This window comes from Nipponia nippon, unplaced genomic scaffold (assembly GCF_047370975.1).
Source record: "Nipponia nippon isolate SJK-2023a ecotype South Korea unplaced genomic scaffold, ASM4737097v1 scaffold_6, whole genome shotgun sequence".
Taxonomy (NCBI): Eukaryota; Metazoa; Chordata; class Aves; order Pelecaniformes; family Threskiornithidae; genus Nipponia; species Nipponia nippon.
Genome location: NW_028262380.1, coordinates 65017069 through 65156623, shown reverse-complemented (window position 1 = coordinate 65156623; position 139555 = coordinate 65017069). Strand labels below are relative to the sequence as shown.

The 139555-nt window shown below is 46.9% G+C and overlaps 7 protein-coding genes and 2 long non-coding RNA genes across 21 annotated transcripts; 5 read left to right on the top strand and 4 right to left on the bottom strand.

Moving 5' to 3' along the window:
• The first annotated feature begins 211 nt into the window (after positions 1-211).
• On the top strand, positions 212-15121 carry HPSE (heparanase). 2 transcript variants are annotated; one of them, XM_087737566.1, is made up of 12 exons: positions 212-439; positions 2249-2394; positions 3776-3901; positions 4291-4464; positions 4927-5098; positions 5727-5774; positions 7814-7907; positions 8534-8640; positions 9592-9706; positions 11417-11535; positions 11690-11836; positions 14697-15121. In XM_087737566.1, the coding sequence occupies exons 1-12, from the start codon at positions 249-251 to the stop codon at positions 14704-14706; spliced, it is 1449 nt and encodes a 482-aa protein (XP_087593692.1). In that variant the 5' UTR covers positions 212-248; the 3' UTR covers positions 14707-15121. The 2 variants fall into 2 exon arrangements, with proteins under 2 accessions (XP_087593692.1, XP_087593693.1); XM_087737567.1 differs by lacking the exon at positions 14697-15121 and adding an exon at positions 12551-14546 and having other exon boundaries at positions 231-439.
• A 1890-nt stretch (positions 15122-17011) lies between these two features.
• COQ2 (coenzyme Q2, polyprenyltransferase) lies at positions 17012-25612 on the top strand. Its single transcript, XM_087736598.1, has 7 exons — positions 17012-17238; positions 17560-17726; positions 20259-20380; positions 20614-20699; positions 21600-21733; positions 22180-22368; positions 25084-25612. The coding sequence occupies exons 1-7, from the start codon at positions 17028-17030 to the stop codon at positions 25237-25239; spliced, it is 1065 nt and encodes a 354-aa protein (XP_087592724.1). The 5' UTR covers positions 17012-17027; the 3' UTR covers positions 25240-25612.
• Positions 25613-37844: 12232 nt separating this feature from the next.
• On the top strand, positions 37845-41323 carry LOC104014926 (placenta-specific gene 8 protein). Of its 2 annotated transcripts, XM_087736797.1 has the most exons (5): positions 37845-37971; positions 39562-39690; positions 39913-40037; positions 40811-40914; positions 41188-41323. In XM_087736797.1, coding segments are annotated over exons 2-5 (345 nt in total). In that variant the 5' UTR covers positions 37845-37971; positions 39562-39575; the 3' UTR covers positions 41189-41323. The 2 variants fall into 2 exon arrangements, with proteins under 2 accessions (XP_087592923.1, XP_087592922.1); XM_087736796.1 differs by lacking the exon at positions 41188-41323 and having other exon boundaries at positions 40811-40918.
• A 705-nt stretch (positions 41324-42028) lies between these two features.
• Positions 42029-46873, top strand: LOC104014937 (placenta-specific gene 8 protein). 6 transcript variants are annotated; one of them, XM_087737065.1, is made up of 5 exons: positions 44692-44823; positions 45441-45585; positions 45817-45941; positions 46291-46394; positions 46718-46873. In XM_087737065.1, coding segments are annotated over exons 1-5 (396 nt in total). In that variant the 5' UTR covers positions 44692-44802; the 3' UTR covers positions 46719-46873. The 6 variants fall into 6 exon arrangements, with proteins under 6 accessions (XP_009465898.2, XP_087593193.1, XP_087593194.1 ...); XM_009467623.2 differs by lacking the exons at positions 44692-44823; positions 46718-46873 and adding an exon at positions 42029-42203 and having other exon boundaries at positions 46291-46398; XM_087737067.1 differs by lacking the exons at positions 44692-44823; positions 46718-46873 and adding an exon at positions 42229-42310 and having other exon boundaries at positions 46291-46398.
• Positions 46874-51479: 4606 nt separating this feature from the next.
• On the bottom strand, positions 51480-63686 carry LOC148051529 (uncharacterized). Its single transcript, XR_015700092.1, has 3 exons — positions 63551-63686; positions 62205-62290; positions 51480-54360 (listed from the first exon to the last, which is right to left on the bottom strand). It is a non-coding gene; the product is annotated as an uncharacterized LOC148051529 (long non-coding RNA).
• A 112-nt stretch (positions 63687-63798) lies between these two features.
• ABCG2 (ATP binding cassette subfamily G member 2 (JR blood group)) lies at positions 63799-95248 on the top strand. Of its 6 annotated transcripts, XM_087738087.1 has the most exons (18): positions 63803-65434; positions 65536-65772; positions 66508-67547; positions 73336-73548; positions 75455-75514; positions 75996-76110; positions 76588-76740; positions 77156-77313; positions 78077-78228; positions 78694-78798; positions 80308-80558; positions 83494-83576; positions 84716-84805; positions 85413-85537; positions 86675-86829; positions 87736-87825; positions 88505-88602; positions 89088-89832. In XM_087738087.1, the coding sequence occupies exons 4-18, from the start codon at positions 73343-73345 to the stop codon at positions 89236-89238; spliced, it is 1992 nt and encodes a 663-aa protein (XP_087594213.1). In that variant the 5' UTR covers positions 63803-65434; positions 65536-65772; positions 66508-67547; positions 73336-73342; the 3' UTR covers positions 89239-89832. The 6 variants fall into 6 exon arrangements, 5 of the variants coding, with proteins under 5 accessions (XP_087594215.1, XP_087594214.1, XP_087594213.1 ...); XM_087738089.1 differs by lacking the exon at positions 89088-89832 and adding an exon at positions 95110-95248 and having other exon boundaries at positions 63799-65772; XM_087738088.1 differs by having other exon boundaries at positions 63802-65772; positions 80311-80558.
• LOC148051528 (uncharacterized) lies at positions 89972-97759 on the bottom strand. Its single transcript, XR_015700186.1, has 3 exons — positions 97656-97759; positions 95076-95244; positions 89972-94669 (listed from the first exon to the last, which is right to left on the bottom strand). It is a non-coding gene; the product is annotated as an uncharacterized LOC148051528 (long non-coding RNA).
• Positions 97760-98805: 1046 nt separating this feature from the next.
• PKD2 (polycystin 2, transient receptor potential cation channel) lies at positions 98806-127206 on the bottom strand. The gene is made up of 15 exons (XM_087738084.1): positions 126804-127206; positions 120034-120147; positions 116970-117103; positions 116364-116614; positions 115411-115635; positions 114614-114842; positions 112578-112748; positions 111212-111393; positions 110015-110135; positions 107473-107571; positions 106341-106462; positions 104955-105072; positions 104537-104700; positions 103599-103746; positions 98806-102566 (listed from the first exon to the last, which is right to left on the bottom strand). The coding sequence occupies exons 1-15, from the start codon at positions 127204-127206 to the stop codon at positions 102333-102335; spliced, it is 2715 nt and encodes a 904-aa protein (XP_087594210.1). The 3' UTR covers positions 98806-102332.
• Positions 127207-127652: 446 nt separating this feature from the next.
• Positions 127653-132248, bottom strand: SPP1 (secreted phosphoprotein 1). The gene is made up of 7 exons (XM_009467655.2): positions 132102-132248; positions 130769-130835; positions 130614-130664; positions 129608-129712; positions 129411-129455; positions 128893-129144; positions 127653-128409 (listed from the first exon to the last, which is right to left on the bottom strand). The coding sequence occupies exons 2-7, from the start codon at positions 130820-130822 to the stop codon at positions 128002-128004; spliced, it is 915 nt and encodes a 304-aa protein (XP_009465930.1). The 5' UTR covers positions 130823-130835; positions 132102-132248; the 3' UTR covers positions 127653-128001.
• Positions 132249-139555: the final 7307 nt, after the last annotated feature.

Here is a 139555-nt window from a genome sequence, read left to right as displayed (position 1 = left end):
GCTTCAGGTGCCTTAGCGTTGATTTGAGGCACCGGAGAGGGGCGAGGCTGGCAGAGCACAGGGGTGCACTTCGAGGATGCTGTTGCAGCCCCAAGCCCCTTTCAGAGGGTAAGGAGGGTCTCGGCGCTGGCTGCTCACGACACCCCCGTCCTTCCCGGCGGGGAGCGGAGGGCTGCGCCCCCGGGCCGGGCCGGGCCCGCCCTCCGCCGGGGTGGAGCCGCCGCCGGCGCCGCGGGCCGGGAGCGGGGATGCTGCTGCTGCCGCCGCTGCTGCTGCTGCCGCTGCTGCTGCTGCTGCCGCTGCCGGCGGCGGGGCGGCCGGCGGCGGTGCTGCGGCTGGAGCTGCGGGGCAGCCCCCGCGGGGAGGTGAGCCCCGCTTTCCTCTCCCTCACCCTGGACGCCAGCCTGGCCCGGGACCCGCGCTATGTCGCCTTGCTCAGGTGAGTCCCCTGCCTCCCGCTTTGGGCAAAGGAATGAAGGGGAGGGAGGGGGTCCCCGGCAGGCAGAGAGAGGTCGGCAGCCGCGGGGAGGGGAGCCGGCACAGGCGCTGCTGCCCGGGGTGCCCCGGAGGGCAGGGCAGGGGAGCGAGCTGGGGGGGAGGCGGGGAACCCCTCCCTGGAGGCTGCTGCATCCCCGCTGCTCCGGGATTCGCCACTTTCATCCTCCCGGGGAAGCACGGCGGCACCTGCCCTGGGGCGAGCCGCGCCGTTCCGCTTGCGCCCGGGGAGCGAGCGGCGGGGCCGGGGCCGGGGCCGGGGCCGGAGCTGGGGCCGGGGCCGGAGCTGGGGCCGGGGCCGGAGCTGGGGCCGGGGCCGGGGCTGGAGCCGGGGCCGGGGCTGGAGCCGGGGCCGGGGCTGGAGCCGGGGCCGGGGCTGGAGCTGGGGCTGGGGCGGCGCGGGTGGTGCTCGCTGGGAGCAGCGCGGGGGCGAACGCGGGAGGGGAGCTGCTTTGCGAGCAGAAAAAAAAGGAGAAGGAAACTGCGGAGCAGAGGGGCTGCGTGTGGCGGGGCTGGGGGCTGCTGCCCTGCCGCTCCGCGAGGTCAAAGCCATCCGAGTCCTCGGGCAGCTCTGCAGAAGTTTGCCCGGGCACTGTCAACATAAAGTCAAATAAATGCTGAGGAAGGTCTGTCACTGTCAAAGCTGAAACGAGAGATCCTAGAAATGAAGCCTTTCTTCCCCCTTGGGTAACACTGAACAACTCTGGACTGCTGAGTGATGGTGTTCCCTGCCTCTTCTTTTGGCTCTGACCTCTCTCTTGCCTTTTCTTCCCTGCTTTTGCTCTATTGTTTTGTACTTTATTCCTTTTGATTCTACCTTTTTTGGAAACTCTCTTACTTCTGATCCTATTTTTCAGCCCCACGGTATTTCTCCAGTCCTGATTTCCCTCCTTCCCACCACTTTCATCTTTTCCTCCTCACCAGGGTGGGGAGAAAGGTGACACCAGCTTTATTGGAAAGCGCTGAGGTCTCCAACCTCCCACCCCAACTGCACACCTTGGGGTTCAGGCCGGGGCCGGCCCCGCTGCCAGGAGGAGCGGGAAGTACTTGGTGGCCTCTAATCTGCTTGTGTGTCACCACCGAGCAGATAGTGCTTGCGCACCCGGCGTCCCCCAATGCCTCGCGGTTTCCCCCGGCGAAGGCCGGCTGTCGGTGCTGCACATCCTGTGCGGGGTGTACGTAAGTTGTGGAGGCAGAGCTTACGTTATTTTATAAACCTGCTTCATCAAAGCTAACGCTTGTCCCAGCGTGGACTCTTAATCTCTTTTGGACACAGAAGCGATTGCTTTGGCTGTCGTTGATGGAAATTGGGACTGATGGTGTAAAGTCAGTTTTAGTTCCGCCTTCTCATGGGACTTGTATGTTAGTTTTGTATAAACAAAGCCAAAAAATCTAGGGGAGAAGGATGCTTAGGACAAAAAAAATACCTGTTTTGAAGTATTGCCTTACTTTGCCTCCAGGATTTGACTCCCTGTCCATGAGCATGTTCCCTGGGGAGGGAGCATGTTCTCCCCCTCGCTGCCCCGCCGATGCTCTCCCAGCCCACTCGGCCAGCAGCGTCTCTGTTGCAGAGCGCAGAGGGCTGGGGCGCAGGCCCAGAGAAGGGTCAGGATTGCCCTGAGGCTACTGGGTAGCTGCAGGTCACCTCCTGCAGAGCATCCCTCTGAGCACGTGCCATGGTCTGCCTCTACGCAGAAGCCATAGTCTGCATGAATACAGTGTTTCTTCTGTTTCTCGATGCCTCTTCCTTCAGCAATCCCAAACTGCGTGCCCTGGCCACGGCCCTGTCCCCAGGCTTCCTGCGGTTCGGCGGCACTGAGACAGATTTTCTCATCTTTGATCCCAACAAGGATTCAACTTCAGAAGAAAAAATCCTCTGGGAACTTCAGGCCCACCAAGGTAAAACGGGCATCAATGTGGTAGACTTGAAACCAACCTGGGTTTGGGGAGTGGCTTTGATGCAGGCTGGGGATGCCACAAGGGCATGGAGGCAGCACTGGGGGTCCTCCACAGGGTCAGCATTGCTCTCCTCCATGGAGAGGAGATCCGTGGACCTTCAGCACGGTCTGTGGGAGGAGCTGTGCCAGCCGTGGGAGAGAGCGAGGAAGAGCGCAGGGGACCTCATGTGCACCCCAGCGTCTGCTAGGACTCTCCCTTTGCCACCCCGGGCTCCCCGCAGCAGCCTTGGGAGCCCCCCCGCCCCCGGGAGGCAGTCAAGGTCAGCTCAAAAGTTGTGGTTTCATTATGAAAATTAAGTAACAGATGGAAGAAATAACCTGATGAGAACAGAGCGTCCGTCTTCTCTATCTTGGCCAAAGCCAGAGCTTTGGGGGCGCAGCCTTGCCCTCCTGTCAGTTTGATAGGGCAAGTGCAAACCCCCTGGACCACTGCCAGCTGCTTGAGCCTGGTCCTGGTGCGCGAGGTTTCCCACTGCATTAAAGTCCATTTCCTCTTTAAACTTAGCAAAAGCACATAAACCCTTCTAGAGGTGTTTCAGATGAAAACATTCCTGCCTGTTCCTGTGGTAGATAGCACAACAGCGCAATCGTACGTCACTGTACAACAAGTGATGCTCGGTTTTGAAGTCCAGTGGCACTTTTACCCCTGTACCGCTTTGCGGCCGCCTCCTCTCTGGGTAAATGTGACTCCGGCTCGTGCCATCCTCTCTGGTTATGGCTTGTTCCTGGTTTGCATGCCAAGAAAGAACACGAGCTTGGAAGAAAAAGCGTCTTATGACTCCTGCCAGCGTTGCCGTTGGAGCCGCGCAGGGCAGTCGGCGCTTCCCCCTCCACAAGACGGGCAGCGCAGGAAGCGTTGCCCTGTATCTGCCCACAGCAAGGCCAGCCGTGCACCCCGCCACACCGCTGCACGCTGGGGTGGCTTATCTGCTCTCCGGGCACCGCAGCCCACGCTTTGTCAGCTTGCTGGAATGAGGGTTTCCGGATGGTGCGCCAGCTAAAATAGTTTATTGGGGGGTGACTGCCATGATACCAGCCTCCAGAAGCACAGCTCAGTCTTCCCCCACTCCCCCATCTCCATCACCTTAAACTGGGAAATGTACATTGTATATATAATACGTATTTATGCATCAAGCCAGCCCTCTTTTTACTATGTGGTTAACGTTGTGAAAGTAGGGGTGCATTTCGTAGAGGTGCACAACTGGCTCTCAGCCTAGCACCAAGCAGTCGTGCTTCCTCCTGGGGGACACAGCCCTTTGCGTACTGGACCCTGGCCGTGAGGATGAGGACTTAATTGCTACCATCCTTCTTCTGCCCTACAGAGGCTTGTGGCTCAAGGCCTGCGTTTGCTGCTGTTGAGAACCTACTGCTGGCCCAGTGGCCCAGTCAGGAGAAGCTGATTCTTGCAGAGCATAACTGGAAAAAGCACAAAAACACCACCATTACAAGTAAGACTTCAATGGATTTTTCTGCTAGGGTTTATAACCAGGGGCCTGCAAATCTCTGCCCTGTGGTAAAAGGCTCGTAGGCTGTTAGGAGCTGAAACCACTGAAAAGGAATATTTTTCTAAGTGGGTGAAATGGTTCTAAGAAATCTTTTTCTACTGTCTGCCACCTCGTATTTAATAATATTCAGTTGCTGCAGGGGTGGGGAGGATCTCGGCGCCTTGCAGGATGGTGTGTAGTAAGGTCTGGGCTCTTTTGTCCGTCTGGGAGAGCTTGGCACATCTGCAGCACCAGGCTAAATAAATACGGGCAGTAAAGATTGTTGCTTGGCTGGAGCTCAACTAGCACGCTGTAACCTTGAGATAAACATCCCCCCTTTCTCCACCGTGCAGGAAATACGCTGGATATTCTCTACAGCTTTGCAAACTGCTCAGGGTTTCACCTGATCTTTGGGCTCAACGCCTTGCTGCGGAAAGATGGCTTGCAGTGGGACAGCTCGAACGCCCGGGCGCTGCTGGACTACTGCGCCTCGCAGAGGTACAACATCTCCTGGGAGCTCGGGAATGGTAAGTGCAAAGCCTGCTTGTGAACCAGGCCAGCGGTCACCTGGAAAGGTACCACCACAGGGTATGGGCTGGTAATTTTGGATGGTTTGGATGACGGCCCATAAAGGCAAGGTGATGTTTTCTTGGGAAACATTAAGGTCTTAATTTGCAAGGAGGGATTTCACAGAAGGCCCAACGAATGAGCAAATTGAGATGATTTTGCTGCTCCTGCCAAGGCTCTGAGATGAGGTAAGCGATGCCCCGTGAGGTGCAGGGTGTCGCCTATGGCGACTGGCTGGGACAGAGTGCTGGAGAGCGTCACCCGGGCTTTCGGCTTCATGCTCATCGCCTTCAAATACCTCAGCCATGCCGTGCCAGATCACGAGAAGCCATAGGGGACTGGAACTCCCCACATGGAAAGAGCTGCCCTATTTTGTGCCCCGAAACTAGAGCGGGATGCTGATGTGCACATGTCTTCCCCAGAGCCCAATAGCTTCAGGAAGAAATCTGGCATCTACATCGACGGCTTCCAGCTGGGGCAAGATTTTATTCGCTTACGCCAACTTCTGAGTGACTATACCCTCTACCGGCACGCGATGCTCTGTGGTCCTGATGTCGGGCAGCCCCGAAAGCACACACAGAGACTGCTGAGGAGGTAAGGGGGGGGCGGTGGGGCCCTGGCAGCACCCCGGGGTGGGCAGGTGTGGACAGCAGTGGCTCGTCTGCACCCAGATGCTGGGGGCATGAGGAGGCATCTGGGCAGGGTTTTAAGGATTTTCTGCTCCAAATCAATAGTAAGGATGTGCAAATGGATACATCCAGTCTATTTGAGAATAAATTTCCTGCATTTTTCCTTAAATTAGAAACATGGAATTTTTTTTTCCTTGACTGGGGATGACTGAAATCTTACCTGCATGCATGAGCTCAAGGCTTAAATACTCAGCCAGCTGAAACTAAGACGCTAGCAGTACTTCAGCGATCTGCACATCTTTCAATTGAGCGCTGGCTCTAGTGCTGCGTCAACAAGGGCTTTTCACCCTAGAAATCTCCGTGTGTTACACAAGCATTAATTCATCCTCCCAGCAACCTGCTGAGGCAGCCGGGCTGCCCAAAGCCTGTTTAAAAGCCATTGCAAGTGTGGCCCCAAAGCAGTTCACCATCACTACCAGCAGCTGGGGGGGGAGAAGGGAGGGCTGTGCGTGGCAGCACGCTCGTGGGGGGCCGCGACCCATCACCGTTACCCGCTAACCCCCCGCTCTCCCCTGCGTCCCCTCTGGTTGCAGCTTCCTGAAATCGGGAGGGAAGGTGATCGACTCTGTCACGTGGCACCAGTAAGTACCGCTCGGATACCGTCATTCCTCTGCTTATCACCTGTTTTCTTTATAAAATGGCAATTTGAACATCTCAGCAGGAAGGAGGGGGTGAAATAGCCCTTTCAGCCGCTCCTTGGGTGCCTCTCTGCAAGCTCCCTTGCTCAGAATAAGAGATGAATTGAGGGAGCGCTTTACAGAAATGCAGGAGGTCTCCAAAGAGGCTACTTGGTGCAGAGACCCAAAAGCAGTAGAGGGGGTTTGTAACGTAGCACAGGAGCAGGGAATGCAATGTGTGCAAGACGGTCATTTTTCTTGCTAAATATGTGCACTGAGAAAAACAGAAGTGGGACGTGGAGAAAAAGATGGCACAGCAGCTTTATTTCTTAGAACAGCGTGAGGGGGTAAGTCACGGCTCTCCCCCACACGAGGAACGTTTCTGCAGCAGCTGAGCCTTTTTGCACATGCCGTGTTTCAACATGTACCAAAAGCTGGTGAGATCTGAGCAGCTGTCGCAGTTGTCTCGAAGCTCCAACTTGCCAGCCCTTGCAAATAAAATGCACTTTCCCATGGGAAGAAGGGGGTGTCGTATGAAAGGAAAAGAAGGTAGCTCAGACTTACGCGTCAGAGATGCCTCTGCTGAACTTCTGCAAGAGCAGAAGGTTTTTAACATAAGGTTTTAAACAACCCGTGGGTGGCTGGGCTTTGAAACGGAGTCAGTACCCCTGACATCGGTGCTCTCCTTGGAATTAGAAAGGCTGAATCTGCTTGAGTGAATGCTTTGTTCCCTAAAAGCAAATTCATGGAGTCACTGATGACCCTGCTGGCAAATACACCCAACTCCTAAAAAATGCAGCAGAAGCCTTGTTAGCTGGTGCATTACATGCTGCCTTTTTAATCTGCTTATGTGTCTGATATAAACGAAAAGCCCTGCAGGTCTGGCTGGCCCTTAACCCGTAGCAAAGTGCTAGCAGCTTCTTCTGCTCCCTTAAGTTTGCTCTCCAAGTCAGTGTGGGCTGTGTGTGGGTGACGCCTTCGGCTCCCACCCGCAGTGCAAACAGCACCAGCACAGTCCCAGCCCTTTGCTCTTGTGCCATGGCTTAGAGATGCAGTTTTGAAGTGCTCAGGCAGGCAGTGGTGTAAGCTGGCCCCAGGGCACCTGCCATGAACTCCACATGTTTGAAAGCAATTTCCATGTGAAGGTGGTTTTCTTTCGAGAGTCGGACACAGCACGGTGACACGCAGCAGTCAGGTAACAGTAGGGAAAGATGCACATGCTTATATTATATATAAGTATACATATATGACTTATCTATGTATTTTGAGCTGCTAGCAAGGCATAAACGTGTCCTCTCCCCTTCCTGGGCTGGTCTTGCTCTGTGGCTGCCTTTGCTTTAAATGGGCATGCATTATTTTCTTTACTAATTTAGGATTATTGGGTTTTAGCTTCCTCTTGTGGCTGGAAGACTTCAGCTACTTCTGGTAGGACTGAGTGATAGCGTGATGAAATGCAAAAACCACAGGGATCCTAATTTCCCGTTCTTTATTCAGACAAACCAGATGTAAAAGCTCCTCTGCTCATGGTGGAGGGCAGCCTTCATCCCGTAGGGATCCTGTTGCCCTCCAGATGGCCAAAATACTTCAACAGAGGGACAGAAGCTGGGATCTGATATTTTTAATATATAACTTGATACAGTAAAGCAAGTAATCACATAGGAGTGTCAGACTCCTCAGCAAGAGATTTACAGAAGCTGGCTCTTACTCAGTGATGTTTTCCTTGTTCTAAATGAGTAGATGCAAAAAAACCCTACTGCTTCTGTGGCTCAAAATTTCTGTGATATCCTGCCTCCATTGGGGTAATTATACCTGATAGTCCCTTAAATGCAAACAACATACCTATGTATTTGGAAAACAAAACAAAAAAAAGAACCAGATGGAAAAATAGTCCTGTTGATAAATGTATCGAGTAACTGAGTACTTCTGGTGGTGGTTTGTACCAGTGGTGGTATTTTTCCTTAATTTTGGCTATGTTTTGTTTTGGTTTTTTTTCCCATTTCCAGTTACTACGTGAACGGACGTAGTGCAACGAGGGAGGATTTCTTGAGCCCTGAAGTGCTGGATAGCTTTGCCACAGCTGTACACGAAGTCCTGGAGGTGCTTTGTCCTGTTCAGTCATTCCCATGTTCAATTTCCAGAGGATTAGCAGAAAATCCAGAATAAAGTACAATTCGTCACGAGCGATAAACAGGGATCCTCAAAGCTTGGGTGCTGCTGTCATCATAAATTTAAAAAAAAAAAAATTAACAATACAAATAATAAATGAGCTCCAATAGTTTGCCACGCAGCAAGCATAGCGCCAGATACATCACAAACCTACAACGTTCTCATTTGTCAACGTAGTCATTATTCAGGGATGTAATTTATGGACATACCCCCCTGCCCTGGCCCCGATTTCTTTGTATTTTGAGATCCTGAGAACAATATAACTTAGAATATACCACTACTCAGCATGAGAAGTCTTACAGGACCTGGCTTTTAGTGATGTTTGCCTCATTCTACATGCGTAGATGTGAATTTTTGGAGAGGGGGAAAGTAAATCTGCTCTCGTCCTTTTGATCAAAATTTCTGTGACATCCTGCCTCAACTGGCGTTATCCCTTAAATGCAAACGTTGTACGTAGGCGTTTGGCTAAAGCACAAAATTTTGATTGCCCGTTATTTCAGTAGCCAAAAAACTTAACCGTTGTCTCTTTCTCTTCTTCCCTATGCCACACCGGCCAGATTGTTGGTGGGACTGTGCCCAACAAGAAGGTCTGGCTAGGAGAGACGAGCTCTGCTTACGGAGGGGGAGCTCCCAGGCTGTCCAACACTTATGTTGCTGGCTTTATGTGAGTACCATGTCACGGGTGTGGGGAAATTACACATTTTACCACCTGAAGGGGGTTGCGTACATGCCCTGCGGGAGGAAGCCCCCCTTGGGCTTCCTGGGGGGCACAGGCAATGGGGGGCGTTGAGGATCGTAACCCTCCCACCGCTCCCTGTGTGCTTCCCCCGTGCCTGAAGTTCAGTGTAGCCCCAGGTAATAGCAGATTCCTATGGGAAATGGAGGATGAAAAGTCTGAGAAAGTTGTATTTCTGCTCTCGAACCTGCAATGCTAACTCTGTCCTTTTATGAGGACAGAGAGTCATTCACAAGATGGGTATCCTTTTCTGATGTCATCCTTCAACCCCTGTGAAATAACTAACCAAAGGGAAATTCAGTCATGAAAATAATTTTCTCCAAGGACTTCAGTTGTAGCATTTTGTTCAAATAAAAGAATTCAGACTTTTCTTAGCACTTTGATCAGTTTGTAGATTCAGGGAGATAAAATTGCATGGGAATGTGCAGTTCACACTTTTAAAATTAACCAAAACCATGGTTGCAATGTATTTTTTTCCCTCCTATAAGGCATGATAATCTTTTCATCAGGGCCTGGTGGGTCAGCAAGTGAAAGCCTGGTAATGGCAGGCAACCTTGTCGTTGGTGTGATGATTTCTCTCAGCCTTCAGGCCCTTGGCCGGTTCAGGAGCATCCGCTGCCACTCCTAGTTTCCACCACCTGCAAACAGGGGAGTGGAGCAACTGTACCCACCAACTTGGACCTCCAGAGGTGGTCTGAAATTATTTTTTAAGGTAATCAATGCAAGACTTGAATTGAAATTAGTTGTGTGATTCTAAGGAAGTCAGCATCATGCCCTAATTTTTGCTTTCCTACTTCCCAAGCTGGTTGGAGAGGGGCAACGGTGTACAGTTGAGGTCAGCAATCTCATCTGCATGTTTTTTGCCTAATTTTTTGGCAGGTGGTTGGACAAACTCGGGCTTTCAGCCAGGCAGGGCATTGATGTGGTGATGAGACAGGTTTTCTTCGGGGCAGGGACCTATCACTTGGTGGATGCCAACTTTGAGCCTTTGCCGGTATGTATGCGACCCTGCTAACGCCATCTGAATGCTGCATGTATTTCCTCACAGGCAACACTGGATGGGGAGATAAAAGTCAGCTATTTTAACAACGCAAGATAGCAACAGATTTTGTAGGATAGCCGCAGTTATCCTTGCACCTAAAGTTAGCTTGTGTTTCATTATGGGTTGATGCGTTATATAGAGAGATACAAGATATTTACTGCAACTGCAGGGACGGAGCTAGTCTTCAGCGCAGCAGAGACTGATTTCTGGGACATGATGCTCTGATTTGGATGCAGACACTTCTGGAGTTCACAAGGCTTTCCTGGATGGACTGTTTTGGTTTGAGTACTTCTCAGCTGAGTGATGAGTAGCTTTTAAACAGAAGTGATACCAGGTATTATAATAAACTCTATCCCAAGTGAAAACCAAACCAACATGAAGTCAAGACTCAAGCGTTTATTAGGTCATGAGCATATTTAGCCTTCAGTAGTGGCTGAAGGATAATTAAATGAAAACGTGCATTTAGTATCATTGGATTTATGAGGAAACAACATCCTGCTGTGATGAAACATCACTATTTGAGCTATACGTTGTTCTTGCATGTACAGCATGTTTCTTTGTGCTAGTAGCACTTACCTCAGGGTGAGAGGATAACGTCTTTCTTTTTAGCTTTCCTCTCATTTTTCTGCTTCCAAGTTGTGATTTTCACAGGCTCATAGAGACCATCTGAGAGGAAACCCAGCATACGGGGTTTTTCTGTCTTGCCTGTTCAGCTGGTCCCTATGCCAAGGACTGCGTTGTCAGGCTTGTTGCTTTGGGCTTTTTATTCCCTTGTTGAAAATAGATTTAATTTGGCCCGAAAGGATATGATTGTTCCTCACCTACAGGCAGTACAGATGCTAATCAAGCAAATAATGCTTTAGAGCCAGGGAAATCCAAACCCAAGTCCATCAGTTTTAGTTAGCACGGAAATGAAGAAGCACAGCAGTGTCAGAAGGCTGCACCTCCTTGCAGAGGGGCTGAGCGTGCAGGCCAGTAGGAAAAGTCACTTCCCCAGGCTCGAGGTGAGTCAGGAGAGAAACACAACAGTTTTCTTTCTAGGAAAACCTCAAAGACAGACAGACTGACAGATGAGCTCTTTGAAACCTGCCAGCTGGAGTACATCCTCCCTGGGGCTGCGCTTAAAGAAGCGATGCTGCAAAATGCAGCCTGCCTGTGGCCTCCTAGTCCCAAAACGTATCTGCGCAGACCCTGAGATTAATCCTGAGACCTGTTCAAAAGCACGATGTTAGTGAAAGGCATCAAAGTTGTTGGGGGTCTTCTTCCCCAGCGTTGGGCCTGTGGATTGGGCACGGGCTCTCCTGCAGGAAGGGCAGCTCAATCCCAGAGGGTTCAGTCCTGAGGTGCTCTGTACCCTGCAGAAGGGTGTCTCCAAAATGCAAAGTCTCTCCCCCACAGAAATAGCTCCGAGATTTGCATATGAAGGGGAAAATGACTCTAAGATACCTTGTAAACACAGCTGCTCTGCAGCTTGAAGGCAGGGTTTTCTCTTTAGCTATGCTGTTTGGGGGAATTTAAACAAATATGGTGAAAAACTTGGTAAAGCAAAAAGTTATGGAGGAAAAAACCCTGAAATTACCAGCAAAATGAATGTTACGTTAAGCACCGTGTGGAGTTCCTGGCATGTACACAAGTGCTCACGTGTGTTTTTGTGCCTCCCAGGACTACTGGCTCTCGCTGCTCTACAAGAAGCTGGTGGGTACCAAGGTGCTGCAGGTCGGCCTGGTGGGAGCCGACAAGAGGAAGCTCCGCGTCTACCTCCACTGCACGAACGCCCTCCAGTAAGCTTCCAGAAAGGGCAAAATATCCCAGAAACTGAGCCCACAGCCACCCCCAGGCCCACAAAACCAATTTGGGACAGCGCAAGGATGCGCATTATTTCTGTGAAATCTCTTTCTCTCCTGATCCCCACCATCATCTTCTCTTGCCTTGCAGCCCAAAGTACAGAGAAGGGGATGTGACGCTGTTTGCCTTAAACCTCTACAACGTTACCCAACATTTGCAGCTACCGAGTTACTTATCGAGCAAGCACGTGGATCAGTACCTCTTACTGCCGCATGGCAAAGAGAATATACTTTCCAGGTAAGCGTGCAATTCCTCCTGTCTCTGTAGAAAGGATTGTGAGCAGAGTTAGATGGCCTCTAGAACCTCACCTTGTTCAATTTGCAAGGGGGGCAGGGGAAGAGGTTACCATTCAGTCATCTGGGGTTTTTTCAGTAAGGTCTGACTTCTGTTAAATCAGGTCTCCTAAAATCAGGCTGCTGAAAGCTTGCTAAGGTACGAGGACACTTGTTTGACGTTAATCGGGAAGCTTTTTCCTAGCAGGCTTCAGGGCTCTGGACCAGCTGCTAAAGCCCTTTTTCTTTTGCACAAGCACAGGTATATCGCTTTCCCAAGTGCTGGCTCCTGTTTTACAGCAACATGTTTAGGCTTTGTATGGTTTGTTTTGTTGTTGCTGCTAATGCACTGGCACAGGAGGGATCCGCTCTGCGGGCATAGAAGATAGCTTAATATTTGCAGGAGAGAAACGAATTAAAGTTTGCACTTTTCAAAGCCTACCCTGCTGTTAACCTCACTAGAAGCGTAAGAAACGTAGTTGTCAGCTTGTTTGTGCTATGACTCTAAAGGAGTCCTTACAGACGGAGTGCAGCAGATGCTCTGTGTGCGTGCACACATAAACCCTCTAGTTTAGTTCGGCTTTGGGCTGAGTTTATGTTTACACTCAGGTCCAGAGCTGTTTGTGCTTGATGGCAAACAGAGCACAGCTGCCCCAGCAGTCTCTCTGTCCCTCTCCAGGTCTATTGAGCTGAATGGCCGTGTGCTACGGATGGTGGATGACAAAACGCTGCCAGAGCTTATCGAAAAACCCCTTGGTCCCGGCAGCGTACTCGGCCTTCCAGCCTTCTCTTATGGCTTTTATGTTATCAAAAATGCCAAAGCTATTGCTTGCATTTAAATGGTTAATACATGCGTGCAGGATAAATGTAAGGCACTTGGCTAGTAGGGAAGTTTAATCCTAGAAATTCACGTTTCTACCATGAGATTTAATTCTGGCAAGGGATGCAAATTTGGTGGCACCGGTACGATCTGTGGGCTGGGGAAGGCATCAGGTCCCGACGGGTAATTTGTACGTGAAAGATGCTCGTTAAGCCCCTGGGAGAATTATCCAGGTAGAGCAAGCCGAGGCAGGGGCTGGTTTTGCTCTCAGTCCAGCCTGGGTTGCACGGGGCCCTTCTCCACGCCACGCACGGAGCTGCATCAGCTTCTCACGCTGCGGCTGGGGCTCTGTCAGCTGGGACCTGCAACCTCCCCTCTCTTTTCTGCAAGCACAGCTCTTAAAGCAGTTCCTTCAAAAGCTTGCAGTTCCTTCAAAAGCTTGCCTTCAGAAAGGATGAGCAGGGTTTTTATTTTAGCTGTACAGCTGTGATTTTGCCTGCATCATGTGGGGAAGCCTGAGGAGGGGTTGTGGTTGCTGTGGGCGTCTTGGGGTGGAAAGCACGGACGCACGAAGCAAACCGAGGTGGGGGTGCCTGCAGGGGAAAATGCCTTGCGGAGAAACGAGGTCCTTCATGGGATTTGGGGCAGCACCGCAGATTTTTCCCAAGCTAGGAGAGTTCAGTCACAAGATGGAGCTGTGGCCACGTGCTTTCCAAGGGCGAGTTATTTCTGCAGGGTGGTCTGCCTCTGCCCTCGCACACTTGGTCCCCAGGAGGAGAGGAGAGGAGCCCACCAGCGCGCCGGCAAACCCTCCGTGATCAGGGGGCTGCACGGCGAGGGCTCACGACTCCTCAGCCTTCACCACCCCGCAGGCGGTTTAGCTGGAAAGGATTTCCCTGAGCCTATCTGCAGGGGAAGCTCTGCTTTACGCTCCCTAACTCGCTCAGGTCTCTTCTGTTCTCGAGGAAACAGGAGAGTAAAGAGACTGAGCAAACCACCCACCCCTCGACCATCAGAGGGGCTTCAGTGGCCTTAGAGCACCCTGGGGACAAACCCGCCCGGCCAGGCTGACATCCCTCCCGCTGGGGAAACAGCCATTTTGGCCAGAAATCTGTGTCGGCGGTGGCTTTTCTCCCCCGCTGTGCCTCCCGACGCGCACCCTGCTGCCGTTCGGTGTGCCTCGGGCAGGCCGGCCGCAAAATGCCTCTGAGAATACCTGTGATCTCCCACACAGGTTTATTTGCATCTGCTTTTTTTGAAGATATATAACCCATGCCACTGTCAACGCCTTACGATATTATGAGCACAGCAGAGGAGAACACCACCACACCACTGTATTTCCCTTTTTAAGCTTTAAAAGGACGCTACCAGCTACATGGGGTTTCACCACAGGGCGGGGGGGAGGGGAAAATTTTTAACAAGAAGACTTTGAAAACAGATGTACTTTTGAAGCTGTGATGAAGAATTGCACAATAAAAAGGTTATATTGAAGTTCAGTCTGTCAAAGGAGCATTTGCACCCACAGCGCAGATGCATTCTGTGAGGGGTTATGCATCGGGGGGTAACATAGATCAGAAATGAGAATAAGGAAGGCTGTTTGTTTATATTGTCCAAGTTCAATACAAGAAGTAAAGAGCATAAAATGGAGTGGAAAGTCTTATATACAGTCAGCATCATGTTAATATATTATTATAATAATAATAATGTAAGTTATAACTAAGATATCAAAGTTATCCTTTGCCTGGTAGCTTCTTTTTAGAACTTTTCTAACAGTTTTGTTTATTCCAAAGCTTGTGACTTTTATACTTGAAGATTTTAATTAAAATGATTTATACCAGATTTTGGCAATCTTCCTGTTTTTTAAGACTCCTTTTTGGCATACTGATACTGCAAAACTCCCTATATTACTTTTGGTCATACATCATCGGCGCTTTGTATGATTCCCAACGAGAGCACCCAAGTAAATAAAAATGAAAGAAATCATATCCAGGTTGGTGTGTTTCAGCTGTAGTTGATGACCGGTTCAGAAGCCCTCCACCCCCCCATCTGACTCGGACACAATACACGGGCTGATGATCGACACGCAGGAACTACTAGGCCGGGTGTCCAATGTGCAAGTGACAGCTGTTGCTCTGGCTTCGCCTCCCAGCCACGGCTCCGTCTCCGAGCACACGGCCTGGTTCTTCACATGGCGGGGCGGCGAGAGATTTTTCAGCTCACGTAACCGCTTTCAACTTAAAAAGCTCTACACGCACCCAGGTGACTTCTCTTTACAAAGTGAGAGCTACCGTTAGCTTTGTACAAACAGGGCAGGAGGGAAAAGGAGCGTAGGAAACGAGATGCTGGATCCCAGCGCACCGAGAGAGGTACGGTCAGAACCAGAGGCGAACATCGCCCTCGCAGGACGCGTCTGCAGCAGCAGCGCCTGCCCCACGGGCACCTTATCGCAAGGCTTTTTTCCTTTGTGAACGTTGTAAACCTCGGGGTCTCGACCTTGAATGTTTCTCTCTCTTCCCCTCTCTGTACACGCGCTTATCTGAGACCAGGAACAATGGTTCTCTCTCACATGCGTTCCAATTTACTTTTACATTTTTGACTCTGGAGCTTGGATTACTCACCTTGGATTTACTGTAAATCAGTTTCTGGAAGGTGGAGTAAGTTGCATCATGAGACCTTTGTACAGGAGATCACTTAATGTATGTGAAAATAAGGAAACTGATAATCTTCTTAGAATCAGGGGCAATTTGACTGTCAACTCAGATTTGAGTCAAACGAGACAGTGGAGCCTTAATAGCTTTTGGTGATTTTTCAAAGTGTGAAATGTGTCATTCCCTAGATTTTTTTTTCAGTGAGGGGCCAGGCCACCTTAACAATGAATATAAATCTAGTGACGACAAGTTTGCTTTTCTGCTTTACTTTCATGAGCTCCTTAAAAATTGTCTGCGGACGGTCCAGGGTTCGCTCACCACATCACAGATAAAAAAAAAAATGCCCACAGTGCCTGCGCGGGAGCAGCCACCTGGTGAAAACTGGAGTACTGGAGTTTCTACGGACTCGGCTGCGGGCAGGCGTTGCCGAGACTCGCTCGCTGCCCTCCCAGGGTGCACTGTTCACACCTCGGGCACTGGTCGGTACCCGAATAAAGCCCACGATAACTGACCCTGTCACCGTGAGACAGAGCCAAGGTCACAAAGAAAAAATATTAGTTACGCTTCATTAGAGCTGAGCAACTGTTTCTTTCACGGTCCTCTGCAAATAGTTTTACTGCTGTGCAGTACTGCTCATTACAAAAGCGAATGGAAAAATGTGAAAGTCACTTCTCCATCACTCTGGTTTTTTACTTCCAAAAAGTTGTCAACGTTTTGGGAAATTGAAGTTCAAAATGGTTTCCCTTGGTTTTTGTCAGTGTGTCAGCCGTTCAGGCTGAAGGAAGTGCGGAGTGAGACAAAGTTACACGCTACAGGGACACCGAGTTCTCCAAGGAATCTTTCAGCAGCAACTCTGTGGACATTTTACCACCGACACGATGCCACGCAAGGCTACGTTTTTACGGCTCTGTCCAAAGCTCCCCCCTCTCCCCGGTTTGTGCAATAACTCACATAAGATAGTGGGAGAACTGAGTGAACGAGGGCAGAGATCCAAAGGCCACCCATGAAATCAGAAATGTTTATTAATTATAGTCTGGAAGGGTTTGGGAGATGAGCCATATGCTGACGCGTGAACACGCATGCCTTGATGACATGTTTGATGATATACAGGCACCTACGGGATTTCGACAAACAGCACGGAAGGCTTTGAAGAAATTTAGCAGTAAAAGCAGCACCCGTGCTTTTAGTGAGGAGCTGAGGCACGGCAAGCAGGACCGCAGCAGTTACCAGATCCGCGCCTCCCGCCGTTTTGCCGCCCGTCCCCTCGGCTGCTGTCAGCCTTCGCTGCTCGAAGCCGGCGGCGGGCCGAGCTCCGGCCTCCCTCACCTCCCCCGCCAGGAGACGTGGCTGCCCTCCCCCTGCCCCTGCCCCTGCCCCTGCCCCTGCCTGCGCCAGGACCAGGGCAGCCCGATTCCTGCCGACACCTGCCGGGCCCCGCCGCCTGCGGGGAAACGGCTGCGCCAGCGCCGCCGCAGTTTCGATTCCCGGGACTGAGGCAGCAAACGGCGGACGGCAGCCGGGCGAGGAGGGGCGACGGCCTCCCCGGGCACGCGGAGGCGGGGACGCCCGGGCCCGGCCCCGCCTCGGCCCCGGCCCCGCCCCCTCGGACGGAGCCCGGGGGGGGGGACGTGGGCGCTGCGCATGCGCAGCGCCGCGTGCCACCGCTCCGCCGGAAGCGCGGCGGCAAGATGGCGGCCCTCCTGGCGCGGCTCTGTCGGGGGGCCCCCGGCCTCCGCGCCGCCCGCCTGCCCCTCGCCGCCGCCGTCCCGCCGCTGCGCCGCCCCTCCGCGCCGCCGGCGCCCCCGCGGCCGCTCAGCTTTTCGGCGGCCGAGCTGGTGCGCGCCGCGCCGGGCCCGCTGCGGCCCTACCTGCGCCTCATGCGGCTGCACCAGCCCGCCGGTGAGCGGGGCGGGGCGGGGCGGGGCGGGGGCGGCGCCGGCGCCGTAGCCATGGCGACGCGGCGGCCGTCGTGACGCGGTAACCATGGCGACGCGTGGGCTGCGGCGGCCGCTGCGGGCCGGGGCCGCAGCCGGTGCCGGCCCCGGGGAGGGCGGGGGCCCTGTGCCGGTGGCCGTAGCGCACCCACCACCCCCCCCCGCCCGGGCAGAGTTTTGGCAAAACACCGCGTGTCTGCCCGGCAACGCCGCCCCTCGGCAGCCCCGCCGCCCCCCGCTCCTCGTTACCCCCCTCACCCCAGCCGCGGATTTTGTCTCCCCTCAGGGACGTGGCTGCTGTACCTGCCGTGCACCTGGAGCATCGGCTTGGCGGCCGAGCCGGGCTGCCTGCCCGACTGGCACACGCTGTCCCTCTTCGGCGTCGGAGCGGTGCTCATGCGGGGAGCCGGCTGCACCATCAATGACATGTGGGATCGCGACTATGACAAAAAGGTGGAGAAACCCCCGTGGGCTTGCAAAGACCTAGGGAAGTGAATTGCTGGTTAATGAACCGAGTACACTCATCACCAGTGATTCCTTGCTGAGTGCAGGCACAGGGCTCCAGGTGCAGAAATTCCTCCGCGTTTCTGCCTGAGATGCATGCAGTTAATTTGTCTGCGTTTCCTCCTAGAATAGTAGAAATCATTTTATTTTGTAAAACACTTTCTGTGGAGGACTGTAATAAGTCTTCTAGAACACTTACCTTTGTGTAAGATAAAATACATGTACCTGAACAAGTTTATTTTTCAACTTTGTTTTGCATGACAGAACAAAATAAATAACACTTTTTTGTTACACTTGCCGGTTACGATTGTCCTGGTTTCGGCTGGGACAGAGTTAATTTTCTTCCTAGTAGCTGGTATGGTGCTGTGTTTTGGATTTAGGATGAGAATAATGTTGATAACACACTGACGTTTTGGTTGTTGCTGAATAGTGCTTACACTGGTCAAGGACTTTTCAGCTTCCCCTGCTCTGCCAGCAAGAAGCTGGGAGGGGGCACAGCCAGGACAGCTGACCCAGACTGGCCCAAGGGCTGTTCCGTACCATATGACGTCATGCCCAGTATATAAACTGGGGGGAGTTGGCCCTGAGGGGGGACCACTGCTCGGGGATGGGATGGGCATCAGTCAGTGGGTGGTGAGCAGTTGCATCCCTTGTTTTTCCTGGGCTTTGTTCCTCCCTCTCTCTCTCATTGTTTTCCTTTTTTTATTTCAATTATTAAACTGTTTTTATCTCAACTCATGAGTTTTCTCACTTTTGCTCTTCAGATTCTCTCTGCCATCCCACCGGGGGCAGGGAGGGTGAGTGAGCGGCAGGGCTGTGTGGTGCTTGGTTGCCAACTGGAGTTAAACCACAACAACAATCTACCCAAGAACCACTTCTTTTTTTTTTTTTTTTTTTTTTCTAGTTTTCAGGAGCAGAGTTTCCTTGAGTGTTGTTAATTTCTTCCTAACATAATAACATAAGAATGGCTGTTAAGAGTATCATGCCCAAACCTGAGCTAATCCTCTTCTCTTATGTTGTACTTTTCATCTCCCTTTTGTTCAGAAGAGGGAAATAAGCAAAAGGCAGTGCCCAGGGTCAGATGTTGCAATGTGCACAGGTGCAGGCTTGGAGGGGAGTATCCTGGTGATGCGTCACTGTTTGCTTGTCCTGTTTTATGTTCCTATAGTGTTCCTCTGGTTTTAGGTTTCAGCGTCGGCAAGAGACCGGATAATGAGCCAGTCTGATGTGTGAAGTTCTTTGTATAGCGCTGTTGTGTTTGTGCTGTTGGGAAGGCAATGAATCAGTACGAGTTTTGTGGCAGCTTTGGAGGGTTTAGGGTTCAGAGGTTATTCACAACTACATAGGCTAAAAATATTTGACAAGGTTGGGTGTGTGATTAGTAAGGTGGAATTTTCAATATAATTCATTCGTTTATGCATTAATGGGATGCGGTTAGATGTAAAGTTTTGAAAATTCCCATTTCAGCTCTTTCTTAAATATCTTAAAAGGATAGCTTCAAAACAAGTGCGACAGAGGCCAGGTCAAGAGCAGGATATTGACTTGTGTTGGTGATGGTTGTCTGGGGTTTTAGATTTTATGTTACTGATTATTTGGGACATGTTTTCTTTTCTTTAAATGAAAGACCCCATGTTTGGTTACGACGTGCAGTGGAATTGGTCACAAAGATGTTAAGTGCATGTTTAAATTGCAAAAGCAGTATTTAACATTTAACATAACCTGATTGGGGGGGAGAACAAACTAAAAGTTTATTTAAATTCACATTATTAAAGCATATGCAGAACACTTTATACATACATAGTATTCTGTAAAAAGTTGGCTTTTGAATGTCTTTGAATAGACTTTATACCGTTTTCATCAACAACTTTTGTCTTTTTTTTTTTTTTTGGCAATGGTCGCCTTTGGCAAGTAACTCACCATACATTTCAGTTTAATTTTTTTCTGATATTTGTTTCTTCCTTCAGTTTGCCTTGTATGATTTCTTGTTCCAGACAGAGTTTCTAAACTCCATTGTATCCCGATGAGGGTTAAATTACTTGTCCTTTCACTATTGCCCTGCATCTTTACGATATTTTACATGGTAATCACTTCAAAGCGTTTCAGCACAGAAGTGCTGCTCGAAATTGTGATAGTTAGCTCACAACTTTTTAAGTCTGATTTTTTTTTTCCCCTAAGGTAATAAAGCTCATATACAAGATGTCTCCAGTGTTTCTCATCAGCCTCATTGCACACAAGTGGCGCTTTATTTCTGCTCTAGTTTTTAAAGCCTGCATGCTTCTATTACAAGCGCTTCTGCTTAGAAATACAGCTCACGTCTGTGATGATATGCTAGGTTTGTATTGTTGAAGGAACCCTGTCTGATACATTCTGTGAGCTGTTTCTGTTTTCCGCTTATATGTCAATGGTGTGACTTTTAGTTTTAAGATACATTGGAATGTGTTATGTTGGATTTGGTATTAACATTATTCTTTCCATTTTTAGGTTGCGAGGACAGCAAGTAGGCCCCTGGCAGCTGGAGATATCTCCACTTTTCAGTCCTTCATTTTTCTTGGGGGACAGCTTAGCTTGGCACTTTGTGTGCTTTTGTGTCTGAATTACTATAGGTGACGTATAAATTTATCTTTTGGTTTTTTTAAATTTGATTCCAGGTCCAGAGTTAAGCACAGAGATTTTCAGCAGAAAAGGTGTTGGGGGCAGAGGGAGGAGGTTATTACTCATGAAATTGTATTTGAAAGTAAAAGAATTAGTTCAGTACTATGTACAGCTCATGTAATGCTGCACTATATCTTGTGATCTTTAGACTGGCAAACAATAAACCTCTTGCTACTTTTTACAGTATCATTCTGGGAGCGGCCTCTTTGTCTCTTGTGATCACCTACCCTCTGATGAAGAGAATAACGTATTGGCCACAGTTAGTTTTGGGTGAGCTGGAAATATTTTTACTATTTTTTTCTATAGATGTAGTTTTTGGGGTGTTTTACAAATTAGTAATTGAACCTCAGCAATCTGATTTTTTTATAACTTTATATTAAAATAAGAATACCTTATAGACAAAGTTCTGTTGTGCCAGAAGGTTCCTAAACAATTTATACCACATATAAGAGCTGATGTTTGGGTTTGTTGGGGTTTTTTTTGTTAAAAATCAGTTCCTTATTTTGACAGAGTGAGGGGAGGGAGAAAATAAATATTTGTCATTTGAGAATCAGCTTTAGTTTCAGGGTTATCTCGAAACTTTTCTTAAGCGTCCATTTGTCCTGCATTTCAGTCTTCAGCCTCTAAAATAACTCCTGTGCAGAAACTGATGGTGCTTGTATTTCAGGTTGAGGTACTAAAGCATATCTTTGTATCTTGGCCTTCACATTCCAGCTGCCTTCAGCTTTTCCAACCAAAATTGACATTTTCAGCTTTGAAGTACCATGGTTGGCTGCTCTGCACTCTTTTGCAGTCAGTTATACTGGCGTCTTTTGTTATACTGACATCTGACTTTTTTACTTAAGACTTTACGTTTTAACTTTAGATCCCTTGTTTGAGTACAATGGAATAATACTGTGCAAATGTTTCCCTGTGCTAATTAAGTCAAATTTAATGTGGGGAAAAACGCGTGCCTATACATATTTCTCCTTGTACGCCCAGAGTATTTAATGTCAAATTACTTGTATTTATTACCTGACTGAAAATAAGTGGTAATAGAGATGCCAGTATTGTACAAAAAGCTGCTGATATGATATACACTCGAACAAGTAATATTTAATTCTATACATGTAATTGAGATTGCTCCTGCCAATCTTGTAACTTTTTTTTTAACTCTCTTTATGTTTTTAGGACTTACATTTAATTGGGGAGCCCTTCTTGGCTGGTCTGCCGTCAGAGGGTCGTGTGAGTGGTCTGTGTGTTTGCCCTTGTACTTAGCTGGAGTAATGTGGACGCTGGTATATGATACCATTTACGCACATCAGGTAGAGTAACAGTGGGAAATTTTAGATATCTGTGTATGTTTGCGTATTTAACTTACAACTTTGTTGTCAAACAGCAGTACTAACCTGTTGCAGTTCTTTACCCTCAGCTGAGCTAAAACAGCACCAAAGACACCCCAGCCCTTGGACCTTTTATTGCTCTTTGCAAATGTTTTACATATCAGGTAGAAAGCTGGAAGTATAATGCACTTTGTGTGCTTACGCATTTGCATTGTGTAAATAACTGTGACGTTGGTATTAGCTCTTGGCTGCTAAAGCAGCTCTAAGGACCAAGCTAATTTAAATTTTAATGTAGGGACCTACAAACGCACTTAAATTGGGTTCTTAATAAGCAGTGTTGGAAACTTAAGCAAGGCCCCCCTTTTTATTTTTCTTATGAAGCGGCAGTTGGATTGTGGATGTTTTGCTAATTCACCCTTTCTTTCTAGGATAAGAGGGACGACATCATTATCGGTGTGAAGTCAACAGCATTACAGTTCAAGGAGGATACGAAGCAGTGGCTCAGTGGCTTCAGCCTTGCAATGCTCCTGAGTTTGTGCGTGGCCGGAATGAATTGTAACCAGACGTTCCCGTATTACTCAGCTGTGGCTGCCATAGGGGCTCACCTAGCGCACCAGGTTTGATGGATTTATTTATACTTTTTCCATGTGGAAATTCTTGATAAGAAATCAGAGTGCTTTTCAACCCCCATCAATTCGCCAACTACCTAAAAAAAAACAATTCCTGTAAAGGGAACTGAAGTCTTCTGACAATAAGCTTGCTTCTCTTAAGTACCATTTGCAGACCTTTTGTTTGAAGAGACCTCCAGTGGTCCACAGACTGTAGAGCACTGGTTTGCAATCTGTTCCTAACCAAAAGAACTGCCTCGGGTTAAGCTGTGATCTCAAGGGAACGGTTTTCTTCTTGCTTCCAGTAGCGGCTGCAGCTAGATCCACCTCAATGTCCTGCAAGATGGTGCAGTTTTTACTGTTCTGATAGAGCTCTTGCTATGTCTGGTGCATATGATCTGAGACTGCAATTGATGTATATTGTGATCACTCACTTTAAAATATTATATGGTGTATAGTATCAAGGACACATGCAGGCTTTTTTTAATAACATGCTGTACAGTAGCTATATGAAAATGAATGTTGCATGTTCTGTCTCTCGGAGATGTTAATTTTACATCTAAATAATTATTCTGTACTGTGGTCTGGAGCTTCAGTCCGGGATCTGACAGTATAACAAATTTTTCTGTGGCTTGTTCACCTGTAGCAGATATTATAATTTTATAGTAATTGATAGTTCTAATTCACAGTTCTTTTTATAGCAGAGAACAATCCAGTTCGGTCTTGTAGTTGTATTAGTTTATAAATTTTAATGAATAACAGAAATAAATTAGCTTTGTCAGTAAATGAAGCAGATAGGATCTTGTTACCCTGTACTTTCTGAATCCGAGCAACTGTGTTGCCCAGTCTTGTAGTGACAGGTCAGTCTGTATGAAAATTAATTGCTGGTCTTGATAGGTGAGTGATAGCAAAGTGGTTTGCAAGTAGTAAAACCATCAGCGGTCTGAGAAGTTAAGTCTGTGGTTAACATGAAACTTTATAAAGCACATTAGACTTACGTTACACTTTAATGGGGGGAGCTCACGCAGGTGATGGATGTGGAACATACCTCTGAGTAAGAAAATTCTTGTGATGATGTAGTCTGGTACTTGTCAGCCACTGCTTTTCGTAGCAATTGTGCTTGGAAATCTGTGAGGGAAAGAATACTACGTTCCGCTGCATAATCATTTACAGTTTGTATTGTCAGAGGCCTTACATTGTAGTTTTGGCGCAAATGGAAATTACTTTCCTGCAGGGAAGGTTTTGATAAGTGAGAATGCAGACCTATTGAATGCGAGTGGTGAAGAGCACACAACATTTGTGTAGAGTGCCAAAGTCACAAGAGCAGCATTGTTCTGCGTACCACAGAGTAGCTTCTCTTTGAGTGATGACTTTTAGTTCTGCCTAAACATTCTCATGCTTATCTTCTTGTGCAAGATTTCTGAACTTAACTGAGTTTAGAAAGCTGAGTAAGCTGCATGAGGGGTAGGTTTTCCTTAATTCATTAAATTTGTGCCTGAGACACAGGAATTTGGGTCATGGAGATGTCAAATTTCTATCCCACGCGAGAAGTTCACTGACAGAAAAAGAACATCTTTTATTTGCTTTGCATTTCTGAAGGTCTGTCTTGTGAGTTAGCCGCTGTTGGGTTTTATTTGTCAGTTCAGTGTTTTCAGTTCCCTGTGCTTGAAGGGCTGACAGGTTTTCAAGGGCGTGGGTAACATCATGTCTTAGAAGCTTGTGGACAATGTTTCAGATTATTTGATCAGAACCCAGCCCTGTAGCCTCTCTACAACTGTAGATGGCAGAGGATCAGGTTTCCCAGGGAAGGTTTCCCTTCTTTTAGTAGGATACGTTTGGTTTTGACTTCTTCAGAGGCTGAATTGCAAGGTTTGAGGTTTTGGGGGGCACTTTTCTATTAATCCTTTCACTTGTTTTGCTTAACATTTCCTCTTGTCATCCTTCTTAAGACTTTTGCACCAAGTTTTGTTTCCAGAAATATTTTTCAGTAACTTTGCTTTTGCTGCGCTGTGTGGTTTTTCTCACCTTGAGTTGTGACTCACAGCAGACAGCTGCCAAGCTGGGCAAGCCTTGCTTCTAGCTGTTGTTGCAGGTGTCCCGGTTCTTTCTTGCAAGAGAGTTGAACGGACACGGCTAAGAGCGACTGGACTAAACCAGCCCTGTGTGACTAGGCAGGGCTGGGCACCGTCCTGTGCGTTCCAGTTAGCCTGATTCACTGCTGGCTCTCCAGTGCTTTGTCTCTACTGAAACACAGAGCAACACCTTGCAGCAGAGATTTAAAGGTGCAGGAAGGTTTTGGGGGGGGTATTTTTATTTAAAGTTCCCATTGAAGAATCAGGTGGCCACCTACGGAGGAAAATCTCAAAAAGACTTATTTACATGCCCAGATATTTTTACATTTTTAAATATCAAACCAGACACACCAATATCCAGGCTGTTTATACAGTCCTTCATCGAGAGGGTCCGGGAATCATGTTCACATGTGATCCTCGACTTCTCTGCTGTATGTTGAATAAATCTGTCAAGTCAAACATAGATGCCAGTTATGCAAAAAATTCTTTGTAAGCCCAGAGTATTCCTGTTTCTTGTGGAGGTAAGGGTGGACTTCAGAATTTGACATTCAGTTTTTGAAGTTACAGATCTTTTTGTGTCTCTTTGTGATGTGTCAAATATTTATGAGTCTGTAGAATAATAATGCTAGAATGTTATATTGTGCTTTTGCAGATTTACACTTTGGACATAGACAAACCTGAAGACTGTTGGAAGAAATTTGCTTCGAATCGTACTGTAGGAGTTCTGCTCTTCATAGGGATTGTGCTTGGAAATCTGTGGAAACGAAAAGACTCAAAAAATGTAGAAGAGCCTTTAGAAAACAGGTAGTTGAAATTACTATAAATACTGATATTTTAGTCCAGCTAAAATGTAAGTACTGTAAGAAGGAAAACACTTCTAACATAACTATAGCTGCTTTATACTGTTTGTTTATAAAAGCTGGTGAAAACATTCTGGTTTCTAAAAACATGCAAATGAGATTATCCTACAATGTCAGTTTTGACTACCCTTAAATGACTTCAACCTTCATAGAAGCTTCGACAAGTGAAGCTGCTCTGCTTGTCCTGTGTAGTAGAAGCAAACTTCTGTCAAGCTCTCAAGACTGTGAGCCCAGGATTTCATACGAAACATGTCTCTGAGTGACAGCACGTGGCAAATTGCAAAGTGATTTCAGGATGTAAATAAAATCTGGCTGTACGTGTTTGGTGTTCTGATTTATTACATGAATAATTTTCAATTTGAGTGAGCACTTGTTGCGTGAAAGAATTGCAATAACAATTTTTATCCTGAGATGTCTAGAAGCAGTCAGGACTCTCTGAGTGTGTGAGGTCCAGAATAAGACGCCAACAGAGAAGTATTTAAAATTACCTTTTGCTCTTGCTGTGATTGCTGGCACTGGTTCCTTTACATATGAAAAGAACAGGCTTTTGTAAAGTTGCCTGCACAGAGTGAGCTGAGCTCATTTATCAAGAATGATTTGAACACAGACTACTGACTTAAAACAAAAACAGAGCAGCCCAGAGCTATTGCAAAGTGTGCGTGACTGGTGGTTGACACTGAGCTACAAATTCATCATGCAAAGTGTTCCTCATTTTTTATTTTTTAATTCTATTCATTTTGACCTATGCCTACTGGTTTTATTCGTAGTTTTACAGGAAGAACTTGTTTATAGGAGGATGCCTATAAACAATAAAAATAGCAACTACAGGCTAACGATTACATTTTCAACTGGTTTAAGCTCTCTCAGTTACATGATTTGCATGGTAGTTAAACCTTTCTTTAACTCATGGTGTTAAAGAGCTTGTATGGCGCGTTCTGGAATTAATTTCTGTGGAAGGAGCAACAGACATGCCTGTTCTAGGAAAACAATACAGTGGAGTTTACCTCAGTTTACATACTGGTAGGCAACGCAGGGGCGCTTTTCTCCACAGGTGGCTTTGCGTATGCCTGCATGTGGGACTGTGGTTTGGTGATGCAAAGCATTTGGTTGCCAAACTCATTATGGTATTCCAACAACCTTCTCTGCTGTCTGCTCTGCTCCTTGAGCGGTGGGGCACAACTGTGCGTGCAGTCGCACCAAAAATAAGGCTGCGTACTGCTCTAGCTCTTGTCCTGGTTTCAGCGGGGATAAAGTTAATTTTCTTCCTAGGAGCTGGTATAGTGCTGTGTTTTGGATTTAGGATGAGAATGGTTTTGGTTGTTGCTGAGTAGTGCTTACACCGGTCAAGGACTTTTCAGCTTCCCGTGCTCTGCCCGGTGCACAAGAAGCTGGGAGGGGGCACAGCCAGGAGAGCTGACCCAGACTGGCCCAAGGGCTATTCCGTACCGTATGCCGTCATGCTCAAAACTTTGGGGAGCTGCCCAGGAAGGGGGACTGCTGCTTGGGGACAGGCTGGGCATGCATCACTTGCTTTGTATATTATTATTACTACTACTACTACTATTTTACTTGATTTTATCTCAATTATTAAACTGTTCTTATCTCAACCCATGAGTTTTCTCACTTTTCCTCTTCTGATTCTCTCTCCCATCCCTCCAGGGAGGTGGGAGTGAGCGAGCAGCTGTGTGGTGCTTGCTTGCTGGCTGCGGTTAAACCACGACAGCTCTGAAGACGGGTGTCATATTTTAAGGGTATTTAAACCGATATGTCTGAGAGACATTGCAGTCCAGAGCCATGTGTTCAGGGTTTCCTAACTGTAGTTTTGCATTACCCATGATGGTGAAGAGGCAAAGACGTTCCTGTTGCAGGGAAATGAGAAAGCATATAGTGAATCAATGGCTTTGGTCACAGAAGATCCTTTTTGGGGCTGGAACTGCTTCTTTTTAATGTACACCTTGTAAAGTTGTTTTTTCTTTTACTACTTAAACCAGCGGTGTCAAATATATTTTGAGCAAATTAGAAAGAGTAGATTTTTCAGCCTGGCTCCATGTAAGATAGAAATATGTGAAAATGTTAGGAAGCATAACTGCTTTTAGGGCCTCCTTGGTCCTTACACAGAAATGGTTATTAAATAGGGTTTCTAATTTTGGGGTGGAGGAAGTGTTATGTTGAAGAAAAGCAGTTTAAAAATGAAGAATAGTAAGTTTCTGAACAATTATGTGACAAAGCTGCATTTTGTAGAGGGACAATTGGATGCATCCAACTTTGTGTTGAACTTTGGTTGTAAGGCATTTACTAGTAATATAAAAGTCTTGTGATGTAGTTAGTATGGAGCGGTTTCTTAATACTTGTAGTATTACCTTAGAGAGGTTGTGGCAAGTTATTCATCCATTTTTAACATATTAAAGTGTCTTTAAGTAGCTTAGATTTGGGTAGAGCTCACATTTTGTAGTGCCTTTGAACCTGCTGGTGTCCTTTGTCTGATGACAACTTGTCACAAGCGTTCGTCTTGTAATGAGAGGAAGAAGAAGGTGTAGCCAAATAGAGTAAAAATTCAAGTTTCAAAGCAGTCCTCATGGCCTAAACTTGAAAACCATTGCATGTTTTTTGGGGGGGATGTCCAAATTAATCTCAAAATGCATTTTACAAAGATAAGCCATAGCTGTATTTTAGGTTCATTGCCTGAAAAATGAAGAAAGGTTTAGGTTCTAGGCTATAATACTGAGAGTGTTATTTGCATGAGCATTTTATGATTAATACACAGAAATAAGAAATCACTTTTCAAGTGCAAAAGAGACAAAGGCTGAACTACGTCTGGCTAAACCCCTGCTTGTATCTGCTGGCAGATATACGTACGTATCTTCTCCTTCCATTCCCAAGCTATTCTATTCCAAATCTTCACGAAGACACTCTGCTGTGTTTAGATACAGTCTGTTGTTAAACTCTCAAATACACCTAGCAGCAGCTTCATCATTAGCTAGTGTGCTTTTGCACAAATAAACAGTGTCCTCGGGAAGTTTCTCCTCCAGTGTCAAATGTTGCATTTTTCCTCCCCTTCCTTTTCCAAATGTTCCTCCACAGGACGTTGAGATAGCGAATGCTTTCGGAGGCAGCAGGAAGGTCAAATGTGCCTTGCAAAGGCCAACGTGAAACGCTGGGAGTTGCTCGGCGAAACAGAAAACTCTGTAACCAACGCGAACGCTCGCCTTTGTGTGCTCCCATTGGGCTTTGTAGAAAGGTGTATCAAAGCAACACCAGCTCGTTGTCCAGGAGCAGCCGTACATAGGTAGGGTGCTAGTTCCTGCGGTGATACGGGGAGGGGTTGCCAAGGCATCGGCAGCCCTTCGTGGTGGGGCTGGGTCTTTGACTCAGACGCCCGCTTGGGACAGTGGCAGGCGGGAGCTTTTCACCTTTGCCAGGAGGAGGGACTCGCCATAGGGTCATCCCAGGAAAGCTGTGCCTGGATTTTGCTATTCATGTATTTCTTGGTAAATACGGTATCGTTAATGCAAGGGGGCCCTCTAATTTCAGAAAAGTATGCACTGCAGGCACCTAGCTCAGGAACTGTGGTGTGCGAAGAGCGTGGGCCAGAGGACATGGGACGGCCAGCGTGGCCGGATGGCAGTCTGGCCACAGGGGCTTACCAGTTCAGTAGGTCAAGCACAGCGCCAGCCACTCGTAGCAGGACATGGGAACTAAAAGGAGGCTCAACTCAAAGTCAGAAAGGTGTGTCAGTGTGTGGAAAGATCAGAGCACCCTGTGGGCTGAAGTCACTAAAAAGCTGGCTGAAAATTAAGGTAACCCATCACCTGTACCAGCACAGCATTGTGGATAGCCAGTATTCAAGGAAGACGCTGCAAGCACAACCCTTGTGATGAAAGACTGGTGTGGTAAACAGAAGTGGGAGATGTATTTTGTGGGCGCTTCTTTGTTTTTTCCTTTTGGCAAAAGCAGGGAAAGGCCATTAATTTGTTTCTAAACACATCACAGTGCAAATACCAGGAGAGAGGATCCATTTAAGCTTCAAAACAAAGCTGATGAGAAAAAAATGTGGATGTTAACCGGCCATGGATAATGTGAAGTTTCAGTACTAGCTGAAGGCTCCTGGCATACTGGAGAGGTGAGTTCCCTGCAGTGCCTCCCTGTAGTTTGTGATGGAGGCAAAAGGCCAGAGCAAATTTTAACGCGGTGTGTGCTAGGTACAGTGCCAGAATGACAAAGGAAATTGAAAAAAAACTCGTTGGTTTTACAGCACTTTTCTTTTCACCACACCCCTACCCCCAGCCAGGCAGCTGTGCACATGTGGTTTTGTCTGAGCTGAGCAGGAGGAGGTCCAATACAGTTAAAAAACTAGAACAAAACCAACAACAAAAAACAGCGTTCAAATGCGAAGTTCAAAACTTTTGATACAGCTTTGATTTCTGGAAGACTGAGCGGAAATCCCTGCCCTAATGAAAACAAAACAAAAACCAAACCAAACCAAACCCACCCCTGAATGTTTACACCAGGAGAACACAATTGCTGTGAGGGCTGGGGGGAAGAAAGCAACTGCATGCCCGTTCCACAGTACCTTGTTTTTTTTCCTGGACTGGCATCGAAGTATTGTTCGGCTCTAAATGAAAAGCATATTGAAGGGAAATAATTTTATCTCCAAGTTAACCCTTCAGGCAATAGCACATGCATAGCACAAGGGGACTGTTTTGAGGAGAAACTTCAGCAGTGTGAAGTGGCTGCTTAACAGAAAGACCTGTGTGCATTTTGTGTTGGCTGTCATGCTGTAGCATGGCCAAATATTTGTCAAACAGATTTTCCAGCTTCATCAGAGCTTATTTTCCCCCAAATGCTGTCATGCTCTTAAACACTTTTTCAGGAAATATAGAAATGGAAATAGAAGTATTTGAGAGAAAAATGAAGGAAAGCACAGACTTTATGTGCACCATAATGTGTTTTTTGGCAATACCTGCATTACTGTTGTACTTTATTTCAGCATTGGTTGGAAGAGACCTTGAATTTATTTGCTTAGTGTTGGCTTAATGCTTTCCCCCCCCAACACACTTCCACATGCATGACACCACACAGCGGATGCAGTAACGCAACAAATGAAACATGCGACAGGTCACTGGAAAAGGTGTCGCGCTGACCGTATCTGTCAGACGGAGGAGCTGCGAGGTCTCCTGTCTCGTTCCTGCTTGGGGGGAAGACCCAGGGCAGAAAGCCAAGGTTGTCTGTGAAGCTGATGGGGCTGAGGTTGCTCCTGGTGGGGTAAAGGACAGGCTGAAGGTCTGGTGTTGCAGTGCACACCTCCTCTCCCAGGTGACAGGTGATAAAGACCCAGTTGCTCAACCCCAAGCAGGGCTCTGGCCACCGCAGGTTCATCCCTTATTGGATCTTTATCTGGCGAGGGTGCTCTCCACAGCTGGCCCGCTGCCAGCGCAACCCGGGGACCAGTCGCCTGGTTGTTTTTGTACGCTGGCTAGGATGGAGAGTGTCCTCGCACTCCTTCCTATGTCTCTCAGCCCAGTCGTGAGCTGCTGTGCTGTCGGGTCCTCTGAGATCTTGGGATATCCGTACAAGGAAACCATCCGCTATGGAATGGGTGAAAAGGCGGCGACTGTTGTGTCCGGTGTCTTCAGGCCTTGCTCAAAAAATCAGTGGCAATGCAGGGGGGGACCAAAAAGTTGCCTTCAAGAGTTTGAGCTGCTCAGTGCTAATTGATTTACGCCAAGGTAAGTCAGAAGGTGCTTCAGAAAACTGGAGGTTAAACACATAGGGAGCTACCATGAGAGCTCTCCTCTGAAGAGGACTTGTGCTCACACGCATGCCGCAGGTGCGGAGCCACACAACTTCCCGCTCTTGCACATCATTTCTCCCAGTCCAACTCTCTCTCAGATTGCCTTCTCCCATCTGTCTTAAAAAGCATCTTTGTTATTAAGTAGGTGTGCTGTTTTTAGCTGGGATAGAGTTAATTTTCATCATAGAAGCTAGTATAGGGCTATGTTTTGGATTTGTGCTGAAAACAGTGTTGATGATTGATAATTCAGGGGTGTTTTCGTTACTGCTGAGCAGTGCTTACACAGTCAAGGCCTTTTCTGCTTCTCACACCGCCCTGCTAGCGAGCAGGCTGGGGGTGCACAAGAAGTTGGGAGGGGACACGGCTGGGACAGCTGACCCCAACTGACCAAAGGGCTATTCCATACCATATGACGTCATGCTCAGCATAGAAAGCTGGGGGAAGGAGAAGGCAGGGGAGGACATTTGGAGTGATGGGGTTTGTCTTCCCAAGTAACTGTTACGCGTGAGGGAGCCCTGCTTTCCTGGGGATGGCTGAACACCTGCCTGCCCATGGGAAGCAGCGAATGAATTCCTCGTTTTGCTTTGCTTGCGCGTGCGGCTTTTGCTTTACCTATTAAACTGTCTTTATCTCAACCCACGAGTTTTCTCGCTGTTACTCTTCTGATTCTCTCCCCCATCCCACCAGGGGGGAGTGAGGTGCTTGGTTGCCAGCTGAGGTTAAATCACGACAGTAGTCAAGGCCCTTTTTAATCAACAGTATGACTTATTCTACTAAGTAACATCAATACCCTTAAAAAGTACTTGTTGTATGTCAAATTCTGTTGCAAAGTGTGTTTGATGTCATTCTGCCAATATGTTGGTTAATGTTGGATTAACTTCGTGATGCATCACGCGTGGCTGTTCACTCAGCTCCTGCTCAGGTGTCAGGCTAACGCGCCGCACCTCCTGTATACTGGGAGCAGCACCGTCAGGTTAAAGCAAGGGCATCATGTATGCCAGACACAAGGGACAGGAGAAGGTAAGGTCTATGGTCCCCTGCAGCGTGGTGGCAGCAGCTGGCAGTTTGGGATAAAATGGGAGGCCGTAGAAATGGCACAGAGCACACGTCCAAGCTGGAAGGTGGACACAGGTCAGCTTACCCAAAAAAGCCTCCGGAGCTGGCCCAAGAGCAGCTGGACTGCTGCGGTTCTCCTGCTTCCCACCACCACGTGGGAACGGGGATGGGGACAGGAGGACCCCCACTCACACCCTCTGGTAGCTCTTCTGCTTGTGCGCAGGTGTGAGTCGGTGAATTTGTGAGTTAAGGAATTAATGAAATAGCAGATTACAAAATTAATGAGTTGGACTAGTCTGTTACAAGAGGGTTGATTTAATTGTTGATTTTTACCTTAGTTGTTTTTTACCTCGTGAGCTCCTGAGATGAAGTTTGATTCCCAGAGGGCGTTGTCCTGTAAATCCGAGTGACCCGGAGGAAGAGTGGCACTGCTGAAACGATGGTGAGAAAGATCAGACGACGAGTGCACGAAGCAGAAGCTCAGCCAGGCTTTGTGAAGTGTCTTGTAACAAACCTTTGCCCAAGCCAGCAGGCGACCGCAGATGGATGTGAAACCACTTCTACTACTACTTTCCTTTGGGTCCGATGTGCTGTGGCTGCGAGCTGCTGCAAAGCAGGGGATGCCCTTGGTCCCAGCCGTGAGCCCCCCGCTGTGCGCTGGACGTCGTGTTTGGGTGTCTGCGGCACAAGGGGTTCGGGCAGCTTGCCCCGGTGGTAATGCACCCCCCCAGCCATAACCCCAGCGCCGTTTTCTGTCTGATCAGCCAGCCGAGCAGACCCACTCCACCGTCTGCGGTGTCCCTGGCGTGGCAGGGACGAGGGATGTGCAGACGTGGGCAGGGAACAACTCTCTCCTTGTACCAACTGCAGTCGCTTTGGTTTTGGTGAGATGTGAACCTGACCCTTAGCTGTATTTCTAAGGGCTGTGAAAATTTCCCCTAGCACTTGCTCAGCTCCTTTCTCCTCCAGCTTTTATAGTTGCAGGGATTTTCCTTTCGCCTGAGTCATTCCGAGTTGTGGGAAGGAGGCAAGGTTGGGGGAGAGGTGCTCTTCCATTGAACCAGCTGAGACATCGGGGAAAAAACAAAGTTTCAGACACAGAAGTCCTTCTCCATGTCTGAAACAAAACCCTGTTGAAACCCTGGGGTTATTACTCTGCCTCTTGAAAGGGCTGGTGAGACCAGAGCTTTGGAGAGAGGCCCCCAGGCACCTTCCTCTGCCAGGCAGCCCCCCCCGACCTGCACACCAGTGGGCTTACAGCGGACCCTCTGTAAACGAACCCAGTTCTCGCCACTTGAGATGCCAGGGTTTGTGTAACTAGAAGCACGAGGCAGCATGCTGGGGAAGGTGGCTTTGCTCATTTGTGGTAGTGTTTTAAATTGCATGATGGAGTTGTTTCAAATGGTACAGAGAACAGGTGGGAACGTTCGCATTTGTCTACGTGGACTTTAGTAAAGCCTTTGACACCGTTTCCCACAGCATTCTGCTGGAGAAGCTGGCTGCTCATGGCTTGGATGGGCATACTCTTTGCTGGGTAAAAAACTGGCTGGATGGCCGGGCCCAAAGAGTTGTGGTGAATGGAGTCAAATCCAGTTGGCGGCCGGTCACAAGTGGTGTTCCCCAGGACTCACTACTGGGGCCAGTTCTGTGTAATATCTTTATCAAGGATCAGGATGAGGGGATCGAGTGCACCCTCAGTAAGTTTGCAGATGACACCAAGTTGGGTGGCAGTGTTGATCTGCTGGAGGGTAGGAAGGCTCTACAGAGGGATCTGGACAGGCTGGATCAATGGGCCGAGGCCAACTGCATGAGGTTCAACAAGGCTGAGTGCCGGGTCCTGCACTTGGGTCACAACAACCCCATGCAACGCTACAGGCTTGGGGAGGAGTGGCTGGAGAGCTGCCTGGTGGAAAAGGACCTGGGGGTGTTGGTTGAAAGCCGGCTGAACATGAGCCAGCAGTGTGCCCAGGTGACCAAGAGGGCCAATGGCATCCTGGCCTGTATCAGAAATAGTGTGGCCAGCAGGACCAGGGAGGTGATGGTGCCCCTGTACTCGGCACTGGTGAGGCCGCACCTCGAGTGCTGTGTTCAGTTTTGGGCCCCTCCCTACAACAAGGACATGGAGGTGCTGGAGCGTGTCCAGAGAAGGGCAACGAAGCTGGGGAAGGGTCTGGAGCACAAGTCTTATGAGGAGCGGCTGAGGGAGCTGGGGTTGTTTAGTCTGGAGAAGAGGAGGCTGAGGGGAGACCTTGTTGCTCTCTACAACTGCTTGAAAGGAGGTTGTAGCAAGGTGGGGGTCGGTCTCTTCTCCCAAGTAACAAGCAATAGGACGAGAGGAAACAGCCTCAAGCTGCGCCAGGGGAGGTTTAGATTGGATATTAGGAAAAATTTCTTCACCAAAAGGGTGGTCAGACACTGGACCAGGCTGCCCAGGGAAGTGGTTGAGTCCCCATCCCTGGAGATATTTAAAAGCCATGTAGATGTGGTGCTTAGGGAGATGGTTTAGTGGTGGACTTGGCAGTGCTGGGTTAATGGTTGGACTCGATGGTCTGAAAGGTCTTTTCCAACCTAAATGATTCTATGATTCTGTATGGGTGGCATTGGCATAAATGGAATAAACTAGTTTCTGGTTGCCACTTCTCTGTAAAATACAATGGTAGACCACGTAATTTATACTTTGTTCTTTGCAGAGAAAGCAAAAATGTGTTCAAGGAAGTTTTTTTTAATCTGTACTCCTGAATCTTTATCAAAATTGCATTTACTGTAATACACATCAAATTGGTGAATATTAATTTCAGCTGAATTTTTCCATTGTCTGCTTGGAAATAATCTTTTATCCTTACCATGTGGAAAGAGGCATTACAGGTTTGGTTTTGTTAGCCTGTTGCCTTTCTTCCTAGCTATTGAGACGTTTTGCTCTTTGTTGTCTTGCTGTGGCTAAGAGAGGTGTGCTTTGCAGCCGACTGCCCAGCTTCCTGCAGTGCCGCTTCACAGGCCCAGAGAAGCCGCAGACGGAGGGGACCGCAGCTGCCAGCCAGCGGCAGAGCCCCGGTCAGGCCCCGTGGTGAGCCCTGGGCAGAAACCACGGCGGCTGCGACGGGAGGCAATGGGCGCTCCTGGCCGGCGCTGGGCGAGGGCGGTGCTCTTGCTGGGAGTTTCAGGAGTTCGTGTTTTGATTTCACTGGTGAGATTTTTGCAGGTTTTTCATCTGACAAATGCCGGGTGAAGGGAATGAGCTGAGGCAGGTGTTTATGGTGGTGTTTTCTCAGGGTGACGAAGGGCAGTTACACTTTGATGCACCAGGATTGCAGGTAGAAGTGGGCTGCTTTTCTGCAGAAGAAAAGCACTTGCAGGACCTGGTTGCTCAGACAGTCAGTGTCACCCCAGCTCTGAATAGAGGACAGACTGTTAAAATCCTTAAAATGTTGCTGATGAGCTTTTTTTAAATCTGTTATCTCCCATGCTGACCATGCATTTCACTTTCCCATTTCGTTCTCTCCCCAGCAGACTGCTAGGCTAGCTGGCATTTTGCATGAGCCTAGCCTAGCCAGCCAGTGGGATGTCAGGTATCTCCTCTTCTAGAAAGCATCTGCTGAACTACAACTTTTTGCAAACCTCAATTCCTGCAGCTTCTTGCAATGTTTTTGAAAAAAACCCAAGTCCGATCCAGCCAGGGGTCAGCCAGGCAGCCCCACCATAAAGCAGGGACAGCTGCAGTTAAACTTTGGAGCTGTTGGAAGCCAAGGGAAGCATTTCAGGGCACGGCTCACTGTTATCTCAGCAGCACTATTGCTAAAAGGCTCCACTTAATGCAGCATAAATCCCGGCCTGTTGACATAGCTGCTAAGTTGCAGTTTAACCCAAACTTCTCCTTTCCTCCCTCTTGTCGATGGTGAGAGAGAAGGGGAACGTGCCATCAGCACTTCACATGGGATGCTTTGAACTTGCGTTGCTCCTGGGCGAGCAGCTCCTCAGACCCACTCTGTGCTCTCTGCACGCTCCGTGCATCATGGTGGGAAACAAAACCGCTGTCCTGGTGTCACAGCTTCCCTGTGAAATGTGGAAGTGCATCCAAAATGGCCAGTGACTTGCACAGGGCATGAGCACTTAAATATTTGGGGCATGTTAGTGAAGAAACAGTAAATATTAGTATCTCATAGAAGGAAATAGATGCGTGTATGGTAAGGACTCAGTTAATTTTACAATAGCTGGGCTACGTGGCTTGTGATGAGCACTTAGGTGTCGTGGTTTAACCCCAGCCAGCAACTAAGCACCACGCAGCTGCTCACTCACTCCCCACCAGTGGGATGGGGGAGAGAATCAGAAGGGTAAAAGGGAGAAAACTCGTGGGTTGAGATAAGAACAGTTTAATAATTGAAACAACGTAAATTAGAACAGCTAAATAGGTAAAGCAAAAACCGTGCACGCAAAGAAAGCAAAACGAGGACTTCATTCACTCCTTCCCATGGGCAGGCAGGTGTGCTGCCATCCCCAGGAAAGCCGGGCTCCATCAGGTGTAATGGTTACTTGGGAAGACAAACACTATCACGCCCAATGTCCCCCCCTTCCTCCTTCTTCCCCCAGTTTATATACTGGGCATGACAGCATACGGTACGGAATAGCCCTTTGGCCAGTCTGGGTCAGCTCTCCTGGCTGTGCCCCCTCCCAGCTTCTTGTGCACCGGGCAGAGCAGGGGAAGCTGAGAAGTCCTGGACCAGGGTGAGCACCACTCAGCACCTATTTAGCAACAGCTTAGCACTACTTAACAAGAACCAAAGCACCAGTGTATCATCATCATCGACATTGTTCTCTTCCTAAACCCAAAACACAGCCCCATACCGGCTACCAAGAAGAAAATTAACTCTATCCCAGCTGAAACCAGGACATTAGGGAATCAGCCTAATTTTCATAGAAAGCCTCCACATGGGGTGTAATTCAGAAATGAGAACCCAAATGCATCCTTAAGAAGGAGCAGGGAGCACACTTGCTGCAGATGGAGGAGAGGATTAAAAGCAAAAGGTACCATCGCATCCCGCTGCCTCCTTATCCGGGGCTGAATGGAGGTGGAGGAGGACGGCCGGGGCCGGGGCCGGGGCTTCCCCCCTCGCAGTGCCACGGCACAGGGTGCCGACCCGCAGGGAGCCACCCCTGATGCAGAGGGGTTTAGCTGTCGCTGGCTTTGGCTGAGAGCATCCTATTTTGCCCTCTGCGGCAGCGGGCTGGGGCATTTCGGTCACCCAGGAGCCCCGGCCGTGGCCCCCTTTGGCCGCCGCGCAGCCCATCTGCTGTCACCCAAGCCTGGTTGTGAAAGCAAGCAGATCTGCACAACCCCTTCGTCTGAAGCCTTTGTCTTGAGGAAAGGGAAAAAGCTCAGAGTGAAACACCCTGAGGTGCTCTTCGTTTAGTCTGGTCTGGGATCCGAGAAGTATGCTTTTTCTTTGGGGAAAAATGTTGGAAAAATGTCTGTCCCAACGAATGCACATCATCCAGAGCTGTTCTCACCCAAGCAACAACAACCACATGTACACAGAGTTATGGGAATAAGACAATATACATGCAACCATTTTTTTAAAAGATGACTAGCAGTCTCTGATTTAGTTCTGGGAAAAGGAGAAAAAAAAAAAATAAAGCGCTCTGCGCCTGTGTTAAGCCTGTGGTTGCACAGCCCCTGACCTCCCCCTCCAGTTACCTCCCACCATCATACTTGTTCACTGCTGGCTGCCAATAAGAGCCTGAAGACTCAGAAAGTTTAGTTTCATCTTCCCCAGAGCCTCTCTGTGCAGGGTCCCGGCCAGCAAGGAAGCCTACGCTGACAGAGGCTGCTCGCCAGAAGGTTGGTTCTCTTAAAGCATGGAAATAGTAAAAACTTGTTAGCCTGGGAGGAGTGGGATAATAATGCAAAAGTAGAGGTTTATTTTTTTCCTGCCAGGTACCTACTTTAAAGCAAAATATGTGGCAAATCCTACCTGGGGAAGGGGGGAGGCTTTTAAGAGGCTCTTAGCAAGGCTGCTTAGCTGTGTGTGTTTTCTGGTAGGCTCTGAGGATGTGCTGGATGTAGCTGCTGTCCTGCCAGAAGCTTGGATATCAGTTGCTTTTATACGTTGCTGCCCGGTCTCCCTGTGCATTTGCTGTCCTTTTCAATGGGGTGCGCTATTGGTGACAGGAGCATCTTAATGTTGCAATCTCTTCATTAATGTTTGCAGCTAAGAGAGAAGAAAGTATGTGAATAATACTCGTATACAGAACACCGCGCGTTTGTAGAGGTGTAGATGTAGATGTAGATGTATGATGTGCCGGTAGGACGGCCGTGGGCCGGCGGCGGGAAGCGGTCGGAGGCAGCGTGTGCTCGGAGTTTCCCCCTGGACACGTACCCGGCCCTGCCCCTGGCTGCGCTCAGGCCAGGCGTGCGGGCTGCCCGGGGAGCCAGGAGCCGGGTTTCTGGAGCAGCGCGCAAAGGGTGGAGAGGGACGGTGCCCCCCTGCCAGCATCACCTTCATTTCGGTTTCTGTTCTGGCTTCTGAGCTCAGGAGCTGCGCAGGGAGGAGCCTGACCACCCAGCAGCAGGGCTCTGCCTTTGCCAAGCTGCTATTTCTAAGAAGAAAAAAAACCCAACAAGCCCAATTTGTAGCGAAAAGTCTCAACAAATGTGAGCAGGCAGTTTTTCCTTTTTTTTTTTTTCTTCCCCTTTCTTCTATTTGTGCATAAGTAGAAGAACTTGGCCTCAGGGCAAAACTTGCTTTCAATTGTTACCTGAAAATGTTTTGTGCTGTCTTTTACTTTGCTGGGAGAATAGGAGCACAGAGATTTAGGGTGGTTTTTTTTAGACCTGAGGCTTACTGGTTTTCTAGATTTACTTGCTTGCTTAACTGCATGAAGGCAAGGACTGGGGTTCAGACTTGGGACATGGCATTGAGTTTCTGCCTTTCTGGCTCCCTCCGACAAGAAACCGGAGATACTAGTTTTCTACAGTCTTTCTCTTGCATGGAACCCGGCTTTTTTACGAGGAAATGCTTCCAGCATGCTTTGTACCCATGCCAAAGAAATCTTGTGTAAAATATGCAAAGTTCAACAGCTGAAATACCTGAGTCACTGGCTTCAGCCTAGGTTCACTGCCTAGCCCTGCTTGGCATAAGGGAAATTGGTGAACTGTGTCTAAGCACTAGTGAAGCCTTTTTGGGGTGGAGTGGGGAACGTCAATGGCCTGATGCTACTTTGAAGACTGGATAAAATGGCAAAAAATGCAAAAACCTTGAAAAGACACAAATGCAGGTAAGATATGGTTATGCTTCGCCACCTCTAGTGGCAGCGAGGGAGCTGGGCAAAAGGCCGCCTGCTGAAGAGCGATGGCAACCAGCTTGGCTGGGGGATCAGACTGACTGCAGTTTTTTCACTAACTGTCCCATTACCCCCCCGTCTCTTTCAGAAAAGCAAGTCGGAATGGCCACCCCATCCATCGTGACGATGCAGCCGCAGTATGTCATGGCTGCGCCTGCCGCCTCGAGGAACATGTGGCAGACAGGGCTGATGGACTGCTGCACCGACTGCAGCGTCTGTGAGTGCCTCGGGCGGTCCCGTCTCCCAGCCGTTGGCAGTGACGTGCTGCTGTCGGTCCCATGCCCTCTCGGGACACTTTTCTCGCCCCTGCCGCTCGGGTCGGTGGTGCGATAGCTACAGCCATGTAGCCTGGTCCTCCCCGTTCCTCCCCTGATGCCAGCAGTGCTGGGTGGGCAGGCAGGCAGAGCCTCACCCGCCGCTTCCTTTCTCCCCCTGCCAGGCTGCTGTGGGATGTTCTGCTTTCCCTGCCTCGCCTGCCAAGTGGCTGGGGACATGAATGAGTGCTGCCTGTGCGGGACCAGCGTGGCCATGAGGACCCTCTACCGCACCAGATACAACATCCCGGTCAGTGATTAACCCGCCCCCTCACCGTGCTGCGAGGCTGAACGATGAGGTGCCCCCATGGCCCCTCTCTCTGCACATCGGGGATGAGCGCAGGGCAGCAGCACTCTCCGCTCATCCTTTCTTTCACTTTTGTATCCTGCATGGTGCCGGGAGCACAGGACAGGGGTTGGGACGCCCTTGGCTGCGCTGATCCCTGGGCTGGTGTCCAGCAACGCACATTAATCGGACACAGCTCCTTACCAGCACCCTTTGCCGGGGGCACATGTCCTGCCTGCAGCTGCGGTCAGCCACAGCAGCTCACGGAGCCTCGGCTGCTGCTTGCCCACACCATCCCCAGTCTTCAAAAGATGGGAAGATTTGAGATAATTGTGGGCAGACTAAAGAATGGATTAAGTCGGTTACACAGATGAAGATCCGTAATCAGATGTGGGAGAAAGGTGGACATCTGCATATAGTACATATGTGGAATGTTTTTTTCCCATGGGGAAGGGGGGGTGTTGGTGCCATCATCAGTGCAAACCATGGTGGCTCAAGTCCAGTTGGCCCAAACTGTCTCTTTCTGTGTGCATTTTTCCCCCAAGTCTTAACCTTGGAAGCGGAAAGGTAAGTAGTTATCTGCACCCTGCAGAAAGGGCTCCTTCCTTCCTTTCCACTGCGTGGGAGCTCGCCAGCCATAGTTTTTAGTGCCTGCTACTCGGGATGCTGCAGCCAGCCAGGAAACAAAGGACATGGAATGTGATTAACCTTTTCTTGGCCCGATTTCTTCCTAACAGGGGTCCATTTGCTCTGACTTCTGTGTCACCATGTGGTGCCCCGTGTGCTCCGTTTGCCAAATTAAGAGAGACATCAACCGGAGGAGGGAGATGGGCACATTCTGGTAAGCAGGGCATGCTGGCACTGGTTCATAAAGCCGCCGCTGTACGCAGCCAAGCGGCTTCCTGGAGTTTCTCCTTCTGCCAATGACTGACGTAAGACACAGGGTTGCTACAGTGGGGAAAGGGCCATGGACAGGTGACAAGAATGACCTGTCCTGCAGCAAAATGTTGCTGGAAACCTCATGTAGGATGGGGGGGGGAAGGAGTAGGGGGACAGACACGGTGTGGCAAGGCACAGCCCCGCTCCCTGACCCTCCTCTCCTGTCCCGTTGCAGATGCCACTGTCCTCACTCTGCCCTGCGGAGCCACCATGGGCAGGAGTTGTTGCTGCCCTGGCTGGGTTTGCCTTGATTACGGTTGAGTCCTCCTTCCCTGAGTTACATCATGAATAAACAGCAAAGTTTGCCTTCCTGCCGGTGTGTGTGTGACTCTTGCACCGCCTGAGAGCACCCATCCTTCTCCCTCTCCATCCGTCTCAGCAGCCCCTGGTCCAGCTGAGATTTATCTGCGCCCACTGCAGAGACAGATTTTCACTATTATTTTGTTATTCAGTCAGCTTTTAGAAAGGATGTTTAATACATAGGAGGAGTTGGTGTTGCTCATCCAAGTTGTAAAATTTGGAAAAGTGACTTGTGCTCCAGGGCAGAGCTGGGGCTTTCCGCAGACAGGTGATGGCTGCAGGCCACCGAGTACTGAGCTGTCCCTGCTGCGGTGGCATGGGTGGCCGTCCGGGGCTGCTGGCCAGTCCCACCTCTCTGAACATAAAGCCATGGGGATTTTTGGCTGCCTGGCACCCGCCCACCTCCTGCATTGCAGAGACATGCTCCCCCACTGACCCTGAGCAAGAATTCCCACCCGCCTGTGATTCAAAAGCTGGTTGGGTCATGGGTCGGCCAAGTCCTCTTGGTGGGCAAACCCTGCCGCCTCCCGGCCACAGAGTACGCCTGCCTGCGCTGGGCTGTCAGCGATACGCTCTCTGTCCAGGCAGCGCAGGAGCCCGAGTGCAAGCTGTCCTCCTCTGAAAACCGCTACCAAAAGCAGCGTGTCCCATCGGGGCTCTGGGCCTGCGGGATGCTGGGGGGGGGAAGGCGAGGGGGGCAGCAGGAGCCCGGCAGAAGCGGCAGCAAGCTTGCAGCCAGCTGCCTTCAGCAGGGAAGCTGCAATTGCACAAGCAGCGCCTAAGCCGGCGTCTGGTCTGTCAGTCAGACGGAGCAGAGGTTGTTTACCGGGGCATATAAAGGATGAGAACCAGGAAAAAGACACGTCTGCCGGGACAAGGGCAGCTCTGCAGGTACGTATGGCTTGGCTTTGCTTCAGCAAGCGCTGCGGGACAAAACTGTGGAAACTGCTTGTGGCTGAAGCGGTGTTGCCGAGGAAGGGGAAAGGGTGGAAACAGAGGTGAGGCTTTCTACCTGGAAAACTACTTCAGAGCTAAACCAGAGCGTGCAGGTGCTGCTGGCAGGCATATGGATAGAAGTGGCAGCAGAGGTAAAGGACATCAGCTTTTGCACTGTATTGTTCATTTGTGCACATATGCGTGTGCCTATATATAACAAAATGCTGCTTTATGACCTTGGTTAGCGGTGAAATGTGGCTGCGTGCACCTCAGGATCCGTTTTGTTCCCGTCAGCAGTTCCAACACCGCTGGTGGTGCCGTGGAGCTGTAGACTTGGGGGCACTCGGGGTGATGTGCTGGGTGTGCTGGGCCCGGGCCACCTCTCAGGAGATGAGCGTGCAGCAGAAGCTCCTCCAGGCTGCTGCCTGCTCCGCACCCCAGCCCCCATCGGCGCAGGGACGTGGTGTGCTCGTACCTGGGGAGAGGAAGGGAAAGTCTGTGGTCAGCCTTGCCTGCAGAGGTCACAGCGTGTGCGGCAGTGAGCACTGCTCGACTGCATTTTCACCAGGTGCTGCTATTACTCTCGTTATCTGGCAGTGGGCACGGGAGGCTGCTGGGGTCCTGCCCCTAAACCTCCTGCTGCTGCTCCCATGCACGCTTCTCCCTGTGGTCCCTGCAGTCCTGCCTGCTGCTGGGCATCCCTGTCCCTGCATGGGACCCCCATGCTGTCCTTACCTGGCAGCCCCACCACATGGCCTGTCTGTGGTCTGTCCCCTCCCCTGCCTCTCCGGGCTCCTGCTTCTTCTTAAATCGTCCTGTGCCCAGGCTCCCCACAGGGGCTGCCGTTTTGGCGTGCCATGAGGTGTTACATCAGCTGCAGAGGTGGTGGGAATTACCTGGGGCCTCATGCATGAACAAGCAGGGACAGCCGGCCAGGGCAGGGGCTGGAGGTGTCCGGCGAGGGACGATGGGCGCCATGGCTCCTGCTCCACCCACGGGTGGTGGGGCTGCCTGCGCTCGCTCCAAAGGTCCCTGCCAACAGCTGGGTGGCTTGTCCCGGCAAGGGCACAGCAGTATTTTTACTGCTCAACAGCCCTGTTCGGTAGCAGCAGAAAAACACCCTTGTCTTTTAACCCTCAGCAGGGGCCGGTGACTGAGACAACCCCACCAGCTGTCGGTTTGCCCTTCAAGGCCACTTGTCACCTAATGGGAGCAGACGCCGGTGTCTCAGATAGGGTCAGCCCAGCCATGCTTCCGCCGCCTGCAGAAAGCTGCAAAAAAATCATGAGCAAGTAACGTGGAGGCTTTTTACAAGCTTTCTTCCCTCTTATGGCGCAATTCAACATCCCTTTTCCTCTCCATGTACTACCAGGGGACAAGGGTTGGCCATAAGGCAACAGGCTATGTCTGACAGCAGAGATGTGTCTGGGCCAGTCTATAAATGACAGGGAGCCACAGGAGCTGCCGGCAGAGCCGCTGACCCCTTTGCTGCCTGTTGACAATAGTCAATACAAACGCAATGCCACAGCCCGTATCTCTCTGGTGTCGGATGCGGGTAATGCACTTGACGGCATCATCTGAGTGCTGGGCATAGTAATATATTTATTCCACCATATTCCTGGAGATTTGCATTTAATACTTAAATTCTGTGTAGATGTGTAATTCTACCGTGAAAATAATCCCCTTCCCTTTATAGTGTTTTAACAGAATTTACAGGGATTAATGCCATCACCCCTTGCTTCAAAACTTAAATGCTTCCCCTGTTTTTCTTTTTGCTCCTCCCGGCATCCCGAAACTGAGGTGCTCCCTTGTCACACAAGGGCAGGGAGAGGAGGGCTGCTCAGCGGGCACAATCCCCGGGCCCTCACCCAGACACGGGCAGGACAAACCTGTCAAAGCCGGGGAGAGGCGGGCGGGCCACAAACTGTCCGAAGGTGCTCTGCTAAACACCTGCACAGCCCATCGCAGAAATGCCCGTGGGCTGTGTGGGGACGTGGCGGCTGGAGAAGACCTCCCCGGGGAGCTGCCCTGAGACTCTTCCCGGGCAAAGGAGCAGCAGGCGCGGTTACGGGGTCCAAAGTTCAGGCTGCTTTCCTGCTGATGATTTCGTTGCTGAGGATGCGTGACTGTGCACTGGGAGCGGGAGAGAGCCCTTCTAGCTGTAAGAGCACGGGAGCCTTTGCATCTCATCACTGTGCTGCTTAACAGAGTGGTGCCAAGCGTGAGCACGGGGCAGGGAGCATGTCTGTATGGGACTTCCTATGGGAGCATCCTCTTTTTTTTCTTTTTTTTTTAATTAAAGCTCCAAAGCTGAAGTGAGAATGGCAGAGGGTGGTGCCTTGCAGGGGGCAGCGGGGAGGGAAGGGGCCACAGGTGGAGGTGGAGATGGAGGTGGAGTCGTTGCATGGGCCAGGTGAGTTTGGGGATGGTGCTGCAGGGCAGGAGCTCTGCTGCTCTCAGAGGCTGCAGCCCCTCACTGGGGGTGAGGCATGGGCAGAAGTGGGGCTCCAGGAGCCATGGTGGCCCTAGGGAACTGAGGAAGAGGAGGACAAGGATGAGGCACTGGCACAGACAGGCAAGTGGAGGAGGGATGGGAACTGGTGACTGGGCTTAGGGTGATGAAAAGGGACAAGGAAAACCCAATGTCTTGAAGCCTGCTAAGAAAGCAGGTGAAGAAGGAAGGGTGAGGGAGAGGGGGAGACAAACAGGCTGAGATGCTCAGGGAACAAAGCAAAGATTAAGGTGACTACTGAGAGCTTGGGAAAGCTGGCACCAAGCTGTAGTAGCTCTGGGACACTGCGAACATAAAAAAAAAACCAAACACCATTTTAAGCAGAAAATGATGAAAGATGACCTGGGGATGAGAAGACAGAACTGAAGTGTTGAAGCACTGAGGTTCTGAAGCAGAAGGACCTCTGTTTTTACAGAGGCATTTTACTTGCATAGGCAGGGGGATGAGGTGCTGCTGCCTTTGGTGGCGGGCTGGTTTTGGGGAGGGCTGGGCTGCAAAGGACAGTGGCAGCTCCTGGCAGAGCTGTGCTCCCCACTTTGCGGTGCGGGTGGTGGTGCCCTGGCAGTGGGGACTGCTCGGGGACCTGTGCTGCCCTCGCCATCCTCGAATGCAGCAGCCTGAGCGAGACACTCACTTCAGAAACGTCTGCGGCATCTTTCTCTCATGGCTTTTCCTTCCAGATCACAAACTGCCCAGAGGGACCCGACCCCATGCTGTCAATGGCTTCTCACCACGTGGTCACGGTCCAGCCCCAGTTTTCGGTTGCCCCGCGGGCAGGCGAGTGGCAGTCGGGGCTGCTGGACTGCTGCTCCGACTTTGGCGTGTGTGAGTACATACGTATCCCTCCTTCCTGGTGTTGGCTCACGATGTGTTTCTGGTGTTTTCTTCGGCAGCATTGCCTGTGCTGCAAACCCCACTTTTGTGGGTACCAGCAGCGGAGCAGCTCTTATCTGAGGTCAAGAGCCACGGCTCCCACAGCCACATCCCCGGCTGGCTTTCCCCCCTTTCCTCTTTCTTTGCACCCCTCAGCCAAGCCCATGTCTCACTGTCCCGCAGGTATCTGTGGAACCTTTTGCTTCATCTGCCTGGGGTGCCAAGTGGCCAGGGACATGGACGAGTTCTGCCTGTGCGGCCCCAGCGTGGCCATGAGGACGCTCTACCGCACCAGATACAACATCCCGGTCAGTGACCAACCGTGGGGTTGCCAGTGACCACCTGGCAGCAACAGCCACCAGCTGGGTGCTGGGGTGCAGGCTCAGGGAAGGAGAAAGGGGTACCCGAGGGGAAGAGCGGTGGCAGGGAGTTGGATGGGCAGCCCCACAGGCAGGGAGCCAGGGACACATCTGCATCCCGGCTGTGAGCCAGAGGTAATCCCATTGCACCCCGCCTCATCCCGGTCCTCGCTGGGCATGAGCAACAGTGTGCTGTGGGGCCAGGGGTGAGCTGCCCAGGGTGTTGATGATGAAAAATAAGAAGACTTAAAAGCTGACGTGGGAAGGGGTCGTTCATACAGTGTCCCTTGCTCTGCAGGGCTCCATTCTGGGTGACTGTGCCTCAGCCATCTGCTGCCCCATGTGCGCGCTCTGCCAGCTGAAGAGAGACATCAACCAGAGGAAGGCACAGGGCATATTCTGGTAAGCTGGGCGTGCTGGCGCTGGTTTATAAAGTCACTGCTGCACAGTGCCGAGTCGCTTCCCAGAGTCTCCCTTTCCACGGATGCCTGACAGAAGACACAGGGTTACTGCAGTGCTGAAACAGCAATGGCCAGGTGAAAGGGTGACCTGTCCCACAGCAAAATGTTGCTGGGAACCTCTTGCAGGACAGGGGATCTGCTCAGGGCTCGTCACCTGGGTCCATCGAGGCGGGACTGGGGGACAGACAGACAGACACACACATGTGTGGCGGTGCGGCAAGGCATGGCCCTGCTCCCTGACCCTCCTCTCCCATCCCATTGCAGATGCCACCGTCCTCGCTGCACCCTGCGGAGCCACTGCGGGCAGGAGTCGCCGCTGCCCTGGCCCTTGGGAAACGCACCAGGGGGGGGTTGCCTTGGTCGTGGTTGATTCCCCCTTTCCTGGGTAACACCAGCAATAAACAGCAGAGTTTGTCTTTCTGCCTGTGTGTTGTTACTTATTTCTCTGTGTCCTCCTGCAGCACCAGAGGACAGCGTTGTACTTTGTATGCTGTGCGGTCAGAGGTTATCAAATGAAGGAGACTTTCTCTTGCAGACCCACACTGGGATGAGACCAGACCACAAAGTTCAGCGAGAAGATAAAATAAAACAAAAAAAAAGTCAAGCCTGCTGCAGACAGCTCAGCTTCTCTGTGGACACTGGCAGTGTGCTGAGCTGGTGACAGCATCACCCTGTGCTCGGAGAGGCTTGAGAACACTGAATCCATCCCTGTTTGTGCTTGGACCGTCCCCAGCACGGAGACACAAAAGGTGGCAGGAGGGGAGTGATGGTGACGGTGCGGGGATCGCAGTCCCACTCGGCTTCCTCCGCACAAACCTTGCTGGGAGCCCATCGCGTGGGAGCTGCTTCTCTGTGGGGTGAGACCTCCGCAGCTGTGGGTGTTGGCTGTAATACGCTGGGGTGGAAGAGCTGGGACAACCCGCGCCTTGCTGGGGCTTGGGAGTGCAGAGGTTTACCCATTACCTGCCATGGCGAAGAATGGGGAAGAGGTAACTCTGGGGCTGGGGCTGCTCTGCAGCCGCCGAGCACTGGCTCAGATTGGTTTAAGCTTGTTGCTTTTAACAGGAAAAGGTGCTTTTTGCCCAGAGTGGGCTGGGGCTGCACAGGGCCCTCCAGCTTGGGCACATCTGTGCTTTTGTCGTGCCACCTTCAGAACAGAAGTGGGTTTTATTCAAAAATACCTTTCCCACCCTCTTCCTCCCCCCCCCCCCCATTTTTCCCACTGCAACTCCTGTTGCATTTTCCACAGTGGCTGCAGCACTGTCATGTCCCTGGCTTGAAGGGGAGAGGCTGTGCCCCTGATGACAGCGCATACGCATGTGTTTGCACACTTGAAACACGTGTGCAGAGAAGCGGGAGAAGACAGTTGTGGCACAACGACAGCCTGAGCTGGGAGCTGACGAGTGTGTGTGTCTGCTGTGGGGACAGATGTCGCTGTGCTGGTCTGTGCATGGCCCACAGGCATGCTGGGTCACCTCTGCTCGCTCCTGGCTGCTGGTCCAAATCCCCATCACCCGCAGCCCACCAGGCACGGAGCAGGGCCGGGGGGCTGGGTCCGAGCCTCCCCCTGTGGTGCAGGCAGCTCTGTCATTTGGGGTGGCCAGTTCAGCAACAGCCCTGCTGTGCTGGGAGCTCACCGATGAGCTGAGAGTGCCTGGGGTCAAGGTCTTCAAAGCCACCCAACCATGAGTGCTGGGGTCCCTCCCTTTCCAGTGACAGGTGAGCCCTGTGTCCCCAGCATGGCGCCCCTGCAGACCCCTGACCCCCATCTCCCTTCCCACCGTGACGGTTGTCATGGAGTCCCCAACAGTCATTCCCGTTTGGGGGCCTTCTACCCCTTGGCCCAGCCTCACAGGGGCTGCCAGAACCCTGTGGCTTTGCCCATCCCCGATCGTGGGTGTTTCCTCTGCAGGGCTGTTTTACCCCCAGTGCATGTGGGGGTTGGGCCATTGGGACCAGGGACCAGAGCTCTGACCCCTGCAGGGACCTGGGTCTTCATGGGGCTCTTGTCCTGGCAGGCAGTGCCGTGGCAGTGCAGTGAGGAGCCAGGAGCAGCCAGCCCCAAGCCTGGGTGAGGAGCACCAGCACCCACCTCATCCAAGGAGTGTCGAGGGACGCAGGAGCTGCAGGTGATGCCTGGTGAGTGCCCAAAGCAGCGGCCAAGCAGCCCCGCACCCAACCGCACCATCAGAGCTGAGCTGGGAGCTGGGGAGCTCTTGTTGCAGGCGGGGGCACAGGGGTCTCGGGGCCATGCTGCAGGAGCGGTGCTGACACAGGGGCGGGAGGCGGGTGCTGCACCCACAGCAGAGCCCAGTGGCATCGAGCACACCTGGGCGGTGTCTACCTGTTGCTCAGGAAAACCCTGCTGCGGGTGGTGGTGTTGCTTGTTGCTGCTCGCCTGGCCAGGGAGCAGGCTGAGTGTTGCTGCAGGCTGTCATGCCTGTGGCTGTGCTGGGCTGGGCTGGGGGCCGTGCGGGGTGGTGGGAGGTCTGCGGCACCAGATGGGGTGTCACCGTGGGGATCCGCAGGTGCCTCCCCCTGGGCTGGCCGGTGCTGAGCGCCACAGGGAGCTGCCCGGGGCAGGTTTCTCCCTTCTCTGGGGGTGGTTTCTGGGCACAGGGCTGGCCCTGCAGGGGACCCCCTCCTCTGTGCAGGGGCTGTGGGGTGGGCACAGTTGCACCAGGCTGAGCTGGGAGACGCCTGTGTCCCCGTGGGAGCCCCTGGCCAGGCTGATTTGGCTGCACAGGTGTCACTACCACAACCTGTGACAACCCTCAGGTGTGTGAAGGTTGCAACAGTGGGTTTGTAGGATGCTGTAGTACACAAGGACATGGAGGCTTTGTTTCTGTGACTTTATTACCAGTTGCTGCAAATCACAACTAGTAAAGCAAGTTTGTACGTATGACCACTTACCTATAGGCACACCTATATGTATTATGTGAGGTGTTACCAGCATGGCCCTCACCGAACCGCTGCCAGGAGTGGGGATGATGGAAAAGCCTCGTCGCAGATGATCTGCGTCACAGAGTCAGGAGTCAGCCAGTGTCCCTGGCAAGGGTCTTTCTGTCTGGGAGATCTCTGCAGAGCAGCTCTTGCAGAGCAGCTCGTCTTGGGTGGGTACTATGTTACTTTTATATGTTTTTGGTGTAGGCGTGTTAACTGGGTGTAGGGCACCACTAGACAGAGCAGCTGTCACCTTGTTGTCGGTTTCTGTGCTCACTGTCACTGCAGGAGGTCTCAGCTCCCTGCTGAGCTCACCAGGGACGCCTGGGGCTCCCGGCTCAGCACTTGTCCCTCTTGGCCAGTCCATTACTGGGTCGCCTCTGTGGCTGCTCCCGCAGCTGGGCTGAGGGACTGCTGGAGCAGGGCTGCCCAGGCCGGGGGGCTGCCCAGGCCGGGGGGCTGCCCCCATCGCCTCTCGCTGCACGGTACAATCATGGGCATGGGGCAGGCAATGCCCAAGGGGGGGGTCACTGCTGTGTAGGGAGCTCCCACAGCCCCCCCAACCGAAGCCCCTCCGTGGTGGTTTGTGCCTGGTGCTTGGGGGGTTGGGAGCTGCAAAGGGAGTTCAGAGAAGGTGGAGTGAGAGCTGCCAGGGTCCGACCCGGCTGCACCCTTTTGGTAGCCCCAGTGCTGCTCTCTGTTGGTTTGGGCACCCTGCGTAGTGGAGGGGTTTGAGCAAGACGCTCTTTCTTGCCTGCCCTTCTGGGGACAAATGTGACTCTTCTGGCTGAGGAGGGGACAGGCAGCTCCGGTGGGGTCTCTGAGGCTGGGCTGTGCACCTGGGAGCTCGGACTGTTTTTTCTCCCCTCACAGGGAGGGAGGAGACTCCGCTGCTCCATGCTGCTGCCTCACCCCGTGCCCCCTTGCCACAGGGCTGCCCCAGGAGAGCTGGGGGGACCCCCACCTCGCTTCTGGCCTCGGGAACGGGACTGGGAGAGACCCTCCATGCACAGAGGGGCACGTGGCGCAGATTTAATCCTGAGGGGAGAGGCTGGACTCCCCACTCGCAGCAGGATGACTTGCCTCCCTGCTGGGGACAGCCCTGGCTCCTGGCTGACAGACAGCCGGGCTTGTTACAGCTCCAGCTGATAGACACTTCAGCTACGGGACGCTCTGGATAAGAGATGCTCCTGGTTCCCACAGCTCCAGGTATTTGAAGCCCCAAGTTATTTATTTCAGCTCCTGCTCCAAATCCCAGCTCTGGCTACTGCACAGTTGAGCTACGAGATGCTCCACCTCTGGCTAATAGACGCTTCAGCTGTACCACAGCTCCAACGGATGGACGCTTGGGCTTCTCTGAGCATCAGGTAATTCCAGCTTCTGCTCCGGCTTGTTACAGCTGTGGCTGATGGACACTTGCACTTCAAGTAATTTCAACTCCAGACAGTGGACGTTCCAGCTCAGGTTATTTGAAGCCCTGACTTATTTTAGGGCCAGTTACCGCCCATGCTGGAGAAGCGATGCTCCTGCTGCTTCCAGTTCTGGATTGTAGAAGGTCCTTCTTGTTAAAAGCTAATTAGAGCTCCTCCCCTTCATCTGACAAGCTCCACCTAATTACAGCTCTGGCTTAACAACTAACTGCTCCTTCTTGTTAAAAGCTAATTAAAGCAGCCTGGGCTTCAATCACTGTCATAACTTGAATATTAACTATCACAATTGTATATTGCCTAAATATTGCTTATTTAATAACTATCATGGTGGTTGTAAAAACCTTGACTAAAGAGTTGGAGAAAAGCACCTTTCCCCCCAGAGAGTAGCTCAGATGTTGAGTTCAGCCTGGTGCGTGCCAGCCTCCCTAACTTTGAGGACCAACACAACCAGACCCCCACCTCTGGTGGGTGGCCACATGCCCTTCCCACCCCCTTCCCTGCCCACCTCACCCCCAACACCCTCCCATTCCACACTATCCCCTCACCTGCCCAAAGTCCGTCGTCCCCCCCCAACCTCCATTTTGGGGGCTGAAAACTGCCAACTTGCAGCATGTAATTGAGAAAACCCTCCAAACGAAAGACTAGAAGTCTAGTTTAGAGAGCCGACATTGCTTTATTCTGCACGGGGTGCTCGGTGGTAACTCCACACATCAAGCACACCGTCGTACAAAACTACAACATATTTATCAGGTTACATGATTAGTATAAACCCGCCCAAATTTACACTTGTTGGTTAGTGATTAACATTGCATACACTATTGGTTTACTGTATTTAAATTATCCACGCTTGCTATGTAAATTAGCACGCATGCTCCTTTCAGGTGTGCGGGGCAAGTCTTTTCCGTCCTGAATTAGGTCGGTGGTTGCGATCTCCCCTCACCGCATTTACCTTTTGCCCAGTTACTGCAGTTTTATCTGGCTTCACGCTTCTCTGGCCACCGTCCAGTCTTTGGCACCAAGATGTTCCCTTTTATCAGCTTGTTAGCTCTTCTTCAAGGTTAGAGCCGTTAATTTTCTGCGGTTCGTTACTTAAACAAATACTCTCATATCTCTTAGTTCCCTCCCAAATGCCTTTCCCAAGGCACAGGTGGTTAGTAGTTTTGCTAATTGGAAAATTACTGTTTCTGCAGGACATCAATCTGAGCCTCTGTTTCCAAGTCCCCAAAATACACAACTTTTAGTCTTTTGCTGAGTGTCAGAAATGCAGCACTTGCCCTCTGTTCTTGAGCCCCCAAAACACAGGACCTTTTTAGTCTTAATTTTCCAGCCTGAAAAAAGAAGGACAATCTCTTTTCAAGCAATGAAAATGCAGGACTTTTAGTCTGCATTTTCAGTTCCTAAAACACAGCACCTAAGTTTTTCTTCTGAGCCCCAAAACCACAGGACTAAGTCTCTGTTTTCATGCTCTTAAAACATAGGACTTAAGCCATTTTTGAGCTTCAGAAATGCAGGACTCCAGCTCTTGTTTTGAGCCCGCAAAATGCAGCACTTTCAGTCTCTGTTATGGGGGCTGAAAACCCTGCACTGAACTTTTGTTTTCCAGCTGTAGGTGTGATGTGTTGTCAGTGGCTGGGAGGGGTGTAGCCCACCCACAGCCCTGGGGCCCCACATGCAATTAAAGGGAGTGCTTGGGAACCGGGGTGGGGGGCACCCTCCCTGCAGGGAGGTAACACCGGCATGGGCAAGGGGTCACTTTATTTCAGGCTGACTTCCCTGGCACCACCGACGTCACCTCCCAGGCAGCCCGAACCCGGCCTGGGGACGGGGACACCAACACTGCAATACTCATGTCCTGCAGACACAGTACTTTTCCAGTTAGCAAAACTACTAACCACTTCTGCCTTGGGAAAGGAATCTGGGAGGGAGCTAAAAGATAGGGAAGTGCTTGTATAAGTTACGAACATGTGTGTGATTGTCACACACCGAGTCTAAATAACAGGTACCTGAGGATATATCACTGGAGCACGGGTCTTGTATTACTAAAAGCTCAGAGCAGTACCATTCGTTTCCCTGTTGTTCACATCCAAGAGCATCAGAGTGCCTCAGTCATCTACCCATTTGTGCCCATATTCTGTCAACTACAATGATGGGAAGCGGGGTATACTGGTGAATGGGTTCTTCTTTCATTTTCTTATTCACTGTGCGGTAATTGATAGATCCACTTAACAGATTACTTTTACTTCCTACCTCTGAGCGTACAGTTTTGAGGCACCGGGATTTACAATCCTGGCACCGATCCAATAATAAGACCCCTAGCCAGCAGGATTTCCACTGTGGACCCAACGGGCTTGTTGTTCATATTCATTTAGAGCAAAGGTTTGCATAGTAACACATGCAACAGCGCTGCTGGTGTTAGAAACAAAATTGCGTACACGTCTGTCAAAATCTGCTTGTGCTTTTTCCCTGGGTTAAGGCTAAGTGTAAAGGTTTTAGTAGTTGTGTCTATCCCCTTTACCATATCCATGTTCTGACCGATTATAGCTTGTTTGCTTAATTGCCCTAGCCTGGACACTTTACTGTTAACAACCTCCAAGTCCATAGAATTTAATGCTCTTGTGCCCAAGCCAGCAGCTCCCACTCCTGTTGAAAGAGCTCTAGCTGTGCAGATTTTCAAGTGAGACTTAAGCTATTGATTATATATATATAGGTACTGTCCATTGTGAGCAATTTGGGTACACTTTACTAATATTAACATCCTCCCAGCAGATTTTAAAGTAAAGTTCATGTACTTCAGAAGTAAAAACTGCAAATATTTCAGGAAATCCTTGGGCACCTGTTACTGGTGGTGTAGTAGTGGTAATGGGAATCAGGGAAACGTCACATTGCATATTGCCCACTGTGGCACATGAACCTTGACGGTTAATTGGCACACAGACTCCCATAACGAAGCCCAACAGCTGCATTTGCAGCAGGCATTGCCATTCCTGGTTGGATTTATCTGATATTGCTATGTGTGCAATTGTGTAAAAGGACAAACTTAACAGGTCCTTCAGCTGTATCGTGATCATATGGTAGGGCAGCGTCCCCATCTATAATGCGAGTATTACTCTCTCCAACCGAAGTATTCCTGGATACGGACGACTAACGCTTAAGCAAGAGGTAAGGCTGATGTGCATGGTCAGGTGGGTACCTTGGTTCTTGCTGCCCCACTGGGGGGTTTTGGATCTGTTGGGCCTTGCTGTCCATGTTGAGGCACAGGTTACCAGCTTCCATGGGTTTGCTTGATTATTGCATTATGCATCTACATTTATGTGGTAGAATGCTAGATTCCCCAAGGCGAGGATTAGAGTTGTCCAGTACATGAAGGTTCCTGTCTTTTTAGACGTTAACGTTCTTTCCAGTGATAACACTTTACCATAGAGAGTATTAACAAAGTTCCTGGGAATACGCAGAGTACTTTCTAGATGGATACTTTCCATAGTATGAAGGTTGAACAACAGCTTTTCACTTATTCGTCCAGGAGTTCAACAGTTCCTAGGGAGAGAGAAAGACGACTTAGGTCTTGGATTGTATCCAAGCCTCAGTAATGATCGATTTCACTCCAACAACATCCACAGTTTCCCATATTCCTTTCACTCAAAAGTGCTGCAAAGTGACCCAGTGCTTTCCAAGTGATGGGTGTTGAATTCTCACCCGATCTCCTGGATGCCACATGGAGGTATTCAAAGCATCCTGCTGGTGTTGGTTCAGCACAGGGGATTGTTCATAACCTCCATGTAGTGGACTGCCAGGAGGAGTCTGCTGTGAGTTCAGTGCTCCTACGGCTTCCCATAAGTTCCTACCCCAATTAGCATTACTGTTTTGACATTAGAGCTGTTGTTTAAGCAACCCATTCCACCTTTCTACTATACCATTACTCTGAGGTCGACAGAGTATGTGAGTTGGATGCCCAGCAAGCCATCAGTTTAATCCTGCTACAGTTGCCAATCCAGGTGCAGTGCACGTAGGGTAAACGTTACCCAAACCACTATAATACATTTCCATCCTTCAGAAGTATGTGTCATGGGTGTGACATAGTCAACCTGCCAAGTACCCCAAAGGACCTTCCCTTCCCTAAGGTTTGCTTGTCGTTGACTTTTGACAAGATAACCCCTCAGATCATTACAAAATCCTCAAGTGGTCACTAGTTGAACTGCTTGTTTAGAAATCGGCCAGCCTCGTCTTGCTGCATGCCAATATAGGTCATACGCACCAGCGTGCCCCAACCATTCATGCAGCCATTTACCTAACCATTTAATACTCATGGTAGAGGAAAAACCTGCCACACCTATACTGGCTAGGTGGTCGGCTGTATTGCTCTATTTGGCCACCCAAGTGGTATTTTTCTGGTGTGCAGCCACATTCTTCCCCATACATCTCAATTCCCTATCTGCCAATTGCGTTTTGCCCAGTTTCCTAACCATTGTGTAGCATCAGCCCACAGAGCATAGGAATCAGTGTGCCGTTTCTAAGAGCTAATACTATGGCATAGAGCTCTGCTAATTGAGCAGAACCTCCTACTCGTTCGGTTACTGCAAGTTCATCAGCGACAGATACGGCAGCAGCCGTTCCTTGCCATTTACCCTGTATTTTACGAGCACTCCCATCAGTAAACCAGACACCATCTGGTTGATGGGGATTGAATTCAGGAGCATCCTGGCATCACAAATTGTGATTTAGGATCCTGCCGACTACGCCGATTTGTTGTGAATGAGTGATTTAGATCACTTAAAGAATCACCATTAGCAAAAGTGGTTTTAATATGATGTGTAAAAGTGTGACTTAACAAAGTTTGATGGCAAGGTTCACTCTGTTGATTACTGCATGGAAGAAACATACAAAGGCAAATTGAGTTACACGCAAGTTAGAATGATTCACAGAGAGACCGGGGACGTAAAAGGGTAAGGAGGATCCTCCCATCGAGTCACAAGGTTCAGAGTGGACCCCCTTGCTTTCTAAACTCCTTCCTCAGAGAGGAGTCTAGGTGCGGCTACGTCCAAACCTAGTCTCAGACTTGGTCAATGATTTATGTCTAAGGGATCATATATACACAATTTATGTAATGTTTCATTAGCATCAATTCAACATGTGATCAAAGTTACCGTACTACAAGGTGATGTGCGATATCGGTCGCTTACCAAAGATCTGCCGTTGGTAAAAGGTCTCTCTGCCTCGAGGAGCAGCCTTGAGGGGTCCCAGCTCAAGGGGAGATCACCACCGTGCAGCCACGCTGCCTACCAGGGCGAGCTCCAAGAAGGCTCGCTTAGGCTGTCATATTTATAGGATAAAGTGGTTGGCTCATAGTCAAACTACATGCGATAGCACAGGTATGCGTGAGACTCCTTGTACCCACAGCTTGTTTTGTTCCTTGATAAATGAGTCTTGGAAAAGCCACCCGCTATTCATGTGTCAATCGCATGATCGGTGTTCCAAGCTCATACGCACCAATGCTCACTGTGTCACTCTGCTCCTTTCTGGGTTTTCAGAGAACAGATTGAAACCAGAGGAGTTCACGGCCCGGCTATGGCTCAGGCCTTTACCTCTTCCAGAGCCTGCACCAAACCACCGCCAGTCTGGTCAAGGGGTTGAGCGCACCCTGTCACACCTGGATAGGAGAGCATGGAGGCTCCGTGTATTCTATAGGCATTCCTATACATTCCACTACTTCAATAACTTTATTCTCCTTAGGCCAAAATCTAAGCAAGATTTGAGCAAACAGTCAGACCCCTGCCCATTTACTGAAGGCAAACCTCTTGCTGAACTTACTGGAAGGTGCTGGTGATCCTTCTCCCTTCCTCCAGAGACAACGTCTCTATGAGTCTGGGAAAATAACAGAAGATTGGCAAGGAGGATTGTAAACATGCTCAAGTGACTTGCAGCTGGGGTGTCGAAAAACACATGTGTGCTACTAATTGTTGTTTGGCCTTATGTGTTGGACAAGTAGAACATCTGTGTTTAGATACAGATAGACTGTGACAGCCTCAGAGGCACTCTGTTGAACATGCTTGAGATTCCTGCCCTGCTGTGGGAAAGATCAAATCACAGTGGTAAACTACGCCTGCGCGAATCCCTGATATACGGCAAAGCCAGGAGGCTCGGTGATCCTCTAGCATGGACCGCACCCCGCAGCGCCTGCATCCCCACTCGTGTGCCTCTGCCCGGGTGCTGCTTTGGGGATCCCCCGGTTGGCATGGTAATGAAAATAAATTTCCTCTTTGCATTTCATCCATGGTTTTGTGGTTGTTCCTGCGTCCTGCCTGTGTTGGCTCACACAATGAGTTTCTCTTGGTCTGGGGCTTCAGAACTCTAATTAAAGGAAAATGCCATAGCTCAGTTGTTAAACTGAATCAATCCCTATGCTGATGCTTCTTTTCCATGAAAATCCCGCTACATGACCCCCTCTTCATCCCTTCTGAACCAGAGTGCCCTCCTGGACTGAGAGCCAAAATAACCACACAAACCAAGAAGCTCATTCAGCACGGCTTAAAAATCTTCATCCTTTCTGCTACTTTCAGCATTTTGCAACACCACCTTCGCCCACAAAAATGCTGCCAATGTCTTCCCTAAGATGACACCTTCAAAAATGCTTACCCCATCCTAAGTAACCTCAACCTTACTCTCATCAGTGATGGAGCTCTCCCCTAGGGCTTGCCCTATCCCTTCAGTCATCTCCATCTTTCCCTTCCAAAATGCTGGTTCTGTCCCCTCTAAGAAACCTAACCCTTTCTCTCAAAAATGCTTACCTTTTCCCCTCTGAGGTACCTCAGCTTTTCGCTAAAAATTGTCACCTCTCTCCCCTCTAACTACTTCTTTTTCCCCAAAAATGTCCCCTTTGTCCCCTCTAAGTTACTTCAGCTTTTCACACAATAAAAGCTCATTTTGTCCCAAGATACCTTCTTCCCCCAAAACATCACTGTCCCCCGAGTTGCCCCAGCTTTTCCCCCAAAAAAGTAACTTCTGCCCCATCTATGTTACCCCAGCTTTTCCCCAAAAAATGTCCATTCTGTATCCTCCGAGTTATCCATTTTCACCTCAAAAATGCCACTTCTGTATCCACTAAGTTACCCCAGCTTTTCCCCAAAAACACCCTCTCTGAATTACCTCAGTTTTTCACCCCCTCAGCTTCTCACCTGACGTCTGCCCTGCACACACGTGCCTGCCAGCTCTTGCCCCTCCATCCTGGCACAGCCCCTGCCCGTCCCGTCGCCCCTCTGCCCACACGGCCTCGGCGCCCAGCGGTGCCGGGCACCTTTGCCACACCAGGCAGCTTGCGCCTCCCCTGAGCTCAGCTTAATGCCAGAGGCCCTCTCGCTTCTTTTAATTGTCATCATCTTTTTTTTTTTTTTTAAATCAAGACAAGTATTTTGTGCTCTGATGTGATTTCCCCAGGGTGTCAACCACATGCACCCAATTAAGTTGATTTAATCTTTCCCACATTCGACTTGCCAGGTCACAGGCCAAGTGCTCCAGCAGCATCGCCCCTCTGCCCGCACTCTGCAGCAGCGCCCTGTCCCACAAGGCAACGAGTGGAGGGGAAGAGCTACGGAGGTGAAGGAAACAAGGCTCTTCCCCGCACATTTTTAAGCATTTATTTCACAGATCTCGCAGACCTTTCCAGCTGTACAAGGGCTGCCATCAGTAGCAGGAAAATGCACATTTTCCCTTAATCTGGGTCAGATTACGCCCCTGCGGGTCACCCCCAGGGGTCCTACCTGCTGCCCCTGTCCAGGGCTGGGGAAAGCTGCGGGAGCACAGCCCCAGGCCAGCGCAGGCTAAGCTGTCCCTGCCTCCAAAACATGCGCAGAAGCCTTTAACTCCCCAGGGCGGGCTGCCGGCCATGCCCTTCAGCTCACTCGGCTGGCTACAGGAGGGAAAACTTCCTCCGAGCCTTCAGTCAGAGCAGAATTTCAACACCAGGGTGGCATTTGAGCATATGTGTGTGTCCCCATCACCCCCCTCTCAGCACAGCAGGTGGGAAACAGGGTTGCACAGAGGCTTGGAAGACCTGACTGACAGCAGCAGCCCGAGGGCAGAGCAGGATGGGACCTAGGCCTGATGGGCAAGGTGGGGAGTAACCCCGAGACCCCAGGCGTGGGCTGCCAACAGCCAGAAGCACAGCCCCTGGTGGGGCTCAGCAGGACCACACAGCTCCATCATGAAGTATCTTTCCTGGAGAGCCTCAGCGCTCCTCTTTTAAGAGCAAAAGGGCCGACTCTTAGTGGTACTGGAAGCTCACGTGCAGGCCCTGGGAGGGGTTCTGCTGCCAGGTAAAAACATAAAACACTAAGTCCATATAAGTTCACTCTGCTGACCCAGATGTGTCCAAGCATTTATTTCTTTTTGAAGGAGGAAGCTGTATCCCAGCAGGTTTATGCCAGGCTGTGCTCCTGCAACACCACAGCACACACACACGCCTGTGCACATGCCAGCAAACAGGACTAAAACCCTTTGGTCCGAGTAACATCTTGGTTGCCAAGTGATCCAGTGGTGTATGGCTCCAGCAATAACCAATGCTAAATCCCCTACAGCTCTGCTCTAACAGAGCACCAGAAACTTCGCTGAAGGCAACAGTCTGGAGGCAGGGGACACCTCGATAGCAGTTGATACGCAGGCGCCAGCAGTGCCAGGCCATGCCAGGTCTGGCTGAGCAGCCATCTCACTGCGGTTCATTTTCGAGGCTTTTAGTGGTATTATTTTGTGAGCAGGGAGCCCTATGACTATGCACCCACACCCGCAGCTGCTGAGGAGGACCTCTACTTCCCAGTGAGCTCTGCGTCCCCCGGCACCATTTACATTGCCCAGATGAGTTGGAGAGCTGGCCATGGGCTTGCCATACAAACCCAAAGCAGCCACACCCTGGGCTTGCAGGGCAAGGAGAAGGCTTGTCACTCTGGTTTGGGGTTACAGGACAGAGCAGCCCCCCCTGCAGCCATCCCCCAGCCTACATTACAGCCCCCCCTGCCCCCCCCCCCAAGCCTCTTAAAAGGAGAGGGAAGGTCTGCAAGGAGCTACCAAAGTCTATCTCCATCACTCCTCCCCTACTGCCTGTTGGAAGCTCCCACTTTCCTCAGGCACCAGGCCCTCCATTTTCCTACCACAGGCACCCCAGCACCCAGACTCAGCCCTGCCTAGAGCCCCCCGCCCGGGAGCTAGCCCACCTTTCCCCCTCAGGCACAGCTCCTGCCAGCACAGCAGTACTTCCAGGAGCTCCTAGCCTCACCACCCTCCCACAGCTTTGTGCTCTTTACCTCAGAGCTACAAAAACCTAATGTAACATCCTACCCTACCAAGCCAATTATTTAAGGAAAAAACTTGCCCATGAAGCCCACAACCCCCAAAATCACTGCAGGCCTCATACTATTTCTGAACCTGCTGAGACCCCACCTCCCACCCCATACCTGCACCTGCCTGTGTCTCCCTGCAGCACCAGTCCTGGCCACACTGAGGACCCTTCCAGCAGGTCCCTCACACCACACTACAGCTCAACTGCCTGGCTCCTGGGAAGCTACTTATAGGGATCCCAGCTGCCTTCCCTGTGTACAGGGCAGGAGCTCCCATTAGCAGCACATGAGGGGCCATTAACAGCACACAGGTGCAGCCCAGCCTGATTTCTTGAGCAAATCCAGTGGCCCTTGCATGTGTGGCATCCTGGCCCTGAAGTTTAAACAAAGTGGTTTGGAACCTTTACATGCAAAAGAATCATCCCTGGACTGTGCACGACCTGGAAGTTATTACTATTTGGCAGCGGTCTCCTAGGTGTTTTTAGAAACCCAAGTTCTGAAGAAGCCTCTCTTCTCTGCCAAAATATGGAGAAAATATTGGTGCTCTCTCTTTCCAGCCCTGCCTCTGATGCCCCCATCCTGCCCCTCCCTGCAGCCCTCCACCCTCAAATCTTTCTCCTTGCTCCTCTGCCCTGCGATGTCTTGGGCGCAGTGGGGTACAGTGGTTCCCGCCAGGCCTAGGGGGCTGCATGCTGACCGGGGGTGCACGTCCTGGGGGCTGGGGGTACACAGGCGGGGGGTATGGGCTGAAGGGATACAAGAGATGGGAGTAGGAGGCTGGGGCAGATATCCAAGGTGTGACCAGCCCGGGTGTCCCCTGGGAAGGGAACTCGTGTGGGCGGGGGGGTGCTGGCCCCCACTGCTGCCCCTGCTCTGCTGTCACTGGTGCTGCTGCAGTCCCCAGCACTGTTCTGCTGCTGCGGGGCCACCAGAGAGGACAGCCAGCGCTGCGGGCATGGAGCTGACAGTGACACTATCCAGGCTCCAGGTGACAGGACCGTCCTGGGAAGTGTCAGTGGTAAGTGGTGCTGGCGTACGTGTGGCTGCTGGCCGGGATGCTGCTGGCTCTGGCGCGGGGTGAGCAGGCCTGGCCAGAGCTGCCCAGGGCACTGGGCTGCTGCCTCTGCGGGTGGGGGGACGAGGACGCACGTGGCCATCCCATGCGGGTCCCAATGCGGCCTGTCCCTGCCAGACACCCCCTGCACAGGTGGTCATTGCGCATGGCTCAGGGAAATGCTCCAGGTGTTTCACTCTCTTTGCGTCAACAAGAGATGTGGCAAGCTTGTTTTTTCACAGGGATCTCATTTCTCCCATGGGATCCCTGCAGTCTGGGGCAGGAGTCAACACCAGCTGCTGTACCTAGTGCTGCGTGCCAGGACTCAGCACCGCTGCAGCTGTCCTGCCCCAGGAGTACCACGGCCCTCAGCCTGAGCACCATCGGGACAGACTGACCGGAGCAGCAGCATGTCCCAGGGACATCAAGGGACACGGACATGCCCCACAGCACCCCAAGGGGAGGCACCTCAGTAGCAGAAAGCCCCTGTCAGAGCCGGCCCTGCCCCAGATGCAGTCGCCCTGCCCCACGGCTGTGTGTGGCACAAGTGGTGGCCGGGACGGGGTCCCTCTCCTGAGGCCTCTGGGGTGATTTTAACGGCCTGTCGCAACCGAGTTGTTCTTTCCTTAAGTTGATGCAATCTTTTAGCTAAGATACCATGGACAACTCTTCCCCAATCCTCTGTCTGTGCTTGTTACCTACCAGGTCTATTTTTTCTTTTAAAACGAACACAAGATTTCTATTTTAACTCAAATACTTGTCTAAGTATTAACTAATTATTTAATAACTATTCCAGTCATGGTACAAACCTTGAATAAGAGTTGGGGAAAAGCACCTTTCCCCCCCAATCTCAGTCACTGAGTTCAGCCTGGTGCATACCAGCCTCCCTAACTTCAAGGAAACAACGTGAGTGGACCCCCACCTCTGGCAGGGGTCCACGCACCCTGCCCTCCCAAAGTCCCCCCCAGGCCTCTGTTTCCAAGTCCCAAAAATGCAGCACTTACTTTTTTTTTTTTTTCTCCTGAGTCCCAGAAATGCAGAACTTAGTCTTTCTCTGAGTCTCAGAAACACAGGACTCCACTTTTGAGACCTGAAAACACAGGACATAAGCCTTTTTCCGAGCCCCAAACCCAGCACTGAATTTCTGTTTTCTGCCCCTGTGTGTGATGTGGTGTTGGCGGCAGGGGTAACACAGCCCCTGCACAGCCCAGGATCTCACCTACAGTTTTAGGGAATGCTTGGGAACTGGGGTGGGAGCAGCCCTCCCTCTTGGGAGGGCCAGCCCTGTAACCCTCTGCATTAGCTGTTGGTGAAGGCAAGCAGCCACCGGGCTCTACCCTTTCAGGCTTTATTTGCTCTCTGCCAACAGCGACCACCCCATGCAGCAAATCCAAGGGCAGCAGCAGCTTCTGCCCCCTCCGCAGGGAGCGGTGCCCGCCAGCGCAGCCCCCGCTGGGCCACTCACACCACAGGAGGAGAGGAGCGTCCTGGGGAGGGACCCCAGCTGCTCTGCTCCCTCAGGTGCAGCCAGGCGGGTGCCAGGGTGCAGGACAGGGGCTCCCCCGGTCCCCCTAGCCCAGACACAAACCCCAGCTGTACCACGATCGGGTCCTTGCTCGGGAACCCCGCGCAGATGCTGCAGGGCAGCTCGTAGCCAGCCTGGCAGACGGCTCGCCCCAGGGCAAGCCACATCAGGCTTCCTCCCCCCCCCCCCCCCGGTTTCTCTACGCCCCCCCCCGGCCAGGGCCGCAGCCAGAGCAAGCTGCTGCCCCCGGCCTGCGCATCCCCCGGGGCCGGGCTGTGCCGCGGCTGTCACCGGCACCCGCCGACACGGGGGGGACACCCAGTCACAGCAGCAGCTCCCTGCCCTGAGCCGCTTGTAGCCCCCCGACACCTGCACTGACCCGCAGCCGCTTTTCGGGGACAGCCCCCCCCCCGAAACCCCGCGGGCTCCTGCCCCACCTGGGAAAGGGAAAAAAAAAAAGAGGTTTCACACACGGCGCCCGGCTCCCCCCTCCACCGGCGCCTCCCCGGCTGGGCACAGCCCGGCTGTACCGGAGCCGCCCCGCGGGGACCGGGGGGGCCGGGGACGCCCCGGCCGCGGCAGGGGCACCCCGCTGGGGGCCGTGCGCCGCCCCCGCTGCAGCCCGGGGGACACCCGCTGCCCCGACCCGCAGCCGCCGCTCGGGGGGGGGCTCCCGTCCCGCCGCGCACAGCCCCAGTAAGAGCCGGCCACCGACGGCCGCTGCCCGCGGGAGGCAGCCGGGGCCCCGGGCACACCGAGCTCGCAGCCCCCGTCGGGGCGGGCAGGAAAAGAAGGGGCAGGGAAGGCCCCGCGGTCGGCACTCACCTGCCGGCCGGCGGAGGCAGCGGGGCCCGCCAGCGCAGCCGGGCGCCCCGCGGCCGCTCCCCAAGCGGCGCCCGCCGGAGCCGCGCCCCGGGGCCGCCCCGGCCGCCGCCGGTGCGCGGCGAGGCGGAGCGGGAGGGCGGGGCGGGGCGGGGCCTGCGCGGGGGGCGGGAGCAATTAGCCGCAGAGAGACAAACAATTAACCTGGCACCGGTCCCCGCCGCGTCCCGCCCCGGGAGCGGGAGCCGCTGCCACCCCGCGAGCAGCAGCGGGGCCCGGGCCGGGCCCTGTGCTCCGCGCCGCGCACCCCGCTTCGCCCCGCCGGCCGCCCGCCCTGCCCCGCCTCTGCTGCCGACCAAAGCCCGGGACAAATCCATGCCTGCTCCCCCCAGCAGTGCCCCCTCCACGATGATCCCAGGCAGGTCGAAGCGCACACGGGCCTGACTGACAGCGACCCGTCCCCGACACCAGAAATGAAGGCTGGGGGGGGGCTTTGCAAACAGTCTGAGGGGCTCCCAGAAACGGGAGACAGCCCAGAGGTGTGTGCTCCGGCCGCTCACAAAGCACACGGTCGGGGGGGGGCTAGCTGGTCCTGCAGGCTGCGGTGGCGTGAAGAGCCTGGCCGTGCACTCAGGGGCCTCCTGTGCAGCTGGGGGGAACCTGGAAACGTCTCCCCATAGGCTGTGTACTTGCATGCACAGCCTGTACCATGCTGCTGGCACTGCCCTGTGCCCTGAAGCTGGCACAGCATCACTAAGAGCACACAGAGATGCTGGAGAGGCTCCGTTTCAGACAGGGGAGTCACATACAGCCTCCACAAGCTCACCCAGGAGCCCTGGAGGGCAGCCGCACATGCACAAACACCCAGAGCCACTGCACAGGAGGGGATTTTCTGGGCAGTGCCAGAGGAAGAGCCTCACCGGGCACCTGCGGCAGGAGTGCTGCAGCTCACGACGCAGCAGCTTGGCCAGGGCACAGGCAAGAGATGCCCCCACGCAGGCAGAGCGGCCGGCGGAAGGAGGGCAACCTGCACACCGTCCCACGGGACGCGGGAAGCTGCAAGGCGCGACCCCAAGCAGCAGCTCAGGCTCAGTCCTGTTCGGGTGGTCTCTTAATTAAAGGCTCATGCACCGTGACTGCTAATATGCTGGATGGTGGCAAAAGCGCAGCTAATGCAAGCCCCTCCTGAAACAGTCTTCCTACTTTTCCAGAGTGGTTCCCTAGGCTTTGAAGAAGCACTTCTGCCTTTCCTTGGTTTTTGTTTCACCTGGGGCACAGCAGTGGTGGTGTGCCTGCTTGAAGTACAGGAGACTGAACCAGACTGCCCAGCTTCACATCCCACACTGTTACTAGTGGACAAACTTGATACTACTTATTTTCTGCCCCTGGGCTTGGCCTCTAATCAGTTCTGTATTTTAGAAATCCTCTATGCAGACTGAGCCGGGAGAGCAGAGTGTCAGTCACTAGAGGGCATCAGGGACGAAGGATGCTGAAGAGGCCCTCTTGCTTCTCTGCTTACTAGTCCAGCATACGGAGGAGAAAGCGTTCTCCAGAAATGCCCTGCTGCTGCTGCTGCTGCTGTTTGCCCACAGGCAATTCCCCCACGACAGGACATTTCTGCACAGGCACAAGGTCACAGCAATTTAACAGTGGGAAGGAAACATGTCAGTCCCTGGTACGTATCAGAACAGCAGTGAATGGATGTAAAAACTCTGAGTATCAACTTGTCTTTGCCCCTCTACTCATTTGTGTTTGTGGCAGTTCACAATCAGTGCAGTACTTGCCACCTATGGTGCTTCAACTCCCTCCCTGGGACTCGCCGTCTTAAAGAAATCGGACAGCTGGACGTAAAGTATGACAGTGGACATGGAGCAGGGTTGTTAGAAGGTACTTGTGGGAGAGACCGCTCTGATAAAGAAGCAGCATTTTACACAGAACAGTAGAGTAACTTGTCCTCATGCTCATATTGTCTGCTTCACCATTTCCAGCGTGCCTAGCAAAGAGGATTACAAGTGCGTCGGGCCCTTCGGCATCTCTTTTCTCTCCTCAGCTGTGGACAATTCCTGGAGGACTGTTTTCTCCCCGGGGCGGTGGGAATGCACGCCACTGAGTGAGCACGAGGGAACCACGAGTGTGCTGGAGGCACACTTCTGAGACACACTCATCTTCCCCAAGTGCCACCACAACCAGCACGCTGGGGCTGGCACAACCGGCAGGGTGATGAGGTGCGATTTCACCGGCATGGGTGGTAGCAGTTCTGGGGACTGTTGTGCTCACTGATAGGAAACAGAGGTCTTAAATATTTCCTAGGTATGTTAATTGTCAAGTATGTAAGGCTTTGGTCTAAAAAGCAAAGTAGAGGCAAGACACTTGTAAGACAAAGGATGGCAGGGTTGTGGAGGAGTATAACTCTGAGCCTAAATTTAGGAGGAGGGAACACATCAGTGAAACACAGCCCGCTCTGAGTAGCAGGGAACCTGCCGGTAAACCTGCCACTCCAGTAAAATGGGTGATGTTAACATCATGGTGATTTAACTGGTACTTTTCTGGGGCATGGATGAAATAATTTGATGTGTGAGATAACAGTATTTTTTAATCTATTTGGTCATACATGCACCTTCTCAAATGCTACTGGGACTATGCAATGGTCTTCACTAGCTGCTAGGATGCTTATAAGTCTTGTATAAATACAGTACAGAGTTAATTATGATAAAACTAGTGATAAAGGAAAGAATAAGATCCCAGGAGCATGATTCCTGAATGATGAGATATTTACCCGTCCCAGGTTACAGCCAGCTAAAAAAGCTGGCCTTGTGATGTTCTCACCCAAACACCTCTTACAGGCAGCCTTGGCATTTACTAGTTAGTGATGAGTCTTGCTAGGAAAATGAGAGCATAAAGCTCATGCTTTTGACTGGAAACCATCTGTAACATGTGCTCTTCTGTGTCCCTCTGCCCAGGAGAACGATTGCGACCGCATGGGTTTGTGCTCTTGTCAAAGCGCGGGCAGAGTCCTCCTGCAGGATGGTTCCTGGGACGCTGGCCAAGCGCAAGCAGCCCCGCTGAACTGAAGGAGTTCCTTCAGCATCCCCCAGAGCCTGGCCGACTTCGTCTTCAGGGTTACTGGACTCAGAAGCTCTCCCGGCAAGCAAAACCGTGTCAGGGAGCAAATGGGAGAAGCGGCGTGCCCGTCATCGGTGCCGCTCCAGACGTTAGCGCAGCTCCTGGAAAGCTGTGGGCTGTGCTGCCCAGCGGGCCCAGCCGGGCAGACAGCATGTGCCAGGGACCAACGCTTCTACCTCAAATAACGAAGGCTGCCTCAGCTTTGGTTCCCTCCGTAGCATCGATTACATGCCCACATATTAGCCTGTGAAAACCCCACTCGGATGGGCTCAGTACAGCCTTCGCATTATTGTAGGTAGTTTGAACTTAAGGAAAACATATCAAGGTAGTACCTGTCTGCAGGCCACTGGGGAGAAGACTTCACAACCAGCTGTGCCTCGTCAGACGTGCCGTGCTGGCATGCAGCACACCCTGCCAGCTCTGCCAGACAGCCGTCGCTCCAAGCCTCTGGCAGGTGGAGATGCTATACTTCATTCAAATGTCACCGCTACTAATGTGGTTGGCTTGGGGTGGCTCCCAACGAGGTGCTGCACTGCAGCTCGCTTATGACTTGTTCAGCTAAAAGAAAAAAAGGTGAAAGCTGTGGCTCGTCCTGGCCCTGCCCTCCCCACGAAGCCCTCTGGCTTCCCCAGTGCTGTGCGGGAGAGGGTGGAGACTCCCCGGGGTGACGGAGTGCAGGGAACCCAGCTCCCGGCTTGCCACCGTTTTGCAGCAGATGGGGTGACACGGGTGGGACTGCCCTGCCCTGCAAGCTGAGCGAGCCGTCAGGGCTGCGTTCCTACACACCACGCTCCGCTCTTCCCTGGCTCCTGCTTCCCTTCCACCGCCTCTGCCACCTCCTCAGCAGCCCCGCAGCGCTCACCCAGACCTGCTGCTGGTAAGTCACTCGGTAGCAGCAGTTCAGCCCTTTTATTGAGATGATAGATTTAATTCGGTGTAGTGGCTTGCTTCCTTGTCCATGAATTGCTTACTCTGCCATCGCTAAGGAATTAGATTCAGCAGCTGTTTTCCTCCAACAGCCAAGGAAAACACGGCGAAATGCTTGCCTACCTTTTCCCAGCTTTTCAAGGGATTTTATTGAGAAATTTGGCAAGAAATTAATGAAAATACATTTTATAAATGGGGGACGAAAGCGTCAAGGCTTAAATTAAAGCCAGTAAAAAGGTGAAAAGTTAGAATATTTTGCAGGGACTATTATACGTGGAGTTTGCCCATGCATATTAATGCACTGCAGATAACGTGTGCAAATGCCTGCACACACAGACCGCTGCTTACTCATTCCCTAATTAATACACAGGGCTCTTTTCACAGAAGGTAGGTTACAAATCCCTCGTAAATCGGTTGGCAATTAACTTACAGATTGCCTGAATCGCATTATCCTTATTTACTCAAATGGTTTTAATTTCGTACGCGTGTTCCTGAGAAAGAGGACTGTATGGTCCTGAGCCGGCAGTACCAGGCTCTCCTGCCCTCTTTGCATGCCCACATCCATGTTCTGGCCAGTCTACACCCCTGTAAATGCATGCAGCTAAAGAAGAAAAAAAAGGTATACTTAAAATTTCCATGAATTTATATGTATCCGAAGTCTAAAATGCACATTTGTAGTACGTACTGTACTGTTTCAGCTGGCAGGTTGCAAGACTAAACTTTGTACCCATTAAAAATAAGAGAAATAATAGCTCACTTAATTGTGGTTTCTCTGGCAGGTTCAAGTGTTCAGAAAAAAGAAACCAGGCTATTTTTTAAAGGGTTTGAGCCAGCTTCCTTTAGAAAACTCTGCTTGTGTCTCTAAAACTCTTCCTCCTTAAGTAATTTCAACGCTTATTCTCCACAGAGATAAAATACTTCGAGTAAATGCCCGGATTTAAAAAAAAAATCAATCGAAATGCACTTCTGAATTTTGCCATTCAAAATTTTACTACCATTCCTATAGTATTCTTGTTTCTATTTGAACCGCAAATCCCTTCCAGTGCCAAAAGCTTTGCAGGAATGAGCGTTACTTAGCTTTTTATATAGGCAATATATCTTAAGGCATACCAATAGGTGTACTGAAATTGCTTGAAAGACCCCAGGTATGGTATTGCTGGGGTTCAAGTAGGTTTAAGTCAATGGAACTTTGTAGTACATTTTGTTGTTGTTATTTTATGTTTTGGTTTAGCGCCCCTGTGTATGTAGGGAAAATGAGACTTTGTACTTTACAAGGCTCGAAGAATACACAGGAAAGTGACCGTACCGAGAGTTTCATTTTCTGTGCATCGAAACAGCGGGCAAAGAGTTTTTAAGTTTTTAAGAGTTTTAGTTTTTAAGAAAATAGTTTCATTTTGCCATTAATAAAAGGTTAAATCTCAAGATCCAGTACTTTGCCTACTGACATAATTTTCTGAGACTAAATATCTCTGAAGAAAAGGTTTTTCTATTAGGCTTGAACTGAAATTAATGCTGAAATCAGTGGCAATAAAAATATTTTAGAAAGATTCGGGACAACAAATGAAATTTGTAAAATTCCCAAAGAGTTCATAGAGTTTATATTTAGCCGATGCAAAAATAATGTATTATACCCAGCGCTGATACTATGAGGATACGGAACACTTCATCATATTAACGAATATTTCTGAATACAGCAGGCAGTACGTATTGTCATTGAATCTCCTGCTCATTTCTGATCTAAAGTAGATATTTGCAAGCCATTGGCAATGGATTCCAGGAAACTTCATTTAAAGAATTTTAGTTTGCATAGAAATTGATTTGATTAACATTCATCATGGTTGTTTCTTTGTCCTGCACATGCTCTGACTTAAAATGTTTCATGGCTGTATGTCACATTAAACGCAATAAATAATTTTTTAAACAAGGCCTAAAGCGATATTTTAAAAAATCCATTCCTAAGGAGCAATTGCAAACAGCTGGCAATTATATTAGCTGTAAAGGAGCACGCCTCTGTATTCCTATGGTGAAGTTTATTGCTAGATCAGAAATGGGAAGGTTGGCTTGTAAAATACCAGACTGTTTATCTCACTGCAAGTAAGTACACAGCGAAAAAAAAGGTCTCCAAAAAAGAAAAGCACATCAAAAGCCTAACTCTAGCACACAGGCATTATTTCCAATGTTAGCACTTCATCTTCTCTCAGCACACCACTGTTAGCTGAGACCCAAACCGCCGCTCTCGGAGGTTTTCACCAGTCACCCAGGCAAAGCCACGGCTGCCCTGATCTCCTGCTGGCGACAGTCCTGCTCGGAAAGAGAAGCTGGGTTCTGGGGCTTCCCAAGGCCCCTTCCCACCAGCATGTCCAGAACTCTGTCATTTTGTCATCCCAAGTCGCTGCTGGGACGGAGACCTTGCAATGGCTACGCTCCTTTAAGAGAGACGGCTAACACAGATTTCATAGAGCAACTGATAAATAACCGTTCAAGTTTCAAGCAACGACTATTCTGCAATTTCTTTCTGCAATACATTCCAGTAGCTCTCAAAGTGTAGAATGCTATTTTCATTATTAACCTAACATCTGAAATAATAGAATTTTTTTACTGTGATAAATGGCATATGCCTACAAATACACCTGTCCCTGAAGGGGCAGCCATCAGGAGGAAGAGCACACAGACAACTCTGTGTCTTCACCTACAGCATCCCACCCTGTCACCGCAAGTAGCACAAGCGCACTGCAGCCACGGAGAGCCGTGCCCATTTACACCGGAGGTCCAGCTAGACCTGAATCCAGCCTCTGCTCGTAGCTGCCAGTAACCAGTGCCTTCGCAGGGGATGATATCAAAGAACACTATTTTCCTCTGGCAGATTTGGGCAATCAGTGGGCTCGGGCCTTCCGGAACTGGAGGTTTCTGGCCGACAGTTGTATTAAATAGCCATTGAGGGGCTGTCTGCTATGGATATGTCTAATCCTTCTCGTAGCTGATTTATTTATCCATCTTCTGCAATGTTCTTTGCAAAGATGTGTACAATCTACTCATAACTTGACTGGGAAATTAAATTTAACTTCGACGTACTGTCTGTTCTTAAGAACGACTCTGTGAAAGTAGCGTGATCCTCTATTTACGAAAATAGTTTCTGATCCTGTGCTTATTGTCTGCCAGTCAAGTTCAGTCTGGAAAACTGAATCTGTTTCATTCCTAAATTAAAAGTTTGTTTTCTAAAAAGCATTTCTGAAATTTCAGTACAAGCGCTGAGTTAGGCTTTTATGCTGGTCTTTGGAAAAAACCCCAACGAACCCAAATGAAACAAAGAAGAATGTAACTATTTTGTTGATAACGCCTGAGGTCAGACTCCACCTCACTCTCCTGCATTTGCTCATAACATTGCATCAGTAATACTGAAACATTAAGCTGAGAAAAAAAATCTGATCAAGTAAAAAACTGATCCCGACACCTTATAGATGCAGTGATCTATCAAGGCCAGAGTCACAGTGTCTTCTGAAGAATTCTGCGCTCACATCACGTTGCTGGTTATCCAACAGTTCAAGGGATTTTGGAATGGCTGTCTGTGGTGGTGACTCGGCGGGTGTTTGGTACCTCGCTCGGCATGCTAGCAAACATCTGCTCAGCGTATGGTGAGACTTTAAGTGACAAGTTCCCGCTGCGGTTCTGAGTGCACATCTCTACTTTACCAAAGCATCCTTTCCAATGGCAATGATTGATGTCCAGCCAGATTAGTCCAGAAACTACTATATAAATAGCCTTATAAAATTAGCTGCCCTCTTGCAGGCAGATAAGTCTTCTCGGGCACAAGCAGAGAAGAGTGTAGGCAGTTTATCAATAAAAGGCCTCCAGACTTTAAATGTTGCACATTTAATTGATGTTCAACTTACTCAAAATCCATTTTTGCTTAAATTAAAGCTACTGCCATTATAATTGTCTTTGGAACACAGTTTCTTTTCATTGTAGGAAAATTGGGCAAAGATTATTGATACTAAAACATTAAGACCTTATATTTTTGCCAGCACAGAAGACTGCAGTTTTGGCAGAAGAGGTTGGGATAGCATCATTGGGAGACAGATGAACCAGCCTTTACATGCAGATAGGCCTGTTGCTGAAAGTAGGGCTTCCAGCGGTTTTACTGCACTGATAGCCACAAAATTCAGCTGTCAAGCAGCCTTAGCAAACCGACAAGATAAGGGCTTGGTTTTTTTATGTGACCATATGACTGTGGTAGATTAAACAGCTTTTTTTTGTGAGGCTCATTTTATTAACTGCTCTCAAATTCATTCAGCCTGTCTGAAACGGTCTCATAATTTGCCTTCTTCCTTGCTGCAAGCAGCATAACTATGCTGAGGTATGGCACTGATCATCCCAGAGCTCCTAGCTGCTCATCTCCCATGAACTACTGCATTACTAATATTTCCCTTAGTGACAATTAAGTAATTGCACTCCGATGAGTTAACATGATATGTAAAGGGAGGCCAGATCCTGCCTCCCACCGAAACGACTCTGTGCCACTCAGGAAGCACAAAGGGGACAAATGCCTGCATGCACAAGGGGTAGCTGGGGGTGCCCCCACGGTGCAGGTGGATGGCTCACAGGCAGGAGCCTGGCTGAAAAGGGAGGTGAGATAACTTCAATTATTCCACAACTACCTTCTAGTTTTCACATGGAAAGCAAATCCAAGGAAGAGAATTACTTGGCAGTGGTGTCAGTTTCCACGTTCCTACGCCCTTGGCAAAATCATTTTGATTAAAACAATAAACCAATGATTTTTAGATTTTGTTACCCTTGCACAGGAGTGCCAGAGGTAGGAGGAATAGCTTTACTTTCAAACCACTCCTTTAAAAGATTATCTAATGGGCAAACTCTAAGCACATTCAAAACCAGAAAGAAGTCTGACGAAGCAGATGGGCAGAAAGCCAGGTCCTTTTGGACCTCAATAATTTTGAGCCAATCTTTCGGTGAGTCACCTGTTGTACCTGTTGTTTCCAACAAGCGTGCAGTTTATGTACAGACCTCTCTGCCAGGGCCAGCCCTCCAGAGAGAGCATAGTGTCACGCTACTGCCCGCTGTGCGAGGCACCTGCCTCCTCGTACCGGGAGGACGGATGCAGTTGGTGCCCGTGGCCAGGTGCTGCCGCAGGGGGGCTGCCAGGGGGGCCTCTGTGAGAAAGGACCCGGGGTTGCCCCATGCCAGACACAGCCGCCTCTAGCTGGCACCAGCGGACCTGCCGCTGGGCAAAGCCAAGCATGTCAGCAATGCTGGTGGCGCCTCTCTGAAAACCTGTTCAAGAGAGGGTAAAAGATGCTGTGCAGCAGCTGTGAGAGAATGTGGGAGAAACAGCCCTGCAGACACCAAGGCCAGTGAAGAAGGGGGGGGAGGAGGTGCTCCAGGCACTGGAGCAGAGATTCACCTGAGAGGGCAGCTGGGTGGGCGTCTGGTGGCCAGCCAAGGTCAACCCACCACAACAGACCGTCAGGGTGGAGGGAGACTCTTCTGCCTCCCTAACAGTGCATGTGGTGTGAAGCACTATGGCAGACCCAGCTCCCCATCAGCTCTGTGTCATCTCAAGGTCCGAGCCCGCAGGACACAAACTTCCTACCTGAAAGAGACAGACCCAGAGGGACATCTGCAAGGCCCACAGTAGGTCTGGTGCCGAACGCTGGACCCAACAGACACACCTTTCCTCTCCATACCTAATCAAATCTTCCCCCTTCCTGTTTTTTCATTTATAGAGGAAAAATGGCAGAAGGCCAGCCCCACCTAAGTATTCAGATGTCAGACTCGAATACAAATGGCATTCCCAGCAGAAGGCAGTCCTCTCCACACTTAGCTGGCAGGGGAGGAAGCGTACTAACTTTCCACAACATCTGCTACCATGTGAGGATGAAGACTGGGTTCCTGTGTTGGCAAAAAACAGCCGATAAAGAAGTTCTGAGAGATGTCAAGTACGTATTTAAACATCTCTTTAGAGTATGTGTATGTTTTATTTCTGTCCGGACATTTGAGTCCACTCATGTCACTGAGCCACTAAGCACAATATACAGAATTTGATCAAGATTTAGAAAAATTATATGTGTGTACGGTTGCTTTGTGTTTGCTATCAGCTGTGCTTAAGCTTCCTGCTAGCCCCAGTGGTCCTCGGTCATTAGAGCTGAGCCTGTACAACAGAGAGCTGGCGCTGCTGGCCCCAGGGAGGGACAGCCTTCCTGGCCGCTATCAGCACGGGGGCACACGAGCTGGCTGTGGTCGTTTTACACTACCTGGCAAGTCTCCCGCTATGCCGTGGTGTTTAACTGAGATACGAGCAGCCTGTCCTCGATGCTTGCGTCTCCTTCCCCAAGGTGGCCTTTGGGAAGGTTAATTTTGGGGGTTTTAACTTAAAACGTTCAAGACAATAATATAAGCAAGGGTTAGGTTAACTTTGAAGAGATGTAAAGTTTTACCTTTTTGGGTTTTTTTTCCAACATTGAGCGCTACTGCAGGAAAGGAATCACGTCTTTATGGCCTTTGTTCAATAATCTATGCATAAAGTTTTCCCATTCACAGTTCAGCAGTTAAGCTAAGTGGCAAGTACTCATACAACATGCCATTCCAAGTCACCCGTGACTTTCAGCTCCCTAACTCCAATTTCTACCATAAATATTCACCCTTTTGTGTAGCTCTCTCTGCCCTGCTCTTTGCCCATGCAATTTCCACACCTCCTAAACATGAGCTCTTAAAATCTTTCCTACTCTTCTCAAGAGCCGTACGTTATGGTAACTCAATTGACTGACCTTGGTCATTTGCAACGATGTGGGCAGAAGGCCCCTCTTGTAGCTTGTTGTAGAAGACCAATGTTTAACACACATTACGCTTTTCCCTTTTAGAAAACGCAACATCTGCATTTGTTTTGTTGCATATTGGGTTTTTGTGTTAAAATCACATATAACGTAACATAACATATGTGTAATGTGTATGCTGCTTAATCTGTGGAACCATAAATTTCCACAATAAGAAATCAAAGGAAACAAATACGTATCAGGAAGAGCCAAACCAAGCCTCCTAGGTTGCATGTCACGAGACCGTAAGAACAGCTGTATTGGGCCAGAGCCACAGCCAAGTACAAAGATCGCTGATACCTGGATTGCTGATAACAACCACTATCAGAGTGCAGTTCAGGATAAACCTGGTATCATAACATACAGACAGGCATTTGTATGGGCAACGTGATTCTTGTGTACACCAAAGCTTGTCGAGTGCAGATTTTAGGGGCTAGTCAGGAAAAATAACAGTGATGCCTTCATGTGCTCCAGCAAAAAGATAAAAAAAAGGCAGCAGTATTTCCACATACTGTATCATTTCTATAGGGTCTTTTCTCCAAATACTTAAAAAACTTTTCTGTCTGGCTTTTGAGTTCCATGTGGCTTAAAATCAGATACAGAGAAACTATCAACTGCAGTTTCTGGAAGTACAGACAAATCCCCAGTATGTTCTGTCTACAGGGACCACTATTCTCTCTGCGAAGAGAATAATACCTTTAGAGCTGAATGTGGTTAAAGCAAGCGTGTGCGTCACTTCTAGAGATCCATGGGGGAAAAGCGTGCACACAGGTTTTGCTACATTTTACTCAAGTGTCTGTGTTGTCTTCATTATATGAAGATTAGTTCTTCCTGAATTAGGAATAAAAATTAAGGTGGAGTTTGACTGATCATAAATATTGTTTGTGATCGGGCAGCTTGATTAATTCCAAAATTAATGGGATGCAGAAGGTAGTTCTACGGATAATTTACACTAGCCTACCAGATGAAACAGTTAAAGAGATAAAAACACCCTATCTATTTTGTAAAACCTATCATCTGTTTTGTCTTACAGTGGCATCATGAGACCAGGACTGAATGCAATTTTGGGACCCACTGGCAGTGGTAAATCTTCGTAAGTGCCGTCTTTGCCCTACACAGAAATTACACCAAGGAGAAAATGAACCTGCACATATTTAGGAGTAATGGACAATACTTGCAGGGAAAGATTTTGTTTTCATTTAGGTCTGTGCAAATGTCACTGGTTTCTGAGAAATACCTGAATTCAAAAAAAGATAATCAGCTTGCATGACAAAGATGTAATTCAATTTTAGTCCACGCTTTCCTGATACACGATCTTTACGTATCATTCTAGGTTAAGCTCATATTATTGAACGAATGGACACAAATGCACTATGAAATTGCACAGATCTCTTTTCCTTAGGAAACCAGAACAAAAGAAACTCAGCCCTTGAAAATTCCTGGGGGGTTTCTAAGTAGTGAATGTTTAACATGGGATGCTTTTATGTAGCTGTTCGTTCCATGAACTGGGTTTGTGGTTTAGAGAGCTTACCTCCTGCATTCTCATCTGACAAAGTAACCAACTTTTCTCCTAGTCTGCTGGACATTTTGGCCGCAAGGAAGGATCCCCATGGGCTTTCCGGTGACATTTTGATCAATGGAGCTCCACAGCCTGCCAACTTCAAGTGTACCTCTGGATATGTCGTACAGGTAAATAAATTTAATCACTCTATGGATTTTATTGTCCCCTTCTGACTGCAGTTGTAAGAAGACTGCAGTGTTGCGAGTACCTTGCCTTGATCCAAAAATCGAGGCTGGTGCAGTAGCAACTCTCCACACGTCCACCCTCGCTGGGAAAGAGACTCTGCTTTGGGTTTGAGTCTCTTTCCTTTATGTCCTACAGTCAACGGGAGCGGACGCTTTGGCTGCCTCCTTGTTCTCCATTTGGGGGAACAGCCGTAGGCTACTAATATGCATGGAGTATTTTCCAAGTATAATCCTTTCTGGTAATATACACCTTGTACCTCCACTTGCCCAGGGACAATGTCACTAAGTCCCATTCTGGCAGTTGCTTCTGTCTCTCTGCATCCAAGGACGACAGAAAACACAGGTAGATGCAGTTCTCAGGGGAAAAAATAGAAATAGCTAAGCGACCACCAAGTATCTATTTTTTTTTTTTTAATTAAGGATGATGTGGTTGTGGGAACCCTGACTGTAAGAGAAAATTTGAAGTTCTCAGCAGCGCTCCGTTTGCCAAAGTCAGTGAAGGAACAGGAAAAAAATGAACGAGTGAATCAGATCATCAAGGAACTGGGTTTGAGCAAAGTGGCAGATTCCAAGGTAAGGCATGTAAATATGGTGCTTAACTCATGAACAAATATTAAGTGATTTATTTAATTAACCAAATGGCTCAGCATGGCAGATTAAAAAAAAATTAAACAGATTATTTCAGTAATACAATAATTAATGACATTTCTGTATGACGATCTGTACAGACTCTGCGCTGATACTGCCATATGTTGTTACATTGCGGGGAAGGGGAAAGGTAGTCTGTAGTTGGAGAAAAAGAGAACATGCTCAAGTAATACTAACATTAAGAAACAGCCCGTGTGTGTGAGGTAACATCTACATCTGTACCTGAAAGTAGGGTCAAAATTTCTCACAACTCTTCCCAAATGCTGCCGTGTCGGTAGGATGCTGTTCACTCAAGCATTTGTTATCAGGCCAAACGAGACAAGTTTCTTGTTTGTGGCAGGTTGGCACCCAGTTCATTCGTGGGGTGTCTGGAGGAGAGCGGAAAAGGACCAGTATTGGGATGGAGCTCATCACAGATCCTGCCATCTTGTTTTTGGATGAGCCAACTACGGGACTCGATGCCAGCACTGCTAACGCTGTCCTACTGCTACTGAAAAGGTGACGGCCTTGGAAACAGCTTCCTGTTTTCACTGCTCAACTCTGCTACATTTCAGTTGTATTTGACTTAAATTACAGTCAGAATGAGCAAACAGGGAAATAAGACATGTAATTGTTTACCGGCGAGCCAAGGCTGCAAAGCGGGTAGGAAAAAGGCTGTATGAATTCTCACTCCAAAGCAGCTGCTCACAGCGGTACACAAAGCGCCTTGCACAAAGCGTGTGCATGCCGGGACTGCGGTTTGGCCATGATAGCTGTCACAGCTTCATCTATATTCGTGTCTGCCTGGGCCAGAAAAGTGATAAAAAACACCTGTTGTACAGCCTGGTAAGGTGATCGGTTTTAATATGGACGGTAGTTAGAACACAGCTAGCCGTTTCCCCATCACAAAATCTCAGGCCTGTTTTTGGGAAAACAAGCACCACACAATCGCTATTTGCAAATTTTGCATCATTTTGCATTTACTACAAGCAAAGAGGACTCAAACGCCTCTCTCCAGAGCTTTCTGATTGCATCAAAATTTTCCCAGGAACTTCCCCTCCAACAACATTCTCAGTGAGAGGGAACTTCCTTTTCTCACACAGATGCTATAAATATGACCTATTTTCTTTTCCTTTTTTTTTTTTTCCTTCTCCCTCCCCTCTCTGGCACGTCAAGTTAATCAAACTTAAGCAAGGCTTAACTGAACTTGCAAATTCTCTTACCTAAATGCTGAATCGACTTGCAAAGCTAACACCTCTGTCGTTCTTCACTTCACATTCAGGATGGCAAAACAAGGAAAAACAATAATCTTCTCCATCCACCAGCCTCGGTACTCCATATTCCGACTGTTTGACAGCCTGACGCTGCTGGCCGCGGGGCGAGTGCTGTACCACGGGCCTGCTCAGCACACCATCGAGTACTTCCAGTCTATCGGTGAGCACAACTCATAGCAGGGCCAACTGCAGCAACACCTTTAGTTTGCACTAACTTGAATAAAATGCCAACAGCGCTTGATCAGAATTGGACATAGCGTGTATTAGCAAGCCTGGGATTTTAACAGGCTAAGCATTTCTCTTGGTGTTTCACCTCTTGACCCATACGTGGGTTTGGATGATAGGGCTGGCCTCTAATCAGCTGTTGCTGGGTGCATCTTAATTAGACAAAGTCCAGGCTAGGGCTGAGAAGGGCACATTGCCAGCTGTCCCCTTGCTTTCACTGATAGAGCTGTCCGGCAGTGCCCTTCATCTCTTGGGCAAGCACAGACCTTCTGAAGCCTGCAACGCTTATGGTGCAGGCTGCTCAACGGGCACAGCGGCATGGCTGGGTTCGTGATGGCCACGCAGAGCCTTCTGCCAGTCACACAACCAACGCTTAGGACTTGTAATGCTGTCACCACAGGCTACGAGTGTGAACCGTACAACAACCCTGCTGACTTTTTCCTGGACATCATTAATGGAGACTCCACTGCAGTGGCAATGAGCAAGACCGATGAAATTAACACAGGTATGAAACCCACAGCTGAGTGAAATTATCATAACGTGTATTTTGCCAGAAGGTGTCCAGCACAACACAGAAAAAAAATCACTTAAAGGTGTCAAACAACCAATAACCGTGTTGTACAAGCGTATGGTTATTGGTATGCATGAGAGTATTACCTACTGCTGATCCATGTTGCTTTAAAGGAAAAAAAACCCCACACCGTTCCTAAATCCTTTTTGTTTATATGTGGAAAATAATTAGCAAAACCTGAAATAAGTACCAAACTCACATACAGCCCTACTATATAAAATATTCCTGTCTATGCAAGAATAGTTTGCCTCTCATAGATAGGTATTTAGTAATTTATCATTGCTATCCATTTCTTCATAAACTGACCTGTATACTTTTGAGTCACACTCAAATTACAAGACGTTAAAGGTGAAAGAATATTTTCCTGTGTTGAAGTTGCAATGTCTGGGAGTATAAGAAACTGTTTTGTTACCTCTCAACGCAGAGAAAGAGCTTCTTTCATCTTTGAGGCAAATCAACTGAAGTCCTGCAGATGCAGAGACGATAAACCAGGACAATTGCTCCAGTTAGGGACATAAGTTGATGTAGTTATGCCTTCTATTTTTTACCTAATGGAATGGTTCATCTGTTGTGAAATTACTGTTTTCCTTCCTCTGAGTAGGATAGGGAAAGGGGGTAGAGATAGCGGACCAGTGTTCTCCTGATGCTTCCCTGAAGTTTTGGTAAGGCAGAAATTATCCCCAAACTAACAAATCAAATCTCACCTATGGTCAGTAGCATGCTTTTTCATCCTGTCTGTTGCTACGCATTAATAGCACACTCTCTTTTCACATGAATGAAAAGGGAAATGAAATAATGAATATGCTATATGCCCAAATACACAGTTACGCTATATCTTTACCAAAGAAGCAACCTGCATTTTACAAAAATGCTGACTGTGTTCAGGGTCTGACTAATATAGCTGGCAACACACGTTGTACTTGTCATTGGAAAAGCACACACTGGACTACAGTTGAGAAAAAAGGAGCTCCAGCTGAAATTTCTTTATGACAGACTCAGAAGTTTGACTGAAGTAGACACGTGCAGGATTACTTGGATCTAAAAGTCTGGGAGGTCTAGGATTATCTCATCAGATCTGCGAAACAGATTACTTACAGAAACCAAGGGCTGAGGGGGGGAATCACTTTTTGACTAAAAGTCAGATTCCTGCTGGTTTGAAACTCCCTCGGCAGACAAGGGTTTACGTAGTCAGTCTGCTGTGAAGCTGCTGCCTGTGGGACAGGTTGCACAGGGCAACAACACAGAGGTTTGGCCTTATTTATACCAACTCTTTTGAATTGCATGCTATGAGACTGAGCGCAATGAATCACTGGAACTAAATGTGCATATTGTCTTCTGGTTCGTTAGTAACTCTCCCACCCCAACACAACTCTCCTGGCTTAACTCCTAAACATTCTTCCCATCCCTGACAGAAACAGTCATATTTCTTTTTAATCTTTTCAGCAGAGGGCACTGAAGAACACACTGAATATAATAAAACCTTGGCTGAGAATTTAGCAGAAAAATACTCCAACTCTGCCTACTACCAAGAAACAAAAGCAGTATTAGATAATAGTTCTTTGGGAAATAAGAAGAAAACAAAAGCAGTTTTCCGACAAATCACGTATGCCAATTCCTTCCTTCATCAGCTGAAATGGGTGTCCAAGCGCACATTTAAAAATCTGGTAGGAAACCCTCAAGCTTCCATAGCTCAGGTAATGCTATTTGTATCTATCCTTTTGTGGTATACATTGAATTTATTCCACTCCTGTATTAGATAAGTCGCTGGGATGGTTTTGCCTCTTGATATTTTGACTACAGTAAGCATGTGAAAAAAGAGTGTTCAAGGTCTGGAGATCTGATTCACCAGAAGGCGTCCTGAATGCTCCCAAATGAGCAGCATGAGGGAGTGCTCAGTAATTAATTTTGGACTACTGAAAGACTTTGGGAGGCACGATCTTTTCCAGCAGGATATTCTGCTGCTCCCGGCCAGGAGCAGATAATCTCTCCCAAGTAGTTTCACACATTTGCTCAAGAACATTCTTCAGACTTGTCCATAATTGTCCAGGCTTGGCACTGTGGGGTTTGGCCTCAAGTCTTCTCCCCTACCAGGGAAAGTTAACAGACTACACTTACATACTTAATTAAACTTCAGCACACAATGAAGTGCTGGAAGTTGGCTCAAGTGTAAAAATATTTTCACTGTCTCGTAATGTGTGTGTCGTTTGGTCGTTTGACTGTTCATAACGGCCATGATGTCTTGTGGAGAAGATGCGATGAAGACTACAATAGGGTCTAACACCTGCCACAGAAGATGAGCATGTTCTACATGACTGGCCCTGTTAGTACTGCTTTTTCAGATGAATCAACACTAGAAGTGCTGATTTCTTCAAAGGTGCACATTGCCTTCAAAAATACAGAACGCCTGGCTGACCTCTGCAGAACAACTAATCCCGAGGAATCCCCTAATTCACGAGCCAGACTCTGCAGTGCCAGCACCAGCAAAACTCTCACTGCAATTCTCAGCAATTCCAGAGGAGCCAATAGAAAAATTGGTCTCAAGCCAGGCGTATAAATTATCTTCATCATGGTTTATATAGTGAGTGAACAAACAGCCAGTGTGGAGGGGAAATGAGTCCAGAACCCCCGAGGTTAAAAGGCGTTGAGTATGTGTGTGCGTCTGTATGTTGATACTATGGAGATCCTTAATAATTGCTTTGTAAAAGCTTGACCTTGTGACAAGAATTAGACTCTCAAGGATCTCGTAATACCCCAAGGTTAATGGTCCTGACTTGTTTCTCACAATCTTTTCTATCTCCCCACCCTCATTAGGGATGGATTTTAACTAGCATTCTTTGAGAGGTACACAGCCCATTAAGCCTTTTTTCATTAATCTGCTCCAAATTGGTCTTGATATGATCCCTGCTTTCCACTGCAATTGGCTTAGGAGTTGAATTATCCCCGACATTTGCTCCTTTTGGCAGGATCTTAGTGATAGGGTACCATGGATCAAGGGGTTTACGCTATTATAATTCCTGCATTGCTCAGGCTTAAAAATGACAGAACTGCCTGATACCATCAGTTTTGTTGAGACTTTTGTCGTTTGCATTTAGCATTAAAAGAGGGTGATGTACACACTCCAGTCTTTTAAATTATATCCTTGAGGCAGCTCGTATCTTTGCTTTTTAAGTTGTTACAGACTGCAAATATCAGTACACCTATAGCCCGACCGTAGTATCTTGCTCATAGAATCATAGAATCATAGGATAGTTTGGGATGGAAAGGACCTTTAAAGGTCATCTAGTCCAACCTCCCTGCAATTGGCAGGGACATCTTCAACTGGATCAGGTTGCTCAGAGCCCCCTCCAGCCTGGCCTTGAATGTTTCCAGGGACGGGGCATCTACCACCTCTCTGGGCAACCCCTTCCAGTGTTTCACCACCCTCATCGTGAAAAAATTTCTTCCTTATATCTAGTCTGAATCTACCCTCTTTTAGTTTAAAACCATTACCCCTTGTCCTATTGCCACAGGCCCTGCTAAAAAGTCTGTCCCCATCTTTCTTATAAGCCCCCTTTAAGTACTGAAAGGCTGCAATAAGGTCACCCTGCAGCCTTCTCTTCTCCAGGCTGAACAACCCCAGCTCTCTCAGCCTTTCTTCAGAGTGGAGGTGTTCCACCCCTCTGATCATTTTTGTGGCCCCTCATGTTAAATACAATCCCGTGAATAAGATGAGTGATAGAGCCCAGCAATTACAGAATGTGGAGCATGAAAATACTGTCATCCCCAACCCGGCAGTCAGGAAAGATTGGTTTTGGTTACTGCTTGCCAAGCTCAAAGTAACATTGAGATGGCTCCAGAGAAACCCCCGCAGAAGCGCTGCACTGAAGAGCCGTGGTCAGCACTAGAGCTGAAGTTACCCTTGTTACTGAGAGCAGATGGGGAGTCACTGACTGTCCCAACGAGGAGGAATGGTGGAGAGTATCAGCAGGGAGAGAGGAGTGATGTTGCAATACATCATTACCAATTAACTTAATCATGACATCCAAGAATGGCTGAAACAGTGGTGGGGGAAAGGAGCGTGGCTGAGGTGCAGATGCTGCTGGTGTTCCTCTGGGGAAAGGCGTTATTCCCTCTTTCTAACCTGCCCCACCAAGCCCCTGCTATCATCCTCCTCCCATCGCTGGTGCTAGCACCCTCCCGGCACTCCCAGAGCAGTTCCCTCAGGTCATAGATCTGGCCCGGCAGGAGGTCAGGGAAAGGCTGTGATACTGCTGCAGGATTGTGCCTCCTGCCAGTGCCACCACAGAAGAATGAGCAGCAGCGAAGCTCCCGTATTGTCCCTCCTTTCTAGCCGTCCCAGTGCCTTGCCCGCGTGAGGCAGCAGCGGCTGGCCGCCGCCGAGGGCAGGTGGCACGGGGGAGCTGCTGTGTCTCACAGACACCTCTCGAAGGACACCGCGGCGCAAGACTCCAAGTACTGCCGTGCTGCAGGTTGCTAACTGCCCCGTCGACTCCCTTCCCAGCTTGGATAGCTTTTCTCCTTTCTGAAAATGCTTCTTGTCAATCTACACTCACCTGCTACATATTTCAAAAAAACTACTGAAGCTTTGAAAGCAATGAGAATAATACTTCTTTTCTTTTTTCCATTTAGCTGTGTGTTACGGCTTTCCTGGGACTGGTTGTAGGTGCCATTTTCTTTGGACTTAAAGAGGACTCTGCCGGACTACAGAACAGGTCGGTCAGTTTAGGTAATGGATATCCGAAAATTTGATAAAGCTCCCTCATTGTCGTGATAGGATAACAAACAGCTTGGAGGCTGAGAAGGAACCCGCGAGCTCTTTATGAAACATATCTATCTACCTCTTTCAAGCAAATGCCTCCCTTCACATCAGTAGGTAAGGCCAAGTCTACGTTAGTGACTCCAAAGTGAGGATGTTCTTCTGCCTCTGGGAAGGTCCCTGCAGAACTGAGAGGGGGATGCAGTTCTGCCCTGCCAGGCTGTAACCTGGACAAGCAGTCCGAATGAAGTGAGTAGTGCTCCTTCTGTAGGATGCCATTTTTCAGTGCCAGTCAGGTTGCTGAAAACGCTGAACAGCAGTCATCATATTTAAAAGGTTTAATTCAGCATGGCAGCTTTTTAACTTCTTTTCTGCAAAGATTTCCCCAAGATAAAAAAAAAATTCAAGATTAAAATATCCAGACTTGGCTACATAAACCTGGGTAACTAAAGCTTTGATCTTGCAACTGCTTCTACATACACACTTGAGTTTACCAGCAGTAAGTCAGAATGTGCATCTAAAGCTAGATTTTAAAATTATTCCTGTCCATGCATCATTTTGACAGCTGTTATGTACATCACCTGACAAATGGGCTTGCAACTAAGAAAGCTCTGGGTTCTTAGTGTTGAAACGCTTCATAGCATTTATGTAAAAATGGCCCGGTTTTAAATTGGATATGAAATTGTGAAAGCAAAGCCCTAAATTTTAGTGGAAAAGGTGAAAACAACTTTTCACATTGCTTACTCAGTTCCTCACAGTTTGCATCAGACAAATGCCTTACGGACCGAGAATTTTTAATGTGTCAGGAAATTACGTAAAAAAAAAAATAAGGAAAATCAGTTCATTTTCTGTCCTTTGACTGCATCAGAGAACATACTATCCTTGCATGTGAATAACAAATACTGCCTGTACCACGTCTACTTCAGGCTTGTTACGGACTCAGACTTGTAGCCAAGCCTTTTCCCGTGCAATTCAGGATGGGAGGTCACATACTGCCAAGCTCCAGGCGCTATGGTTGGATTTATGTACACTGTAGTGGAAACACTAAATTTACATCACATTTTTAATAACGGCTTGCTATTTTGCTTTTTGTAGACTGGGTGCAATGTTCTTTCTGACCACCAACCAGTGTTTCAGCAGCATCTCAGCTATTGAACTCTTTGTTGTGGAAAAAAAGATATTTATGTAAGTAAAAGATACAAAAAAGTTATCAGGGCCTACTGTTAGAGAGTTTGTTTGTTTGCCCTGCTGTAGGTTATTGTCATTTAAGTATACCTGGTGCAGAGTTTTCAAATTATTTCACTGTTAGTGCTCCTTGCAAATATACTCTTTTAGCCTGTTAGTGTGTTGTCTGCAAATCGCCAAAACGGTACCTATGAGTTTAAAATTATTAACATATGTAGGAAAAAACCCTGAGTACTCAATTTAGGTATTGATTAATAAGTTTGTGACTTGCTAGTGAGGACAGTAAATACTATCTAACTGGATTCTTTAAAGCTGTGCAGATTACACTGTACAGAAAAGGAAAATTATTTAAGCTTTATCCTCTTTCTCTTTTTTGATGACACAACACATACATTTACTAGAAATCATGTGCACAAGTATCCATATCATTTGCATATGAAAATGGCACCATTACTATGGCTTACTGGACAAATGCATTACAGCCTAACCATGAAAAAACTCATTTTTTCCAGTTTGAGCTAGAATTAATTTGTCTCCAGGTGAAAATAATCTTACTCTTTTTTAGTGATTAAATTTGTAATACGCTGTATATATCTCTGTGTTCCAGACATGAATATATCAGTGGGTACTACAGCACATCTCCGTATTTCATCTCAAAGCTAATGGCTGATTTAATACCCATGAGGACTATACCAAGCATCATCTTCACCTGTATAATTTACTTCATGTTAGGCAAGTACGGTTTCCTACAGGCCCATTACAACCCCCTCAATACATGAACAAGGCACTCGCATTTTATATTTGTGCATGTATACATGTATATTTATATAGGCTAAAGCACTACATCGGTATGGCAGCAGTTACTGCACTTGCTTCTAACATACCATGCTGTTTACAGAAAAGACACGCTTTCAAAGAGTTAAGCATTCATGTCAGAATCTGTGACACGTCTAATCTCCACCGTCCCTAGAAGGAAGCGTGCCATAACCTCTGCTACATAGGTTTGATTTATTCCTTTTCATTTCATTCTTAGCTTCTGGTGACTTTTACAGGATGCTTTTTCCATCCTTGCAAGAACACCTAAAGAAAAAGTTTTAAGAACTTAATATTGTGTGAATTAATATCAGCTTGCTCTTTTTGGTGAAATGCCTTCTGGTTAGTGAGCAGACTTTGAAAATTGCTGGCACCAACTTTTTCAACCCTAGAGCACCTTCAAATGTCATCCTCAAAATGTGTCCCAAGCAGACCATTTTCCTAGGGTAAGGTTTCAGATCACGGCATCCTTTTGGGATGTCCCAAAAGCTTGAAAGTGCAAGCTTAAAAATAATTACAGTTCGCTTTGGTCTGAATTTTTTTCCCTAAGGAACAGGAAACAAGGCCACATCAGCAAGAGGCTCTCAGACTGCTAAACTGGAGTGAGCTAGACCTTGCTACCAAATTCATAGCCAGCCAAAGGCCACTAGGTCCACTAGGAGAGCTCTCTGCTGGAAACAAGTGAAATGCTGTACAACTGCTGCTCATGGAAGCGCACTAGGAGTTTCTCCTTTGATAGACAACTTGAAGCCACAGTGAGGCCTTCACCTTGGACTGTGTGGAGTACAGTACTGTAACTTCTACCCGTTCTGCTATCTCCAGTGTTACTGCAGTTACAGGCACACTACTTATTCACCCTGTCCTCTCTTGACAGGGCATACACATATGGGCTGTCACAAGCCCCGCTGCAGTCTTGGGTCTCAGTGAGGCAGCCTATGCTGTCAGACAAAATGTATTCTGTAGGCAGGATACACTACGTAAGTCAGGACAGTGTTCAGGTTATGGTAGAGCTTTTGGCAGGATCATACTGAAACCCTTCTTGTTCTGATCTTTAAGGTTTGAAACCAACAGTAGAAGCCTTCTTTACAATGATGTTTACCCTTATGATGGTGTCCTACACAGCCACTTCTATGGCACTAGCCATTGCAGCAGGACAGAGCGTGGTCGCTGTAGCAAACCTGCTCATGACTATCGCATTTGTTTTTATGATTGTGAGTAGCATTATTCAGTTTTCTAGACTGAATCCTGAAATCTGGAAATCCTACTGGCACAGAGTTCAGCTGAATTCTGCAAAAAGACTGTGGGGTCAAGCATGTCGAATATCCTGATATGTCTGATTTGAATATTCTGGTACTGTGGGGTTGAACATTCTGATTTGTCCTCTTAACTAACAAGAACCAGGGGGCCGGGTGTGAGGCAGAGGGAGCGTGGCTCCTCTGCCCTCTTCTCGGTGGCTCTGGCAGCCGGCGTGCTGCCTGGGAAGCAGAAAAGCGACCTAGAGCTACATTTCAGTCACTCTCCTTTAGCTTTTCCAAAGACAAGTTTGGCTGGCTGAGGACATGACCCGCAGCCTCCTGCTCTCCGAGACCACTACTGCAGTTGCCCTCTTCAGCTGCAGAGCCAACCATCGGGCGTGTTAGAACCGGACAACACACAAACAGCTACAGTTAGCAGACAGGCACCACAAACAATGAGGCCGTGCTGAACCAACAGCCAAAACCCACGTTGCCTCAGACTCAGGGCAGACAAGCAAAACCGAGCGCGCACCTCCAGCAGCTCCACACAGCCGAGTAGCAGCAGACAGTTCATGCGAACCCATGTGGGACCCACAGACGGGATGCACCCGCGTTTAATGCACGGGTGAAAGCATTCCCCATTTCTCATTTCGGGAGAAGGACCACATGGGGTTATGGCCCAAAGCTGGGTAATAGAAATGGTTTCTTCCCTCTCCCCTGTTGTTTCCACTGGAAAGAGTTTCTTCCTCTAGAAATGCCTTCCCACTTGTTTTTAATCTGAAGCAGCAGAGTCAGGAGCTAGGAGAAGAACACATGGTAATAGCATGTAATTTGTAATTTCTTTTTTTGTTGTTGTGGCTTTTTTGTAATCCTTGCCTCTAGATTTTCTCTGGGTTGCTGGTCAATCTCACGAGCATCATGTCCTGGCTCTCCTGGCTCAAGTACTTTAGCATCCCTCGATACGGAATGACAGTAAGTGCTGTATTTTCCTGTGTACAGACTTGGAAAACATTTGCTAGAAAGGAATGTCTTTACTCATGATGATAAAGAAAATGCTAAACTTTATGGGCTAATGAGCAAAAGGTCAGCTAATTAAATAGAGCAACTTCAGAACATAGTGCAGTATCTTGAAATAAGAAAGGCTTTTCATCAACCAGCACCCACTGCTGTTTAGAAGAGCTCATTTCTGTAACTTGGAAACACCTCGTATGAGAGAGAGACGAAACAACCACATCCACTGGAATGCGGTTGGATGAAAACGACACAAAGAACAATGTTATCCCTAAAAACCAGTTCTTCTCTTTTTCATCAATCAAACAAAAACTTGTCAGGCTAAAGCTTTTCTCCTAATTTTTCATAATTTAAGCCAGGGTGATGTTTTGCGGAGAAATTTGGGCTTTAATATGCCCATGCAGAAATAGTCTAGCCTGGGAGAGGTGTGAAAGCCTGGTGACACGCGTGCGTTACAGTTACATTCCCCTCTTAAAAGAACCATGCTGCTCAGTTAAAAAATGGGGATTTGGCCAACATAATAAATAGTGATACCATCATGTTTTTAGAATAAATTTGAATTGAATTATGTCTCATCTTGTTAATGTATTATTCCTTTACCTGCTAATTTCTGTTGTCATTGTTTCTTTCATTTTAAAAGGCTTTACAAATCAATGAATTGACTGGTCTGAACTTTTGTGGCAGCAGTAACAACACGAATTTAATCAGCAACGATAACTATCGACAGACAAGCCAGCCGTAAGTATCTTGGTACATTAAAATGAATCCCACCACCAGTAACTTGCAAAGTCCTAGAGCACTAGTCTGTTTGTGAGATACTCACTGATGACCAGCAGAATCTCTGAGTTTTTACATGGAAAATGAAGTTTTGACTGGGTTTTTGCATTCTGTCTGCAGAGAACATTCTGCTTATTGTCATATTTAGCATTTAGAACACTAGAAATATCTGGCGTTATGCTTCTCACTTTTCTTTAAACTGCGTTTACTGAAACACATACACGCGCACTACAATTACACAGCCTCACAAAATCCATTTCAGCCTCCTACAGAAAACTGACTGTAGCTACAAGAAAAACAGATACACAAATGGAAAACAAAATAGGAACATATAGCTGGTGTTTGCCTGGCCTACTGTAGACATGAAATCACACTACAACTCCTAGGGATCTTCCTAGGTACTGCAAAGTGACTAAGTTTATAAACGTGTGTGTATTTATCTGTAGGTGGTGTACCGGAGATGAATATCTGAAAAATCAAGGCATTGATGCGAGTAGCTGGGGCCTGTGGCAGAACCACCTGGCTCTCGCCTGCATGACAGTAATATTCCTTACCATTGCCTACCTAAAATTGCACTTCATGAAGAAGTTCTCCTAAAACCAGAATGAAAAATGCATTTCCCACCGTTCAGTAGTTTGAAAAACTGGCTTAATTCTTTCTTAAGAGACCTTCCTTTGTACTTTTGTTTATGATTACACAAGTCGACAATGTGAATGCCATCCTTGTATATAAAATACTTAGTATTAACGTACTTTGCTGAAATGTCTAGCATGCCTCAGTTCTCTTTGCCATAAAAAGTATACAACTATTCATTTCTTCAAGAGACTATTCACTCTTTCTCCATGTTCTAGCTATGAATTTGTTAAACAATGAAACTAATATTTAATCGCTTAACCTGGAAAAAAAAGAATGGTTCCATACTTTAATTAGCACCTACATTCACTGGCAAGTAATTCAGTCCAAAGCGATGCTTATCAGGACACCAATGCAGTCTCCACTCCTAATGTGGTCACAGTCTACGTGAGACAGCGACAGAAACACCCTCTCCATCCCAGTGGACGCCTCATGCCCTTTTCTATTTGCAAATCATTACTGCTCTAGCGTGTACTTCATTGATGCCAGCAAGTTTTTTCTTACCAAGCTGGAGTGGTAGAAACACTATTTTTTAAATAAAGGTGACTGTATACTTTCTTACTCTGGCAGTTTGTGTATTCCTTGTACTGAAATGTGCATTTTCTCTGCGTAACTGCAAGTCATCTTCACTGTCCTGTTATTGCTGCTATCCTGAGTTCTTAGTCTTTTTTATGGTGACCAATGTCAAGTGTACAGCTAATCAGGATGATACCACATTTGTAAGAGTGCGTAGGTTGCAGTAACCCTTTCCCGGCAGGCCGGCTTTTCCCTGGCCCTACGCAGCGATGGTAGTTCGTCTCCTTCCACTTGGTACAGACGCAGCTCCTCCAGCAAGGAGCTCTGCCCTTATCACTCCCCATTATTATTTCATGCAATAGAATTTGCTCTGTTTTAAAGACCTGTTGCTTAATTTTGGGTGGGCGCCGGGGTGAGGGGCGGCTGGAGCAGGCGAGCCAGCGCCAAGCCCCGCCGAGGCGCCCGGCGGGTCCCCAGCTGCCGCCCGGGCCAGTGCTGGCCGCGCTCGCTGAACGCAGGCGCTGGGCGTAGCGGTTCCCCGTCTGACAGGCTGCCCCTTGTCAGCTGACATCAAATGAAACTATTTGAAAACAGAACGATAGCGATGCAAAGGATTGTACCTGCAGAGTTATGCGTCAAGTAAATGCATAAAAATGCATAGAAGACAACTTTGCAGCTCTTCCTTGGGCTGTTCCCATTAATCTTGTTGCTTCTGCAATGTTTGCCCTAGTTTGTATGGGTCATACACAGCCACACTTGGAAATTTCTTAGTGTGGTCTGGCTTTTGTTGGTTTTTAGATCAACTGATTTTAACTTGTGCTAATAGAAAGCATAAAGTTAACCGTAATACAAGTTATTGTTACACTTTTCTGTCTCCAAATTTATTAGCATTGCATTTAAATTACAGTGTATTAAAATCAGTCACTCCCCAGTGGAGCGTGGTGTCCTTCTGCCAGTTTTCCTGCAGGTTTTCTCCCTGTGCCCACACCAGCGAGCTCAGCTCCTGCGGAAGCCAGCGAGAGCTGTAGGTACGCTAGGACAAGCTGCCCTCACACACCTAGAATAGCTGCGTTCCTTCCGCCTTTTTCTCCCTGTACTTAAGTACTTTTAACTTTTTTCTTCAACCAGAGTTTCAAGAAACTTACTTACAAGACCTTATGTCTCTAAGACTCTTATACCACTTCTTCCAGGCTGGTTGTAGTTTTATGTCTTTCAAAAATTATTCAAGGCAGAGCGCCAGAGCTGGAGCAGCAGTATGAGTGCATGCTCTCCTTTTCGGTCAGAAACACTTGGTTTGGAAGCAGTAGTGCAGACCCGGGGGAACGAGATGAGGCAGAAGAGTGAGGCTGAAGGAGCACAGGAAAAAAACCTACATTGTTCGCCAGCCTCGCTTTGCAAACCTTGCAAGGGGTACCATGGAGTGGGGCTTTCTACAATAGTAACCTGTAGCTGTGCTCTGACATATTTCACTGTGAGTTTTGAAATAAGTGACACAGGTCCTGTGGAATAACGTTTTCATCAAACGCTATCATTCACAGTGGAACTGCAGGAGAGGAAACAGGCAGCTGTACAACAGCGTCCCAAATCTAACTGCGAGTTTTATCACCTTGACAAAGACATGTCCTTGCAGTGAGGTCCTTCCTCTGGGCGAAGCTGTTAACTCATCCTCTCGCAGGCTCTTGTTGTAGCCAGCAGCGGCTGCCCCCAGCTCGGACAGAGAAGCAGCTCCATCGCAGCGGCCAGCTGCTGGAACCCAGCGCTGACGCCTTTCCCACAAATCTGTTTTCTGTAGCCGGGCACGGATTTTGTGCAGAAGCCACTGTTACTTTCCACATCTGCTACAGAACTGTGGAGTGGCATTTGGTCTTGTCAAAAAACAGTTGAAATTTTAACAGATATCAAGTAGGTATTTTTAAAAACATTATGTTTCATCCCCTTTTTCATTCAGCTTTGTCACAACTCTGCGTAAGCATCCAGCAAATGAACTGAAAAGTAAAAAATGAAATAGGGTCATACAGATAAAATTACAGATTCACAGACACAACAGCACACACTAAGTTAAATTTTCAATTTCCAGCTTAGCTAGAAGGGGATCTTGTACAGAAAGGTGTTGTCATAGACCTGAATTTTAGGGAAAAACACATGTAATTTTAAGAACACATGTGCAAATAAAAATAACACACACGAGAGATCCTCAGCACTACAAAGAGCCCTGAAAAACTGAGGAAAGTAAAGAACTTGCTCGATCATTAATATTTCTGTATCTAGTTCTTTGAATGTAGTCAGTTTTCAGAAAATAGAAAACCCTCAAGTTTTAAAATCTATCTACCTGACTCTTGCACTACAAAATAATTTGCTGTTAATTTATACTTTGGTAAAAAACCCTTCAGTTTCTGAAGATAAAAATCTCTTCTCCTTCTTAGATTATCAGGAAACGGTCACCTTAAAACTATACTAACAGACAGATTCTCTACATTTACACTGGTGTGGCTGAACTATAAGTCTGACCTCATGTATTTCTATGCAGGTAACTAACAAATAGAACCAAATATGAATGTAGCCATAGTTTTGGAGTACTCAGGCCTTTTATTAGTTCTTGACAGATTTTCATTTGACAATATATCAAAATGGAGAGACATTCAAATTAACCAAATGAATATACAAATAGAATAATTTGGGGTTTGTTGTGCAGTGGGATCATGAAACCCAGCCTTAGTGCGATCCTGGGATGCACTGGCAAGGCAAACATTCCTAAGTGTTCAAGCAAAAGATTTGTTCCACATCAGCTGTATTTACCATCTGTGGACATGTCAGCGAGCAGCATATGACTACGCGATTTTGCTATGGGTGAACAGATGTGATAACCCCAAGCATTCTACATTGCTCCTGTTCAAGCCCAGAATTTGGGACATGTCTGACGCTTCTTTGCTCAGATTAGGCACTTTGATGTTCAGTGACATGATTTGTAGAGCAGAAATATTATTTGTGGTATAAATTTAAGTTCAAGACTTTTGCAAGATGGTACAAAGTTAGAAGAGCTGGGCAAAATGAAAACCAGGTTTCTCAAAATGGCTGTTCCAGCTGTACTTAGTGACTGAATACATTTTTAATTTGGAGAGAATTCCACTTTTTACTCAGCACAGAACCTGGAAATATCTATGTTAACTAGATAGGCAAGTCAATTTTTACTTTGCTTTTACTTCGTTTCATTTACTTCTCCAGGTTCCTTTCAGAACGGTTTTGTTTCTTCTTAGGCTCTTAGATAGGAGGATGCACATGGGCTCTCTGGAAATGGTTTGGTAAACACCGTAGCGGTAAATAACTGCCTTTGCTGTTTATGTCCCCTAAGGGACACATTCTGCATTAAAATGAAGGGAGTCATTCCATGCAGACTTGCACTGAGATGTCAGGTATCAAGCTTCCTGTGGTAAAACCTCTGTATACTAGTTTCCATATATCGGTATCAATATATGAATATATATATAGAATATATTTCCATATATTGATATACGGATAATCTATGTACATGGAGTTGTTGTCCTGTCTCCCATCCCATAATTCCATGGAAAGGATTTGGTTTAGGCTTAAACAACAACATCATTTAGGACAGCCTCATTGGGTTAGATACATCTTGAAGTTGTTGCTTATTTGCTTTTTCTTCAAAGTGTCTTTTCTGTTTGAGATTTGGGAGAAGAGTCATAGCATTACCTTGTTCTGTGAGCTGTGACCCTACCCAGCTCTCTCTCTGCTTTGTTTTTAGGATTTAGCCAATCTCTATTTTTACCTGCTTCATTTACATCGTTATATTTTGTAAGTAACGTGTATGATTTTTTAATTAAGAGATCCCAATTATTTCTGGAAAGGAAAAAAACCTGAGACGAAGCAGTATTTTCTTCAAGTCTTTCTTGGGACAATATTTATAATGTTATTTTACCAATCCAACCATCAACAGGATCAAATTTGATTTAGTTACTTGCCAGGAGAAGAATTTATCCTCAAGTAATATCATGTGAGCACTAAACCCTAACCTGCTTTTTTGCTCAGATTTTACATAAGCATTTAAAGTCAATGGCAATATATTTCATAAAAGCTATTTAAACATGGAAAAGGTCATCAGGATTCATACTGACATGCTTCATACTACTCAGGCTTGCACACACGTGTGTTACTAGTTAATCACAGCACAATTTCTCACAGAAGGGCAGGGGGAAGGATAAATGCAGCCATTGAATGCCAGTTCTGTTTTTTCTTTTACATTCAGGATGCCGAGGCAAGGGAGGACAATTACCTTTTCCATTCATCTGCCTCAGTATTCCGTATTCAGAGTGTTTGACAGCAGGCCAGGTGTACCATGGCCCTGCTCATAACGCTTTACAGTACTTCAGATAGGTTGGTGAGCTTTCAGCAACTGGGGATTCTGGTCACAGTGACAGGCACTGACTAAAACAGACTTAAACCTTTCACCTTGCACTACCTTGATTGTGTTTGTAAAGAAAAAAATACTAAATTTTCATTAGAGCCCATTTGGTTACACAAGGTAAGTATTACTTAAGTGTGCTGTAGCTCCCTCTTATGGTAAGGTTTGAGATGTTACACTGCTGTGTAAAATGCCTGTCCCCAAGACAAGAGCTTCCCACACAGCTTATGAGGAGTCGCACCTTTCATTAAAATGCAACAGTACTCTGAATTTAAATGACAACATACTTTTTGTTCATTTAATTCAGATACTCCAGCTCTCTTATGAAATGGTTTGCAGGAAACGATTTACCTAAATATTCTGGTACTCACCCACGGATTCCTGGGGCCGGAAAGGTCCGGAGAACAGTGCTTTGCAGTCAGAGCGCCCTGCCTCCATCTTCAGGGTTTAGTAGGACCCTAGCTAGAATTAACAGCCAAAGCACCTGAGCGAGTTGCAGCTATTAGGAACAGATCTATACAGGTATGTTATTCTGTGTATTGATCGTTCAGTTTCTGAGTCCAGGGCCTATTTTAATGTTACTTCTTGAAATACATGGGGAGGATATTATCTCTGTTCATATCTGAACTTCATAATAACTGAACTGTCATCTTCCTAACTTTCCATCTTTCTAATGGAATGAACCAACATGCTGAAACTATTCATGAACTCTAGATCCAATCCTGACCTGATGACTTTGGCCCTTTGCTAGGTCTGGCAGTGCCGGGGCTTTTCAGGTTTGTTACCAACAGTACCTGTGTTACTGCTCTTTTAAGACTTTTCACAGCATTAGTCTTAGAGCATTCTGTACCCTTTTATGAAATCTTACCTTAAGTCTTTTCTGATGCTCAGTATTGTTTCAGTTTTTTGCAGGTTACAAACGTAACACAGTAATACAACAATCCCGATGTTTTTCTGAGTATTACTACTGAAGACTCAGCTGCTGTGGCATTGAAAAATGCACGTGTGACGGTCCTTCCAGTATGACAAGGTGGCTCCTTTATGACAAAAGAACATTTCACAGCTTGAGGATAAGCAACAATAATACATCATTTGCAAGATGGTAATCTACTTCCGATAGAATTATAATAATCAATGTTTTGTTGAAAATTTCTGAGGCTAGATTAGTTTTAATGTGAATTTAGAGGATACTTCTAAAAAATCTGTGTGAGATTTATACAAGGAAAGCAGGGGGAAAAAAAGTGATTAGTAGAAGGGAAATGAGTCCAGAACCCCCGAGGTTAAAAGGCGTTGAGTATGTGTGTGCGTCTGTATGTTGATACTATGGAGATCCTTAATAATTGCTTTGTAAAAGCTTGACCTTGTGACAAGAATTAGACTCTCAAGGATCTCGTAATACCCCAAGGTTAATGGTCCTGACTTGTTTCTCACAATCTTTTCTCTCTCCTCACTCTCATTAGTGGTGGATTTTACAAGCATTCTTTCAGGGGTACATGGTTCATTAAGCCTTTTTTCATTAATCTGCTCCAAATTGGTCTTGATATGATCCCTGTTTTCCACTGCAATTGGCTTAGGAGTCGAATTATCCCTGGCATTTGCTCCTTTTGGCAGGATCTTAGTGATAGGGTACCATGGATCAAGGGGTTCATGGTGTTAAGACGCATGCATTGCTCAGGCTTAAAAATGACAGAACTGCCTGATACCATTGTTTTCCTGAGATTTTTGTCATTTGAACTTAGTCTTAAACAATTGTGATGTACAGAATTTAATCATTCTGATTATATCACTAACTTGATTGCAAATGTGTTTTTGTGTATGAAAATTCCTGTTTCAGTTTGCTTACATTTAACAGTAAGTCATTTAATCTGGACTCTACTAAACTTCAAAAGACTTACTTATGTTTAGGTTTTATATGAAATTATTCCATCTGGTTCAAGATTTTTCTTTTAAATCCTCCATCTGAACTACTTTAAAATAATTAAACATAAATCACAAGCTGAAAGTTGTTACTTTCTAAAGAGGTACTATAATTTCTTTGAATTTATTAGTTTGAAGGAAGCTTTATGATAACAATAATCTTACAAGGTACCGCTTTTAAATTTTATTGCTCTCAGTACAGAGTAAGGTTTTTGTATTTTCAGTGCCAGTAACTGAAGGCAATTCCGTGTTCCTTGTAGTGAATGCTCCATTTGCTGTAATCAATAGCATAGTGTTGCTAAATAGCAGGGGTTTTATGTTTTTACTAACCCTTGTTCCCCCTCAGCAAACCAGGGATCTTGTGGGAATTGTTTTTCCTCCAAATACCTGCGTACGTCACGTGAGATACTAATTTCTGACTTGCTCGGTATGGGCATTCTTTTTGTTCATTGCCTAAATTACAACTTCTCCATCTGTTTGATCAGCTGTTACAATCTCCCAGCCATAAATTCTGTTACTAGCAAGCACCTAATGTTATTGCTACATAGCAGGCAAGAACAGATATTAAACTGGCTAGACACAGCCAATACATCCAAGCATGCTGCCCCAGAGCTGCTTGGGAAGCGGCATCCTCCTCTTTGACTTGTTTTACAACAAGTAATTGACTGAAGTCCAGTTTTCAAAGTAATAAATAATTATAGGAAAGACATACATTTTGGATTTTTTTTTTTAAATTGAAAACTGCATCTTTTCGAGTGAATTCAAAGTACTATTTGACAAATGTATGTGTTTATCAGTAAAGATGGGTTCAATATACTAAGACTTCTATCAGAGTTCTCACTTCTATCACAGGCCTTGCTGTGGTTAAAGAATAGGTGCAATTACAGCACCTGCTAAACAGATTACAAGTGACAGATTTGATATACAGCTCTCAACAGAATTATCGTTTGATTCTGTAGGGACCTAGTCTTGCCACTCACTCATGAGAAGGTGTAAATGGCCTTAATAATCCTTAAGACCATTTACAGAAGCAATTTTACATTTACAGTACCCCAAAAATGGAATAGTTAGTCAGTGTTAGCATACATCATCCAATTCAAGTGTTCATGTTTTAGAAAGACTATTTTGAACACTGTCCTTGTGTATATAATATACTTACTTTGTGTTGCAAAAGGGCGATTTACAATGGTTAAGGAATCACCGACAGAGGAATTAGCAAAAGTGGTTTTAATATGATGATGTAAAAGCGTGACCTAAGAAAGTTCAATGGCAAGGTTCACTCTATTGATTACTGCATGGAAGAATCATACAAAAGAAAATTGAGTTACACTGGAGTTAGAACGATTCACAGAGAGATGGGAGATGCAAAGAGTAAGGAAGACCCTCCCGTTGAGGCACGAGGTTCAGAGTAGACCCCATTGCTTTCTAAACTCCTGATGGAGCTTATGTGCGGCTAGGTCCAATCTTAGTCTCAGACTTGGATAACAGTTTATGTCTAAGGGAAGAAATACAAAGAGTAGGAAGACCCTACCAACCCTCCCGTTGAGTCACGAGGTTCAGAAAGGACGCTCTTGCTTTCTAAACTCCTTCCTCAGAGAGGAGTCTAGGTGCGGCTGGATCCAATGCTAGTCTCAGACTTGGACAACGGTTTGTGTCTAAAGGATTATAATGTTTCATTAGCATCAATTCAACATGCGATCAAAGTTACCAAGACAAAATCAAAGTTACCGTATGTGAGATATCGGTCTCTTACCAAAGATCTGCCGTTGGTGAAAGGTCTCTCTGCCTCGAGGAGCAGCCTTGAGGGGTCCCAGCTCAAGGGGAGATCACCGCCGTGCAGCCACACTGCCTACCAGGGCGAGCTCCAAAAAGGCTCGCTTAGGCTGTCACATTTACAGGATAAAGTGGTTGGCTCATAGTCAAATTACATGCGATAGAGGAGGTATACAGAAGACTTCTTGTACCCACAACTTACTTTGTTCCTCGATAAAGGAGTCACTCTGTTCCTTTGTGGGTTTTCAGGGAACAGATTGAAACTGAAGGAGTTCACACCCATCTACAGCTCAGGCCTTTCTCTTTTGGATCCTGCACCAAACCACTGCCAGCCTGGTCAAGGGGTTGAGCGCATCCGTCACACTTTGCTAGTAAAATATGATCCAAACATATGATTATTTTTGTGTTCTAGACATAAGTATATATGTGGATATCACAGAGTGGCTGCTTATTTCTTCTCTAAGATACTGGCTGATTTAATACCCAGCAGGACTTTGCCAAGCATGCTATTCACATGGATAAATTATTTCACAATAGACAGGTATTCTGCAACAGTAAAATGCAAAAAGATAATCCTTACCTATCCAGCAGACAGTTTTGGGCAACCACACGCTATTCTAATTACTATTCCTTACACAGAAGCAGTCCTCCTCCCATTTTTATCTTGTCTCTTTCTCAACAAGCTTCAATTGGAAAGAATTTTTTGAGCGTAAACGACAACAAAAACATGCAACACTGCCAGCCAAACCAGAAAGCTCTGGCCTGGTGAAAGACCAACTAATGTTTTTATTTTAAAGGTTTCAAGCCAAAGTTGCATCCTTCTTCACCATGGTGATTACTCTCATCCTAACAGCTACACAGCCAGTTTGATGGCTCCAGCAAAAGCAACTGGACAAAATGCAGTGAGTGTTGCTAACCTCCTGATAAACATTTACTTTGTTTTCATGATCATGAGTGCTAAAAGATTTTTCAGTTTCTTCCCCTGTATCTTTGATATGACACGCAATTAGATTACTTGAAAAAATAATTTCTAGCATACAGCGATGCTGTATGGGGAGGGGCCAGGGACACAAACAGCACAAACCTTCTCCTGAAGGAGTGCTTGTCAAACCACCTCTGGAGAAGGACTCCTCCACCCCCAGTTGCTATCCCCTTCGCTTGCACTGCATGTTCCATGTAAGCGGGGAACCAAAAAAGCCCCGCTGGTGCCTAAATATACACGTAACAATTGCTTGCAGACGTTTTATCATAGAAAAAAAGTACTGTTCGGGCAACGAAGCAGTAGGATCAGCCCAGTCCTCTCTGTTCATTTACACTCTGCACTCCCTTTTGACATTATTAGGTAATCTGAGACTAAGGTATGAGATAGAAGTAACACACACAAATAAAACGTAGAATTCTTAACGTTCCGTTATAAACAAACCAAGTGTATGCCACAATGTTCGCTTTATAGATTATATAAAATGTTTATTAGGAAGTAAAGTGCTCAGTTTTACAGATCAATACATTCTTGATCATTGTAGAAGACTTGCATAATTAACAGCTTCCTAATAAGACCAAACACTGTACATCACTATGCAAAAGCCTTACCTTTGTAATAAGTGACAAATGATATTGTAATCTAAAGTTGAAAAATGAAATAATAAAAAGTTTGCAACATTTGTCAAGTGGCCACGCAGTTACTGCAAGGCCACTGTCAACACACACGGGTACCCCATGAAAACTTACTGCACTTCAAGATGAAGTTTGTTATTAAGTAACGACACGTTACAGAAATATACCTCAACAAATACAGCTGTGAATGCAAACATTTTCATTTCCGTAATAAACATATACTACAAATAAAAGATGAGCTGCGTGATCGAATTTACACTTTGAAAGATACATTTTTACAGGAAACCTATTTAAACTCATACCGATAGGTTTAGTTTAGCTTTCTTTTCCCCCAGGAAGGCCCTGCCTCACCAACAGATGACCACTAGATCACTTCTGCACGCTCCCCAGTCCCTGCTGCCGTAAACCTCAGCAAGCCACACGCTTTACAGGCCACAGGCACAAACCTTAACACAAGGTATTCTTAGTAAGGTTCCAGCTGATTGCTGGACACCTCAAGTTGGGTCATTTGACCGAAGTCATTGATTTTAAGTACGCGATTATTTAAATACTCTTAGAAACCCAACATCAATTACACGTTTACACATGTAATTAGTTAGCACGCCTCAAAGTTTAAGCTGTAAATCACGTCGCATACCAACACACTGCAGATTTTGGGTATGATTATAAAGACAAAGCTACGTATATTTAAATTTATTTGTATTGTATTTTCTGTTTCCTTGCACGCCAGCTGGCCATGTGTATGGCTAGTGTTTTTTTGGTTGGTTTGTTTGTTTGTTTCAAGTCAGAAGTGCCAGTTCAACACAGAGAAGCTTTCCTCAGGAAGGTTTCTAAGGCCCAAAAACTTTCAATCGAGGCAAGACAGAGCTTAGTCCGAGTGTCTCTCGTTTCATACAAATGCCCTAACCACTGTGCTGTGCACTGTTTTGGGAAGCTGACGGGGTCTCTTGTGAAAGAGTATGAATTTCTTCCTAGTACACGACAAAATAACCCACCGAAAGAAAACATACTTCACAAGAATCAGAACCTGTTTTCCCACGTCCTCCTCTTCTCAAACCAAAGCTGCTAAGAAATTCCAGTCTCCACATTGAACTTCTTCCTGCTCCAGCTTACATTAATTAAGTTTCTGTACATATGGTTTCTTGTAAACTTAAAAATAGGGAAAGGCATGAAGTCTATTTAGTTTTAGCAAATTCTCTGGTTAGAGGGAAGGCATTCTGAGTCATTGAACATCCAGACAATGCAGTTGTAAGAGCATATGCAAGATTTAAGCTTTGCCTAAGCAGTAGTACCACAAGAATGAGGTGCTAACTGCTGGCAACAACTGGTATTTGAAATAAAAAGCACCAACATAACATATACATGCTACTTACACTTTGTTAAATAGGCTTTTTTTCCTCTATATACCCTATTAATAGCTGTGTTTGATTACGTAGCTTTCCATTTTCCTTTACGCCATCTCTAAATCTTTAAATACAAGACAACTGCCATCTTCAGGAAAAAAGCACAATTGACAACCTCCCCCCCAGCATTCCGCATATGGAAACACGTTGCTAGACAAAACCACAAACACTATGCCTCAATGCTTTCTATAGGAAACCAACGTAATTTCAGCGTTGCATCTCCTTTCAAAAACAAAGCTTCTACCACACGGAAAGCAGAGGAAACAAAATACTAAACATCAGTGATTATACTACAAACACCTTTCCAAACGAATCATGTCTTGCACCTCAGCAGAAAAGCGTATGTAGAAATATACATAATAATTTTACAAGCAGTTCTGTTAAATGTAAATACAGACTACATAGTCGAGACGCGATTAGAACGTGATAGAGCACGAGATCGGACTTTCCCAACTGTCAGCAACTTCTCTGCCCCCTTCCCTCTCACACCCAAGGAAGAGTTACTGTTTTTCAATTTTGTGTGCTTTTAAATAAAATATTTTCTGCAAAGTAACCATATTTACCTAAGAACCTGTGGAATGTTTATCCCAGGAACACTTAGGTCATGAAAACATAGCATTAAAAAATAGGCACTTTGCAACAAAGCTGAAAATTATTACGTTACTTGGGTGTGAAGAGGCAGTTCTCAAATATTACTTTTGAAATGCTAATGAAATGCAAAACCATGTAATGTATACCGTTTCTATTATGGAATAATGTGATTTACAGTTGTACAAACTAAGTGCACTTTCTTCTGTTTAAAGAAACATAGTATTTCTCAAAAACAGTAAAAATGAACATTTAAAGTTAATTAAGACGTCAGTACACCAAGAATAACTCAGAAAAATAGGTAGAAACTAAAAAAAAAAGTGCTGTTTTATCTCTCTGAAAAGTGTCAGCTGTTGTAATGAATGAGACAAGAAACTGATGCCATCTTCTTTTAAAAATTGCTTTTAAAAGCATTATAAAAATCATATTTTCTAATAGAAAGCAGAAAACTCACAGCCTTTCATTTGAGTGTTTTAGCCACAGCACATTATTTTGTCTGAAGCTTGCTGCCCTCGTGAAAGTGTTCCCCATAATACACGTATGGAACCAAAATTCTGTCCAGGTAGATTTTGTCACACCTGGTTTCCATTCTGTCTCCTGCATTTTCATTTCCAAGGCTGACAGTCTCACTGTTGGCAACTCGAACGTGACGCATGGCTTACATAGGTCTGAAAATGCCTTACGAAGAGAATATTTACTTTTGCCCACCAGTGAAAATTGCCCTTAGTGGTCTGATCAGAATGATCACCTCATGCTGGGAAACAGTGGAATAGTGTATTTGCTGGCTTAATACTGACCTGAAACGTTTAGAATCACCTACAAAGTTAATCCTACACATGGATGTTATTCCCCCCATTTCCTCCTGCCCCATCAATACCATCCGACTGGGAGGAAGATGGCCGAGAGTTCCTTGAACGAGGCTGGCCATTCAGTCCAAGTGGCGTTCCCAACCGATGGCTCATTTGGGATGCCGTATCATCTGATTCCCATCGCTCCAACTCCTCTCGCACAAGTCGCTCCATTTGTTCCCTGTGGATTTCATTGTCACGACCCAGTCTTTCATCCTAAGCAGATTAAAAGACACAAGCTGGAAGCACAGCTTCCAAACTGCAGTCTAAGCAAAACCCTATACAAACATGGGAAATTCTTATACCACTTAAGTATTTCCATAGGCTAGTGGAGAACCACAGCTAGTGCAGTAAATTGTTTTCTTGCCAGTGATGTAATGCCCAGGTTGTCACCTTCGCTTATGAAAGCACAATTTGTATTACAGTTCCTAACATTTAAATCCACCTCCAGAAATGTAAAATATACTGAGGAGAGCACACCCACAAGGAAGCCCCATCTCAAGAATCAAGCAGAATTGCTGGCTGGAACAACAGTAACAGCCAGGAACACCATACCTGTGACGGGGCAGCTAAAAGTCTGACCTACACAACCCACCAAGACAGTCCATCTCACCCACCCCTTAACAGCCCTGTTCTGGCTGTTCTTGCCCTATCAGGAAGCTGACAGGTTTTAGCGTCCACAGAAATAACGTTTGTCCTACTGGCCAATTCCAAAGGGCCATCAAGAAAGAGAAGGTGGGAGGGGAGGCAATGGAAGCTAGATAACCCTGGTGACAGAGGTGACCTGCTTCCACCTGCCATACACAATCCCAGAGGAAACACGGGAGAAGAAGAGCAGGCTGCACGGGCCTGCTGGGCTGGATCCCCCAGACTCTAACAGGCTAGTCCATAAAAAGCTCTGTATTAATCCCAACAGACACCAAGGGATGAACGAGCTGCTTCAGCAACTACCGGACACCACTGCTGTCCAGTTCAGGGGTTTAAATGGTGCTCTGTTGCCTCAGCATGACACAGGCCTGCTGTAAGATGGGTTGTCATATCTGAAGCTTGCATCATGTCCCTAACAGTTCATGTTTTAAATTCCGTGTTTTCCTAACACAAAACTGAAACCACTTGGCCGCTGCCAAAGCACCCACCTCGTCTTTACCACCACTCCCTCAACCCTCCCAAGCCAATCAGCAGGAAGAAGTGCTAATGGTAAGCAAGCCATGCAGGTTGTGACCAGACAAGAGAGAGCTGGTGTCTTACCTCTGTCACTCCATCTAACAGTCTTCCCAACACATCTCTCCTTTTTAGTTTGGCTCTCTCCATTGCTTCGAGCTTCACAATAACGGCATCGATCTTGGAGACGATACTGCCGATAGAATGCTCCATGCGATCGACCCGCCTCATGAGTCTGAGGGCAACAAGCGTGAGCTTCAGCGACTCTGACATTTCTGAGTCAGTATCATTCTAGCACGCCAACACACACAGCAGATGAGGATAAGACAGCATTTTAATTCAAGGACGCATCTGACTTTTCACAAATGAATCCTACTGTCCAGGAAGGGACAAGGTACACAAGAGCAAGAAGGTAAAACAGGGGTAAAGCAGATGGGAAAAAAGTACATATTCCACTCTGTTTTCCCAAAATTTGTTGGTTCTAGTTACTCAAATTCTTCATTCAGCTAGTGGTGCTACAATCAATTGATATGGAGATCTATCCTTTTAGGCAAAATACACACTTACAAGTAACTTAATCTTATTAAAAACAACAGCTGAAGTTCTCACTGAACCTAAAACACCCTCAAAGTTTTACTACTGAAAAAAACCAGAAAAGTCTTCTGGCATTATTGTAGCATGAACATTTTCTCTGTCTTTTCAATGACTAGGTTTTAAAGACAGGTTTTTTTTTTGTTGGGATTTTTTTGTTTGTTTGGTTTGATTTGGTTTTGGTTTTCCAACGGATTCCCATGAGCCTCTCTAAAGTACTTCCAATTCAGATATTACTTGAAATCCACTAAAAGGAGTGACTTGAGCACCTTAAAAACATAACATTTACTTTTATGAAGAATTTGCTTAATATTCAGAGTAATAGGAGAGACTACTATATAACCGAAAGAAGAAAACCCACAGGGGGAAAAAAAAAAAAAAATCCAACCCAAACACAGCATGCAGATTCATCCCCCTCAGAAGGACAAACTTACACTTGGAACTCTTCATAGGAAACCCCACTAGAGCTGCTGCCCCTCCTCCTGGAGCTGTGTCCGCTGTCTTCGTCCTCATCCTCCTCAGAGTCGTCCAAGCTCCGGGGGAAGCTACGGCTGCTCAGAGGACGTGGCAGAGAGCTCCTATCCAGGTCCAGATCCTCCTTTGTGAAAACACAAGCCACAGACAGAGAAGATGTAAAGACTTTCACCTGTACACGGGGGATGGGGATGTCAAGGTCAAAGACCTCCTGCCCTCCATCAGCTCCCCCTTGCCTTTTTACAGTTCTGCTCAGACAGCAAGGGATGAGAGCAAATGTGAAGGGAAACAAGAGGATTCTTCTGGGGCAGCAAACCAGCATGGGGAGAAGACTGGCAGATGGCGCTGGTGGCATACCACTCCTAACACTGAGCTCACCCTCTCTTTCTCCAGGTCATCTCTCATCTGCTGATGCTCATGCTCTGTCAATTCCTGGTCCCCATCCTGGTCATATTTGGTAAATATTGCTTCAATCTCTGCATCCGTGTGCCCCTTCCTGGAAAGGATGTAAAACCAGTTCTCTTACTTTCAATTTTTCAGATGCTGAATGTGGGAAAATAACAGAAGAATGGCGAGGAGGACTGTAAACACACTCAAGTGACTTGCAGTTGGGGGTGTCGAAAAACACGCGTATCATATTAACCGTTGTTCAGTCTTGTGTGCTTGACAAGTAGAACATCTGTATTTAGATAACACAGGCCTGTGACAGACTCAGAAGCACTCTATCGAACATGCTTGAGATTCCTGCCCTGCTGTGGGAAGGTTCAAAGCACAGTGGTAAACTACGCCTGCACGAATCCCTGATACACGGGCGAAAGCAGCAGGTTCGGCGATCATCTAGCAAGGACCAAGCTCTGTGGTGCCTGTGTTCCCGTTTGTGTGCCTCTGCCCGGGTGCTGCTTCAGGGATCCCCCAGTTGGCAAGATAACAAAAATAAATTTTCTCTTTGCATTTCATCCGTGGTTTTGTGGTTGTTTTTGTCCTGCCTGTGTCGGCTCACACAATGAATGAACTTCAAGTATTAGAAAAACATTTCACTCCGAACAGACTTTCATCCCCAAGCCAAAGACATGACTGATCCCACTGCTGCCTATAAATTCACAGCACTGATAATAAAAAGCTCAGCCCTTACCTCTCATTAATTAATAGCACAAACCTCCCATAAACTGCACCCTGCTCCTTCACAGCCATCCCTTTTATACCACCTTGATTTGTTCCCTTTCCTTGGACTCCTGCCTGTTCACAAACGCGTGCAGCGGCTCTGATAGAAACATTATTGTTTCCTCAAAGACCTTAGATCTCTGCTTCCTCAGACACTTCCTCCCTCACAACACAGCAACTCAGGAAGGTTGGGCCCCAGAGAGCCAAATTCTTCCTCTGCTGTGGGATGCTGCCCCACTGCAGCAACACCAGCCACAGTGCAGACTCCAGGGGCCAGATCTCAGCAGACCTCCTTAGTTAAGGCTTCTCTTCCACCTCAAACTGACCATTTCTTTTCCCGCTCCTCTTCTCTCTTCTTCCGCAGTTCCATGCCACAATTTGAATTTTCCTTTGTGCAATGCCTGCAGACCCATACGCAAAGATTGTTTACCTGTACACATCTGTTTGTTTACATAAACCTCCCGTCAGATACAGGAAGAGCACCGTACTCTGCTGTGTGGTCTTTACTCACATTAGCTACTCTTAGGGAGAGAAAGACTCAAAGACTTAACATCACATGTCTCTGGGGATACTATTCAAGGTAAGAAGTAACAGCTTCCTTACCCTTTTAGATCTTGCCGGAGTTCATCAAAATTTAGTTTTCCCCCACCTTGTCTCAGACTTTCTGAAATGTCATCAACAGTAGTCTTCTTCAATTTAAGTTTGATCATGGCTTTGTTGTAGCCCTAAAAGAAAGAGTGAAATTTCATGTTTTACTTGCCATGAAATGGTAACACTTGATTTCTAATAACTTTTTTGATTACAAAAATCAGCTAGTGTACACTATCATACAGTGTATTCCAAAAGCCCTGCAAGAATCTGTCTTTTCCTCCAGTTTATCCATCTTTTATTTCAGCATTTAAATGGGCAACATACAAATACCTTTGCAGTTAGAGGTAAAGCTTTCATCATTCAATTTGCACTGCAAGTCAGGAGGAATGGAGTATTTTGTCCCAGTAAGACACCTGTGGCAGCTACTGACAGTTAAGTGACAGCTTTAAATAATGCTGACAAAACAGATACAACTTTCTCTGGTCATTTTACTTCTCTCTCATTCTTCAGTTGTAGGAATGACTTTTAAAAAAAGTCCTCATCCCAACAAAGTAGCACTTTTCTTTTTTCTCTGCTCTGTTTTAATAACCAGTTTCCCAGTTTTAAACTCTGAGTCACCAGTCATGCTGAGTATGTGTTTAGACATTTCTGACCACAGTACAGCACCGCATCCATGCCAAAGCACACGCACATGCACATGTTTTTCCTAAACTGGGATTCAGGTCAAGCTCTTAAGTTTGTATTCAACAACCTGACTAGCAGCTGCCCTGGGAGCTCCCAACACATTATCCAAGACTTGCCTCATCTTATTGCCTGAAACAAGGTAATTCTGAATTCTGTGACCAAACCAAATAGCAGTTTAGCTTCATCAGTTCAATATTTCTGTATGTAACTAGACAGACAAATCCTGTGTCGCATTCAGTAGGCTGATCCTTCAACACAAAGTCTCAGATGACTAAAATACATTGTGATGGGAAGCCTTCTTTTGTTTAATTTACACTCAGCTCAGATTAATTTATTTTAACTGAGATGTGTATTTTCATCAGCTGCTGCCAGCTTTACTTTGAACGGTTTATATAGCATTTTATGGAGTAAGCTCAGATGTGAGGAATGAGATGTCAAACAAACAAAATGTTACTTTTACCTTTCTGATCAGGTCAGACAGTTCCATTTCTGCCTTCTGTTGTGCCATATCTGATTTGACTTCAGAGTATGTATCATTGATAATGGCCAAAAACATGTTCTGTTCATGAGAAAAATAAAAAAGTCCACTTAAAAATTTCAACAAGGCTGAGCCCTACTACTCCTATGACCTTCATGTGCAGACCTATACATGTTTTTTTTTTTAAAAAGGGCCAGGAAAAAATGGTGGGCTGTTTAAAAAGCACGAACATTGAGACCTTGAGATATTGAAATATGATGCACTGCAGTATAACAACTTTTAATGAAGACTACTGGTTATTAACATAACTGGAGAATTACTTTCCAGAGAGGGTTCGTGCCTACACACAGCAGTGGCAATAAGCCATGCCTGTCTAATGTCATATGTATAAGTTTGGCCTTCTACCTGCAAGGCCAAACTTACACAGATAACAACTGTGAATTAATCTAGGCAACACAGCTGGCAACAAAAATGCCTGAGGAATCAAGTTAACTTTTCATCCTATAATAACCAGCACAAACACAAGGTTCTTATCTAATTACTGCTCTGCTTGCATTTCAGACTAAAGACAAAAACAAAAAAGCTTAAAATCAGACACTTGGCACCAACTCTGAAAAGAGTTCAGTTGCTTTTTCAGACAAAAGAGAAAAAAATCGGTCTCACTAACTTAGTGCCAAGCATATAATGTATTTGAGCCATGCCGTCCTTACTGAAAGGGTCCTGCTGAACATGGAGTAAACACGACTGAATTCCAAGCTGGACATTCAAGTCCAAAAAGAATTACTCAATTTACTGGCAGGTTCAATGTGCCACTCTCATGCAGAAAGGCAGTGTTGATCTCTGTTTCCTCAAGGACTTAAAAAAATGCTTTAGGAGACCAGTCTTCCGATGCTGTATCTTTATGCATTCTTGCCCAACACCAGAGAAGCGAGAGGTAACTTGACTACTGTCTATTTTGGTTTCAGCTGCCCAACGTTAAGAGTTGGTGCTTTCTGCCCATCTTCCCTAACTTAGTTTCCAGGTCTCAGACGGGTCTCAAGGAGCTTACAGCAACATTTCACTCCAGCCAAATGACAGGATGTGCAGATATTAATAAGCACACAACTTATAGCAAGTATTTTGGATAATCTTCTGTGCCTTCACACTCCAGTGCTTTTCTCCTACCCCTTAGAAAAAAAATATTTCTTTCCCTTGCTGGACACTAGCCTCTGCTCCTCTGGATTTTGTGAGGTGCTTCAAAGCAAATATGAAACCCGCTTCATGTGCTTCTTTGGCCAGAGTGACCCATATGTTATTTTCCAATCAACTGCTGGTCCATCACACTGAACAAGATTCTCTGCTTCCTTACTAGTGAATAGCCAAGATGAAGTCTTCTCCCACAAATAATATCTGAATGCCATGTCTCCTCATCTCAAAGAATAATAAAAAGCCTCATTAAGTACAAGTTCATTAAGTAACTCTAAAAGTTATGATGATACAGGACTGCTGTATGTAGTTTTCAGTTAGTTTGGTACGAACATTAATACATAGTAATTTTGTTTCTGATGATATCACCAGACGGAAGCTGTTATGTGAGCAAGAAATCCTCAGATTATTGCCCAAACTGTGTTTTTTGGTGATTTGATAAGGTAGCAAGCCTTAAAGCAGGATTTTACTAACTGAAAACTACATCCAGGTAGAAGATACTGGGGCTCTTCTCTTATATCAACATAAAAAAGTGAATTTACTTGGTCTCTAGGTTTCTAAGAGAGAGGTCTCCTTCCTCCACTTTTTGTTACATAAATTATTAGTAAGACTGTAATATGGATTCAATACTAGTATTAACAGAGAGTATACAAAAGATGAGGACACACTCACAATATACTCATCGTTTGAATTTATTTGTCAAACAATCATGTCTACATACTGCCTCTCAGGTAAGTTCAGCTTCTTATAATACTGTTTGTCAAAAAGTGTACAGGTAACCTGCGCTGGGAAGGTGAGAAAGACAGGGCCCAACTCTGCCTCGGAGAAGGAAAAGAGGATGGAAAAGAGGCCTTTGCAGGCCAACCCGCATATCTGCAAGCTGCTGCACTGCTGATGAATTAGGCTCTTCTGGCAGACAAGCTGTGTGTTGCATGCATGAACTAGGCTGTTGTAAAACACAGCCAGCCACACATTAGAGCACTTTATAAACCAAGAACCTGTATGGAACATTACAGCTACTTTTCACCAAAGATACAGGCTTGCTGTGTATGCCAACCAGGCACTATTCAGATTTTAGAAATAAAAAATTCTTTATAATAATAAAAAATACAGATTAAAAAAACCACAATGTGGAGGACTGTATGGGAATGACAACAAACATACAACGCAAATCTATTTTAAATGAAGAAAAAAATGAAAGATTGTAGTGACTGGCCATGTAACAGTCAGGCTGCATGCTCACCATTATCAAAAAAGCCCCAAGTAGCAGTAGGAATCAAAGAATAAGAGATGCAAAAATGACCACCTACCCACCCCGCATAAACAAAGGCGTACATACCAAAAGAATGAAGAACATAAAGAACACAAATGTAGTGAAATAAATTGGTCCCAAAATTCGATTAGCTTCTTCAACCTCTGTGAAGTTGAAGTCTCCCAAAATGATGCGAAACTGAGTAAATCTTAAAAAACAAAACATATCCAGCAGTTGAAAAAACAACAGTTTTGGAGCTATGCAAGAATTCTCAATCTACTTTACCCTAACAGTCTGACTGATGGGCAGCAGAGAGGTCTGCACTACTATAATGCTTCATCAGGCACTGCAATAGTCAATTCCTCAAGCCCATCTCTAGGCAAAACCAAACTTGCAGTCAGATGCCACGCACACAGAACAAAACTAGGGGGGTTTACGTCTGGCTTTTGGTCACAACTGATAACGGGGGCAACAGGAGGCAGAGCAAACCAAGGATTACCATTGCGAAGCTTTAAGACCCAGTCGCGTCCCTCTCCTATCCTTCTGCCTCTCGCATACACACAACCCCAACCTTTTCCCTCTAAAGCTGTCTGTACAGTGCCAAGGCTGGAAGAGGCTTGGCGCTGTACAGCACCATCAACATATTTCGAGTTCCTCTACTCTGCAAGAAACTTTTTGCAACGCTGCCCCAAGGTAAGAGGGCGGGGGAAATCGATAACTGAACAACCTGGTAATTACCTTAGTTAGAATCAGGTTATGTTGTACCAAATCAATAAAGGAAAAACCGATTAACAACCCTACATTAATCTCTCTCCTGGATTCCAGTAGATACTTACAAATTTACTAGTTGGCTGTCTAAGATCGACTCCATTTCTGAGTCAACCAACTACACATACTATCAGGAACACAGCCTTATTATGCATACAATATTTCAGTAAGCATTACAAACATAAGTAAGCAAATAATCATTCAACTGGTGAAGACAGAGTTAGTGCTTTGTCTAGGAATGTGACCAACTGTTATAAAACCATGTCACTTCCACCAAGCAAAAACTGCCATTTTTAGCTCACTGATCTAACTATAGCATATTTTTAATCTCACAGCAAAGACAGTTTTGGAACTAAAAATGTGATCAAAAAAGGCATTTTCTACTGAGCTACATCAACAGTGATATGTCCGCAGCTTATCTGTTTAGATGGATGTCATAGGATTTGTTTGGTCTATGATGAGGCAACCAAATCCATATACTGAGAAATTCTTTGCATTTTTTATTCTTTTACTTACATGCAGTCCTGGAAAGTGCTGAAGTCATCAATTTGAGTGCCAAAGACAAGATAGGCCAACTGAGCATATGCTAAGAAAATAATAAAAAACATAATAGCAAAGCCAATGACATCTTTGACGCAGCGAGACATGGTAGTGGATAACTGACTCATTGTTCTGTTGAAGTTAACAAACTTGAAAAGCTATTAAAAGAAAAAAAAAAAAAAAACAAACAACTGTAAAGCCAAGGAAGACAACAATTTCTTAACACAATTGCTCTCCAGCCTTTTACATGTGAGATGTCTTACTGAATCTGACTGGAGACAAAGTCTGTTTCAGTTAATTTTCATTCAGAAATACATCACTTCCTAAAAACACTGAGGCTTGAAATGTGCAGAAAATTCCGTGAGAACACCAACTTCTTGTTTGGGTGTGGGGTTTTGTTTGTTTGTTTGTTTTTTCACTCCTCTATTTGGCACCCTGGCTTCAGAGCGGTGTTATCGAAATGCTTCCAAAAGCGTATTTATCATCTTCATCTTCAATGAAGATGTTAGCTATGAAATAGTAATATGCGAGAAAAGAAGATCTCACAGCTGACTTTGCTCAGAGCACGCAGTTGGACTAGGGACTTCCCGAAGTCCCCTCCAACCTGCATTATTCTGTTACTCTGCAGTTTACTATTATTTCTTATAATGAGCCAATTTATTTCCTTAAACATGATGCAAAAATTAGATGTAACTTTGTCTTATAAAACAGTAAGAGATTAGCTAACTTGCTTGATAAACATAAGTATCAGTTTGGAGTATCAGAGTGGAAATTCACTTATCATTGGTCTTACATTTTCCCCCATTAGACAATTTATTAACTAAATGTTCCTCTGCAACTTTATACATACAGAGGACAGGAAAATGAATATGGGCATGCAAAGAAGTATCACTAGAAAGGAGGCAGTAAAACAGAAATTAAGTTTAACTAAAGTAATATATCTAGTTTTCATATGAATTGGACTAGCTGTATCAACCCTTCTAACAATTCAGAAGTTCTGAATAGATAAAATGGACACAGTTAAACCAGGCTAGGAAAAAGCAATACCCAGTAAGAATTACTGACTTGACCAATTCAGAAATAATAAAAACATTTCTTTACATGTCTGCTGTGACAAAGCACTAGCACTGACTACATCTTCTAGACGCAAGCAAGGGCTGACAAAACCTGTGGCAAATTACAACCTTGCTTTTCACCTGCAAGAAGTTACCCCTGTGCTCTGACTTTCTCGTGTGACCAATTTTAGGAGAAACATGACTAAACCTCAAATAATATATCACGTGAAACTCAGAATACTGCTTACGTTCTAATGTTAGAATAAGGATGTGTGTCTTGGAGTTACCTTAATCCAGACAAAAAACACAGTGACTGCAGCAATGTTGTTGAATTGCATTTGCCAATATGCCAAAGGTTCAAAATTGGGGAACGAGTTCTGATCTTCCAGCAGCTTCTTCAAGAGCATATCAACAGTTGATATCCTATAGACACTAATTCCTATAGCTACCACAGAGAGCTGAGTACAAAAGAAACATACAAACATACGAACGGTGATTACAGTTTTAAAACAACTTGCTTTAGCCACATACATCAGATAAAGTTAGGATATGAGCAACACCACGTTATTTATAGCACTACCATAATGTGAGCTTTAAGTAAAAGCAAATATATTGTTTTCAAGGTGTCCTGACTACAAAGCTAAAGTTTCAAGGAAAGTAACAGCTAGAGATTTCACAGAGCCTAGGGAAAAAAAAAATAAAATAAAATAAAAAAAAAATCACTGATACAAGCTTCTTGCAGTCCTCAGGGTCAACCCCGCCAGTCACTGATCACATTAGTGCTTAGGGCCAGGCAGTTGTGGGGGCTGGAGGGAGCCAGGTTTCACCACCTTTCACTCAGGAGTAATTTAACAGCCCAGTGGCTGCTGTTTATTGAGATAGACTCCAAACTAGAGCTTCTGGACATATCAGGACATGCATTTCACAACAAAACCATGATAGTCCTGGACTACAGACAAATAGCCTAGGAGTAAGAATATTTAGAAATCTTTTCCTTGCCACAGTTGAAGAACAAGATGATGGTGAAGCCTAAAAAAATGAAGCTGTCACAGAGGAGGAAATATAAGGAAAGAAAGATGACAATTCAAAAAGACAAAAGGTGAAAAAGAGTAAAGAGCAGAACGACAGCAGTAGCCAAAAAGGTACTAGAGTTTCTCCAGAGTACAGACTGACCAGTATTGCCCAGAACGAGCAGCAGCAGAGAAGCTGTATTTTTACCATACAGGTAAGGGTCTTGTTTTGACCTCTGCAAATGTGCTTTTTATTAGTGGAAGTGAATACTTCACCTTGTATACAGAGTCATAAAGTACATAATCCTAAGTTTAAACAATGTCTCTCAGACAAGGTATAAACACAGAATTTGACCCTTTTTGTGAACTGAATTTTATACTCGCGCTTGAATACACTTCACTGACTGTAACAGGAAAGCATCTCATTCCCCCCCTCCACCGTTAAGTATAACCAACGGCACACAGTTCATGTAAACATCCTCCTAAATGGTCCTTCATTTACAAAGCACTGCGATGCAAGTATGATTTCTCTAGATTACAGATACTAACTTCAAGACTTAAACCTTTGATTCGTCCAAGCCTGAAGATACAAAACAAGCATGGGACTGGAACTGTTTCAGCCCTGCTGGCTCTGTATACTTTCGGTAAGCACAGCTTGATGTAAGTCCCTAGAGAATTATATTACGTAGCTTTAAATTCAAAACTCAAGATTTTCTGCTACACCAAGATTACTGATGTGCAACACTGTCACTTAACCAAGAAAGCAGCCTTGACAGCTGCCAGCACTCTACAATTTTGAGACACTTCCTCAAACCTGGTATTAGCTGGTGAGTATTTTAATACAACTTTAGATCTCTTTGTGGTTCTTTGCGAACATATTCAAATCCCAGTCCCATTCCTCCAAATGCAAATCACTACTTTAAAGCAGACGATTTTCTTACTTGAAAGCCACTGCAATAGTCCGTATCACATATGTAGAAGAGAAATGAGGGCAAGTTTGTTACCTCCCATAATGTCTGTGCCTTTGTAGGTAAAAACTGTGAAAAAGTATACTGGACAAATACTCTAAACTTTTCACCAGGATGTGAAGGTTGAAACCACTGAAGACAGAACAAGCAAGTTTGCAAAACACACCAACATTACCACACAGACTAAAATTGTCTTATTCGGGCTGAATAGCCCAGGAGTCTGTAAGTATCCTTCCTAACGATGGCCCTATCCCTTAAACCCAAAATAAGTATACTGAGTCATTAACGTCTCCCACAAAGTGCATTTCAGAAAGCAATTTTAGCCTTATTATAAAGATTACTTACCACAATGATAAGGATATCAAGGCAATTCCAGAGACTTCTGAAGTAGTGCAGTCTATGAATGTGAATTTCTAAGATCTCTTCCACCATATAATAAAGAACAAAAAGACAAAATGCCATTTCACAGGCTGCCAGGAAAAAATCAAAAGTGGAGAGGTAGTGAATCAGCCTCACTGGCTGAAACTGCCAAGATGTAACAAGGCCTCCAGTTGCTGGAAACTCCACTAACAACCTGCATTTAAAAAAAGGCAAAGAAAAAAAAATTTTGTTTACACAGTGTTGATGAAAAGCACTACAAAAAGACACATGGGTTTGTTCACATAATTATTTAAATAATGGAAACAGGCAAAAGTCCACATATGGTTCAGAGAAGACACTACACAGGACAGAAGGTATAAACCTGACTGCACTCAATTTTGACTAAAACCCAAAACATTTCAGGAACAGTGAGAAAACAGAGAGACCTGTCTTCATCTGCATCTGTTTCATGCTGTCTAAACTAAAGACTGATGTTGTATATCCATGTATTTACTTTAGTAAACCAACTCACTAGAGAAGTCGCCTGCAAACTACACCCAAGCCGTTGTGGCATCAGGAAAGTCAGGCTGCCTCCAGATGGTGAGTGCAGCCGCCATGTAGAGTCCTACTTCTTTGACAGGGAGGCATGCCACTTCAGTTGCCTGTCTCCTTTATACAAAACATACGCTTACCCATGTCCTCAAAACAAGGCAATCACAAGAAAACCCCAAGTCTACAACCTACACTGTGCAGTCTGAACACTGTCATGGTTCTGCTCATACCTGACAACGCAGAATAGGTTGATGTTTGCATTGTATACAGAGAAATCAATGAAAGCTGCTCTGGTCCCTCTGTCGAGCCACAGATTCTTCTTAAGGCTAGCAATCTGCACAGCTGTCACTTCTCTGGTCCTTGAGAGGTCTTGGTAATAACCAGCCCCACTGTATGTGGCAATCAAGCCCCAGTGGCTGCTCCCATTCAAATCCTTCTCATTGGTGTACGTCCAACTAGTTCAGAAGTAAGTGAAACAGAGCACGTTAGTCTTTCCACTTTCAACTTACAATTAACAAAACAGACACCAACAAAACCTGACTAAAAAAACATACCAGTTACTTAAAGCTGCTTTCATTTAAGAGGTACTTGTAGAAAGTTTTGATGCTTCTACCCTGGAGAAAGAGCTTACAAAGTTCCTTTGACTAACACAACAAAATTGAGATAGAAAGATGGGTCACAAGTGTGTTAATCCTCTCACACAGAATTTCTGTCCTCAGGGAAAGAAAGAAAATTGGCATTTACATAGTTACATTCCACTTCCAAAACCTTTTACAGTTCAACTCGCACATCATCCTCCAAGAGAGGCAGTGCTATTCCCATTTTTAGCCAGGGAAGACAACTCAGTGAAACCACTGCAGTAATAGAATCTGGAATTACAGAACAGGTGCTCATGAGTTGCAGTGCTGCACTCAGACCACAGCGTGTCTCCTATGCACAACAGCTACCGACGGCACAATGACAGCACCTAAACTCAAGTGGCTCAAGAGCACAGTCCTCTCCAAGTTCAGTAAGGTTTCTCCACGAGCAGAACTGCCAGCTGCTCTGGATTTACCTGGCTTTACAGACAGAACATACAGCAAATGCAGAGTTGCCTCTGCCAAGTGACTTACTGTGAAATTTAGCATAACCCAGATCGGGGGGGGGAAAAAAAAAAAAAAGTATCTACAGGAATACTACGTACGCCGTTCCATTTCGAAGTCCGAAAGGAGCAGTATCTTCATTAGCTACAGAATAGACATCATAGCAGTCTTTGATTTCATCCTTTAAATCTTCAGGTATTGAGCACGAACCATTTCTCACTTTCAGCTGCCGAATGCGAGGCACCCCTAGGAGCAGGTTCTCGTAATAAATGAAGCTTTTGTTTTCTGCCATGGTTTTGTTGTTGTACCACATCTCCCAGTAAAGACCATCCAGCAAAGGGCCTTCTGTGAACTGGGGAGGAAGACAGAATTTTAGTTTGCACGTTGCCAGCACTGTTTTTATAGATCTTCATTCCGTGGACGTGTTAGAATCGCAGCTAATAAGTTTTCTGACATGGCCGTACTGTTACCTGTCCTCCAAAGACATTCCGTAACCTTGCCCTGCCCTGCCCCACTAGCGTTACCTAGGTTCTAAACTTTCACATATTAAAGGCCTGCTTTGTTCCATAGCTTTGACATTGTGCGCAGAGATCTTCATGCGTAACCCCCACCATGTTAGAAAAAATATCCTGCAGGTTAAATTTACAGGCCATGACAGGACAAGCAAATCACAGCAACAGAGAGATAAAAAATTGGTTTTCAATTACCTTCCAGAAGTCGTCCATTGTAGACAAAGTTTTGAAATCAGTTTTCTCCATTTTTGATACAGGTGTTTCCAGGAAGAGCTGCGACATAACCCTTGTGTAATAGTACATACTGGAACTCACTGTCCCGTAAGTTACTGCAAAAGATTTGGTAAGGAGTGAGAGGTAAAGGGGTTGGGGAAAAGAGAAGACAGAAAAAAAAGGAAAAGGAAAAAAAAAAAAAGAAAAAAGAGTACTTTGCTTGTTTTGTTTTGGATACATCAGGTTGTATTTGTATAGGTTTTGCCCTGAAAAGTTTAAGCTTCAGAACAAAACAAAATCCACACCAAGCAGCATTTGTCTGTCAACTGTGATTAAAATACAAAAAGCAGTGAAGAACAGACTGATCAATCAGTTTAAAATGCTCAGTTCTCCTTCCCACACCTCATTCTATTATTAATGCTTCTACAAAAGGTAACTTCAAGAAAAACAAAGGCAGGATTCAGCAGCCTGAAGAGAGGCAGCTAGTGGCTTTTTAGCTGACTTGTGCTATCCACGGCATCCATAGAGAGCTGGCATGGATGGCACAAGATCTCAGGAGAACTATGCCCTGCTTGAGCAGATAATGACAGTCAACCAGGATATTGCAGGGCACCGCGAATGACATTAGCCACCTACGGTTAGACAACGAAACTCCACCCAAGATGTGCAGTGCTTCTAAGAGAATCTCCCCACGGAAAATAAATGACACCGTATTACCTCTTTTCCTCACACTGGGCCAAGCATTTGGCTGAGGACCACAGAGCATAAATCATAAAATGACATACAAAGCCTTGAGAGAACAGTCTCTGGCACTGATACTGTTACTGCCTATAAATACTTAAAACCATTTTATGGCTAAAACTCAGAGAAGCCTGAAAGATTAAGTCTACACTGAACAACCTCCATCAGTTCTGACAATTTTATAAAAATATTTTATCACAAGGAGGAAAACGTGTTTTCTTTAGCAACTGGAGAACAAGGACTATTTTTAATAGATTTCTGCTGTGGCATGTGGAATGCATCACATGACTGTGCCATACCTGGATTCTCTCTAAATACGTACTCTCAAAAACACAAGAGTACAAGAAATACCCGTAGCATTTAGCCTGCACTGGAAAGCTCTCTCCCAGGGCATGCCAAGCCACAGACCAGTCTGTCCCATAGTTATTGCTTACGCGTAAAATTAAAAAGGACAGTACTTAAAAAAATACTGACGAGTTAGCAATATCTGTAGATATTTAACACACTATAGTTTTCCTTTTTTCTGTTACCAAAAATCTTTTTCTGTAGCAAAACAAATTGTAAACAGCCTGCAGTCAAACTTGTCCCGCTGAAACCAGTTTCACTTTATTTTCATTTAGGTCCCTCACTGCTACTCCTCTCCTGGTGGTACCGCATATCACCCACAAGCAGCCTTACACTACTCTGTCCATAAACCTGCACTAAGCATTCTTAAAGCATGTGGGAAGAAAAAATCCATGATAATTAGTATATAACCATGCTTGCAGTACAACACCAAAACAGTTGGTCAACGGTATAAAGTTTGGGGTTTTGGGGTTTTTTAGTAATTCTACTCCACACAAGCAAGGCAGACTTGCTCTCAGAGCCAGTCTAACCAATGTAGTTTTGCACTTTCTTTTCCACTCCAAGATTCTCTCTCACAAAAACCAAAAACATCACCTTGTCCTATTACAACTGATCATAAACGACAACTTAAGTGTCACTGACATGTCAGGCATTTAGAACAGAACTGTCCACACTAAAAATTGGAGGCTTGAAACATATCAGCTTTCCAAAGATATGCTAACTTAATGCATACAGATTTTGTTGCTATTCTCCCTAGTAACGGAATAAAACATGTATTTCACAACTCCATAGTAAGTTCTATTTTGCATTGTCTTGCTAATTTTTATGCAAATATATGAACATGCGTTGTTTTGACTATTAAGTTAAAAATCCCTAGAAGTCTTGAAATAGAATTGTACGAGGGCTTCAAGTTCCCAAGGCCAGAAAAGAAGACGGCTCTCAGAACCGTCACATTAAACACGCCACAACTGTTCACGGTGCTGTGTGAGGCCTGTGCTAAACATCCTGTACTATCCGTGCTCCAGCATCACTAAGGTTCTTCATGCTGAGAAAAGAACAGCAAACTCAGTTCAGGCTGCTTTCTTAAACTCTGCTTGGGTCCAGGAATACTGTTGTGTATGAGGCTGGAGATCTATCAAGCTCCTCACTTCTGTACTAAGTCTGTATTTAGTAGAACCTGCTAATATTATCTTCAGTGTTGATTCTAGAGCACCTACCTCAATGCAGTCACCTACTTAAAAGCCAAATAAAATAAAAAAAATAAAAATAATAATAAAAAAAGAGTAGGCTGAATGTTACTCTGTTCTGTGTTCCATACTGTTACGGTACTTCATATGATATCATAGACAACAAAACAGATGACACACTTGAATCACGGAAGTCTCCACCTGTGATCCAAATACACTTGAGTATATATAGCTGCAGGCGTGTTTAAAACATCCAGCATCATGCAAACACAGATTATCAGACATTTCTAAGCAGCTAGCATCATCTCTGCCTTTCCAGCTACTATCAAGAACTTTTATTCTTAGAATGATCTGTACATAAGCTTGGTGATAAATCTGAAACTCGGTGATTTAATTTGATTTTTTGTCCTAGATGACTAACCCCTACCCTTCACATTTAACCGTTCTGTTCAGTGATTTCAAAACGTGTAGCAGAAGCATCACATTGCAATGTGGTACTACATTAAAAAAAATACTCCCTAAAAACAAAGAATAAGTAGATTACCATTCTGCTTAAAGGTTCAAAACTTGTTAAGGCACAGAAAGTTGCAGTATTTTCAATCTCAAGCAACAATCCAAGCACAGAAACAAGAGAAAGATTTAATTCCAAATATTTGCCTAGACACCTGCCCATTAATTCTTCTCCCACATCACTGAAACAACCTTCATTCTGGAATCACAGAGAGCAAGCAGATAGTACAGAACTGGATGCATTAATGCTGAACGCTACTTACAGACACACAAGACCACAAGGAAAATCATGTACGTAACCAGCTCCCGTAAAACACTTTTCAGATATCGCTCTCTGCTGGTGTTGCCTTCTTCCATGAGTCTTGTCCCCCACAGACCTTAAAAGGAAAACATACATAATGATATAAACAGATGTCTGATACTAGATACACAAGTGACATAAGAAGTTAAGTGGTTTTGAAAGCTTAACCTATGTCATGTCTGCTGCAGGCTCTTCTATGAATTTTAAACTTATCTAAGTTCAAGCAAGAACAACTTCTTTGGGCTGCCCTTCCGTAGGCTGAACGGGGCCTGAGGCAGTATTAGCTATTCAAGAGATACCATAATAATTTAGTAATAGCTCAGCAGAACTCTTAACAGAATCTGCTGAAGATCTGCCAGAAGTGCTGTCGCTTAAAACCACATGGTACGAAAACAGATACAAGTATATAAAGACACGCACAAGATCCTTCAAGAAATGCAGTGCAGTGTTTTTTTTTGTTTTTTTTTTTTTTTTAAACATGAAAAGCATTGTTAGATGAATGAAAATGCACGTTCAGTATTTAATCTTTATTAGTAGTCTTAACTAACTTTCTACCTGAAAGGAGGATATGTCAGTCAAACGCATTTTTAAAGAAAACAAATTGTAACCTTCCTCTCCCAAACAGGCAAGGCATGTCCAACAGAGACACGTGGTGAGTATTTCTACTATCTCTTTCCCTGCACAACAGTTATCGAAACATTAGGAGTGGCCTAAACGAGCAATTGCCATCTAGATGTCAAGCTGGGCAAGTGCACCAGCTGAACTACCTCTGCCTCTTGCTAGCTTCATACTACATCTGACATTTTCAAGAAGACAGTGTAAGAGGAGTTATTGAACTTTGGTGATCCTTTCCAAAAGGGTAACACAGAAAAGCAAAAGGATCTTTTAAACGGAGTCCCTAGAAGAAGTCACCACCCGAGAACAGAAAGCAGTTAGTAACCACCATACTTTTTTCCTGTGCCTAACACAGGACAGAAAAAAAAGCTGGGAAGAGGTGCTGATGCTCAGACCAGAACTGATGCTCAGACCAGAACTGAGACCTTCAAGGAACTTCTCTTCATTTAAGCCTAAATAAAGCAAGGTGATCTGACCTTAGTTTATAGTGGGAGAGAAAGCATATAAAAATAAAAATTTACTCTTACAGAACCGCACCAAACTTCCACCCTTTTCCTTTTCAGGAATTTTAAACGGCCAACCTTTTAAAACATCCTTTACGTTCCCAGTAGATGGAAATGAAGTAAGCTCAACCTCCCTAGGAAAAACTCTCGGACCCTTCAAACATACCAGAGTAATTTGAAGTCAAATGGAACAGTAACAAGGGATAGCCAAAACACGTTATAAAGCTGACAACGAAGCGAGAGTTCAGTTGCTTTGTGACCACTGCTGTAAGACTAAGACGGACGAAGGGCTAATCTGCCTGCTGCAGAACTTCGTTTCCTAACTGAGAGATGGGAATAAGGAAGCTCTTCCCTCTACCTGCAAATACAAGGTTTATTCTGACAAAAAATAATGTGTTGGATGTTTTAGAAGCCTTTCAGCTACCACATTTTTAAGTTGTGACCTAACCACAAAGTCAACCAGGAAACTGCTCTTGCATAGGCACAGCAAGCACTAGTAGTCTTAGCATTAACCTCTGCTCACACTCCTTAATGAGTAACTTAAAACCTTCACTAGTGTCAGCCCCCAAAACAAGAGAGCTTTTTCAAAGATGTTCTTTAAGGCTGAGTCTGAAAATTCACAGACAAAGACCACAGCTTTACTACACAGAATGCCAAATCCTCACCATTAGGTCATTCTTGAAGACAGAGGCACAAAACTAAGAACATTTACAGAGTCACTAATAATAAAGAACTCAACAAATTCAGCCTCTAACACAGCGCTACGTTGCACTAGCAACCTCATAATAAAGGCAGGAAAACATTACAGAAGAGAGGAAGAAAAGGCTGGAACAGCCAGTGAGCTAAGCTGGCAAGAGAGCCGAGTCCCGGCTGTCAGCACATTACTCACCAAGAAGAAATGCGGCGAGCAGAAAGCTTGAGAGCTCAAATTCTGTCCTATTAGAATACTGTGAGGAGTCAGCAAGGAACAGACAGTTACACGTGAATAAAAAAAAAAAAACAAAACGCCAAAAAACACACCGCACCAGAGACCATACAATGGCCTTTGTGTTACACGAACTCTGGATTTGCCTGTCAGCTAGCTTGAAGCTTTCATTAGTAGCCACGTTTTTAGAAGACATGTACATTATTCCCCTTTTTGCCATCTTAGAATATACGTTTAGATGCCTCAAGAATAGTGGCGGTAAGCAGTGCCGGATTTAAGTTGACATCTATTGCAAGCACCAAAACCATTTCATTTCTAGCCTCGATTAATCATTTTCAGTTCATTCCCTATATAAATTCGCTATTCACCAACTTTTTGACAGAATCTATGTACTCTTTCATTTATCAAACAAATCTGCAACTAACAATTCTCTCATACTCATTCTGTAGCCCAAATAGCTTACCCGAAGAGTATATGAACTCAGAAGAGTTACCAAAAAATAATGATCAAATGCAAATAAAAAAATAGATGAAATTTCATCTTACAATAAAAAGTCTAGCTTGTTAGGTAACACAGGAAATTAAAATCTTTCCATTTACACATATATAAAGTGTTATATAAATATATATACATGTAATATATATAACGTATATGTAATTACATATACACATATACCTACATAATCATAAAGCCAAGTTTAAAAGGTACAGAATGCATATAAAGTAATTCAGATTTATGTAAAAGTCTTAAGTTTTGAAAGCACTCAAGCCCAGATACATATCACTAACTAATCTGCCTACACAGAAATTCAGATGCTGGGGAAAGAATGGGGCTGGTGGAAGGAGAGGAAAGTGACCCTCAGGCAAAGATGCTTCGTCCCAAAACAACAACAAAACAGTCTCACAATCCTTAGTTCACACTCCTTAGTAAGGTACAATCGGAGCCTGCACGAGTTCAACCCAGTAAAACTGCCATGATGCATTCTTCGTAAAGGTAACAATTAACGAGTGACTGGAAATGGTATTTGATACTTCCATTTAACAATAACTAAGAAAACCTTTCAAGAAATACCCCACGTGCGCTCCTTAGTATTGACGCGCATGAGGACACAGTAGCACTGGGTGACCAAGTACAGCTCTGAGGGGCAGATTACCTTTCCAGCCCGGCTCTGGAAATGGAATTTGCTCTTACCCTTCAAAACTTTTGATGACTTTCTCCTTAACAGAGTTGAATAGTCATCCCCTCCACTCCCCTCAGCATCTGGGATGTTTGCTGAAGAGATCTGCAAAACTAGAGGGACTAAAGCTACTTCACAGAGACTCACGTCAGAATCTGAAAAGAATCCACAAAGAGAAGAACCTAAAATACAGATAGTGTGAAGCAGCTGACTTTCTATTCACTCAGTAACTCCCGTTACAGTCTTGCTGATAGTTGCAATTACCAAAATCCCATTACCTTAAATCCTCTCTACATTTTTATTTCGCGACTGACAGCAAGAAAGGCTGTCATTCAATAGCCCTCAGTTGATGAGCGGCAGCTTGTTTAGCCATGGTAACACTATCACTTATGACATCCAAAGGATTAATCCCTCTGGTTGAATTCTGTCTAGTGAAATGGAATTTCATTAAATAAATCTATGCTAACTTTCCTCTAGTCGTCTTGAAATAAAACTGAGTATGCCATTTTCCAGTCTTCAAAGATCCTCACGGTTATCCATGAAATGTCAAAAGAACTACTGAGTGCTCTTTCCAGTATTAAAACCTCAGTTATCCTTCAAGTGCCCTATATTAATTTCAGGCTTGAAATCAGCCCTTTCGCTGGGTAGCCTGCAGCGACCACATTCTTCAGAGAGGGTTAGTTACCTATGCAGCAGGCAAGTACGGCACCTTGCACTACCTCCACGGCACAAAAGTCATAGCTAGCCATTTATTGTGCCTATGAATTAATGGCAACATTCTCACGAAAGAGCCAGGAAAGGATCTGTCTACTACAGTAACTTTAGCTACACTTGCCTATAAACACAAAATGTACGCAGGCCAGAAATCAACAGAAACTGTGGACGGTAACCACAGGGATAAATCTGCTCCGAACATTCCTAGAACATGAAACCAAGTCTTTTCATTTTACAGCTAAAAATAGAGTACTACCAGTGTACACTGACTGTCTCCAACAGCAAGAGGCAGCTTGGTCCACGGCCATTATTGAAAATATTTGTTTTCTTGCACTGCAAGAACGTGTAACTTTGCACCACTCTCCACACAGCGCATGCTTGATTAATAGGCTCACACCCCGTAGTGTAAAGAGAGCCACACCAGTCCAAAGGATGCATCATGTTATCACGTCAAAGGTTGTCCTCATCTTTCAGCCTGAAAGCAGAAATTAAAAGTTCAAGCTATGGATGCGCATCAGCTCCCAAACTGGTTATTCTAGCCCAAGACACATTGCTTTCAGGTAGCAGGACAGGCAAGGAATCCGTCTACGAGAGCAGGGCCAGAACATCTTCTCTGGCAACATCTGCCTGATGCTGACGCTGCTGAAGGCTCAGCTGCACTCATTCTGCCCAGCAAGCACGCAGCTTCACCAAAAACCAACCCCTCTTGGTTCTGCTGCTTGCCCAGCTGAACAAGGTGCAAATACATATATAGGCTTAAAAACAAAAAACCTGCTAGAAAAAAGCATACGAAAAGTAAGCAACCTTCTTCCACCCAAAACCAACGCTAAGCTGTAGATGCAGATGGAACTATAGATGATTCAACAAAGCATTTTACCAAGGCTCCTTCAGAATGGTACCTCATGGCAGGGCAGGGCAGGGGGGAGGTCTGTCCGACAGACTTTCTTTCCATCTGCGAATACGCTGACCTTACACAAATCACATGTTACTAAGCTCTGCCTTCAGGTTGAAGATGGCTGAGAAACCAGCATCAAAATCAGTCCTAGTGTGGATAATCTGAGTATAACTGCAGAAACCATGACGGAGATGAAACAGTAGCAACTTAAGCCAGGTCATCATGACATCACTCACCTCATGTTCAAATACCACTATTTTTCACCACAGTTAAAAGCATATACAGGAGGTTCCTTCTTGGCAACAACTACTACAAAGGGAGCATCTTAACAGTCTACTTAGATAAGCGTTTTTATAAAAGGACTTCACTTTCTCCATGTGAAGCAGCTCTTTTCCTAGGCATTTACATATCTCAGCGACAGACTGAACTAAACACACCACTGAAGACTCCAAACAGTGCACTGTCAGTTCATGCATAACACATAATTATCGCAGATATTTTTTCCTGGCCATTCTGGTCTCTTGTTATGAAGTGACTTAGTTCATTGAACACTCTCCCAATAAAATCTGCTGAAAAGAAAACATGCTCTATTCCATAATCTCTGCAAGTCTGACTTGCATCCAAGTAAAACACTGCAATGATCAAGAGGGATTTATTTTGGTGCAAGACAGATGAAGTCAGAGAAATCATTACGGCAAATGATTTTTGAACACACATGAAAATCAAAGTTGAGACACTCAGGACATACAATAGCCTAATTTACAAGTCCCTGGTTAAAATCAAGTTAATTTTGACACCTCTGCTGATGCTGTGCCAGCCAGCAACAGTACTATCTTCAGAAAATCCACATTTAAAAATCATAGAATCATTTAGGTTGGAAAAGACCCTTAAGATCATCGAGTCCAACCGTAAAACTAACACTGCCAAGTCCACCACTAGGTTTCTTCTTCTAAAAGAAGAATATTTTCTAAATATGGTTTACTTTTCCTGCAGCTTTATAACTATAAAGATTTTGTCGGACACTTAAACAAATCCTTCGTTTAAAATCCTCACGATTTGATGCTGACATTTTAAGCTTCGCTGAAAAGGAAGGGGGGTTTCTCACATGTGCTCCCACAAGCTTGAATCCAAAGAACTCCCCATCCACCATTTTCTCTGCTGCATCAAATCAACCCCGTACACAGCCAGCTGAGCACAGAGTTAATGCAGCAAGCCGGGAACGACAGTCCAAACGCTCATTCGATGTGCTCTCGCTTACGCTGCAAACTATGTCCCCGGTCACCAGCGGCGCATCAGCAGGCAGCTCCCAATAACCAAGGGCAGCTCCAAGGCACTGCACAACATTGCTGAAAAGCAGAAATGAATAAAACACCCCCCCAACAATCCCACTCTAAGCACGAACGCCATCCTAACCACCTCTTTTATAGGACAGAGGATGCTGAAAAAGAGAGAAAGACAAGTATTCTGCTCCAACTCTCCGAAGACCTGGTGTTGGGTCAGAAAAGCCACATGTATCCAAAAACTACTCAGGAGCATCTCTTACACAGAAAGCAGCCAGGACTAGGACCGGGGCGGGCAGAGAGCTCTATGCTCCAGAGGGACGGGAGAGGAGAGGTGTGCGTGCATTTGTGCGTGCTGGGGGCATAACCAGGACAGAGATCAGAACATGGATGGGCACGAAGAGGTGGGGACGCAGACAGGGGCAAGCGCGGGTGGACGGACGGGAGACGGGAAAAGAACATGGGCAGGGGAAAAAGAGGACAGGCAGCGAAGGGCTGGGCGGAAGAAAAGGCAAGAGGGACTACGAACAACTCATAAACGCTCCTCTCGGCGACAGCCTGCGGGAGAAGGCAGCCGCGCCGCAGGCCCCGAGAGGGCCCGGGCGGGGGGCAGCGGCTCTCACCTCGCAGCCGCCGCGCCAGGCGCTTGGCCCAGGCAGCTCGGTGGGGCGCGGAGCCCTCGGGCGGCACCGGCGGGCGGCTCGGCGCCTCCGCCCCGCCGCGCCCCGCGGGGAGCCGCCGCTGCCGCCGCCCGCCGCCGCCCTGACCCGCCGCGCCGCTGCCCAACGACGACGAAGCGCCGGCCGCGGGGCTGCCCCACTCCACGTCCATCTCCAGCACCGGCCCTGCCGCCGCCGACCCCTCCTCCTCCTCGGGCTCGAAGCCGGGGTTGTCCCGGCTCCAGGCCTGCCGCGAGCAGGCGGAGAGCGGCGGCGACGGCGGGCAGGAGCCGGCCCGCGCCGCCTCGCCCAGCCGCTCCAGCTCCAGCTGCTCCCGCCCGCGCCGGCAGCCGCCGCGGCCCGCCATCAGCCCGCCGCCGCCGCCGCCGCCGCCCGGGGCGGGGCGCCGCCGCCTCCGCCCCTTCCCCGCCCTCCGGCGCCGGCCCGGAAAGCCCGGGGTACGGAGGGAGATGTAGTTGCACTGCCCGCCAGCGGCAGCCGGGGCCTCCCTCCCTCCCTGCCGGTCTCCCCAGAGAGGGGCGCGGCCGTGAGGCCTCCTCCCCGCCGAGGCTCGAAGCCCCGCGCCGCCTCTGTGGTAGCGGTGCAAGGGCCGGCGCCGGGTATTTCAGGCCGGCTCGCCCCTCGCTCTCGCTAAAAGCAGAAGGGGGCCCGCAGCGGGGTGTTAACCGCTGAATAAATTGCGGGGGAACAGCTGTTTCACATCATTTTAAGAAGGAGAGGTATTAAGGCTCCTCACGCAGCCAGAAGGCTCCCCCCTGCCCCAACTCAGCAAACAGTAACGCAGCCCGCAGGTACAGGGTTTTGTGTCTTTATTTAAATCCAGTTACAGCAAAATACAGGCTGGCAGTGCAGAGAGCAGCATGCCAGAGAGGTAATGCTCGCTCTGTGCGTCCGACAGCGTTCGCCTCGCTTCCCCGCACCGCCACCACCGCCTGCATCCCGCCAGGCCGGCACGACGTGCGGCGCGGAGGGCTGGCGCTGCTGGCAGCCGAGGGGAGGCCACCGGGTAAAGAAGCTGCCCCGAACCCGAGAAGTCACCACGCGCTCTACATTTACAAACAGTTACCCGAAATGAAGCTACTTCCCCCCTCCCCTTAGGTAGGAATTGAAAAAAGAAGGGAAACGTTACATTTGTCTCCCTTTAAAGGGTGACTTCGTTATTTTCGATGCTGTGATGATCTTGAGCATCCTCAGCGCTCTCCAACGTTTGATTGCTGTTATCGTCTGGGATCTCGGCTGAAACGTGGACCTGGCTCTCCCTGCTTTCCATGCTCTGGTGGCTATCCCCTCTGACACTAGCCTTGCTATCATCTCTTTCCACCTCATGGCTATCAAATTTTTGCCGACTATCGTTTTCCATGCTCCGGTCATGCTGCTTGCTGTCCAGCTCGCTGCTGTCCTGCCCGTGGCTCTTGTCAGCCCATTCCCTGCTGATGGCATGCTTCCCCAGGGAGCGGTGGGCAGCAGGATCCTCCCGTGAGAGCCCCGCTTGCTGGCTGTCTGCATCCAGGGCGCTCTCATCCTCCTCGGTGGCATCATACACAACGAGCTGTGTTAGAGAGCAAAACAAGACAGAGCCATTGTCACTCCTGACAAACTGATCTGTCAGCAGGTGCTGCTGTACTGCACCAAAGCAAGCTGCGTAGGCCGCAGGGACTCTCAAAGCCTGCATGATACATCTCTGCCTGGGGACACTGTGGTCTTTCATGGAGTTACATGAAACTTTTGCATTACGAGAAACTCAAGTTTGATCCTGGCTTTGGATTTCATGTGTGCAAGTACATCACAATAATGCAAATTGCAGTATTACATAGCTTGCAGCAGCAGGCTACACTCCTGCACATTGACAGCGCTCTGGCCATCGATACTCCCTGATTTGGGGCATCCAGAGAAAGGAAATACATTCCTTCACTTATGCCTACTTTCCCCTCAACAATCCTTTTCAAAACTGACTCCCATAAAATACCATGTCCATTTTCAAGTTCACTACCCTTTTCCAAAAACCTGGGTACCGCTGCTCAGCGCTATTTACCTTTTTTGCAGCTTTGCGGAGTTGGCTAGACTTCACCATTGTGGCTTTTGCCCTCACCCTGTAGGCCACGCTGTCGCCTCTGCCAGCATTGTCTCCCCGTGTGAAAGGGAAAGGAGGGAAGGGTACAGTTACTGGAATGTCCGTGGGGAAACTCGTGACAACCTCATCGGATTCATCTGTGTCATTGGAATCATTATCATCGTCGTCATCATCCACATCTTCATGGCTCTTGCTTGACACATCAGGAAAGTGCTGGAAAACATTTATTATGCATCAGGCAAATGAACATACACGCGAGATGTGCAGACTGGTATCTGTCCTGCTCACCCAGGGCTTATGTACTGTTGAGGAGCTACGTGCATGAATTGCTCTGAATTCGCCTCACCCTGCCTGAAGCTTTATTTTATTTAGGGAGAGATGTTACCACAAGAACCGCATTTGATTGAGGAAAATGAGTGCTGCTACACATTGGCTGCCCTGCAGCACTCAACTGACATTTTGCTCTTCAAAACACATACCGGTTGTACTGGGACATCCACGCTTTCTTCTGAAGAGTAAAGAGTCTGAAAAAAACCATAAAACTCACTCTTAGCACGCAAAGGCACATACAGTAGAGCTGATCAGCATGTTAACTATTCTTTAAGCACTTAATCCTAACTTGCAAATCCTGGCATTGAAAGATGCTCTGCTTTCTCATCCAGTTAGTTGCCCATACCTGCTGTGGTGATGCCAGGTCATTCTGTGGGTGCTGCAGACTCTCCCAAGACTGAGAATTCACATGGTGGTGGCGATATCTGTGTGAGTAATGGCCCCTGGGGTCCTTCAAGAGAAAAAAAAGGGGGGGTTAATCCCCAAAGGAGCATACAGAAGCAGGCAGATCTGCCTGTGTCACAACCTCTGTTTTCAGGCAGATGTGGCACCGGCAACACATACTCCTTTTATACAGGATGTGTCCTCAGCAATTCATTGCAGTAGCAAGAGGACTCAGAACAAGCCGTGATCCCAGATGAACATTATACCCAAACAATATAATAGCGAAGATGTGGCTCTCCCACTGGCAGAGCCTGAGCAATTCCAGATCAGTTCCTCCAGCTTGTTTTTATTGAGTGAAATTTGGAATTATATCTAACAAATATCATTTCTGCTAATTCTCAGGTCCTTTTCCCAAGAGTGATTCATCTCCCACATCATGAAGACTCTAAACTAAAATGCAGTAGCTGATTCTCAGCAAAGAATCGATTTGACATGGGCAGTAGCTGGTGATGGAGTATAAATCAAATAGCTATATACAAGACTAATACTGTTCACCCACACCACTCCAAAAAATCACGGGAATTGGATTGAAGTGCTCTTCCAACATCAAATATTGTCATCTAACCCACACTAATGAATGTGGGTTATAGCAGTTGTGCCATGCTACAGTCCTTTTCTCTTTTTAACTGACAGCTTACACATTTTTCATTAAGAAAAATGGTTTCCAGTGCTGGTCCGGAGATACAACTAACAGAAGTCCACAACCAGGATGCCTAACATGGCAAAAGTCTACTGATGCCAGTGGCTCTCTGCTTTGGCTACCTGAGAAACTGGCTTATAACAGCCAGGCGAGGACACGTTCTGCAAGCAGCTACAATCATAAAACAAGTATCAGACAATGCGTATTAGAGAAAAAAATCAAAAAGGATTTACTGAAGAAAATAAATAGAAAGGCAAAAGGAACTTACATATTTTTCTTCGGAGCTGGCAGAAATGGCATGCTGCTTGGATTTACTCACCTTGAAGGGAGAAAAGAGAAAAAGCATTTGTCAGTATTAACTTCTTGCTAATATGCAAAGAAAACATGCAAGTGATTGCTGATACGCATTTGTGATGTACTCACTGGCCATGCAGCGGTGATGCTGATAAGGCATAAACACAGAACTGCCACCTTCATTGTGATGTTTTACCTAGGAAATATTTTGGAACAGTGAGTCGACAAGGTAAAATACCACAAAATTGCCATAGGCTTTTGCTTTCTCCTGGTGTACTTCACCGTGCCAAGACCAGCTCTCTGCTAAGGATTCAACCTGCCCATGCCAAACTTTTCCCTCTGTCCTCCATCACCAACCCACACCCAGCTGGTTTTGTAATGACTTAGCAACTCAAAAGCTACAAAAATTTTAAAACCAGGTACTGAGAAGTGCTGAGCAGTGGCGAGAGTAGCCACACTGAGAAGGCGAGCAGGCTCCTGTCATCTACTGACTTGCACTGGCAAAGGAAAAGCTTTGTGAAATACAGAGTGCTATAAAGATCAGCTTTGGTTTATCGTTGTTCACTTAACATCATTTTGTCAGAAGAGACAGGGCAAGACAAACTCAGCTTGGATTCTCTTTTCAGTTATTTTAAAACTAGTTTTCAGGGTTATTAACTGGAGTCGCTGTGTCTAAACTCAGTTTATATGAACATAAACTGCTTTTATTGATAGGCCTTTATTTCCCCTCCAGAAATTTGAACAGAATAACCTGTATTTCCAAGCAAGAGGTGAAGTGAAATATCTGCTCACATTGCAGTTATAGGAATTTAATACATGAGTGATTCCTGCTGAAATATGGAGCAAATTTTGGTCCCGACAGACCAATTCCCAGGATGAGGAACATCCCTGGGAAATTAAACTGATTTACTGATGAACAAGAGGCATTTAAACTTCAGTAAATCCTAGCAGGAAAGAAAGGCTACTAAGGGCACATTTGAAATACATTAGTAAGGCTGGCCTTAATGAGACAGGACACTCTATTAGAGGTATTGCAATTTTGAGAGTTACATAGAGAAGGGCGCGTGTCCCATCCATTCAGTGGCTTGCAGTTTGTGCTTGCAGTTTGTGCTGCAAGCCTGCCAGGAGAAACAGGGACGCTGCCAGGCAGTGGTTACACAAGGGAGGAAGCTTTCTGTGTTCAAGTACCAGCTTTGAGTTTCCGGCACTCGATTCAGTGGCAGGGTTATCAGTAACCTCCTCCTGACATCTATCAGCACACAGGTTTAAAATTGTGATTACGTATAATACCTTGCATCACTAAAGCAACCTTGCTCCTATAAAAGCACACCTTTTTCCGCAGAGAAACATCAAACGTCCCTGTCCAGTGAAGCAGTTTTACAAAGATCTCCTGCCCAACACTTCCTTGACTAAAGCTGCAGACAGAATGGCACATGTCAGGTAAAAAAGAAAAAAAAATTACCTTTTCTGGTGCTGGAGGAGTCAGCTGTGACAAGAGCGCTCTTAGTGATCCCAGCAGCAGCTCCAGCCAGTTGGTTCCCAGCAGCTCTGGCTTTCTCCCCTCGTCCCCCGACTGCCTGACATCTCCAACCTCGGGGAATTTAAACCCTGTCCCAGGCATGGCCACCAATCCCCGTGTGGCGGAAAAAGATGAGGTCATGAGGCTCCTGGCCACCATCCTGCCCACGTTCTCCTACACTTCCCCTTTGGCTTTGTGGCTTTTGAGGCAAACAAAAGCTACTCTATGGTTAAAACATTACTTATGGGCAAGATCATTAACCAGCAGGTCTGTTGAATGCACAGCATTTGGTGTCGTGTAGGAGGACTTCAGGGCATGCCTGTCCTCCTTTTGTGAAAAGGCAGAGCCCAGTTTCCCAGAAACCTTTCATGCCCTGTTCTGTAGGGGGTAAGAATATGTAATGTGTGCAGGAAGAAAGAAATCTGAACATAAAACTCCCCCAAAAGGTGTTAATGCTTCCACAAAGTTGTAGATTTGCTCTCCAGGGTATACATATTGCAACAGGAATCGCAAAGGCAGCCTGCAGAATGTGGCCTTTTGCCTTTTTGGTCTGAATTGGTTTAGCAAAAAAAAAAAAAAAAAAAATTGTGTCTCAATAGGCATTCTGCATCCAGAAACTTGTTTGTAAAGGTATACAAAAGCCACTGATCGTCTAATTAAAAAGGGTTTGTGCACCGTTATCAGGAATTCTCACTCCTTTTCTATTAACTTATCTCCCTTCTGGGTCCTTTCCAGTTTCATTCACTCTCTCAGGTGGTTTTGTTGAATCACCTACTACAGCTGTCTGCTGCACCAAACCTGCTCCAGAACCCTTTTCAGGGACCAGATACCAGATATTTTTCAAGCTAAAAAAAGAACAAGGAAAAAAAAAAGCAGCTATAGCTCCAGTATGAGGAGTGCCATGACTTGCATTGGGAAGCAAGGGACATCATGGGATGAAATTCCACGTCTGTTACGGAGCAGTGTAATCGGCCCCGCTGATGGGCGACAGATCTATTCTGGCAGCGCCTCGCTTGGACGGCCATAGCGTTGGATAGGTTCTGCCTCATCTGCGATGCGCTGTACGACTCTCAGGCCATCTTCCATTCGGTGTTTCTTTAAAATGACAACGAGGTGTCATTTGAACACAGGAAAACATTCCAAACAGCCCTTGTAGAAAGCAGAACATTTAGAACTGTTTCAAAGCAGTTATCTTTCTCCTCATTTCTGATACCCAGCTAATGTTTGATGTCTCCTTAGTCAAGCAGCAATGAAATAGGCACCTTGTTGTCCCACGTCACATTACCAATTATCCTGTGCTTACTAACGCTTCTGTGGCATGTTTAGAAACACTGTGAGAAACACACCCAAATTAGCTCAGCAACTGCCCATCACATAATCGCGCAGACCTATCTAATTATATTTTTGAGCTGAGAGCAGCAACAGCTAGAAGTTTAACTTAGTCTGCTTAATAGAGTATTCTAATATCCTAGGAGGAGAACTGGATAAAAAAATAGTATATCATTAATAGTTCTGCATGTCCATAAACCCATGTATGCATCCACCTGAATGAGGACTATCCTAGCTTTTATTTTTGGACTTACGTGATCATTATTATTTACTAACTCAGGAAAGACTTTTCAAGCAAAAAAAGCCTTCAGTAACTAGGATTTCAGCAGCGTGATCTTCTGCAGATTTAGATAGCTTATATCGTCTCCCATCATACCTGCAGCCCACTGCTTCTGGAAACCAGACGGTTTACTGAAGCCCTTGAATGCAGATGCAGGACGTGAGCTGTAAGTGGGTGCTATTTAGAAGTTTCAGCTTGAGCATTATGTAGTAGCTGATACACCCAGATTATAATACATCGCTATTACTTAGTAACTAGGACTGCTTCAAAAGGCCACTGTTGTTGACTCCAGGGAACCCCAAACCAGGCCCGTAGGTAGCCGAGTACCTTTGATCCCGAACACCGATACAAATGAACAGTGCATCTTGCAACTCCCCTGACCGGTAAGGACAACAAACTGCTTCCATCTGACAGAGCGAGAAACTGAGACAGAGACAAGCTCGGTGGCTCACACCACTGAATGTGGGACTGGGTAAGCTGGGTCCTGCTCTCCTGTCCACATACACTGATCAAATTTTAAGCCTGCAAAAACCTACTTTCTCTACCAACCATTCATCAAGAGACATGGAACTGAAAAACAACATTATAGTGAAAAAATCCCCTAGAGCTGTTGTCTGGCCAAAACAAGAACCTTCCAGCACCTGAAATCTGCGTAATGGGGTATTTCTGTCTATCAGACTTTCAGGAAAATACATATTATGTCAGGAGTTGCAAATAACCTGTTTCACCAAATTCAGCAGCAATTATCATTCACGCTGATGGAGAAGCCCAGAGGCATTAGAAACCCAGTCTTCCTGCAGTTTCTCAGAGGCCCTCCTGTACAGGTGAATTATCACTGCGGCTTTTCAAGGCAAATGTTTTGCACGTACCTGGAACACTTGTGTCCCAGCAGAGATGTTATGTGACCCCCAGGGAATTGTTTCTGGCAAACAACTGATTTCCTCTGTCCTGGGAGATGGCAGCGTTTCTGAGTACCGTTGCCAAAGCTATATGGTTGATTTTGTAAGAGCTAAGGAACAACAGTGATGTTTTGCAGGAATCCAGAAGCAGGACGTGTAGCGACAGTTGTTACTAAATGGCTTCATTTTGTGCAAGATCAGCCAGTACAGAGCTGTAGTAAATTTAGCGCTTGTCTCATGCCCGTCATTATGTGGTTATTCATCCTGTAAATCATTTTGTCTAGCTGAGAAATCCTTTGCCTTGGTAGGAAGCAGTGCTTCTCGTCCTCTCAGAGATAAGGAACAAGCAGGGCAGAAAGGGGGGAACTTTCACCGTTTTCACTTCCCACATTAAAATGCCTAATTCTGGAGAGAGCACTTGGCTGGCGGTGGCACAGCAGAAGCAACTTGCTTGAATTTGTACAAGTGGGAGGGTACACGATTTCAGCTTTCAAGAGCTGTCAGGGTCTGTGGGGAGCATGACTGTGACAGGCTGTAATTTGTTACACGTAGGTGACATTTTCTACTTAGCTATCCTGTCAAACAAAGCTTTTGACCGCAATTTCTTCCATCTTGGGCTGCGTTAGGAACGTGTGGTTGGTTAGGCTGCCGTTTCGTGTCATTGCGGAGCGCTATCAGCGCCTGCTCCCTGTGCAATCTCCGACGCATACCTAAGATCCTGAGCTGAGACATCAGCACGATGGCTGGCAATAGCTCTGGCTGGCGTGGGGAATCCCAGCCTGCCTGCAGTGACCCGTAATGCCCAGTCTTTCAGGAGAGCTGGCTTTTGTTTAGATTTGTTCACTAAAAAAAACAAGTCTCGGGGGAGACCAGAGCAGCAGCTTCTAGGTGGCAAAGACTAAGACTGGGAAAGAGAGATTAATTTCTTCAGCAGCATTAAGAATACTATCAAGTAAAAGCCCCAAGGAACCCCAGCTTGGCAGTGTTCTTAGAAACAACTGTTCTGCAACTAGAATGTCCCAAAGAAAAGCAGACTTAGTAAACAGTGGTTTCTGTGAAAAACAGATGAAAACCAACACTTTGTTGCATTACTACCATAAAATACTCCTGAAAAGTACCTTGGAAACTCAGCATGTCAGCCAATATAATGTATCCCCCAAAGCCCTTAAATTTTCCCAATTAAAGCTTACATTCAGCGGTTGGTAGGCATCAAAAAACCTTCTGCCTCTTAAATAGACTACACAGACCGCCATGGCGTTTGTGTCCGGGCCTAGGAGAGCACTTGATATTGCAGAAGGGCTATGGGTGTCAGATCGGTTTGATAAAGAAATTACAGCAGAGATTTGCTCCTTGCATGTGCGAGCAGGGCACCCCGATAACACGTGGTGTGCGGCACAACTCTGTATCTTTTGCTTTGCACCACTTAGAGCATTTCCAAAGCAGAGCAGCAATCAAACACGCAGCAGCAAGTTTCTCCCAAGCAAAACCTCCTGTGAAGGGACAGGGCAGTTCAGGACAACGTGGGGTCCGTGACCTTCCAGTCTCCCTGCCACTTCTGATGGGCAGCGAAGCTCAGACCACGAGTTGGCAAGGCGAGCTCTATTTAACCCTCATTCAGGCAACAGAGGGGGTTATGGTATCTCACTTTCCCAGAGTCGGTCCTAGCCGTTCCTGGCGGGGGGGTTTGCAGAACTAGGCACAACATCGACCTAGAGCTGCAGTAGGCGATTAATTGGGACTGCACAGAGACTTTCTGGGAAACAATCCTGTCATAAGCTGCCAGCGTATTAGAAAGTGCCAGTGTTTGACAGACAGCACAGTCTTTTGGTCTGTCCTTATCTCCCTCTGCATAAAGAGAGCCCACTTGTCTCCTCTGACTTCTGAGACTAGTTACTACCTGTTCACATTTTCAAATGCCTTTTAAGGAACAACTTTGGAAACTGGAGAAAAAAAATAAATATTTGAGAAACTGCCACACAGCTGTGGCCCACAAATCCTGGAGGCTGAACAGCCTCGGTCAGATCGCAGCTTTCACAGAGGAGAGTGGCTGCTCCTGCTACAGCATAAATACAGTCCAGCTGTCTGTAGCTTCCTGAAATGGAGCCCTACTGACATTTCCTCCCTTGACTTTTACAGCCAGCTAGAAAAAACAAATTTTCCGGATCTTTTTTCCTGTTGAAATTCATGTATTTTAATACTGAAGTCCATGGAGCAGCAGCAGCAGGGATTAAACCAGCACAGAAACATTATGCTATATTCCGGTCATCATAGTTACCAGTGCGAAGAGCAAAACGCCAGAGATTCCAGTGCTGCTTTTGTGGCTGTGTTTCAGCTCTGAATTGACAGAAAAAGAATTGCATTTGTTTCAGTTGGAAAATTTGATAAACACAATCATCTGAATTACTATTAGAAACAAAAGCAACCAGTGAAAGTATATATGGTGTACATCACGTTTTCATGACTGTGACATTTTGTGATGTATGTAACCCTCAAAAAGCAATTGTTTGAGAACAGGAGGATGAGACTTTCAGCATCTCAATGGGAGCCGAGCTCAATCCACTCTCTTAAGATGCTGCCTCTGAAGCCTGAACACTGCTGCAGAGATCATGCTCCAGGATGAAGGAAAGCACACAAGCGCGTGTGCCTAAACCCTCTATATGCTTGTAAGAAATTAACCATCATTTTGCCACCTCAGGACTCACAGACTGAATACCGAGGGGAATTTGATGGTAGGAAATAGCTTCACAGACAATTGCTTTTTAGACGAGCATTGCAAAAACTTTATGACCAGTTGTTTCCCTCTCTCTCTCCCCCCTGCTATCTCAGTTCCCTGTTTCCTATCCTACTGCAAAATTTTCTCCTCCCAGTGAGAAAGGACACGGATGGAAACATCTGAGTATGCAGAACGGGTATGGAAAGAACAGCATCTTCTTGCTCTGCATTGTGAAACTGTTGGAAAGTCACAAGATGCCTGTTCCACCTAGTGCAGGGACTTTTGGCAGGGCACTACAGGAATGATTCTGCACACCCAGCACCCCTCCGCTTGCATCTTCACTAAGCTCTGCTGGCAAAGCGCGAAGAGCCACCCCCTCGCTACAAGAAGCAGAACAGGTTACAGCGCAGCATGACAGAGAAGAGGTGGACAGGGAAGATGATGGGCCAACTCCTCCTCTGCAGTCCACCCGTACACTGCTTCTGTGCATAACTGAGAGGAGCACTGCAACCCGATGCTGCACGATAGAGGGAGAGTCCTAACTGTGCCCTGGTAATCCTTATCACACAGCAGCCTTCATTTTGCATTCCACATATACCATGTTGAGCTCACATCACGTTTCCACACACAACCACACAAGGCTCATAGCATGAGGAGCAGAGAGTCCAAAAAAGGTTGCTACCAATCCCAGAGACAAACCTTTTACAAGGCACACTTTCCGAGTGCCTCCTGGAAGGGGCCAGTGCAAAACAGATTAATTTGGAGAGGTGCCGGGCATTACGCAACGCAGGATCGCAGCCTGCATATCTGTGGTTATCTGTACACAAGGCTTCTTTTCTGCAGCCTGCCCTGACTCTTCTAGCTCCAGAAGGTCTGGGGAAGGTGAAGCACGTGTCGTACAAGCAGTGCAGGACTGCTAGGATGGGTTGTGACCCTGTCAGTAAACCTGACCTCAGACCCAGGCTGGGCTACACACCAGAAACCCTTCGGATTTCACGTGGTTTCAGGTTTTGTTGTGAGCAGTTTTCTTAACTCTTGGTCTAGGGCTGCTGTGGTCTGAGGTGGGACGGATGCAGAACTGAGTCAGTGTGAAAGCAAACATCTCCCAGGCACTGTGTGCCAGGGTGTGGAGCCCCTGCCGGTGGAGTGGGAGGAAAAACCCATCTGTGGGCCTGGTGAAGGGAAATTAAAGAGTTGGGGACTGGATTTGGGGAGGAAGTTGTTTGGCCGAGAAGCTGATTTGATTTTGTGGGGGAACCAAAAACCAGCAGGCTAGGGTCAAGGCTTCTGCCGTCCCAACTGAGTCACAGAGAGATTTCTCACAGCTTGCTCAAGCTTGGAGGTGATGAGGCTGTTTTCCCTCGAAGCCCATCCAGGCAGGAGCTCCGCAGGAACCAGGCTTCACTGCAGCAATGGATCATTTTGGTTCTGGCTTGGAAAGGTGGGAGATCTCCTGCATGTCATGATACTTCATCTTAATTGGTATTGGGGTAGCCACCTCTTGTACAACAAGCAATCAATGTGCCAGCAGAGAACATCACTCAGACCCAGCAATTTCTCCTTGTGTTTTGCATATTAAAATTGTATTAATCCTCTCAATTTTTAAAAATTGAGGGTTTTTTGGATGGAATGGGAAGTAGTAACTCACTTGACGGGTATTACCATCAGCAAGTCAAAGGAGATGAAAAACTATACAATTAGGAAAATTAACAAGTAAACAGGATAAATTGATATACTGAATAGTTCAGATGATGGGCAATGCAGTGTCTGGGAAAAAAAGTAAAAAGGTTTCTTTTCTTTTCATTAGAAAGGTACCTTCACCTTCTCCTCCTCTTCCCCTGCCCCTCGCTCCTCTCTTGTTCAGCCAGTTTTCTTTTCCTTCCTGGCCTCCCTTTTAGCAGGACTGGAATGTAAAAATATTTTGGTTTGGACAGTACCTGTGTACTAGCTGCTGAACTGGCAGCTCACGTACATGGGGCAGGTGCCCTTACTCCCCAGACCTGTCACCTCCTGGACCGGCCAGTCCCTGACCCTGCCCAGCACTGAGGACCAGGAGCCCAGCAGCCTGCGATGCGAGGGAACCGCGCAGAGGCACACTGAGCTTGGCTAGCCAGGAGGACAGACAGCCTGCTAGACATGGGAGCACAGCAGCACAAACACTTTTGGAAAGCCCCTG

Coding starts and splice junctions, on each gene's coding strand:
- HPSE (XM_087737567.1), top strand. CDS start 249: ATGCTGCTGCTGCCGCCGCTGCTGCTGCTGCCGCTGCTGCTGCTGCTG. Junction 4,465..4,926: donor CTCCTGGGAGCTCGGGAATG/GTAAGTGCAAAG, acceptor TGTCTTCCCCAG/AGCCCAATAGCTTCAGGAAG. Junction 8,641..9,591: donor ACTTATGTTGCTGGCTTTAT/GTGAGTACCATG, acceptor ATTTTTTGGCAG/GTGGTTGGACAAACTCGGGC.
- COQ2 (XM_087736598.1), top strand. CDS start 17,028: ATGGCGGCCCTCCTGGCGCGGCTCTGTCGGGGGGCCCCCGGCCTCCGC. Junction 17,239..17,559: donor GCGGCTGCACCAGCCCGCCG/GTGAGCGGGGCG, acceptor GTCTCCCCTCAG/GGACGTGGCTGCTGTACCTG. Junction 21,734..22,179: donor ATACCATTTACGCACATCAG/GTAGAGTAACAG, acceptor CTTTCTTTCTAG/GATAAGAGGGACGACATCAT.
- LOC104014926 (XM_087736796.1), top strand. CDS start 39,576: ATGGCCACCCCATCCATCGTGACGATGCAGCCGCAGTATGTCATGGCT. Junction 39,691..39,912: donor CTGCACCGACTGCAGCGTCT/GTGAGTGCCTCG, acceptor TCCCCCTGCCAG/GCTGCTGTGGGATGTTCTGC. Junction 40,038..40,810: donor GCACCAGATACAACATCCCG/GTCAGTGATTAA, acceptor TCTTCCTAACAG/GGGTCCATTTGCTCTGACTT.
- LOC104014937 (XM_087737064.1), top strand. CDS start 44,803: ATGAGGCACTGGCACAGACAG. Junction 44,824..45,440: donor TGAGGCACTGGCACAGACAG/GCAAGTGGAGGA, acceptor TTTTCCTTCCAG/ATCACAAACTGCCCAGAGGG. Junction 45,586..45,816: donor CTGCTCCGACTTTGGCGTGT/GTGAGTACATAC, acceptor ACTGTCCCGCAG/GTATCTGTGGAACCTTTTGC.
- ABCG2 (XM_087738087.1), top strand. CDS start 73,343: ATGGCAGAAGGCCAGCCCCACCTAAGTATTCAGATGTCAGACTCGAAT. Junction 75,515..75,995: donor ACTGGCAGTGGTAAATCTTC/GTAAGTGCCGTC, acceptor CTTTTCTCCTAG/TCTGCTGGACATTTTGGCCG. Junction 77,314..78,076: donor GTCCTACTGCTACTGAAAAG/GTGACGGCCTTG, acceptor CTTCACATTCAG/GATGGCAAAACAAGGAAAAA.
- PKD2 (XM_087738084.1), bottom strand. CDS start 127,206: ATGGCGGGCCGCGGCGGCTGCCGGCGCGGGCGGGAGCAGCTGGAGCTG. Junction 114,843..115,410: donor AACCTATTCTGCGTTGTCAG/GTATGAGCAGAA, acceptor TTTTAAATGCAG/GTTGTTAGTGGAGTTTCCAG. Junction 107,572..110,014: donor TTATGTTCTTCATTCTTTTG/GTATGTACGCCT, acceptor TCTCATGAACAG/AACATGTTTTTGGCCATTAT.
- SPP1 (XM_009467655.2), bottom strand. CDS start 130,822: ATGAAGGTGGCAGTTCTGTGTTTATGCCTTATCAGCATCACCGCTGCA. Junction 129,145..129,410: donor TGGATGTCCCAGTACAACCG/GTATGTGTTTTG, acceptor AATGTTTTCCAG/CACTTTCCTGATGTGTCAAG. Junction 128,410..128,892: donor TCCGCAAAGCTGCAAAAAAG/GTAAATAGCGCT, acceptor TCTCTAACACAG/CTCGTTGTGTATGATGCCAC.